At 38.5% G+C, this 144179-nt stretch overlaps 1 protein-coding gene across 1 annotated transcript; it reads right to left on the bottom strand.

The window, feature by feature from the left end:
- Positions 1-44034: 44034 nt before the first annotated feature.
- LOC131051518 (uncharacterized) lies at positions 44035-123542 on the bottom strand. The gene is made up of 5 exons (XM_057986087.2): positions 123186-123542; positions 45083-45366; positions 44687-44794; positions 44426-44497; positions 44035-44340 (listed from the first exon to the last, which is right to left on the bottom strand). Exons 1-5 carry the CDS (start codon positions 123358-123360, stop codon positions 44281-44283), a joined length of 699 nt encoding a protein of 232 aa, XP_057842070.1. The 5' UTR covers positions 123361-123542; the 3' UTR covers positions 44035-44280.
- Between the last annotated feature and the right edge of the window lie 20637 nt (positions 123543-144179).

Below are 144179 nucleotides of genomic sequence, written 5' to 3'. Positions count from 1 at the left end.
TAAGCTGGGCAAACTAGAGCATTGGAGGAGGGTTTTTGATGATATAGATACGGTCACCTGGAGGTCGTATACATGTTGCGAGGTATGGGCGGAGGATGGGCTGGAGATGCCCTTTGTATTTATGACACGGTATCTGATTGGGAGGACCTCGTTCATCATTGAGCAGTTTGTGGTGACCCAAGTTTTGCGATAGTTTGGGTGCCAGCAGGGGATTCCTCAGGGAGCATGCTTGTATGCACGGAGGCAGCAGGATGTGGCCGATTGGGGGCCGACTATTGATAGTGCGGTGGCAATTGAGGAGTTTGTGGGGTTGGCTGGGCAGATCTGGGACTATGCCCCAGAGATGCAGGACGCAGGTATGACAAATGAGTTCGCCCATTTGTTTGCTGCGCGGGCAGTGGCGAGGAGATGAGGCCAGCGTTTGACTCGGATGGGGAGGAGGGAGACGGGGGAGATGATGGAGATGACGGGGAGGATGGAGGAGGGAGAGGAGCCAGAGGGAGGCAGGGAGGTAGAGGTGTGGAGAGAGCGGTACGACAGGGGAGGATTGAGAGGGGGAGAGGAGGATTGGCTATCGGAGCCGGGAGAGAGGGGAGAGTGACGGAGGTGCTGGCTGTAGTGGGGGGTGAGGAGGAGATGAGTAGACCAACACAGAGGAGGAGGGTAGATATACTCCCACCTCTAGTACCGAGGACAGGGCGAGTGGGAGGGGTTCCTCCAGCACAGGTACCACTGCGGGTTCGAGTGCCAGGTCATGTGGAGGATGCACAGATCCGAACCTTGCAGATTACTGTTCAGCAGCTGCAGGCACAGATTTTGATCTATCAGCGGCAGATTTCTTAGTTGACCACTGAGAGAGATACTGAGATAGAGCGGCGAGGACGAGCGGAGGAGGCGTTGGCGAGTGTGCAGAGAGCAGCGGTGAGTGGTCCATTGAGAGACACCCTTAGAGAGCTGACACGGAGAGTGTAGGAGGTAGAATATTATAGGCGGCATTATGAGGCTGCAGTACCCAGAGAGCGGCGAGTGGAGAGCTTTGCACAGTTGAGATCGAGTCGATCTTGAACTACTGGGACACGATCTGAGAGCCGAGGTGTGACGGGGCCGGTGAGATAGGACCCTCCTGGAGATCCAGGGGCTAGTGTATCTGGAGCGAGACAGGACCCTCCTGGAGATCCAAGGGCGGGTGCATCTGGAGCGAGACCATCTCCGTCAGGAGATAGTCATACTTGAGAGACAGGGTCTCTGTTGTATTTTTGAGCAGTTTGTTATTTGCTGTATTGGACACAGTGTTGGGACACATTTTGTACATTTTTTATCAGTTTTGAGATATATATATATATATATATATATATATATGGCACCATTTTTGATCATGTGATGTGTTGATATGGATGCATTTATTTTATGTGATGATGTAATGCGTAAATATATGATGTAATGTTATGATGCAGGATGTATGCTTTTTATATGCCGTGAGATGGATCTTGAAAATAAGATGTATGTTTTATTTGTGCTGCTAAATGTATCGTGATATGTAAATGATATTAAATGATATAGAATGATGTGTATGCAACTAATTGTAAAATGATGTGCAACTAATTGTAAAATGATATGCAACTAATTGTCAAATGATATGCAACTAATTGTTTTGGGAGCATCCCTCGTTCTGTATTTGCCATCCGATATAACCATATTTTTGCTTTCTTTGTAAATATCATCACGCAGCATTGATTTGTTTAGGATATGTTGAAAATTTATACAAGCATAATGGTATAATTGAACCATAATGACCTGAGAAAAATTTACATGATATTTGATTTTGCAAGATAGCACAAGCATCAAGGTATAATTGAACCAGGACGACCTGAGTGCGTATTGCGTAAACAGACAAGATTTGATCATTTGTATGCGTGAAGTGGAATCAAGCCTTCAGTGATATTGGACGTATCACGTCTCGAGGCATGTATTCACACAGTACAAGTGATCGCCTCCCAGACAGAAGACTAAGAAAATATTGAAAATTCCCCACGATCTCTAGCTGTGAAGCATTTAGTGAGACAAGGAAGAGAATCCAATAATGCACAAAGTTCAAAATGCAAAACTAGTTAAGATTTTATGCTATAGTGCAACATTCAGTACTTCAGAAAATCATCCATCCTTGATATTTGTGTGAATTGTCTTTGTTTTGGTTTTTGCGATGAAGCGTAGTGTTATTTGTTGGATGTCATGTTGTTGAGTTTTGCATCTAGTCTTGATGTCTTGAATGTTTGCAAGATTGATACGATTTACATGCCCCTAGCGAAGTGTGCCTCTTGATGTGAATATATACAGTGATTCCAAGCCATGGTGTTTTAGTGGTAGGAGGATATTTATAAATAAATCAGGATAGTGACTACGCTAAATATGTAGTGAATGGATATTTGCTAAGTGTCAGGCGATGGCCGATAGTGTTTTATATGGACAACATGGTATGGAAATAGATAGAGGAGCCGTTCTTTCACAAGGGCGCCTGTTTACCAGGTTTTCACCCTTGGTTTTTATTGTACTTTACTTCTTTTTCTTTTTCTTGGTTTTTTTTGATTGATTTTTTTTTTTTTTTTTGTTTTGCGTTGTTTCCATGCACTAGACTACTTTAAGTATAGTACCTTTTCAGATGGATGTTGTTAGTTGGTTCGTCGAGCACATCTCCTTCAGAATTTGTTAGCTGATAAGCACCTGATCCATAAACGGATATGATAACATAGGGACCCAACCAGTTAGGTTCAAATTTCTCTTTCTTTTCGCGATCTTGCTGATTTCTTGGATTTTCTTTAAGGACTAGGTCACCAACCTTGAAGTTGCGGGGAATGACCTTGTGATTGTAGCTCCTGCACATGCGTTGCTGATATGATTTGAGATGAGTATAAGCATGTTGGCGTCTTTCATCTAATAGCTCAAGTTCTTGTAGACGATTAACTCAATACTCTTCATCTGGGATTAAGCCTTTCAAAGAGACTCTGAGAGATGGGATCTCTACCTTCGGGGGTAAAATAGCCTCTGATCCATAAACCAATGAGTATGGTGTCGCTCCTGTAGGTGTGCAGATGCTGGTCCTGTATGCCCAAAGTGCTAGATTGAGTTGTACATGCCAATCTTTGCCTGCATCATTCACCGTTTTCTTGAGGATTTTCAGTATTGTCTTGTTAGATGCTTCCGCTTGTCCATTTCCCTGTGGGTAATATGGTGTAGAGAATCTATGTTGGATTTTGAATCTTTCACATAGTTCGTGGACATCTTAATTTTCGAAGGGCCGTCCATTATCTGTGATGATTGAACTTGGGATACCATATCTGCAGATCAGATAATTTAGGATAGAAGAGGCAATTTGTTTCCCGGTTACTGTGGTCATGGGAACTGCTTCTATCCATTTGGTAAAGTATTATGTTGTTGTTATAATGAACTTGTGTCCATTTGAAGATGACGGATGAATTTTGCCAACTAGGTCCAATCCCCACTGACAAAAGGGGCATGATGTTGTAAAGGGCTGCAGTTCCTGTGCTAGTGCATGTATTAGATTTCCATGAATTTGGCATTTAGGACATTTCTTGGCAAAGTGATATGAATCTTTCTCCATTGTAGGCCAGTAGTATCCCATTCTTAGAAGTTTTTTAGCAAGAGTAGTGCCGCTTGAATGTGTGCCACAAATACCTTCATGAAGCTCGTGTAAAGCCAAATCGGAATCATTACGATCAAGACAACGAAGAAGAGTACCATCGAGACCTCGACGATATAAAGTATCAGCGGTAAGGGTATAACGGGCAGCTTGTCAGATAAAGTTACGTTTTTGGTTACGGGATTGGTCAATGGGTAAGATATTATGCTTGAGGTAGTCGTATATTGGTCCATATAACGGAGAATCTGAACCAGTCAAGGCATAGATAACATGGGATTCAGAGTGGTCATAGGCGGGGGAGAACAGTTGCTCTACCAGGAACTCATAACGACTCTTTTGCTCAGAAATCTGTAGTAGCAAAGCGATTGTAGCCATTGCATCGGCTGCTTTGTTGTTCAACCTTGGTATTTGCTCGAAAGTGATGTGCACAAAATACTGTTTGAAGTCATCCACCATTCATTTGTAGGGTAGTAGCTTGTCGTCCTTTGTCTGATAGTTGTTATTGATTTGATTAATGACTAGTTGTGAGTCTCCATAGACTTTTAACTCTGTGATTTTCCATTCTACGACCATTTTGATGCCTATGACCAGTGCTTCATATTTAGCCACATTATTTGTGCATAGAAACATAAGTCTGTATGATTTTGGCATAGTGTGTCCTTCAGGAGTGATGAACAGAATGTCGGCACCTGAACCATGTTGAGTGTAGGATCCGTCAAAGTATAGGGTCCAGTGTTTGGTAGAAAGAGCAAGCACATCCCTGTCTGGAAATTCAACCTCCATGGTTTGTTTGCCTGGTAGCGGTGCTTCGGCCAACTGATCTGCAATTGCTTGTCCTTTGATGGCTCGTCTTTCTGTGTATTGGATGTCGAATTCACTGAGAATCATGACCCATTTAGCCAATCGGCCTGTAAGAGCTGCCTTGCTGAGTAGATATTTGAGAGGATCAATTTTTGCAACTAGCTTGATGGTGTGTGCTAGCATGTAATGTCGAAACTTCTGAGATGCAAAGACCGCTGTTAGGCAAGCCTTTTCAATGAATGTATAGTTGAGCTCATAGCCATTCAATGTTCTACTGATGTAGTATATGGCGCGTTCCTTTCCTTGTTGATCTTCTTGTGCCAATAATGCCCCCAGTGAAATATTTGTTGTTGAGATATATAGAATAAGTGGCTTTCCGGCGACTGGTGGTACTAGAACTGGTGGATTCATCAGATACTGTTTGATTTGATAAAAAGATTCTGCACACTTAGCCTCCCATTTGAATGGTACATTTTTGTGTAGCAAATGGTTAAATGGCAGACTTTTATCTGCTAGCTGAGCGATGAATCGTCGGATTGATTGAAGTCGTCTCTGTAGAGATCTGAGTTGACTGATATTCTGTGGTGGTGGCATGTCCATAATGGCTTGTACCTTTGCTGGATCAACTTCAATACCCTTAGCTGAGACTATGTAGCCTAGTAACTTGCCTGATGTAACCCCGAAGACACACTTCTTAGGGTTAAGCCTGACTTGGAATTTCTCCAATCGATCAAAAATCTTTGTTAGGATGCCAAGATGTTCTGCTCTAGTGAAGGATTTAGCTAGTAAGTCATCCACATAGTCTTCCATAAATGTGTGCATCATGTCATGGAATATTGTGGTCATTGCTCTTTGATAAGTGGCCCCTACATTCTTTAAGCCGAAAGGCATAACATTCCAATAGTACGTCCCCCAAGGATAGGTGAATGCTGTTTTATCTTGATCTTCAGGAGCTATCTTGATTTGGTTATAGCCTGAGCAACCATCCATTAGTGAGAGCATTGCATGGCCTGCTGTGAGATCTACAATGATGTCGATACTGGGCAAAGGAAAGTCGTCCTTTGGACAAGATTTGTTGACATCTCTGAAGTCAGTGCAGATTCTGATACTACCATCTGGTTTTGATACTGGAACGATGTTGGAAATCCATTCCGCATAGTCAATGGGTCGGATGAATCCGACGTCTAATAGTTTCTTTAGTTCAGTTTTGACCATGAGTGCCACCTGTGGATTCATCTTTCGTAGCTTTTGCTTGACTGGCTTAACTCCTGTAGAGATGGACAGATGATGCATAATTAAGTGTGGATCTACTCCGGGCATATCAGCATATGACCAAGCAAAGTTGATTTGCTATTTTTTAAAGAAGATGATGAATGCCGATCTTTCTTCCTCTGTCAGAGATTCTGCAAGGTGTATATTTCTGGTTGCTTCTGTGGTACCAATGTTGATTGATTGAGTGGGCTCAATCAATATGGGCGATCGCTCATGAAAGTGCTCAGGAAGAGTGTCAAGTCTCCCATCGTTAGGTGCCTTAAAAAGGTTTTCACCTTCCGATGCGTCCTTTATTTTTACGTTTTTATGATCTAGAGCTGCCATTGACTGGTTTTCAGCCTTAGATTCATTATTTGGTTCATTTTTGCGACTGAGAGACTTGGCACTCCCTGATTGACAGATATCATTATTTTGTTCACTGGTAGAGCCTGTTTCCGGATTTACGGTACATAGGTAATGGACAATAGATGCATCATCTGGGAAAATTGGTATATCATTTGTTTCAGGTTCGTCCCAGTCGATGAGGTCAAGAAAGACAAGGGGTAAGGAATCGTTGGGTGGATCAAGTTCGGCTACTGTAAGTGTTAGGATAGAGTTTTCATCGTGCTGGGTTTTGGGTTTAAAGAAATTAAGGATTTCGTCGAGGTCCTCGATGGTATCATCTTCCACATAGACTTGTTCATAATGTTTCTGTTCACTTTCCTGAGCGTCATAGATATTTTGCGGTCCAAATTCAAGAGGTCTATCTTCTGCGTTATGTTCTTCCTGAGAAAGGGATATAGAATCAGTATCATCCAGGATATCAGTAGTAGCATTGGAGCAGGTACCCCATTCATATTCATTGGAATCTGTCTCATAGGCATCATTCCAGATTCTATCTGTGTTGTAAACAGGTGTGTTGTATGGTGAAAACAAATTTTTGATGATGGTTACCATTTTGATGGTTTTTGCAGATTCTGTATCAGATCCGTCTTCTACTTGCTGGATTTGTTCATAGACTGTGCTTCCTCGGGGAGGAATAATGGTATTTGGAGATGACCTGATTTGTTCTTGAGATATTGGTGTTTGAATATGAGCTACTGCTGCAGATAGGGCCTTCTTATGACTTAAAAGCTTTTCCTGATGTAACTTCTGATCTTGATGTTCCCGTGCCTTGCGAATTGTTTCTACTGATTCAAAAAGTGCTTCCTGCCAGGATTCTTCTTTGTACGGTGTCTTTACTTTCCATTGAGGTTTGATAGGTAGGTGAGGCGGCCGCTTCAATAGGAACATGAGTTTAAAACCCAATCCTGCTTTGTTTCTGCTAGGTTGTGAAGGAAGATCTATAGGTTCAGTGACTCCTTCTTTGCGTTTGCCAATAGGTCCTTTACCGTCATATCCCATTTGCTTCATGATTAAGTAGCCTTTTCCATACATGTGTGTTGGTAGAACAATGTCTAGAGCGGCTGCTCTATGATTTTCTTCCTCATCTTTGTATAACCAACTAAGAGCGTCTTTGTCTTCTGATTCATGTGCTAGAGTACCCAATTGGATAAAGGTACCATCAAATTTAGTGATGGGCTGAGTAGCCAGTTGTGTTGATGTAGTAGGCAAACCATGCGATCTAGGTGAGGTTGGCAATTTTGCCAAACATAAAGGCTCCAAAGAGTATTCTCCTATACCTTGGTCTTTGATTTGCATTTTCTGTTTGAAGTCTCCCCATAAAGAGTTGGATTTTGCTGTGTATGGATCTGATGTTGAAGATTGTTGCTTTTCTCTATTATGAAGAACCAAACTGTCCTGGGCTGCCCCCATTGTATTGCAATGTTGAAATGGATTGTGATCAGCAGATATGGAGATTTCTTGTCCATCATAAGGAAACTTGACACACTGGTGATATGTAGAAGGTACTGCTTGCATTTCATGTATCCAGGGTGGTCCTAACAAAATATTGTAGGTTAGATCAATATCTAAGAGTTGACAAATAGTATCCTTTTGTACTGGGCCTACTTGAATAGGTAATATCACTGTGCCTTTAGAGGACCTCTCTTCATCATCATATGCCTTTATGGTAATTTTCTTGCAAGGATCAATAGATTCTTTTGAGAAGCCTAATGCACGGATAAGCTTTAAAGTACATATATTAAGACTGGCTCCTCCATCTATTAGGACTCTTTTGACTCGGTGTTTGGAAACAATGACTTCAATATGGAGAGGAGTATTATGTGGATGACTCAAGGAAGTATTATCATGCTCGGAGAAGGTGAGGTTATGAGGTCCTGTCATATGGGCGACCATGGCTTGAAATCTGTCCGTATCCAGATTTTGAGGTACATTTGTTTCTAATAGTGCTTGCTCCAATATGTCTTTCTGCTTGGGTGATAGTTTCAATAATTCCAGGATAGATATCTGAGCTGGAGTCTTGCGTAGTTGGCTAACCAAGTCATATTGGATTTTTGGTGTGGCGATTGTAGGTGCAGTATGTCCCTTCAAGACATATTTCTGAGTTCGGGTTGTTACATTGACAGATTCATGATCAAGCTGATCTTGGATGGTGATGACATTTACTTGATGATCTTCAGCTGATATATGGTTGATAGTGTTATTGTAGATGTGATTAATACGAGCTCCGCGTGTATCCTCTGAAGTAGATGCTCCATCTTTGTTGTAATTTGGGAGAGGATTTTTAAAGGCTCCGTGATCACCATTTGTTTTGAGACCGTCAATCGTTAAGTCACCTCGATCAATCATGTCCTGTATTATATGTTTCAATCTCATGCATTCGTTTGTTCTATGACCCTTGTTGCGATGGAAATAACAATAGTGTAAATCATTCCACCAAGGTGGTTTGATTGGGGGTTCATAATTGTTGAGTGGCGGTAAAGAAAGAATCTTGTTTGCCAAAAGTTCTCTAAATGCGGATTGTAGTGATTGTCCCAGTGGTGTGAAGATACACTTTTGGAAATTGTTCGTGTTGTTGCGTGGATTGTTGTTAGGTCCTGAATTCATGTTTTTGCCTTGATTATCATTGGTGTTGTTTGTGTTGAATTGTCCTTGATCAGTGTTTTGCGCATATGTGTTAGCACTGGGAGTAGCATTTTTAGGATTTTTCGTGTTCGGAGGATTTCCAGATAATGCAAGCACTGGTTGTTTTGATTTAGGATCATGTGATTCATTGTTGCCTTCATTTTTGTTTCGAGTCCAAAATCGAGATTTGTCAAAGTTGGCGTTGTTTTGGTTATTGTAGTTTGATGAGTTTGTTCCTTCCTTGTAGAATTTGAGTGTTCCCTTTTTGACACATGCTTCCTCTACTTGAATGCCATTTTCAATCAATTTAGAGAAAGATGGTATGCATTGAAGTTTTAGTCTATAACTCATTTCGCCATTCAAGTTATCAATGAAGATTTCCATTTTCTCTTTTTCAGAAATATCTCGAGGATATCTGGAGACCATGCGTCGCCAACGTTGAAGGAACGCCATGAATGTTTCATTGTTCTTTTGTTTGGTGTTGCAAACATCTAGCATGGTTATGGCATGTTGGATGTTGTAGGAATAGTGGGTTATGAATTTGTTAACCAATTCATCAAATGATCTAACAGGTGGCAAAATTTTGGATAACCATTCCATAGTTTGCCCACCCAAGCTTCTGGGGAATAACCTCATCAAATAGGTGTCATCATGAGCGAATTCAAGGCTTAGTGTGCAAAATTCCCGTACATGATCTCGGGGATCACTTTTCCCATCATATTTATCAAATTTGGGAACGTCCGAGTTTGGAGGAAAAGGCACCATGTTCAAGCTTCCGTCAAATGGATAAGGACAGATTTCATTTAAAGAGTACCGCACTGTTGTCCCTTGTTGCATATCCTGTATTTGCCTTTGTAATATTTGCATTTGTTGAGTAAGAGCAATCAAAGGTGCATTGTCTTGCCGAGGAAAAAGTTCTTGCCTTGTATTGGTTCTTAGCTAAAAAGACGTGGTAAATGGTATATGTTGCTCTGGTGTTTCTAGCCTAGGTATACGCATTTCTGGTATGCGTTGTTCTGGAATGTGTTGTTCTGGAATGTGTTGTTCAAAGTTATGTTGTTCAGGTATGCGAGTTTCTTCTTCTCTATTTTGTTCTTGATATGCATATTGCCGAGATCCGGTTTGAAAAATGTTTGGGTCGAAATCTTCAGGAAGTTTAACGCCCTTGCTTGTGAGCATTAACAGATATTTTTCCTTATCATTTTCCATGAGCTTTTCGACAAGTTTTTGGAAGGTGGGATTTACTTGACATTCCCTAAGAAGGGCTTCAATAATTTCAAGTTCTTCTATGGGTGGAACTTCAAAAGGATTTGATAATCTTCGATTCATACTGGACTCAGCAGGTGTCTCGCTTTGTTTGTTACTTTGAGAGCGAGTAACAGGCATTTTAGTAGAAGTTTTCAGTGATGAAAGGTACAAAATCCTCCTCGATGTGTTGCTCGGGCGTTGGTGGTTCTGGTCGAGATGTGTTATATGTGATGCACTCATCGGGTAAGAATGCTGGATTGATTTTTCCGCTGCGGTTTATGGTTTGATTAAAAGCAGACTTTTGATAGTATGCTCTTGTCTTCAAGGGTTCCTTGTCAAATTCGCTAGATTTATTTTGGATATAACGTTTGACGTGATGAAGGAATACCCGATGAGATTTGAAGAGTTGACAATTGATGGATAAAAACTTATTTCTCTTGATGAATTTGGAAAAACTAGGTTGTCGTTTCTTTAACGTGATGTTACGATAGAGGTTCTTTCTTCTCAGAATAAGGGGATTAGTCATGCAAGAATGATCAATGATTTCCTTTGATTGGTTTGGATTCAGTTGATTCTTGTTTTGAAAATTTCAAATCTTACTTTATCAGAGTGAAGGCTGCCCCTTCACGATAAAGTGTGTCAAATGATATGGATAAAAGCTTCCCGATCTGGAAACTGGATTTGACGATTTGAGAATTTTAAACAAGTGTTTTGAGATAGAAATCCGTAAGATGGTAAAGGAGTTTGATGACACTGATGATGAAAATTTTCCGGATTATGATAGGAGAGACATCCTCTATTGTGCGATTTGTTTAGGATTCAAACAACTTTGTTTGACACAAATTTAGCTTGAGAAAAGTTTTTAATAGTTTGTTTTTGTCACTCTGGTTTGATAAAAGATGATTTTTGATGAAAAATTCTTCTAAAATGTTTTTGAATTTTTCAAAAAAATTTAGTTTTGGACTCTCTATTTTTCGGCCTTGGATCACGCGCTAAAACAGTGTTTACATGCGCTACTGAATTTACCTGATGCGCTAAAGGAATGAGCACACGTGCTAATCTGCCCCTAGATACGCGTTAAAGTTTGGATTTTGGAAAAAATTTGTTAACCGGTAAAAAATCTACGCGCTATACTGGGTTTTACACGCGCTAACTGTTGGAGTATATGCGTTAAAATATGGTTTCTACGCGCTAAGCTGTTTCTTCTACGCACTAAAGTTAGGACTGTTGAAATTTGCTGTTGAATTTTTTTGAAAAAGTTACGCGCTACACTGGGCCTGTGAAGCGCTAACTGTTTTGTTTTATGCGCTAATTCTTGGTTCCCACGCGCTAAAAGGTTTCTGCTATGCGCTAGACTGTGTTGTGAATGCGCTAAAGGATTATTACTGTTTTTGCCTGAGGATAAAACGCTACTGTTTTAATTTCACGCGCTAATGTGAGGTTTAGATGCGCTAACAAAAGTTTTCCACGTGCTAAGATGTTGTTCTTATGCGCTAGACTGCCCTGATTTTTCCGTTTGAGTGATTTCTTGAGGTTTTTGATTTTTGTTGAGAAATTTTCAAGTGCGATGGATGATTTTCTGAAGTAATAACTACAAGCACGACACAAAAAGTACAACCATTTTGCCTAATCTAACAAAAAGTGTATGTTCTACGAGGATGTGTTCAAATCCCCAATGTTTTAACAGGTTTGGATACAAGTAATACACTTCAGAAAGACTCTTTATTCAAGGGTCATAAATAACATCATAGCCCACTAGTCTCGATACTCCGTCAGCTCAAACAACCGTGTCACCCCCTAGGGGGCGCCCGTTTTTTTGCCTTTTGCCAGAAGTTAACTCAAAGTGAATTGCTTCACAGTTGAGTAGTTATCTTGGGAGATATATGGTGAGTAATCTTGGGGGCGGATTCTTCCCCACCCTTGCACTATGATGTTACAAATGTTTGGTTACTGACTCGGTTCAAAGTTTCTAATTCTATGGTTCTTAATCAGGCTTTCTGTTCGGCCGTCAGTGATAAACTCCCTCAGGAGGCTTCCCAACCTTTAGAACAAAGGCTTTACGTATCTCAAGGATACTGGGGGAAGGCTAATCACTGCGCGCAACCGTTGAAAAGGACTTTCGTCACTTTCCAAATTTGATTATAGTGGGTTGGAATTCTTGGCGTCAAAGTCGTTCCCCATTTAGGTCGTTCTCTTCACACCGGCCATAAACGGCTTTAAGAGTTGATTGCAACTCCTCGGGAAGGCAGACCTGCTAAAGGATTTATTGCTTGAATGAAATAAAGCTGTAAGAATGGTCTGGATTTTTGATCACCCAATTAAGGGGAGAGCATATTCCTACCACTTTCGAAACAAAGCAATCAATTTTATTTTTAGCTTTCAAGACAATGATTTTCTAACTTCTATTTGGAGATGTTGCTCCAACAAGCATGATGTTCTTTTTAACTTTTAAAAGAAAAGATTGTCTAATCTATAAAAAGGAAATGGTCAACAAAGCAAAATTTTCGATTTGTAGGTCAACAAAAGAAATCGTTTTTAACATAAAATCCCCCGCTCGATCTGCAAGAAACCGTTAGCATCCTGCAAGCAAACAACAAAGATAAAACATCAGGTGATCTGGAGGACTTCTACAAGTCTAAAATTTCAGTTCGGTTACAAAAAAAAAAAAATTTATTTTTTGTCTGTGATGCGCTACAGAATTGACTATACGCGCTACAATAAAAGCCAGATGCGCTAAAATTATGCTCCTCTACGCTATACGGTTGCTTGGATGCGCTAATCTGTGAATTAGAAGCGCTGCTCTGTGTTTTGTCTTTCTCCCGCGCTCAGTTCTGCAGGAAAATTTGAAATATGATGCGCTAACTTCTGAGGTTCACGCACTGGATGATGGACTATAAGCGCTGAACTGATGATCGGATGCGCTATTCTATTTACTGCATGCGCTACTTTGAGTTTTACCCGCGTCGAGACCTACAGGAAATTATTAGTTTGGTCATGCGCTAAGAAAATTCCTTCACGCGCTAAAGTATAGGGCCCACGCACTAAACAGTGATCTGGATGCGCTAAACTGTTGAGCAGATGCTATGGAATGTTACCGACGCGCCGATTCCTGTTTCCCGCAGACCTGCAAACGTTATTAATTTGAAAAACTTATTTGTTATTTGGGTTCGAGCCCCACGGTGGGCGCCAGAAATGTATGCGGGAAAAGTGGGCGAATAAAACTTAATATGTGAAAATTATGTTATAAACTAGTCCACACACACACAGGACTTCTTGATGCAAGCTATGGAGTAACGTAGTGTTACTCAGCTTCCCAAGGAGGGTCCCATGGTTCTCTATCTCACAATGTCCCTCAAACCAACGTTTTTGCTCTCAGATTACCGAGCAAAATGGTTTAGGGATGGCAAATATGAGAACGAGGGATGCTTTTACTAAATTTAGTATGAAATAGATGTTAAGCTATGTATGATACTAGAATGCAATAAACTAGATGATAAGATGACGAGGTTAGTATGAATATTATCCTATCATAATATATTTAATCTATGATTGAACTAAAATGATAAAGAAAGTACTCTAATATGCATATTTAGTCTAATTCCTGATCTAAAAGAGGCTAAATGATGAGCATAAAAAATGATAAGAAAGGCTTGAAAGTATTTGAGCATAAGTGTAATGCTTCAAATTTGAAAGATGATTGTTAAAAATGGAGGAATGAGATCTCTATTTATAGCACAAACAGGGCAATGGATGGTCAAGATTGAAAGGTTTAATCAAGGGCCAAGTTTGAAAGTTGAGGATCCATGTGCACAATTGGCACCAATGAAATGGTGACAAGTGTCAACATAGGATTGGGTTGAGAGAAGATGTTGGAGGCATTAAAGGCCTGAGAAGACCTCATGGTTATCTAAAGGCTAAGGGTCAAGTCTAAGTTAAGATTACCCACTGGATTAAGAGTTAATCCAAGGATAAACCTTTGTGCAAATGATTAAGAGATAATCATGGTCAAAGCATTAATGGCCTGATGAGACCCTTGGGTTGGATAGAGGTTGAGTCAAAACAAATGTTTTAACCATGTGGGAGGGTTTGAATTAACCATTAATGGTTATTGGAGACTTTAGGGATTAAGTGGTTGAAGGTTGGAAGCCTTCAATGGTTTTCAAAGACTTTGAGGATTTTGGTGGTTGAAGGTTGAAAACCTTTAATGGTTATCAAAGACTTTGAGCCATTTGAGAAGTGACTTCCATTTGCTTAGGGATGTGACAAAGTTTAGAGGAGGGGTTAGGTTAATTAGAAGCGATTAGAAGATTCTAGAAGGGATTAGGAAGGGGTTTGGGATTTTGCAAGTGGATGGGGGGATAATAGGATTTAATTGAATTAAATGATTTTCATTCAATTTGGTTACAATTTGGAGAAATTAAATAAATTAGATTTATTCAATTTGGGATAACTATTTAATTAAATTTGAATTTAATTAAAAGTGGATAGGGGGGATTTAATTGAATAAAATGATTTATTCATTAAATGGTATAGTGAATTTAATTTAAATAAATTGAGTAATTTATTTAATTAAATAGAGGAATGTGGATAATTTAATTAAATTGGATTTAATCAAATAGAGAAATGAACATAAAATATTCATTTAAGAATGTGGTCATTTTTACACGTCTACACTAGCAACAACAAGATCCAACAATCTCCCCCTTGGCATTGATGACAACATATGAATGTGAAAAACAATCAATGCAAAGGAATGAATCAACACCATAAATCTCCAACAAACTCCCCCTAAGATCATGCACACAAAGCTCCAAAGATAAAGCAATTTTTCACATGCTTCTCCCCCCCCCCTTTGACAGCTGTGAGGCCCTACCCCGACTCAGTTTGACATTTTCAGTTATTTGCATATTGAGACTATTATGGGTGCTTTACTTTATGCTTTATGGATTTAGAACTTATATGATTCCGTGATTTGGATCACATTGACATATGTTGATGCTTTATTTTATGCATGATGATTATGAAACTATATATGTTGCTAGAATGGAATTATTTTGAAATGGAGAATGTCATTATTGGAATTGCAGGACTTCATTTTGATGATAGAAAAATGATGCTTGTTTTATGAATGGTTCAATTTTGTGAATTATGTGGAACCGAATTTGAATGAATGAGATATTGAATTATGGTTGCCAAATGTATGAGTGTTTGATGTGCAATGAAATCCATGTATTTAATTATGTATAATTGGGATTATTTGGAATTACTAATGTGTTAATTGAGATGCGCAGGAAAATTATCCATGTGACCATGGAATTTATATGGAGAACCAAACCTAGACCAATGTACGTTTGTTAAGCCAAGGGTTGTCTATTTGGAGAGACAACACCCCGTTTGTAATGTATTTTATTTGTGAAGTGTATGATGCTTGAGTGTTAAAATTAATTTTTATGTATATGTGTAATCCTACAATAGACAAATTCCATGTGTGATTTTTATATTGTATTTTTATTGTGTCACTTGACACATGTGCTGATTAGTGTCATTGATTTTGACTTGTCTCTTGGAGGGAGTTTTGTTTCTACCAAAGCCATTCAAAAACATGAGTGTGGTCCCAAATTTGCCTTGGGTAGGGAGTCTTGGGAGTGGTCAACTCAGGTTTGACCTGTAGGTAAACTTCAGTTGGGTTTCTAAGGGGTTAAATGGACTCCTAGGGTCAGTTTTAGGGCTTTTCCAAAGGTCCAAAGGGTATACCTACGGGTTAGGGGTATTTTAAAACATGTGACTACTCCCATGTGACTATTTAGTCACCTCAAAAAGTGGTTTTTCCAAGGTGAGCGAAAATTCAACTTAGAAAGTTCCTCCTAGGATAGACAACCTTCCCTTTTGATGTCAAACTCTCTTCCCCATCTTCTCTCACCTTTTCCCTTTCCAGTTTTAGTAATGTGTAAGAGTTTGGGGAGAGCAACCAATGGGAACTCTCACCTCACCCAAGGGGTTGGGGAGTGTGTGAGAGGCCTTCTTAGGCAAGAATTAGAGACGTAGTGAGTAATCACCCACTCTCCATTTTTGGAGATTATGCTTTTGTTTTGAAAATTAGTAGTAGAATTGAATTTTGGAAAAGATTGGAAAAAAGTTTGTGTGGAATTGGGCAGCTGATCGCCAACTAAATCTAACATACCTATTGGCAGAATAAGGTTGGTTTTATTTCCTCTTATTTATGTTGTTTATGTTGTTTTGTTGAAGGAAAGAAATGCTTGTTGAAAGAGATGTGTTTATGTAAATTGTTGTTAAAAAAAAAAAGAGTGCAAGCTTTCATTTCTATGTTTTTGTTTATGTGTTCTTGTTTTGGGAGTGTCCAAGACCTCCTACTCTTGGGGGAGTAGAATGGCCTTGGGGTGGAAGGAGTATGACAGCCTTGGGTGAGAGGCTCTCCTTATGGAGAGTGATCTCAAGGGTGTCCTTTGTGACCCTTGCTGCATAGCCTTGTGTATGCATTTGGGGGTCATAAGGGGAGAAAATATGGCCTTTGAGCCTTTGGGGGGGCATAAGGTATGTGGATGCATCTTTTGTTGTATTTTGTATTGCCATGAGGTGGCTTGTATTGTAAAATTTTGGCTTGCAATCTCCCAAATGGTACTTGGTCCACTTCCACCCATGGAATTGATCATCACAAAATGTGGTGAAAGTGTAGCTTGGGAAGGGAAGAGGTGTGTTGAGTGTTTGCCTTATTTTGTAGTGTTGTTTGCTTGTTTGTAACCCGTCTAGTGCTTGGTTCTCCAAGCTCAAGGGTGGCTTCTAGTAAGCCCAGGCTGGGAGGTGAGCTCTCCATGGTCGAGTTGTGTTTTTATTGCAGGTTGCTTGGGATGGGAAAAGAAAGAATAAAGAGCTAGGTTGCTATTTTATGTTGCAGAAGTGTTTTAAAGAAGAAAATGTATTCAATATTAGCTTGTAAAAGAAAGTGTTTTGTTGTATTTATTTTCAAAAAAAAAGTGTATATATTGTACCCATATTACTATGGAAGGGAAAATACTTGTTGGGTTTTCATACCTATTTGTAATCTCATTTACCTTGTACTTAAATTTGTAAGAGAAGTATATAATTCCTACTTGTGTTAGTATTGCAAAAAGGGAAGGGGAAATGAAATTAGTTTGTATTTTAATCTTCAAAAAAAGGGGATCCGAAATTTATTAGCATGTGATTAAATGCTCAAAAAAAAATAATATATATATGAAGTTGTGCATTCTTGTGTATTCTGCAAATATATCTAGTTAGTTACTACATGATTATTGGTTATTTATGCTGCTGCAAAATAAATAAAACAGTCATTTATTTTCCCAATTAGTGCAGAAAATGAAACTTATTTTAGTAGCTTATTTTATCAAAGAAAGAGAGGATAATATTTAGTTTTAGATTTATTTATTTTGTTACCAGAAAGATTACATTTTCAAGTTGTAGATAGAACGCATTGTAGGTAACAGTTGCAGCATGTTAGTTAAAAAAAAAAGGGGGAAATATATATATATACATAGCATATACATTTGCTTATAAAAGAAATAGATAGGTTAGAACTTGTTGTAAATGTTCATTCTTAAATAAAATGGGGATAAATAGAATGTCCTATCAACAAAAAAAAAAATATAGCATAGGTATGTTAACTTATAAAAAAATAATTAAATAACTCACTGTTTTTATCCTTTTAGTTTCTGCATGTATTTACAGACTTTATAATGTAGAAGAAAAGGAAAAAAAAAGGTAAACTTATAAACTGGTTGATATAAATTATTAAAAGCGAAATATATATATATATATATATATATATTTTAAAAGACTGAATTTATTGTGCATTTAAATATTTTGCTGAGAACTGCATATTACAAGAAAAAACAAAGGTTAAGATATATACCTATTTATATATTTAAAAAAAAAATAACATGCAATACGTTTAAATGAAGTTAAGGAATTTGTTTTTTATTATAAAAAAATACCAAAAAAATAAAAATGTTTGTGTATGGTGCGGACCGGGGGAAAGGGCCATGAATCCCTACCCCCACCGGCCGCTGTCCTCAGCCCTGCAGGTGCCGCAGTGAGCGGACGCCGCTCGTTGTGGGTCGCCACAGTGCGCAGGGCAATGCCCGCCACAGCGACGACCCACAGCGGCGGCGGCCGCCACTGTGGTAACCCGTAGTGGGCGGCAGCCGTCACTAATAGTGAACGGCAGTCGCTCCCTGCGGGGTACCACAGTGGTCGCCGCTCGGCTCTCACCCTTCTTTCTCCGCCTTCCTCCCTCCCTTCGCCATGCCAAAACAAAACAATATAAACGCGCTTCGGTCGGACCTGCGCGTCGCCTCCCATGGCCGACGCCCAACCTTCACCTGCACACACACACGCAAAATAAAATGGATCATCTCACACACACACACACCCAGCCCACACAAAATAAAAAAGTATGTATGTTAAAACCACGTGCCCTAACCCTAATTTCGGGTCAGGGCAAACATACTTGGCTTATATTTTAGAAAAAAAAGAAAAAGAAAAAAAAATATGTGTGGGAAGGTTTAAAAGAGTTTCAAAGTTAAAATAAAGTAAAACCTTCCCCCTTCCTCTTTAGAACATACTTATAAACATATATTTATCCTCATAGGTAAATATATATATAACTATATATATATATAAAAAAAAAATAATATATATATATATATAAAAGTAAATTAACTTCTATATTTATTGAAATCAATTAGTTAGTGGTATAAATTGATTAATGCTCTTTTAATTATTTAATGAATGCTGCAACATTCAAAAAGAAAATTTCGAAATTCTTGGGTAGAATAGACCCTTGGAAAAAGCATAGCGATATTGGTAGGGTCATGTGGCCCATTTAAATTTTAAATTATAAAGTATTTTAATTAATAAGGTTGTTAAACTTAATAACTAGGACAATTTAAATAGGACCTTAGGCAATTAAAGAACTATAAGAGATGAATTAGACAATTAATTTTGGAGATTATATATTAAGTTTGAGGTTATTGGCTAAGAGAGTTTAATAAATTATTAATGGAGATTAGTGATAACTCTTTGGGAGGAATATTAGCTAGCGGATGACTTAGTTAAATTTATCACCAAATTAAATTAATTATTTGATTTACACAAAATATAGTTAAGACCAAACCTAGTTTGCATTATTTTAATTAAGTTAATCGTACTTAGTTGAGTATTTAAAAAAAAAAAAAAAAATTATTCCGTTCGTGCCCAAAAGTTTGGGCATGACATTTTGGTATCAGAGCAAGGTTACCAACACTAGGAACCTTACTCCATTACGTTTCGCTATAATTATTTGATTTATTAAATTATATTTAATTTTATTATATTTATTTTTAAATTAGCTAAAATATTTCTCCTAGAATATTTATTTATTTCATTATATTTTATTTTCTTAAAAAGGATGCCTCCAACTACGCGACAAGCTCGCAAATGAGGTAGAGGCCCTAGGCGTGAACGCATGGCACGCGAAGAGGTCATTAGGGAGGAATCGGTTCAAGAAGTGAACCCAACAGCTCCTCCCGAATGATCAGTTGACCCAAACCGAGACATCTTGGTAGCTCTTCAGAACCTGATTGGCATAGTTTAAGATAGGCTTCTGGCAGTAGATCATAATGTTGAGAACCAGAACTCAGGAAGCCATAGAACAGTAGAACGGGAATGGAGTAGGAGTCCACCTCCTAATCCCGTAGAGAGTCAGGCTGGGCATGAGCCCGAGTCCATTCACCTACCAGCACCACCTCCAGTCGTAGCACCAATGTATATTGAGAGGGCACGCCGAGATCCAGGAGATCTAATCAAAGAGGTTATGCGTCTTCAGCCACCATCTTTTGGGGGATCTACCGACGGGGTAGAAGCAGAGGCATGGCTTTTAAGCCCAGATAGGTGCTTTGCATTGCGCTCTTATGAGAGCAATCTAAAAGCACGTGCATCGGTTCACTTATTGCGAGGAACAGCCTCCACATGGTGGAGACAGGAAGAGTATAAGTGTGGCTTAGAGATAGAAACCCTCACTTGGGAGATTTTCATAGAGAGATTCAGAGAGAGGTACCTATCAGGGCTTTTTAGATAGCGTAGGGTGGATGAGTTTCATGACCTCCAGCAGAAGGGTCTTTCAGTGACCCAGTACGAGAACAAGTTCTTTGAACTCTTACCTTATGTAGACTACCTGAAAGATGAGAAGCTTCTCGTCAACCAATTTATCAGAGGATTGAATTTCGGCATAGAAGGACCAGTGAGGATGGCCGCTCCAGGGAGCCTTCGGGTTGCCGTGGAGAAGGCTTTGATAGCCGAGGAGATTCAGGTTAGACCACAGGACTCGAAGGATCGGTTCCAGAACCGTAACCCTACACCACAGACTTATGGGTTTCAAAAAACCCATTGGAAAGGTAACAACAGACACACATTGGGGTTCTCCAAACCCCCTCCTCCGCAGCAGTCACAGCAAAACCAGAGGCAAAGGCCTCCACAGAGTCAGCAGGGCGCGAAGCCCAAGCAGTGGCAGTCACAGGGTCAGAGGCGAGATCAGAGATCTCAGGCTCCTTACACACCTCTGGCGAGGACTCAGCAGTCCTCCAGAGGTGGGTATAGTGGTTCTAGCAGGACAGGGGGATAGTCTTTCACCAGACCCCAGGGAGTGCAGTTTCAGGCACGTGGCGCTTGCTTCACATGTGGAGCCATGGGACACATGGCGAGAGAGTGTCCTCAGGGTCAGATGGCAGGAAATCAGAGGATGGCAGCATCAGAGCTGACAGTTAGGGATATGGGCAAGTCCCATAGGGTCTTCGCAGCGGTTGACAACCGCCAGGCAGAGCATCAGGCCACGGTTATTGAGGTAGCAGGTATGATCAGAGGTAGCAGTGTATCTATATTATTTGATTCAGGAGCTACTGACTCTTTTATTTCTCCATTGGTTGTGGAGCGTTGCGGGCTAGTGGCAATTAGACAAGAGGTCAGTTGGGAAGTGGAATTAGCTTCAGGGGCTAGAGTGTCAGTGGAATCAGAGGTTAAGGGTTGTCAGCTTCAGATTGGTAATACCAACACCTTAGTAGACCTTAGAGTTACACCACTCGGATCTTATGGCATCGTACTTGGCATGGATTGGCTTTATGCCCACAGAGCCAAGATGGATTGTCACCTGAAAAGGATCGAGTGTGAGGACGATCATGGCTCTCCCATAGTGATCACTGGAATTCAGAGACCCGTGTCTCTTCATATGATCTCCGCCATGCAGCTTAAGCGGAGCATGCGAAAGGGATATCAGTTATTTGCCATCACCATTAGTGATAGAGAAGAAGAAGAGGAAAAGGAACCATCTATTGATGACCATCCTATCCTTAAGGAATTTTCAGATGTATTTCCTTCAGAGTTACCAGGTATGCCGCCCCGTAGAGAGATTGATTTTCATATAGACCTTGTTCCAGGAGCCGAACCTATTTCACGGGCACCATATAGAATGACCACAAATGAGCTTAATGAGCTCAAGATGCAGCTTGAGGAACTCCCAGAGAAGGGCCACATTCGCCCTAGTGTATCCCCTTGGGGTGCACCAGTCATCTTCGTGAAGAAGAAGGATGGGTCTCTCTGATTATGCATGGATTACCGTCAGTTGAACAAAGTAACCATCAAGAACCGTTATCCGTTGCCCAGGATCGATGATTTATTCGACCAACTTCAAGGTGCCAAATTATTTTCCAAGATTGATCTAAAGTCAGGGTACCATTAGTTGAGGATAGTGGATAGTGATATCCACAAGACCGCATTTCGCACTAGATATGGCCACTATGAGTTCCCCGTGGTCCCATTCGGTCTTATGAATGCCCCAGCAGTTTTCATGAGTCTCATGAATGGAGTATTCCGCACATTCCTTGACCATTTTGTGATTGTGTTTCTCGACGACATATTGATATATTCATGGAATGAGGAGGAACATGAGGAGCACTTGAGACAGGTTTTGCAGTGTTTGAGGGAAAATCAGCTGTATGGCAGTTTGTCGAAGTGTGCTTTCTTTAGAACAGAGGTCAGGTACCTTGGTCATGTTATATCCGGTGATGGGATCTCAGTGGACCCATCAAAGATCAGAGCCATTATGGATTGGCCAGCGCCTACCAGTGTGACAGAGGTTAGGAGCTTCATGGGCTTAGCAGGTTATTACCAACGTTTTATTGAGGGATTCTCTAGAGTTGCTCATCCTATTACTTCTCTTCAGCGCAAAGGGAAGAGATTTGAGTGGACGGAGAAGTCCGAGAAGGCCTTTCAAGAACTTAAAAAGGCACTTACTACCGCACCTATCCTTGTAGTACCAGATCCTTCAGCTGATTTCATGGTTTGCACAGATGCTTTGCTGGAGGGTTTAGGAGCAGTCCTTATGCAAGGTGGCAGAGCTATAGCTTTTGAATCTAGGAAACTCAAGACTCACGAGCTTAATTACCCTACTCATGACCTTGAGCTTGCAGCAGTAGTGCATGCACTTGTGAGATGGAGACATTTCCTTTTGGGTCATCATTTTGAGTTGCACTCAGACCATCAGAGCCTTCAATACATATTCACTCAGCCGAATCTTACTGCACGTCAGAGGAGATGGATGGAATTATTGTGCGAGTATGATTTTGACGTTCACTACATCAAAGGAAAAGAAAATGTGGTTGCAGATGCTTTGAGTAGGAGACGTCATGAGGTATACACCATGTCTATGAGCACGGATTTGAGAGATCGGATCATGCAGCAGTTGCCAGAGGACAGATGGTATTTAGAGGTTTGCCAAGCTATATGATCTCAGGAAACTTTAGAAGGGAAATATGTGGATTATTCCTTAGAGTCCGATGGTTTATTACGCCATAGAGGATGCATATATGTACCTTCTTCCGGGGGATTGCGGGAGTTCATTATCACCGAGGCTCATAGAGCTCCTTATGCAGCACATCCCGGGGTCAAGAAGATGCATGCAGACTTGAGGGAATTATACCATTGGCCAGGAATGCGACAGCTTATTGCTGAGTTGGTAGCCCGATGCCTTGAGTGTCAAAGAGTCAAGGCGGAGCACCGCCATCCAGGTGGGTTGCTCCAATCTCATGCTATACCAGAGTGGAAGTGGGACACTATATCCATGGATTTCATCATTGGTCTCCCCATGTCATCTCGTCGCCATGATGCCATCTTGGTGACGGTTGACAAGTTGACCAAAGTGGCTCACTTTTCACCAGTTCGTACCACCTTCACAACACTAGCAGTAGCACAGGTGTTTTTGCGAGACATTGTCAGACTTCATGGTGTTCCACGCAAGATCATCTCCGACAGGGATTCCCTCTTCACTTCTTCCTTTTGGAAGGCATTACAGGCAGCTATGGGTACCAAGCTCAATTTCAGTATAGCCTATCATCCGGAAACGGATGGCCAAACAGAGAGAGTTAATCAGGTGTTGGAGGATATGCTTCGCATGTATGTCATGGATCACCAGACTAGATGGGAAGAGTACCTTCCCTTAGTGGAGTTTGCCTATAATAATGGGCATCACACGACTTTGGGGATGCCACCCTATCAGGCATTATATGGCAGACCTTGTAGGACACCATTGAGTTGGGACCGCATAGAGGACAGAGTTGCTATTGGTCCAGAGATAGTTCGGGATATGGAGCAGCAGGTGGATTTGATTAGGCAGCGTCTTAGAGAGGCACAGGATAGACAGAAGAAATATGCAGATGCAAAGAGGGTAGATCGTAGCTACTTGGTTGGAGACAGAGTCTTCTTGAGAGTGCGACCGCATAAGAGTCCAATCCGTTATGGAAAGGGTTCTAAGCTCGCACCTCGATTTGTAGGACCATTTGAGATCCTTGAGAGGATAGGACCAGTTGCCTACCGTCTAGCATTGCCACCTAGCCTGTCACGCATCCACGATGTGTTTCATGTTTCAGTTTTAAAGAAGTATATCTATAATGAGTCTCATATTCTAGATTGGGATGCCTTGCAGGTGGAGTCAGACGGGCAGCTAGCATTGAAGCCCATTCGCATTTTGCCACGCCGGACGCTGGGCCTTCGAGGTCGAGCGCTGGACCAGGTTAGGGTCCAGTGGGATTGCTATGATGAGGTCACAGCCTCATGGGAGGATGCAGCACGTATGAGATCACAGTACCCCCACCTTTTTGATGAACTCCAGGAGGAAGTTCATGCCTAGAGGGGGAGGGTGTGAGGCCCTACCCCGACTCAATTTGACATTTTCAGTTATTTGCATATTGAGACTATTATGGGTGCTTTACTTTATGCTTTATGGATTTAGAACTTATATGATTCCGTGATTTGGATCACATTGACATATGTTGATGCTTTATTTTATGCATGATGATTATGAAACTATATATGTTGCTAGAATAGAATTATTTTGAAATGGAGAATGTCATTATTGGAATTGCAGGACTTCATTTTGATGATAAAAAAATGATGCTTGTTTTATGAATGGTTCAATTTTGTGAATTATGTGGAACCGAATTTGAATGAATGAGATATTGAATTATGGTTGCCAAATGTATGAGTGTTTGATGTGCAATGAAATCCATGTATTTAATTATGTATAATTGGGATTATTTGGAATTACTAATGTGTTAATTGAGATGCGCAGGCAAATTATCCATGTGACCATGGAATTTATATGGAGAACCAAACCTAGATCAATGTACGTTTGTTAAGCCAGGGGTTGTCTATTTGGAGAGACAACACCCCGTTTGTAATGTATTTTATTTGTGAAGTGTATGATGCTTGAGTCTTAAAATTAATTTTTATGTATATGTGTAATCCTACAAGAGACAAATTCCATGTGTGATTTTTATATTGTATTTTTATTGTGTCACTTGACACATGTGCTGATTAGTGTCATTGATTTTGACCTGTCTCTTGGAGGGAGTTTTGTTTCTACCAAAGCCATTCAAAAACATGAGTGTGGTCCCAAATTTGCCTTGGGTAGGGAGTCTTGGGAGTGGTCAACTCAGGTTTGACCTGTAGGTAAACTTCAGTTGGGTTTCTAAGGGGTTAAATGGACTCCTAGGGTCAGTTTTAGGGCTTTTCCAAAGGTCCAAAGGGTATACCTATGGGTTAGGGGTATTTTGAAACATGTGACTACTCCCATGTGACTGTTTAGTCACCTCAAAAAGTGGTTTTTCCAAGGTGAGCGAAAATTCAACTTAGAAAGTTCCTCCTAGGATAGACAACCTTCCCTTTTGATGTCAAACTCTCTTCCCCATCTTCTCTCACCTTTTCCCTTTCCAGTTTTAGTAATGTGTAAGAGTTTGGGAAGAGCAACCAATGGGAACTCTCACCTCACCCAAGGGGTTGGGGAGTGTGTGAGAGGCCTTCTTAGGCAAGAATTAGAGACTTAGTGAGTAATCACCCACTCTCCATTTTTGGAGATTATGCTTTTGTTTTGAAAATTAGTAGTAGAATAGAATTTTGGGAAAGATTGGAAAAAAGTTTGTGTGGAATTGGGCAGCTCATCACCAACTAAATCTAACATACCTATTGGCAGAATAAGGTTGGTTTTATTTCCTCTTATTTATGTTGTTTATGTTGTTTTGTTGAAGGAAAGAAATGCTTGTTGAAAGAGATGTGTTTATGTAAATTGTTGTTAAAAAAAAAAAGAGTGCAATATTTCATTTCTATGTTTTTGTTTATGTGTTCTTGTTTTGGGAGTGTCCAAGACCTCCTACTCTTGGGGGAGTAGAATGGTCTTGGGGTGGAAGGAGTATGACAGCCTTGGGTGAGAGGCTCTCCTTATGGAGAGTGATCTCAAGGGTGTCCTTTGTGACCCTTTCTGCATAGCCTTGTGTATGCATTTGGGGGTCATAAGGGGAGAAAATATGGCCTTTGAGCCTTTGGGGGGCATAAGGTATGTGGATGCATCTTTTGTTGTATTTTGTATTGCCATGAGGTGGCTTGTATTGTAAAATTTTGGCTTGCAATCTCCCCAATGGTACTTGGTCCACTTCCACCCATGGAATTGATCATCACAAAATGTGGTGAAAGTGTAGCTTGGGAAGGGAAGATGTGTGTTGAGTGTTTGCCTTATTTTGTAGTGTTGTTTGCTTGTTTGTAACCCGTCTAGTGCTTGGTTCTCCAAGCTCGGGGGTGGCTTCTAGGAAGCCTAGGCTGGGAGGTGAGCTCTCCATGGTCGAGTTGTGTTTTTATTGCAGGTTGCTTGGGATGGGAAAAGAAAGAATAAAGAGCTAGGTTGTTGTTTTATGTTGTAGAAGTGTTTTAAAGAAGAAAATGTATTCAATATTAGCTTGTAAAAGAAAGTGTTTTGTTGCATTTATTTTCAAAAAAAAAGTGTATATATTGTACCCATATTACTATGGAAGGGAAAATACTTGTTGGGTTTTCATACCTATTTGTAATCTCATTTACCTTGTACTTAAATTTGTAAGAGAAGTATATAATTCCTACTTGTGTTAGTATTGCAAAAAGGGAAGGGGAAATGAAATTAGTTTGTATTTTAATCTTCAAAAAAAAGGGATCCGAAATGTATTAACATGTGATTAAATGCTCAAAATATATATATAAAGTTGTGCATTCTTGTGTATTCTACAAATATATCTAGTTAGTTACTGCATGATTATTGGTTATTTATGCTGCTGCAAAATAAATAAAACAGTCATTTATTTTCTCAATTAGTGCAGAAAATGAAACTTATTTTAGTAGCTTATTTTATCAAAGAAAGAGAGGATAATATTTAGTTTTAGATTTATTTATTTTGTTACCAGAAAGATTACATTTTCAAGTTGTAGATAGAAGACATTGTAGGTAACAGTTGCAGCATGTTAGTTTAAAAAATAAGGGGAAATATATATATATATACATAGCATATACATTTGCTTATAAAAGAAGTAGATAGGTTAGAACTTGCTGTAAATGTTCATTCTTAAATAAAATGGGGATAAATAGAATGTCCTATCAACAACAAAAAAAATATAGCATAGGTATGTTAACTTATAAAAAAATAATTAAATAACTCACTGTTTTTATCCTTTTAGTTTCTGCATGTATTTACAGACTTTATAATGTAGAAGAAAAGGAAAAAAAAAGGTAAACTTATAAACTGGTTGATATAAATTATTAAAAGCGAAATATATATATATATATATATATATATATATATATATATATTTTTAAAAGACTGAATTTATTGTGCATTTAAATATTTTGCTGAGACCTGCATATTACAAGAAAAAACAAAGGTTAAGATATATACCTATTTATATATTTTAAAAAAAAATAACATGTAATATGTTTAAATGAAGTTAAGGAATTTGTTTTTTATTAAAAAAAATACCAAAAAAAAAAAAATGTTTTTGTGTATGGTGCGGACCGGGGGAAAGGCCCATGAATCCCTACCGCCGCCGGCCGCCGTCCTCAGCCCTGCGGGCGCCGCAGTGAGCGGACACCGCTCGCTGTGGGCCGCCGCAGTGCGCAGGGCAATGCCCGCCACTACGACGACCCACAGTGGCGGGGGTCGCCACTGTGGTAACGCGCAGTGGGCGGCAGCCGTCACTAATAGTGAACGGCGGCCGCTCCCTGCGGGGTACCACAGTGGCCGCCGCTTGGCTCTCACCCTTCTTCCTCCGCCTTCCTCCCTCCCTCCGCCATGCCAAAACAAAACAATATAAACCCGCTTCGGTCGGACCTGCGCGTCGCCTCCCATGGCCGCTGCCCAACCTTCACCTGCACACACACACGCAAAATAAAATGGATCATCTCACACACACACACATCCAGCCCACACAAAAAAAAAGAGTATGTATGTTAAAACCACGTGCCCTAACCCTAATTTCGGGTTAGGGCAAACATATTTGGCTTATATTTTAGAAAAAGAAAAAAGAAAAAAAAATATGTGTGGAAAAGTTTAAAAGAGTTTCAAAGTTAAAATAAAGTAAAACCTTCCCCCTTCCTCTTTAGAACATACTTATAAACATATATTTATCCTCATAGGTATATATATATATATATGTACATATATATATATATATATATATATATATATATATATATATATATATATATATATATATATAAGTAAATTAACTTCTATATTTGTTGAAATCAATTAGTTAGTGGTATAAATTGATTAATGCTCTTTTAATTATTTAATGAATGCTGCAACATTCAAAAAGAAAATTTCGAAATTCTTGGGTAGAATAGACCCTTGGAAAAAGCATAGCGATATTGGTAGGGTCAAGTGGCCCATTTAAATTTTAAATTATAAAGTATTTTAATTAATAAGGTTGTTAAACTTAATAACTAGGACAATTTAAATAGGACCCTAGGCAATTAAAGAACTATAAGAGATGAATTAGACAATTAATTTTGGAGATTATATATTAAGTTTGAGGTTATTGGCTAAGAGAGTTTAATAAATTATTAGTGGAGATTAGTGATAACTCTTTGGGAGGAATATTAGCTAGCGGATGACTTAGTTAAATTTATCACCAAATTAAATTAATTATTTGATTTACACAAAATATAGTTAAGACCAAACCTAGTTTGCATTATTTTAATTAAGTTAATCGTACTTAGTTGAGTATTTAAAAAAAAAAAAAAAAATTATTCTGTTCGTGCCCAAAAGTTTGGGCATGACAACAGCAATGCCAAAGATAGAATACAAATAATGCTTCTCTCCCCCTTTACAGGATAATCTCTCCCTCTAAGAAGGACAATCTCTCATCCTTAGTATAAACTCACAACTGATCATCTGAATCACTATCTGACTACTCTGGCTAAGTAGCAGCACCAACTCATCAACCTGGATTAGAAGATAAGACTCTGAAGTCCACCAGATTGATGCAACGTCATGCATCTAGTTCTTATCAGGAGGGGCAGAGACCCCTAAATTGTCTCTCAAATAGACAAATATATTTGCAAGCAAAGGCTTAGTGAAAATATCTACAATCTGATCCTTTGTAGATACATATTCCAATTTGACTTCTTCATTACTGATTTTCTCCCTAAAGAAATCATACTTTATTGATACATGCTTTGTTCTAGAGTGCAATACCAAATTATTGGAAATATTAATAACACTTGATTGTCACAATAAATAACAGTAGGCTCATCATACACAACTCTAATGTCTTTTAACATTTGCTTCATCCAAACCACCTGCGCACAATTGCTAGCAGCAACAATGTATTCAGCTTCAGCATTAGATAGAGATACAACGTCTTTCTTCTTACTGGACCATGAAATCAACTTCTTCCCCCAAAAGAAAGCTCCACCAGCAGTGCTCTTCCAGTCATCAACATCACTTGCCTAATCAGCATTAGTATAGGCACATAACAAGAAATCAACATTCTTCGGATACCACAAACCATAGTCAACAGTCCCCTTCAAGTATCTGAAAATCCTCTTCACAATAGTAACATGAGTCTGTTTAAGATCATCTTGAAATCTAGCACAAAGACAAATAGCATGCATAATGTCTGGTCTAGTCTAAGTTAAGTACAACAATCCACCAACCATAGATCTATACAAAGTCTAATTAACTTTTTGATATTCATCAATTTTAGACAACTTGCATCTAGTCACCATAGGAGTTCCAATAGATTTGGAATCATCTAACCCAAACTTATTCAATAATTCCTTCATATGCTTAGATTGAGAAATGAAAATGTCTTTGCCAATCTATGTAATCTGCAATCCTAAGAAGAATTTTATTTCACCTATCATAGACATCTCAAATTCCTTTTACATATCATCGACAAATTTCATACTCAAATCATCATCTCCTCCAAAAATGATATCATCAATAAAGACTTGAACAATCAAAATGTTATCATTATCAACCTTAAAGTATAAATTACTATCAGCAGTACCATTACTGAATCCCAACTTCAACAAATACTTATCTAATATAGCATACCAGGCTCTAGGGGCTTGCTTTAATCCATACAATGGTTTTTTCAATTTGCATACCATATCTCCTTCATCTGATAATGAAAATCCATCCAGTTGCTCAATGTAGACTTCCTCTTCCAAATCACCATTCAAAAAGGTTGACTTAACATCCATCTGATACACCTTGAAATTCTTGTAAGTAGTATATACAAGCAGCAATCTAACAACTTCAATTCTAGCTACCGGAGCAAAAGTCTCCTCATAGTCAACACCTTCCATCTGAAAACACCCTTTACATACTAGTCTTGCTTTGTTTCTAACAACTTCACCGACTTCATTCAGTTTATTTTGGAACACCCATTTTGTGCCAATCACATTCTTGTCGTTAGGTCTCGGAACAAGTTCCCAAGTGTTATTCTTCTCAATCTGATTCACTTCTTCTTCCATAGCTTTTATCCAATTTTCATCTTTACATGCTTCTACAACATCTTTAGGCTCAATCTTTGAAATCAAACATATCTCTTTAACAACAATCCTTCTCCTAGTCATCACACCTTTATTCTTATCACCAATAATCTAATTTTCTGAATGATTCAGTCTTACATACCTCAGAGTCTTCTGATTATTCTGATTGTCTGGCTCTTGAACTTCTTCATTGACAATAGCAATATCGAGATTACATGTCTCTACCAGATCATTCTCCTTTAAGATCTCGGTCTGTACAGGCTTTGAAACAACATCCTGATCATCAAACTCGTATCCACATGCTCTGATTTGTCTTCCAAGATATTCATCAACCTTCATATTTGCACTCTCTATTATCTTCTTCAACCTTTTTATTATAACACCGATAGGCCTTGTTTTTAGTAGAATAACCCAAGAAAATTCCTTCATCACATCTTGCATCAAATTTTCCTATATCCTCATCTCTTTTGATATAACATTTACTTCCAAAAGCTCTAAAATATCTAACTATAGGAACATGACCAAACCATAGCTCGTAAGGAGTCTTACCATAATCACCTTTTATATGCACCCGATTGAATGTGCAAACAACGGTGCTAACAACTTCTCTCCAAAAGGTTTGTGCAACATTTCCTTCTATCAGCATAGTCCTGGCAACATCCAAAATGGTTTTGTTCTTCCTTTCAACAAATCCATTTTGTTGAGGGGTTCTAGGAGAAAATAATTGTATTCTAATTCCATTCCTCTCACAAAATGTATCAAACTCTCTTGATGTGAATTCTCCCCCTTTGTTAGATCTCAGGTGTTTCAGATTCAATCTTGTCTCTATCTCCACCTTAGCTTTGAATATCTTGAATTTCTCCAACGCTTCTGATTTCTCCCTTAGAAAGGTAACCCACATCATCCTAGAATAATTATCAATCAACAACATAAAATATCTCTCACCATGCATGCTTCTCACTCTTGTAGGACCACATAAGTCAGTATGCACAAGATCTAACAATCCATTAGATGAATACAACTTACTCTTGAATGTAGTTCTTGTTAGCTTTCCCAACTAGCATTCCTTACATACCAGATTAGATGGCTTCACAATCTTAGGCAAATCCCTAACAACTTGAGTAGAACTTATCCTTATCATGCAGTCAAAATTAACATGACACATCCTTCTATGCCACAACCAACTTTCATCAATCTGAGCAATCAAACAACTTTTTCACCAACATTCAAGTGAAAGTTATTACCTTTAGTCTTAGTCCTTGATGCAATCTCTATACCGGAGGCATTTAGAATCTTTCATTTACCATTCTTGAATTGCAAATCATATCCCTTGTCAACCATCTGCCCAACACTCAAAAGATTATGCTTTAAACCTTCAACATACAAGACATCATCAATATTATGCTTACCATTAGAAGATATAGAATGTCTACCATGAATGACACAAGCTTTATCATCTCCAAATCTTACTATACCACCATCATACCTCTCCCTACTCACAATTTTTTTTTTTTTCACCTGTCATATGATGTGAACATCTGATGTCAATCACCCATTCATCTTTCTCCTCAATCTTAGCAGCCAAAGTTTTATCCTCAATAATACAGCTTGTAGAATTCATTGGTACCAAATCATCTTCCTTGATAGCAATAAATACAAATTCGTCTTCTGAATTCCCATTCTCTAATTCTTCATTTCTCACGCCGTCATCATCAACATAGTAACACCTCTTCTGATATTTGAACTTTCGGTTAGGCTTATAGGGCTTATCATTTTTTTCACACTTCTCATGTCTATCATACTTATCAGATCTATCACGCCTCTCAAATTTATCATGCTTATCATATCTAGACATTCTCTCAGGGAACCTAGAAGCAAAATGTCCTATCTTATTACAAGAGAAACATTTCAAAGGTAACTTTCCATCATACTTACCAACTCCCTTAAGCAATCTACGAGCAATAAGGGCTTCAAGCTCATCCAGTTCTTTTTCTTTCTCTTTGATCTCTCTCTTCTCTTTCATATCTAGATACCCAACATGAACTTTCTCCCGGATCATACTTTTGCTTCTCAGATACAGAGGCTCTGAATGCAGTCTCAGATTTACCATGTGATTCTCCAAATTCACTCAACTCAAATGCAACAAGCCTACCAACCAACATGTCTCTTGTCACTGTAGTCACACTTTGAATTTCATCAATAGCAGCTACTTTATGCTTGTAAGCAGGAGGCAATGATCTCAACACCTTAGCAACAATCTCATCTTCTTCAAGAGTGTCGTCAGCACATCTGATGTTCATGACAAGCTCATTCACCTTAGTCATAAAGGATGTTATGTTTTCATCTTCTCCCATCTTCAATGCCTCATACTTCCCTTTCAAACTCCGCAACTTAGCTACTTTGACTTGTGCATCTCCTTCATACAAGGTCTCTAACTTCTTGCAAATTTCATGTGCAGTCTGCAAACCCATCACATTAGTCATCTTTGAATCAGTCAAGGCACTCATCAATGCTTCCTTACCTCTTATGTTATGTTCAACATCCTTGATCTCAGCAGCAGTAACCGGTCCATTCTAAGGAACATTCTAAACATTCTTTGTAATCTTCCAATACTCATCTCCAAGACATTTCAGCTGAACTTCCATCTAGTCCTTCCATACAGTGTAATTTGTAATGCCCTGCCAAGAAACCCTAAAGGATACAACTACAAACACTCGAAAAGAGTGCAAATTTTTTTTTATAAATAATACAAAACACATAAACGTAAAAGTTAAACATTGCAAAAGAAATTGCACATGCGGAAGACTAAACTCAAACTCCTTAAGAGTTTCCCAATGTGAATTACCTAATTAAACTAATCTTTACTTACGAACAATTATCCACTTAAGAAATATATTTAACCGATAGGAAATTAGTTACACAAAACAATGATTGTTTTCATACTTTGCACGTGATATCAATCACATTACTATGCTTCTTTCATGTTAACACATTCAATTACATTACAATAATGAATTAATTAAAGATAGAAATCCTAACATATAACTCACATCATAATACATTTCTTTACATTGCAAGGATAATTTAGTATTACAATTGCACTTAATACATCAAGTCTCATAATAATACATAATGATTACATCGAATTACAACTGCCATGAAGGCATACATATAACATATGATACAACCAACCACATAAGGGTCCAAGAGATACAAATATGATCCAAGGACACAAAGAGGATCCAACTGGTACAATGGAATGAAATGAATCCAAGAGAAACATCTGGAGCACCCACGAAACTAATCCCTCACATGAAGGCAGGAACAAAATACCCAATGGAAAGTGGCACTACCACCCGATCATGTGGCCCAAAAAGGAACCACCCCTCTGTGCTAGGAGATAGTACTAAGACCCTCAAGCAAGCCACAACAAAGCATCACATGGTCTAATATGTACATCAGGTACTCACACAAGTCATAAGCATACAAATAAGACTCCCACAAGAGTGCTCCAAGTAAAGTCAACACATGACTACACACTAGTGAACATAAGGGAAGAGTGTCATCGCTTAGCTAGTATGGGTTATCCTGGTTGGCCTCCATAGGCCCTGGCCCCCATCCTGGGTTATCCTAGTAGCCTCTCCCGAACCCCTGGCCCCCATCCACGACTCATGCGGACCCAACAAACTTTTCGTGAGGACAAGGTAGTTGGTTTGTCATTTTAGGTCTTCCCACTGCATCCTAAGTCTATACTAGCACTCAACCATGAGCGAGGCACAATTAATCTTGATTAATGTTTGAAACCCAACCCAAGTTTATTAATTAAGTTATCACTTATTACTCAACTTCCAAGGGGTTATCCTGGCAGTCACTTTGGGCCCCGACCCCCACTTAGAAGCCACTCTTCCTTATGACACTACACAACCTCCAAAGAACCCCAAGGCAAAACACAAAAGCCAACTAACACATGGAGTTCAAAAAATAAAACTAAAGAACAACTTGATTATACAAACCTTCTACCAAGGTTAAACCATTGGAAGTGTGAAACGAACAACTGGTCTATTCACAAGACAAGACCATAACCAAAATAACGCAAGTATGACCACAACTAAAACGTACCGAAATCAACTTGCACGATAGACTTACATTCAACAACATGTCATCATGACACGCAAATGACTCTATCAAATCAACACCAATTATCCACCAATCTGAGTAAATACTCAACAGGAAACACTTGCACTCTAAACACATCCATGTTAAGGAATCATAACGATCACTCAAAATATAATTAAAAGCTAATTTTATTTAATTGCAACTCTTTCAATAATTGATTCCTTCGTGATAAGAAAAACCACAATAGGGAAAAACGCATAAAAAAAAGGTCTAAGTAAACATATGCCCAAATAAACTTGCTCAATACTTGATTTAAACTCATACATTCTATAAGAACAACCCACAAACTAAATAAGTCATCACTTAAAACAAATATAAATCTTTTCAATTTAAGTCAATTTGGCTATAACAAATTCCATTTGCACTCAAATTTCAAGTTAATGAAAATAACGTTTAAAATACATTTGAAAACAATTCAATATTTAAATCAAAGTAAACCTTTTCAATTAAAAATCACATCAATTACACTTAATTGACGACTATTCATATAGCCTATATTTTCACAAAATCAATTACGATTATATCCAATCAATCTTTGACATATATATATATTCTTTTCAAAATTTGATAATCACTTTTAAAAATCAAAATTCCATAAAAACAATACACACACACACACACACACACACACATATATTCAAAACAAAACTTCAATATGAAATTTACAAAATGAAGTTTCAAGCAACAAATTAAAAAAAACACCGGCAACCGGTTGTGGTAGCTTTATTGTGTTCCAATAACTGGAATCCTACTCCCCAAGTTTTCATGATATCCGGTTGTGGGGGTAGTTTTTAAAAGTTTTCTTCTAGATCTGTCTTGTCTCGCTACTCTCAACTTTGGCCTCTATGAGGTTTGTATTATGGGCAGACCCTTTTCTCTTTGGATATTTGGGGGGTCCCTTCTTTTAGCCCCAACTTTTATTTTCATTGTATCTAAGCAAGGACATAGGGTTTTCTTTCTGATTCTTTCCCTATTGAGCTCTTGAATCAGTTATATTATTAATATATATATATCAGTGGCTTGCCATAATAATAATAATAATAATAATAATAATAATAATAGTCCTCCCAAAAACAAGGTATGGACATTTGCCAACAAATGGACTGGTAGACATTCAAAATACTAATTTAATAGTCTAATCCAAAATTCAAATACCAAAAAATTTAAAAACATTTCACAGTCCAATTTTTTTTTTCCAAACAGTAAAATAAGAATTTTCCAAAACCTCGAGAACCAGTTTTGCCCAAAAAGGGAAGGAATCACTTCTTCCAATTTCACTAAGTTTAATAAAAACCTAGCTATATGAACATCCCCAACAACAAATCTTTCAACCAGACAAAGAAAGGAAACAAACAATCACAGAATCACAGGAAAATTTGAAAAAGGAGAACAGAGCAAGAGAAGCAAGTAGCCAACCTGCAAAAGCTTTCCTAGAGGAAATTTGAGGAAGAGCCATCCCAATCCTCCCAAAATTGTCAACAAACCCCCAAATACCACCAGAGAGGAAGGATTTGTCCAGGATGAGAAAGAATCCCTCTTTAAAAAAAAAATCCAAATTATAAAGCCTTTCACCCCAAAAATCAATTTTAGCGCACAATTTCATTTTTTTTATAAAAATAAAAATCTAATTTTATTTTTCTTTTATTTAAAAATATTAACATGACTATATTTTAAAATATTGTACTATTCTTTAAAAAAAACACCAAAAATAAATAATTTAATAACTAATAAGTAAAAATCAACTTTCTTTCTCTTTTATTTTTTTTTACAACAATTACTTTAACTAAACAATAAAGAATAATTGATTATTTAATTAACCACAAAAGTGCTCTAAAGTTACTTTATTCTTAATTCAATTTAATAAACACAACACAAATTAATTATTAATAGCCATACAGTATTAATAAGTAATTACTCATTAACTACACAAGAAGAGAATAATTAAATACACAAAACGCATAACACAACACTTGGCTAAAACAAAATAGAGACATAACCCACATACCAACGTTGGAAAAGTGGCCTACTTGGCGATCCGACAAGGTAGACAAAAGACTGACGACGCTCACAAATGAGCAAGGCTAAGGTGACATTAGGGCTTTAGAATTATCTCCTCTACTTCCATCAGGTTAATTAGGTACGCTCAGACCTATGGTGTCAGGTGGAGTCGGTACCTTGTACCTGCAATTTCCTACATCACCGAACCACGCATACATATATATATACAAACACGATAAACACACCGATGAAGGAGAATCATGACTTTTCATGTCTCACCGAAATGAGTGACAGAAAATCATCTCCTTGCACCCCATACACTTCCACACAACATGATGACATATACATAAAGCAACTCACACATGAAGCAAATGTGTTAGTCCATCGTTAGTAGCACATAAATAAACTTAACATTTCATCATTTATAAAATACGATGCATAAGCAGAGTTAACAACTACTTATTTAAAGAAATGCCTAATCAATATGTACTCCTCGATGGGCAATAATGCATAATCATATTCACCAATGACACTCTAAAGCATCATACCGAAATAAAACATCACAATCACCATAAATCAACCATCCACATAAGCCACTGAAAAGTCAACCTTGGTCAACAAGGTCAAAAAGGGTCTGATCAGGGTAGGGGTACTACATAATTGCTTGCATCAAATCGCAGACTCTCCTTCTTGAACACATAAGTTACCATCTCAGATCTCCTCAAGCGGTCAAGCTTCTTCCAAAGGATCTAGCTTTGATACCAATTGTTGGCAACAACAATGAAAGAAAACTAAGAGGGGCGGTGAATCAGTTTTCATCGAATTAAACAAATTAAGCACAATCTCAGATTTGATCAACTGCACCAAGAGTAAAGATAAACACAATAATAGCAACACACATAACACCAATATTTTTGACGTGGAAAACCTGGTTAAAGGAAAAACCACAATGGGGAAAAACCACAATGGGAACCTACCCACAATGAGATAATATTCTGTAGTAGTATGTGTAAATATTACAATGGGGAATGCACATGTATTCAGACACACTGCCTAGAGCTCACTGCTCAAAATACAATGACCCAGAAGGCTCCAACCCTCAGTGAAAGTTCACTACCTTACAATAATATTCAGACTACAATCCAGATTACATGAACTGCAAAGATAACATCTGTTAATGCCTAATGATAGTTCCAATTAAGCTCATTTGTCTGCCCTGCAACAATCTCTACTCAATACACCATATCGAAGGATAAATTCGCTTATGTGCACATACACCACTCTCTGATAATGCAGACACAACATTGACACCCAAAATACATGAATGTAACACCTATTTATACAATTCATCAACCTTGACTACAAGGTCAGCCAAACCTCCAACCCTCAATTATAAAATTACATCACACAATACATAAATCAACCACTGGACCAATATAATGCCATAAACGACATAAGATGGACCTAAATCAACTCCTCAAATGCGCACCACCACCGAAAACCTCGCCAAGATCAACTGCAACATGTTACACCACCAAAAATATCGCATAACACGAAGAATGTCGCTGAACCCAAAAGATCTTCAAAAACGCACACAAGGACCAATGCGGACCACCAAAACAAATAGGACACGATTAAGAAACACCAATCAAGCTCGTTAGAACCATCTGCAATAGCTGCACCAACACCACTTAATCAAATCTTCATCGATCATCACACTAACACTCAAGAACACTTATCAACAACAATTCAAACTAGAAAGATAACTTGCGGAGCACCAAATCACAAACCATCTAAAATGAAGATACACATGAACATCCAAAACACTCTCCCAAATCCGCAACCAAAGATATAGTCATGTTGGAGCACAACGGATCAAATACTAGACTCTGCCAACTACAGAGCGCAAAAGAACAATCTTCATACCGGAACCACAACTCAACCAAATCACCACATAGTATCGTGGAATCAATAAAGAATGAAATATCTCTAGTTGATTCAACATAGCAAACAGATAAACCAACCAGATTAACTCATTGCAAACACTGGAGTACCAAGCAACTCTCTGCAATACCAAAACACAAGAATATGTTGACATCAATGACAACAACATATCCTAGCAACAACAATATGCACCAGTAGTGTTATGGTGAGTTCTTGCAGGTAACATGGTGTTGCCAAGTTGATAAGAGAGCAATAAAGACGTATCTTTATGAAGATTAATAATATACTTGCCTTATTTCCTTTGTGGATTTTTTTCCCATAAGTGTTTCTCCACGTAAATTTGGTGTTTATGATTTGTTGATCTTTCTATTAGGTTGAATGTGCAATTAGATACATAATCTTGATTTGGTAATCTTATTTTGAGATTTGCATGCATTTACATAAGTTAATATTGCAAGCTTTCTTCACCTTGTTTTCAACACAAGCTACCAACAATGTAAATAAGCTCCAACATCCACATCTTCCAAACATGCATTCCCAAAGCATGGAGCAAGTCATCAAACCAAATGCCTACAAGAGTTAAAATGTTGGATCTAATTGTGATTAAGAAAACTCAATCATGAATCACCCTTCTATGTGCCTATCCCCCAAAAGAAACACATCAAAGTATCATCAAGAACATCTACAACATAATCCTTAGTTGGAATTACAACTTAAAACATGTCACAAATCCACTATGGTATTTTTGTAATCTTCCATGTGACCCTAGTTCCAAGCCTTATGATCTTCAAATCATCAAGTCAATATGACATGATTGTATTCACAATCTATGAGGTGACAAACCTTGAACCATCACATCTATAATGCAAAACTAATTCAACCCTTTTTAGATAAATTGCATCCAATATCCTTCAAATTCAACTCTCTAAAGCATAAATGAAATTAGCATAATGGTGCTCTCTCCATCAGTGTTTTCATGAACAACACCATCCATCCATCTAAACATGTAAAGAGATCACCAATGATAAGAAATAGATGTCCTTAACTGTAACCATGAAATCTCCAACACATTATCAACAGATCCCATGCATATTTAGTAGCAAGCACGGAATAAGGGTATCAACTAACACTATAACATGAAGTGGCCTCATCATCTACTTTATAGTCATCCCATCAAAATCCTACTCCTAGATGCAAATAGTGTTCTCGCAAGCATATTGTGGCCTCAAATCACTTCCATGACCACCTCTAAGACAAATACAAAAAAGAACTAGTAGTTGGATCTAAATGGATCCATTAATGACCTCATGCTCTCTCTTGATTGCCATCTCCATTGAATGTTTACTTTCCCCTTGGACGCATATCCTCGTCTTGATTGCCCATGTGGTTCTCCTTTGTCTTCCCCTTAATTGAGGTTGCCACCTCAAATTGAGCACACCCATCAATGAACACAACTATTCTATGACTAATAAATTGCACATGGCATCATAAGTTTGACTTGTCATCCTGCTTCATCATGATTAGTAAAGGAGAATATAATAAGAAACACAACATTCAACAACCTCAAGTTAGCAAGAGAAATCTCAATGATATCACTTTCGTTTCGTGTTCACAACACGTTCTCCCAAGTGAAATAAACATCATTCACTTGGGCTATGTAATTATCATTGTTGTCAAATGTTGATGGATCAAAAGAAGATAATTCATAACCCAACCTAGAAAAGTTTTTATCAACCTCGTCAATTATTTAAGATGTCCAAGATTTCCTTTCGTTTCACACTTCCTCAAATTTCAGTGTAGCTTGTTCTACATATGCTAACACAATTCCATCTTGATCTAACTTGTTTTAGAACACATCATGGCTCTCAAAGGAAATAACATTTTTCCTCTCACAATCCACCTAGCTCTTAGTCTTTGGTCCAATCTCAATAAATAATACCCATGACCAATAGTTATGTCCCAACAATGCAAATATGCCCACAACAATCTCTATCTTGAGAGAAATTAAGACTAGATGAACATAATATTAATTATAATAAATGGTATACCACTATGAAGAGAAAACTAGCTTTCCAATGGATCGAGAGCAGTTTAAAAGGGAGTTCAAAATGTATGACAACTTTTGGCTCCAAAATATCATGTCTAAAATTCTCCCTCTAATGACCAAATGGCTATCAAATGCAACCTTGATATTTCATACCTAAATCAATAATGAAAAAAAGGTCTATATTTTGGTAATCAACCTTATACTTTTGTCATTTAATTATGATCTCACTAAAAAAAAAACCTTTAGGAACATAATGGAGCCCACCACATACTGATATATCTTCACTCCTTTGTGCATGCCCATGGGTGGAATAGATCAAAAGACAAAAACAATTAAGCTCTAGATCCTAATAACATGTACTAATAATAAAACATTTATAATATAGATTGCATAAAAAAATCAATATGTGATAGTGCAAGTGAACAAATAAAATAATTTTACCATATAATAATTTAGCAAAAAAAAAAATGATTGCTAGGGTGAGTGGTGTTGCCCATATAACTCTACATATAAATGTAGGTTGATCCATTTACACACTAACCAAATATATAAAGTACAATAATAAGGTAAAGTGCACATACATAATCAATTGACTTGACATGCCATTAATAGCTCAAAGGGGGGTAACAAGATGAATTTCCCACTCTTAACACATCTTAGAGAGCAGTGGAGATAACACTTGTCAATAACATCAATAAGGATGTTGGTTAGAGTTTAAGCTATAGTTGGACCCCCACCATCTATGGCCTCAATGATGAACATCTTGGCACCCAATGAGAACTATTTTTAACAAGGTAGGTCGATTGACAGGGCATTGTATATCTAAAATGACTCTTGGGAGACATGATAGAACATGTTTAACACTCCTCACATAAATCCTAATTGTGAACAAGATGCAAAAGATAGGTAACTAAATATGAAACCTCATTCTTCCATGAAAAACTTTATAATTTCCTTGATTAGTCTTAATTACACCAAAAAAAGTAAAAATAATGGCCCACCCAAACACAATATGATTGATAACAAAATTGATAATTAACTAGCTATATTATGAGCATGTCTTGCTAAATGGTTCTTACTTCGATATTTCTTATTTTTTTATCAACTAGTCTCTTACATGCATTGCACTAAAAATTGGTCATTATCGATATAAGTAGAAAGGCTCCATAAATATATTGTTATTGTCCACAAAGACCCATTGGGGAAACAAGACATGACAATTACTAATGGCTAGTCAAGAAAGATTTTTTGTTTCATAAACCGATGCATTTATTTAACATGCATCAACAATCAACCCATGTACATTATATGTATCAAATTACATCTACTATTGATTAGTTAACACTACATTGATAACCCTAATCAATATCAAGAAACAAATTCTATGTTATGTCTCAAACAAAACAAACTCTAAAGCAATGTATATCGATTCAAACATATGTAAGTTACGATAGAACTTAATCAAGACCATCACAATGTCATGAAAACATCAAAATGGGTCACCCACATGATGCAAGAACGCATTAACTCAACATGTACAACTAGAGAAAAAACTTAAATTGTTGAAAAAAAAATCCATTAAGTGTATGCTTCCGAGCATCAATAACTATCCAAGTACTCATCATAGAAATTATTCTACCTTTGTTGAAAGCATTACAATGTTCACAATAGACCCCTTAATCCCTACTCTATCTTTACAACTTAGAGAATCCACAACTATGCTTGATAAACACTAATGAGCATATCATTTATTTCCAAGAAGAGTCAACCCGTCTAACATTGAGCTTCCAACAATTAAAAGCATTTTCCTATCCTTCATTGGCACCAAAACAAAGAAATGATGTTCAATATACTTTTTGGAATCCTCAAACCTTTCATATTCTACTCTTGTTTGAGTCAAGACATGTATGTCACTTGAAACAAGTGGTGAATTCACTAAACTTGGTTTTCCAATTGGATTTGATACCTTCAACTTGTTTGGAGTTTCATGGAGATGTTATTAGCCACCCCTACATAATTTGATGCCACCCTGCATTTGCCATTTGCATGTTTCCAAACTCTTTGAAAATGTAAACATGTTTCCATGTTGCATGACAACTTCTAATACCCATAGCAACTCTTTCTCCAAAGACCTTAAAGATTTGAAACAAGTGACTCAACTTTCAAATCAATTACTCAATCCATATATTGTACAATTATATACCAAGTTGATAGTTTAAAGCTGTTGTTTGAATAGTTTGCAAACACAAAAATAATACCTCATAATTCATTCATATACAAGTGAGAAAATAACCCTCAAGTTGGATTTTTTCCCCATTTTGTAAAGAGCTAGTGTTTTCATTGTAAAAGGACTAAATTTGTATTTTATTATTCCTAAAAACACATTATTGTGGACCACTAGTAGTTGACCCATTGAATCCTAATTTTGGATCTTCAATTTAGTTCAACAAATCAGTTCCAGTTAATTGGTCAAGGAAAAGTGTCCCAAATTGTGTGTTTTTTATTTAATGGACATGGATATTCTAAAAGTTCCAAAATAAGTGTTTTCATACAACAAACTATCTAGCATAGGCACCTTAGCATTTTAATAGAATAAATTTAGTACTTGAATTGCGGATTGGAAATTAGTGGGCATGTTTCACTGATTATGGAGGGTCTAATTAACTCCATTACCACTTTCTAAATGCACGTAAATTTTGTCAGTATTAGTCCAGGAACACTTAAGTGACTAATAGGAAATATTTTCTTTCGGTGAGCAACGAGCAGCAAATTATTATGTACATATTAGATCCTTCACCACCATGATAGAGTCAGAACATTGGCAAGACTGTTGAATTTGCGCTTATGTAGTGATTGGAATGTCACATCTTATGCCCATTCTTCACAACTAAATACAGCAATATTTCATATTTCTTAAACAGTCTACTAACCGCATTTTCATGCAGATCACCTATGTGCATGAAAGTTGCCTTGCAGAAGATTTATATCTTGAACCATTTTCCTTGTGATATTCTTTGGTGTACGATATTGCATAGAAGATAGTGTGTAATAAAAACATCTTTACACACTAATTTCAACGGTCAGCTAGCACCAATTATTATCCAATGATGCTTTCTCAGTAACATCTAATGTATTACTCATTTGATGGCAAAACCTTCCAATTTCAGCAAGGTTTTGCATGCTATATTACAAGTAAATATTTAAGTGCCATTTGACAACGGATTAGTTATACATAGCATTCAGAAAAATTACAAAAATTATAGGCTACCTCTGAACCAGCTGCAGACATCTCTCAAGGATGTGACTGTTAGAGCTGATGTCAATCATAATAAAAAAGAATAATCATGCTCATTGATGCTAGAATCTCGTGACCTAGGTGGTTTGTGCAAAGTGATAAAATTATTGATTCAAACATGTCCACCGCAAAATAATTTAGATTGCGTGTGAGACAATATTATTTTAAAACGAAGACAATGCTAAGTTAAAAAAATCTAATTAGAAAATGAGAAACTTGTGAAAATTAGAGGACATCAATTACATGGTCTTCCATGAAAAATCAACTTTTTTCCTTTCAATATTTTAACTAGGCCATCAATATATAACGTATATATTTACACACAGTAGCAGCAACAGAATTCCTAAGTACTCATACAAGAACACAACACAAAACCATGGCACATAGTGATGAAAAGAAGATCAATAAGTTTAAATATTAGATTAGAAGCAAACATGGATTCCAACGGTATAAACTTTCTTGTCACCCTGTAATTTTTTGTTTGAGCTCCTCGATAGTAGCTGCTAGTTCCTCTCTGCTCTTCTGTAGAACAGAAATAAGTGTATCATATTCCATCCTTCCATAAATATCTTATATGCACTAAATATATCAGCTAGGGAGCATTCACCTTAAAAAGCAGATAACGGTACACAAACCAAACTGTGTAGCCAAAGCCGACAAACTCCATAGCTTTTGGGAACTGTATTAGAAATTCAAATGGAACATAAACAACCATAATCAATTTTTTTTTTCTGAAAATTTGATTTCTTTGGTTACTGTAATTCTTAGCTTTCATATGTACCCCTGAACTGCAATCAACTATTTTCACTACAACAATCAAAATGTACAGTATGTTATGGAAAACAATAAAACATGTGTAACTATGTACCAAAGGAACGGATTCGATTGCATCAACAACAGCTGTTGTGACCAATAAAGCCACCACAGCAGCACCTCCGTAGATTAAAACTGTTGGCTTGTCCTCAATTGAATCAAACTACAATAAACAACAAAATTAAAGTTGATTCCACATTTGTCATTGACTCATTACAAGTTTATTGACTCGGCAGAAAACCAAGGATTAAAATTTGAATGGAAGGCAGCACAAATAATTGATGTATCAACCAATCAAGAGGAAACATTACTGTTTCTGCTAAATCAATATTATTTTTGCATCTTTTGAACTGAAAAGCATCCTAAAGTAGAATTGATCAAGGAGTGCAGGAAAGTTACTTGAATTTACAAGATGAAGAAAGCACAATCTTTAGAAGAAGTTGATACAAACCTTTCTCTTTAAGTCGATAAATATGTTATCAAACTGCTCAGTTACATCAGATGAATTGTCTTCCTGTACTTCTCCTACAGACAAAACCTCAAACTGTTTTGATAAATTCGATGAATTTTCTTCAGGTAATTCCTCTCTTACAGGCAATTCTTCGAGCTGTTTTGATGCATTCAATGAATTTTCTTCAGGTAATTCCTCTCTTACAGGCAATTCTTCAAGCTTGTTTGATACATCGGTCGAAGTTTCTTTTGATGTTGCTGCTCTGGCAACCAAATAAGCAAACCCTGAAAACACTACCAGTACATAAAGTTCTCTCCAAAATAAATTGAGTTCTAATCATATTTATTTTAGTAACTTGAAGAAAACATTATCCTAATCTCTCTTTCTGACATTATATTACATATGAAGACGTGAAAAACAAGCATACTTTGCCTTTTAACTTCAAATGAGGATATCCGAGCAAAGAGAATGGGCAACAAATGCAAATAGGAATAAAGCAGTCCATGTATGTAAATTTCTTAAATTTGTCATTTAAATTACATGGAATTTCAGCTCATCACATAAGAGGATCAAGAGAGCTGAGCTAAAGAAAAAGTTAAAACAGGTTTATATTCTATGCATTTTTTTATTAAAGCTGATGGTATGTTTTGAAGAAAAGAATCTTATCATCAAAGCCCTGAGCAGTACAGGTAAGAAAACAAAGCAATAATAAAGGTCTTAAGATAGTTTAGTGAATAAAAGTTTTGTCAGTTGATCGAGATAAAAATGGGGGGTACTCCACGTAAGTAGCCTTTGCAGGTAAGATATAGTTAATGCCTGAATTGCATTTGAAATTTTCTTGTAATTAGAAAAACATACACGGAGAAGGAATTTTATAGTTGTCACCTTCTTAAAAAAAGACCACCTGTAATATCCCCCTTAATTTATTTTTTATTTTTAACACAATAAGATTCGCCCATTAAGGTTAGAATAATCAAACTTGCGCAGAAAGGAAATGCTGAAAGTAACCCTTTCACTTTCTGATCACCGAGAGCCCAGTATGGGAGGGTGAGAGCATGCGGTGTCAAAGGGATCATTAGCTCAAATATCTGCTGGAAATGAAATCTCAAATACAATACTGGGCGGCAAGCCAGCACCTTCCGCTTATCCACCGGATGTAAGAACTCCTACAATAGTATGGCGATGCAACCAGCCAATTAGAAAATTACAACTAAAAGAACAACAATCACTCGACCGCTTATGCAACAAGAGGACTAGAAATGGAATTACAATCAACTCTACCGCTTATTCAACGAGAGGACAATGTTACAATAGGCGGCAAGCCAGCCTCTTCCACTTATGCAGTGGGACAAGAGCAACAATCCAAGAAGATAGCTAATAGTACTACTACTCAGCTTTACAATGCAACATGGATTATCTAAATTACTAGAAATCACTGTCCACAGCTAGGCGGCGAAGCCAACCTCTTCCACTTATGTAGTGGGACTAGAGAAAACAATAGAAATTGTTGTTAGTACTACTAACCAGCATTACAAATGATTCATCATAGTTATTCCAATGCTAAATACCAAACCAACAACTGCAACTTATTACCAAGACTCTACTCACCACACCTGAAAACCAACTTCAAACTCGAAATACTGAATCTGATATGAATGAACAGCAAGCTAGAAATGCAAGCCAGCAAACATAAAAGCCCCACAAAACACTTCTATCTCACTCCCAACACATCCAAATTAACTCTAAACAAACCCCCAAAGACTCTAGACATACATCGACTAGTGCAGAATTGGGAAAAGGGCACTAACAATTCAGAAACAGCATAACACACAACTCAAACAGCTCCCAACAAGGGCGTTTACAACAGAAAATTACAACTTGCAATATAAAATCCCATACTCCAAAATATTTAACAAGAACTTACAAGATAAATCGCCCATGGCATAGGAATTGATCTAGCGAACACGCAAAACAAGCTGAGACACACACAAGGAGCTACAAGCGAAAACACACTTCAGCTAAACTGGAAAATAGCAAGCTGGAAACACACTACAGCACTCCCAAAAATCAGAAATCTAATACATAAATCTGCAACATTATCTTCAATCCACTCCTTTGAATGAAGAGCAGTCTCTGGCTCGACTAGTTGATGTATTGCAAGCAAGAAATCAAGCTATGGCTATGAGGTAAGCGTTCCCCGAAGCTTTCACTCTGCATTTCGGCAACATTTCGTTATAAAATTGTTCTTGGATAACCAAAAACAAGAGCCCAACACTCTTATTTATAACTTTCTCCTCAAGTCATACTTCTCCTCCCTCCAATATGGGATTAAACAATGGCATTCAAATTTCCTTTAATTTACATTTAATTTCACTTCATTTCCTTCCTTCACCAAATCGTCCAAGTAATAAAATATTTCATTTAGCAACAAATGTATTTCTCCCTTAACTGGCTGCCCAAATAATCAATCACCAAATATATAATGTAAAGTCAATCTTTTTTTTTAATGAAAAATACCTCCATGGGCATCCAAACTTAGGTTATCAGTTGATAATTTAAATATCAAATCGGCCCCCTTTAAGTCATACACAAGTTATGCCTAGGCCAAGGGAAAAATACTGAATACTGCCAAAATGAGCTGAGGCCAAGGCATTGAACTGCATTGCCGAAAATAATCATCTGAGTTCGAATTCAGGAGCCTGTCAAAAATAACCACTGAGCTGAGTTGCAAAACCCCTGCCAAAAATAGCACTGCTAAAAATAGTACTTACTAAAAATAGCATACTGCTAAAAATAGTAAGTATTTCCAAAGTGATTTTAACCACATTCTGAGTAGCTGTCGAACTTTACTAAAAATAGTAAGTCCTAAAATGGTCTTCAGATTGATTTGTATGTTATACCATCGCGAAGCTCTCAGAAAACCTAGAAAAACCTAGAGAAATTAGCTACTTCCGCCACCACTTACTAAAAATAGTAAGTCGGTCAAACTCCATTGCTTGCTATGCATGTACCCCCATTGCGAAGCTTCCCGAAAACCCAGAAAGAATTCAAAATCAGAACTATAAAATTCCAACATGCAAGCCACCAAAACTGCCAAAGCATCCTCCTAGAAAATAGGAAACCCTAATTTCTGCCTCTGATTGACCAACAGGTCTCAAAATTGGCCAACAGTCCCCAAAACAAACTGGAGCGGAAAAGGGGACATTACAATCCGCCCTTCCCAAAATTGCTTGTCCTCAAGCAATGCCATCACAACTCCAGAAAATTTCAAACTAATCCACACCCAAGCAAGTACGATCACAAGGTCCCATGACCATCTCAAGAACAACCCACCTTTCCGATGCTGCACCACTCTGATCACATCATGCCAGAATTGCACTATCCTCCCTTGTGACTCCAAAATGTTACCATCCATGATACTCAAACTGAAAAATCCTAAAGGACTAAAATCAATATCATACAGCATCTCGTGCCCATAAATCTCTAAGTAATCAATATCAACAATGCCACTGTCTATCACAAGCTTGGGCAATAGAAAATAAAGTCTACTCAACTCACAATCAAACTCCACAACACATCTCCTTATGGTATCTAGCAGAGGCACGACTGCCAATGTGACATCTCCAAATCTTCTTGCAAAGAGGAAAGCATTCCATTGCAAGAGCTCAACAAACTCATACTCATATCTGCACATGAATCTACTATGCTTCCCCAGAATTATTCTGACAAAACCATGGAGACTTCTAAGAACTCTTACAATTCCCACTCCAAGAACCTCAGAATGAAAAACCAAAGAAAGCAAAGGTTCGTTGTCCCAATCATAAGTAGAAGAGAGGGCATAAGAATAGCCACTAGTTAGAGCTTGAACGCTTCTCATACATGGATACTGATTGCCCCAACTCGCCCTACCTCTCATCTGAGACCATAAACCTGTCATGCCAGGAGAATGTGAAGTCTGAAAAAGAGTACACCAACAGCCCACCAAGTCTGAAATGATTGACTTGAGATCTGATTTTAGGAAAATCAACATCCAAGAAGATGAATAGTTGCTGCAACATAGAAAATCGTCATCCAAAACAACACAGCTGCTCACGTCCAAGCCTGGAAATATCCTCTCTGGTGACTTCAACTTCACATAGAACCATCCTTTGCTCAGAATATCTTCCCATTCCACTAGTTGATGAGCAAAAGGAACCATCAAATGGCTGGTAAAGAAGGGAACAACACCATCAAGATTGAAAATTTGTTCCTTATCCCTCCAAAGATCCTTCTTTCCACATGTAATAAGCTCCATCAGACCATGTTGACGATCTCGAGCTTGGATTCCCTACCGAAAGTGATTTTCAACACACTGAAAAGAAAACTCAACACATCCCCAAGTGCTAGTAAGGACCAAGTGCATACTTAAGAGATTGATGTCACCTCTAGCAAACCCTTGAAGCCTAACCATGAAAGCTTCAACAACATTGCAGTATGGAACAAATGTTGTCCTCAAATCCAACTCCCAAAATGGACTAGTATGAGCCTTATTATTATTCAACCCAAGGAATAGGTTATCGAGCATGCAACCAACACGTTCTGGTCCTTCTTTCTCCCCTACTTCATGAGTAACAAGTCTGAAATCTTCACTCCTTGCTGCTACAATGGAAGTCGAGTCTTCATCCTCAACCCCACTTATGCATTCAGTATCAAGCAGCCTCGGAAGATTACTATTCACAAAACATGGCACATCTTCATGGTTTGACATCACATCATCCATACACAGGAACCCAAACTCAGTCTCAAGTTTAATCACTTCACCACATGTTTTATCATCCATCACGAAGAGAGGGTTATCATAACTTTTCTCAATACCCACTTCAAAGAAAGGGTTATCAAGAATCTGGAAGCTATCACACTCATAAGAATACAGAGATGGTGTACTGCTAATGGGCTGCAAGAAAGAATCAAAACATTGTTTCTTGCAATTGCTGCTCCCATAGTTGCTCCAAGACTCTTGTCTAACTCCACCAACTAGCTGAAAATGCTCAATATCATAAATAGGATTGGACTTCACCAATTCTTAGAGTCTTTGATTACAATCAAAATTTTCATTCTTATCTTCAACGACTCCTTGGTCCTTAGTCTCACACCCCACATCATCCACATGATGACATTGCTCAACACCAAGATGATGATCAGCACTGTGCACTTATAGATCTGATTTATGTTCAAGAAAACCATCAAACCCTTCAATATTAGGAGCCTTATAGACTTTTAAATCTGCTTCCACCTCATTGTCACTTTGATCAAATGAGAAGGCAGCCCCAAGATCAAGTGTAACATCACCATTGTTTGCTGATATATTATCCTCATCAAGTTCCATTTCATCATCCGGATCAAAGGGAAACTCATCCCACATGGTCTCCTTATCGTCCTTACCTGCCTTCACACCTGGATCCCAAATACTAAAAGGTTGATTACTTTGCTCAGTTAAAAAGTGTTCACCATAGCTCCAAGTATCATCCAGTTTAGATCTTGAATCTTCTCTTGGTTTCCACACATTGTTATTTTCACCAAGTGCAATGCTAGAAACAAGTGATGTTCCATTTTCCCACTCAAAAAAGTGGATTGTCATATGTTTTCACTATACCCATCTCAAATAATGGGTTATCATTGGAAACCACAAACTGATTTTCCAAAAAAAAGTGAACTGCTGCTATGATGAATACCAAAATCAGAATCTTTGTCATACCTTTCAGCAGTGATTCCATGGCTGCCCCAAGTCTCATGTACTTCCTCTTCAAAGCTTGTCTCATCATCATTATGCCCAACAAATCTCAAACTAAGGTTTGATTCCTTGCCAAGATGAGGCGAAGGTGATGAAACAATGCTAGGCTCAATTAGAGGGGAACCAACAGAATTCACACCTCTTTGTGGCTGATCTATCATAGCTAGTTCTATAATCTCAATGATAGTATCTTCTTCAATCTTCTCCTTTGAAAGCACATGAGTGCATTCAACACCATCACTAGCTCCATAAGCAACATTAAGGGGTTCATCATGCACAACCTCAAATATTGATTTTTCTTCTTCTTGATTGACAACCACAAATCAATGGTAGGCACATGCATGACATGGGAATCATCATCAACATTCTCAAGCTCCTCACTTGAAGTTTTTCTTTCCTAATCTTGAGCAAACAGAGTAAGAGCTATCATATGGTATTTTTTCTCTGCAAACTCAGTCTTGTAGCATAATTTTGAATGGTGGTTCATGAAACAATTGAAAGGTAATTCCTCCTTAATGACTTGAGGAAGTGTATCATATTCCTCAAACATGCCAAGAATTGCTTCTCTAATCTTCTCCTCATATAAACCTGTTGTGACATTTTCACACATCGCCTCATTGCTAACAGGGACCCCCCTCTTTTCCTGCTTTCTGCATTGTTAGGTTAGGGTTTTGGCTGCTTAGTGGGCAATTTTGTGTTTCTCGTGCCCGAATCTCGGAGTTTTGATCATGCCTAGTGCCATTTAGGGTTTTGAGGTTATAGAATCAAGTGCGTAAATTGAGATGTTAATGATCCTAGTTTTGTCTAAGTGTTGACCCTTTTGGAGCGTTAAATTGTTTTTAAATGTCCCCGTCGGTGGTTTTAAGTGCTAAGGTGTTTTCAGACCTTTTGGAGTTGTTTTCTCGCTCCTAGAGAATTATTTAAGTTGATTTCACACTTTGTTCTGATGGATTCCCTTGTGTTACGCTCCAAATTTTGATGAATTTGCCTAAGTCCAGTTGAGTTTTATTAAGTTTCGAGGTTTTTAAGTGATTCTGAGTAGAAAAATCATCATTTTCCGGAGTACAATCCATATTCTAAGGGTTAAAAGGTGAAAATTTCACACTAGAGATGCTTTTCCCCTCATATTCCTGACTACCCATGGTTTTCCCCTCTCAAAATCCGGATTGGACATGGATTTCCCCTTAAATCCATACTTGTTTGATTTTTCCACCACTGTGAATCCATACTAGGGTTGTTTTTCCCCTGGAAGCATTAAACTTTGACTAAGTGTCAGGATTTATCCTGACTACCCACGTTTTTCCACCAGGGAGGTATGGACAAGGTTGCTGATGATGTTTGCATTCATTCCACACCTACGTCGACTTTCCACCAGGTCTTTGTGACAAGTTTTTGAGGATTTTTGTCTGGATTTTCATCCAAACTCATAGCGAGTTTCCACTAAGAATGCATTTCATGATTTTGACTCTGGATTTTCATCCAGATTGAGGTCGTTTTTCCACCAGAGGGGTATTTTTGGGTGATGACTTAATTTTAAGTGGAGTTTTTCACTCCACACTCGTCGATTTTCCCCTAGCCCCATTTTGTGCACATTTGATGATTTAAATCGATCCCAGTCTGGATTTTCATCTAGACTGGGATCGATTTTCCCCTAAGAGGATATTTGACGATTTTTAAAGTGATTTTGTGAGGATTGTTTAATCCTTACTAGGATCGATTTTCTCCAACTGGCCCATTTTGATTTAAATTGAAATATTTTAGTAAATGAGTCTCATTTTAATTGTTTTTTAATAAAAGGCAATGATTATGAAAGCAATTAATAAATGATTTGCAATGAGCATTTAATGTTTTCAACCTTCTAGAAGCAAATTAGTTTCACCCAAGCAAGTATAAGAACAAGTGTTTTATCCCACATTGCTTGTGTGGTGAAAATTGGTGATGAAAGTAAGTTTAAAGGGATGAGTCCAGCATTATTTTATTATTAAGATTGCCAGGTGGATTCCATGCAAGGGCGATTTTCTCCATAGTTGGCGATTTTGGAGCAAGTGTTCAAGTGAAGTGTTAGATTGAAGACTTATTTATTCCTCCATTCCAGCCAGCTGGACAATCCACTCCATTGCTGCCATTGAAGCTTATTGACTCCATTGTTTCAGATTTTCGATTTTTTGAGGAGTTAGCGATTTTTTCTATTTTGGCAACTTTGATCATTTTGGAGGGCTCCTACCTCCATAGTTGGTGATTTTCCTTGGGGCTGCTATTTTTTCTGTTGTTATCAGACTGGTTTGTTGCCATTGAAGACCCCCCCCTTCCCCCCCATGCCACGATTTTGGTGAAGTTCGCCATTTTCGGTGAAAATCGCGATTTTGGTGTAAGGCGATTTTTTTGTGTTTGGGGTTTCATCCCCAAACAAAGGTGATTTTCCTTGATATCGCCTGGTTGGTTGCTGTTCTCAGACCAAATTCAGACCATTATTGGCAGATTGGTGTACATTGAAGATCATTTTCAGATTTGTGGAGGATGGCGCCATAGCTAGAAAGTTCGATTTTTATTTGGCAAGTGTTTGGAGCATATTTTGGTGGATTCCGTACATGTTTGATACCGCCATTGTTCCCTACTTGCTATCATTGCCTCAAATCTGAGTTTTAACACCGTTGCTTTAGCTGGTTTGACCTCCATTGTTGGCTGTCCATCAATCTTCAGACTTAACTTTTATTGCCCAGCCAGCTGCAACTTTAGTGATTTGCATTTGGAGACATTTTGGAAGCATTTTGGAAGCATTTTCAAACCATTGGAGGGCTGTCTCAAGGTCTGCAACTGTGTTATTGGCTGCTTGTCCTCAGAAATTTATCTTTTACCAGCCATACCTATGTTCCCAAGATTGATTATTTTCATCATCAAGACTGATTTTTATCAAGTTTGTGCATATTTTTGAAGGATTGCAACATGTTTTGAGAGGATAATTTATTAGTTGCAGGTTGTCTTCAGATTTGTGACCTCCATTGTTGATTGCGGAAGGTGTGTTCAGACATAAATTTTGTGAAAACACAACCTTTCACACCTTTCCCTAATCACTCATAATCCGGTATACTCCTTTGCACTATTATTTGCACGAAATTTCTAAGTATTAGGAGGTATTTACTTCATGAGGGTTTCATACCCTAGTCTTGTCACATTGTGTGTTTAAATTGTTAAGATCTACCTAGAGTGTGGACTATTCTCCTGACTTCATACCCTAATTTGCCTCAATCATTTGGAAGTCAGGTATTCTATTAGAATATTATATTTTTTCCTAAGTTCTAACTTCAAGCTTCGTACAAGTGCGATGTCGAAGTCCGGATTTAAGGAAAGAAGAGAACAACAGAAGATATTGGAGACTGGATTCTATCCACAGTCTAAGATGTCATCCAGATGGAAGGAGATTACGGATACAATCATGCATTTCTTGAGCCTGAACCTGATGCGACAGCTGATGTTCGGAGTCGGAAATCAGATTCCTTCCCCAGCATATGTAAACATTATGAAGAGTGGTATTTTTCAAGCCGCTGGATTTCCACAGTCCATACAATGCAGTGAGCTTATCCTGGAGTGTGCATGATGTTATGATCCTTGCTCGCGAATGATCAAGACTCCTAAAGGCGTTGTCATTGCCTACCTTGCTGAGGATGCGATTGCTAAGGTGTTTGGAATCCCACGTGGAGCAAATATGAACAATGCAACTAAGGATGACTATGAAAAGCGGTACACGAAGAAGATGGATGCGTCTAAGAGTATAATAAACAAAGAGTGGATGATCGAGCCTAGACTTCATCATTCCAGAGCTCCCAAGACACTCATGTGCACAGACTTCAAAGAGGAATATAGTGACTTAGTATTCCTGCTTAACAGAGTGATGGGGACGCCGAAGGGTGCAATATTCGATGGATGGATGTTCTACTTCATCCAGGATTGTCTTAAAGGGGCATTAATAAATTGGTCTAGAATCATGTGACAATCTGGACTTTCAGCTGAAGAATGTAGAGCGGTCCAAGTCATTCGCCATGACTTCCTACCTGGTATACCTGCTTGCACGGTTTGTTTCATACAATGGATTGATATGCAAAGGTGAAGTCAGGAATGGGCGAGGAAAATTCAGGAGTCATGAGAGCTATCCCCAGCTGAACATGTATAGAATTGAAGACTATAAGCGAGTGAATGATGTATTCACCATGTACATCACGCGGATGCTGCAGGGCTGAATCCATAGAAGATTGTCCAAGGAGGCAACGGAGCTAATAGAGAAATATGGATCATGGTATATTCAGTTTCCCACTTTCACGTACCTTAGGATTCATGGGTTTCAATCCGAACCCTACAGGCTTCCTAAGTATCCGTCCGACAGAATGATCTTGTTGGAAGTGGTGAGACCACTTCTAGAGCTTGATTCCATTCGGAGAGAGAAGCATAGGACATACATGACATTCCCTATTTCAGTTGGAAAGACGTTGGAGGTTTGCCAGTCTGCCTTAGCCGTCAGCACTGCAAGTGAGGAGCTTGCATTCTATCGATTTGGAACCTTCAAGAAAAGAGAAAGATTCGATCCCGATAAGAAAGTTGGTAGGATCAGGGGAGAGAAATTCATCCACAAAGTAGACATAGAAGATTATTGGGCCAACCTGGTGGACGAGCAGGCAGTGAAGAGACGAATGTGGTCCAGAATGTCAGTGGACTTCATGAGGAAGTGTGTACTTTTCCTCATTCCTCATTAGGTGTTAGATGACAGGGATCATACGCATCCACAGTATGAGAATGAAATGAAGAAGGCAATCTTATTGCCTAATTGGTCAGAATTAGAAGAGATTGATTTGAATGTATTGATGAGAGAGGTCTTGAGTTTCTCCCATACATGGGTAGATATTCAGATGAATAAATTAGTTGATATGGGTATTTCCTTCACTTATGATAAGATGAAGCCGAAAGAGTCTACTTCCGAAGATGATCAAAGGACTATCAGTGATGTCAGGATTCATGCAGATGAAGAGAGTCAAGCTCCCAAGAGAAGGAAAAACACGCCAGGAGGAGTCAAGGCCAGAGGGAAGAAGATTGAGGAGGTGAAGAAGAAGAAACAAAAGATTATCATTTCTTCACCTATCATTCCTCCACCACCTCTCAGTGTCTCATCAATTAAGGAAATTGAAATAACAGAGCAAAATAAGGAAACCCAGCAATGTTCCAACATAGTGATACTACCAGAGAATATTCAGGAGTTACATGCCACAGCGACATCTGCTCCACCAAATGAGAATGATGATCAGTCGGTATCCCCTACTGTCCTTTTGGAGTTTAGTTTGGGAAATGAGGTATATGATTTGACCAGGAGCAATCCTGATAATGATGATGATGTTATCTCGGCATTGAGAGGGCTTGATCGAGATATGTGTCTCGATGATGGTATGGAGATGGCCGCTATTCCTGATTGGCTGATGAAGAGTATGGAAAAGAGTAAGAAAATGATAGAGGTACAACCTATTGATAACATTGATGACTACCTAGCTAGGAGCAATAAGGAGAAAGAACCCAAGAGAGCTAAGATCTTGTTGCACATAGCTAGAGATGAGACAGGAATGCAGATTGCACAGGTGGTTGTTCCTATTGGAGGTGTGACGGCGGACATTACTACTCCTATGGATTTTCAAATTACTTCAGTTGCCCTTGACTGTACATCAAGAGAGAAAGAGTTTCAGGAGGTTGGTGATAACCTTAAGGCGATCAGCGCAAGATTAGATAGAGAAATTGAAGAGAAGGAGAAGTACAGAGAAGAATATTAGACTTAGAGAGTATATTGCAGGGATAAGGCGTGAGAATCCCACCCCTATTTCCCCTATTGCGGTTGATCATGGGCTACATTCACACTATGAGGCAACGAGAGATACACTCTCAGAGGTGGAAAAGTGGATTGAGAGTGCAAGAAAGCAGGCAGATGATTTCCTTACTCAGTTTGTCCAGGCATATGATAGGACAACAGGGCTCGTGTTTAGAATCCAGTATTTGGAGGGAGTTTGGGAAGAATTCCGGACTATTCAGGAGAAGACTATTCCACACCTCAGAGCTTTGAAGAAGATTCCCAAGTCCGCATTGATCAAGGAGAACATTGTGCACAGTGGAGACAGATACGATTTCCATGGCTAGTATTGTTCATTGGCCGTGAAGAGATCAACTTATGAGAACGCCCAATTGAGTTGTACAGAGATGGAAGGATTGATTCAAGACATTCAGATGAAGATCCTTGCCTCAATTGAGGAGTTATTGGGTGTTGATGTTAGTGATGCTAGTGGTTTACACTTAGCCGAATTAAGAGACAAGATGAAACTTATGTATTTTTGTCAGTTGGACTCTTTGAAGAAGAGTCAGATAGATTATTTGATCTCTTTGTTGATTCATGGTCAGAGTTTGCAGAAGCTCATACCAGATTGGGAGAACACTTTGGATGCTTGCTCGGATTCATTGGACGTGATTGATTTACAACAAGATACCTTGCCTAGCATTTCCATGGAGGAGTTCGATTCTATATTGGCTAGATTTTTGGAGTATGCTAGGAGAGAGAGAGAGAGATGCAGGGAGGAATCTTCTAGAAAATTCCCTATTTGATGACTAGGTATCTTTTATTGGGCCACATGTTGGTGGTGCCTTTCTTGATGTAAACCCTAATTAGGGCAATTCTAGGATTAAGAACAGCAAGGCTGGTTGAGTTTATATCTAAAAATGAGTAAGACAAGAATTACCTTCTAGTTGTACATAGCATGAGGGTTTATAACATTTAAGTGAAATATATATATATATACTTTAAAATATATTTGTATCTGTTTATGAGTTTGGGTTATAACCAAAAAATTATAGAATAAAGCTGATTGAAGACATATAAAAACATTATGCCTCAGTATAGAGGATGTACAGGTCCAAGAGACTTGTAATATGAAGAATTTACCTCTTTATCGAGCTATTTCAGATTTGTCTAAGTTTGAATAGTCAAAACAGCAATAAGGATAAATTATTTGATTGAGATTACCATTCCTTGATTATGATAAAACTAATACCCTAGTCTAGGAAGGTGATGGGTAGAAGGGCACTGTTGTACCTCAATGCAGATAGCATCACCATTGGAAGAATACCCTCATGATGTCAGGACATCAAAGACATGTTAGGTGTGGTTTACATTCCATACTTAGGGGTTGATTGTACAGATGGCGGCTTTTATGCCCCTTACTTTCCCATCCTAGGGATTTAGTTGTATCATTACAAATTTTTGCAATCATGAATGAGAAGAAATTTAACAATAACTTTTAAGAGTATTAGTGCTGATAACAAAAGAATATTAAACAATTGTTTGGTCATAGTACCTAAATGAGTTCAGACGAACCTACTTGACCCTAGACCTATGCCGAGAAGGGTGGTGATCATTGACAACACGTCTAATCGTGCTTGCAGTGTTTAAACCTTGGCCAAGGTGGTGTTGCATATTGCAAGCTACCGTCAGATCATTAGAACCAGATACACCTCTAGTCAGAAGTGTCATACTAGTTGGGAGTTACCCTTAGTGTATGACCGACTAGTTCGTGCAAGTCCTAAACACCAAGTTTCAGATGGCATGAGTTCCACTTCTCGTTACCTCCCTACGAAAGGTTGGGCCAATCCAGTCGGATATGGCACGTGGGACTAGTAAGTTTGTGGTTGGGCAGAAAAGTGCCCTGATGATATTTTCCCTCCTCACAGGTATGTTGATAAAGTTATAAAGTTCAAATTGTTAGCACTAGATGAGATGTACTCTCTAAACTCTTTCTCTTTGTTTCAAATTGAAATGTTTAAGTTACTATTTTATTAAATGCTCATTCTTTCAACATAGATTTGTCTTATATTTAGATCTCAGTTATGTTTAGTTTTCCTTTCAGTTATTGCAAATTAAAAAAAAATGTTACTGTGTTTCTTCCCTACTAGTAGAGTTGCTAAGTTGATGTGTTTGTATGTTTTATTTCATTTCTGCATGTTATTTCGTTTCACCATGTTACAATATAAAGCATTGCAATTGTGGAATATGATTTGATAAGCTTTCTAAAATATTGAATTAACCCTACAAAACTCCTTGCCTCAATCACAATGAAATTCTTGGATCAATTCAAAATGGCTTCCACTTTTACTATTTGTCAGTTAACTTTTGATCTCAGTTACTTCATAGACTTGGCTAATATTTCATCTCAAACTTAGACAACTATTTGGTGTATTTGGTGATTGCCCTCTTAAAAGGTTAACTGAATATTTGCCTATGTAATCAGCAATATGAATATAAACAAAAAAAAATGTATTCTACAATTCATGGGTTAAACTCTATTTTATTTGCTCTTTATATCTTTATGCTATGGAAATGCCCTTAAGTTTTTTTTAAAAATAGTTTTCGTCTCTTTTTCTACAATTTTTATGTTTTTTTTTTAAATCCAATCTTTCCCAATTTTTTCCCATTTTTTCCCATTTTTTTCAAAAAATCTTATACTATTGGTTTGCCGATTATTTCCCCAAACAATTTTTGCTACTATGAAATCTAGACTACATTTTATACTTCAGTTTATGTATTTCAGACTTGTAGACTAATCTGAAAACTCTAATTTTAGAATGCAAACCATCTTGTTAAGTTTCACATTTACTATTTGATACCAACATCTATTTCATGCTCTTATGCATAGTTGGACTACTCGACACTCGGCTCGACTCGCCAAGCCCGTGGGAAAAAAAACTCGGCGAAAAACTCAACAACAAACACGCTTAAATTTAATAAAAAATGCATTTTTTTTGCAAAATTTAATGAGAAAATGCATCCAATGAGTCAATAAATGATAACACAAAAGAAACAAGTTGATTCTAGATATATTTAAATGCAAAGTGTCTACAAAATTGTATCCTCATGAGGACTACTGATGGCTGGAAGCCTGAAAGCAATATAGTAAATAGTTTTTGTAAAACCAAAAGTAAATACATCATTACAAATTACAATTACAACTTCCTCTTCCCAGCTCTAGCAAACACTTAATGAGAGGTAGAACTAGAGGGTCTAGTCATATAAGTTTGCAATGGGCGTTGTTGACATGTTTTTTATGACCGCGTCTAACACAGAATAAAGTTGCCTAACGGTCACTTCACTCTCTCTTGATCAAAGTACAATTGCATGCTAAGATTGCAAGAAGTTCAAACAATCGACTCCAAGGTTCCTTCAATGCGTGGACGTGACTCAGTTGGCTGATGTGATTGCTGGTAATCCAAGGGGCCTTACGTGTGCATCGTTCTTTCACTTCTTTGCTGTGGCTGGAACTCCATCATCAGATATGGCAATTCTGCGATTCTATTGCTTCGAATGGACTAAAATGAACTGAAAGTAAAGGGGAAAAGGGTTCAGAAGGATCTAAATCTACTCCTAAGAGCAGGTGATAACAATGAATAGTGCTCTGGTGGACAAATTCCAAATAAACCAAGCTCTGCTTCGCCAAGATCAACTACAACTCCGCAAGAACTGGTGCAATCTTCTGGGGATGCTAGAGGATTTTCAAATCGAGAAAGTACCTTTGAATACCCAAAAACGGCACAATCCAAGCGACCATCCACAGTCGAACTTAGCGCAAATTTAAGGGGTTCAGGCTAACTTTACACCGCAACTTACAAACACCAAGATGCAAAAAGTATGAACCATGGAAATTCATCAAACACCATTACATTCTCCATTGAAATCAGAGCACTATACTACTTCTACTCTAAGTGAGGAAGGTGAAACTATGCAAGCTTTGAAAAAATAATTTAAGTGGACACCATCAGAGAACAATGTTTCACTGTTATTATCTCAAAATTTATCGCAACAATTTCAGACAAAGCTCCCCCCTTTACAAATGAGGGGGTCACCCCTTTATATAGGCCTCAGGCCATGATTACATGCAAAACCCTAATTAGGGTTTTCCCTAAAAGATTCTCCACTCAAGATGCAACAAGGTGGGAATCTCCAATTAATAACCCATCATGCCCATATACAATTAATTCAAAAGTACCCAAAATAGCATCCATTGCGCATTAAATGCACCACCTCCTTCAAATTCGCCCAACATGCGTTGAATATTCATCCATGCAAAAATCACCCCATTATGTCATAAATGCTCCATCATTTCCACATGCGGCGGCTGCATGCAAAAGGAATCTGCCATAAATTCAACATGCAATGACCAGGTTGCCATTTGGTCAAATATTCCGGTCATGAATGCGCCACCATACTGCCATGCGTTCAATAGATCCTCGCCATGCAAATGGACTCTGCCGTCGTATATCCGCTCCTGCACATCTGGAATTGTTGGAGAGGGAAAACTCGATTCAGGAAGAATTTTCTTGAAGTCTCCTCAACTTTCCTTGCTTGAAGAAGGTTTTTCATCAATTCTGCACATTTCCTAATTTTTAGGAAAATTTCCAAATTAGGGTTCCACGGTCCAGGAGAGAGAAAATTCTCCTACGAATCCAAATCTGTAAAACTTTTGAAATTTGGATGTGATTTGATGCCCGAGAATGGATATTTCAAATTTTTCCCTAGCGGGGAAATTTCTTGTTCAGTTCATCCCTGATTCCTTCCTTGCCTTAGAAATTTTATGTTCAATTCATTCTTGGGTGTATTTCTTCCTTGCTTGGAATTTTGTCCTGAAGGAAGAAATTTCCAATACTTAGCCAAATTTTCATCTTTCTTGGAATTCTGTCCTGAAGGAAGGAATTTCCAACATAGCGCCAAATTTTCACCTTTCTTGGAATTATGTCCTGAAGGAAGGAATTTCCATTACTTTGTGAATTGTCCATGTCTCCTTTTCAACATCCCTATTTTTAGGGATCCTCCTAAAACTTAGGAGTTAGTTCATTGGATGGGGAATTCTGCCACGATTCCGAATCTATAAATTTTTCCACTCTGTCGAGAATCGGTGTCTAAAAATAGCAAATTCAAAAATTTGCCCGAGGGGAATTTTGTTTTTTTTATTCCTCCTTGACTCCTTGGATTCTATGCCTCAGGCAAAATTTCAATTTTTTAGCTTGGGCGGAATTTTCATCATGTCCATGGATTCATGGATTTTTCCACTTGTGAATGCCTTCTTGAATTCAGCACCCCAGCCCAACCTTGGGCGCATTTTGGCTTTGTCCATGGACTGACGGATTTTTCCACTTGTGAATGGCATCTTGGTTTTGGCACCCCAGTCCAGCCTTGGGCGCATTTTCACTTTGTCCATGGATTCATGGATTTTTCCACCTGTGAATGCCTTCTTGGTTTTAGCGCCCCAGTCCAGCCTTGGGCGCATTTTCACTCTATCCATGGACTGGCGGATTTTCCCACTTGTGAATGGCATCTTGGTTTTGGCGCCCCAGTCCAGCCTTGGGCGCATTTTCACTTTGTCCATGGACTGACAGATTTTTCCACCTGTGAATGCCTTCTTGGTTTTGGCGCCCCAGCCCAGCCTTGGAAGTATAAGTGGTATCTTCAATATGTCTTTTTCCTTTTTTATACTTTAAGTTATATTTCATATATATTGTCAGGATGTTTGAGAGTGGTTTCAGGTCCATAGGAATCCTAATGCAAATTCTGGATTTTGAAAGATCTTCCAAATTTCCAGACTTAGTCAAATTTCAGGCCATTTTCGGATCAGGAAGTCAAATTTCAGGCCATTTTCGAATCAGGATGACATTGGTGGCTTGATGTGAATTTCTGGACTTGGATGATTTTGCATGCTTTCCTCTTCTGGAATAGGAGTTCCAAACTTAAACCATTTTTTTTTTACCCAAATTGTCTGCCTTCTGACTCTTCCGGATTTAGAAATGGTCTTCAGGAACGTTCAGTCTTTAGAGATATTCAGCTTTCAGTGTTTTCCTGTGAAGAACCTGCCAAAAATAGATTTTTCCAAATACTAAGTGTTTCAAAATGTCAAGGTTTGGGCAAAATAGGTCAAAAAAGCACTTACTAAAAATAGAAACTTACTAAAAATAGAACTTACTAAAAATAGTAAGTTTAATTTTTGACAAAATTAGACCAATCTGGGACTCAGTAAAATCCCTAAAAAATAGAAAGTTGCTCCGTTTTGGCTCAAATTTTACTGGGAGGTTCCTTGAAGGGTCCTAATTCCAGTTGTATGTCCAGTTTTTACAAAACCCTAACAAAAACCCCTAAAATCTAGGACAGAAGGCAAAAACCCTAAAATTCACAAAACGAGTCCTAGACTTAGTTGAATTCGCTCAAACAAAAAGCAGATTTAATCAATATGACCCCCAAACACTTGCAAAGTAGAGAGATTGACAAGACTGCTGTGAAAAGACCACAAAAACGCAAGCCAAAAAAACGGGAGGGCCTAAAAAGTAGGGGGTCCCCATTTGCAATGGGGCAATGTGTGAAAACGTCACAACAGGCGTGACTGTTCCTCCTCGCTCGATATGGCTAGCTCATCCTCCATCCTGGATGAAGCTATGTCTCCACCTGCTTCTGGCACTGGCAATGAATCCTCATCCTCTTCCTCTTCCACTTCCTCATCAATGTCATCCAACCCAAATCCACCCCCCTCCTCCTCCATAGCCTGCCTCTCCAAATCAGTGATGTCAGTGTCGGAAAACAATGGAGGTTGCTCCTGTGATGTCCAATCACTGTAAGGATCTATATCATCCAAGTCAATTGAACCACCTTCTACTTCCTCTACCTTCCTTACGCGCAATCGAAGATTATATTGCACGAAGACAAGGTCATTGAGGCATTTCTGCGCTAACTTGCTCCTCTTCTTCGTGTGGATTGCTTCAAACAAGCTCCAATTGCGCTCACAATTGGATGAACTGCAAGGTTGACATAAGACTTTGAGAGCAAATTTTTTGAGATGTGGGGTGTTTCCACCCCAATTTTGCCACCAAGCATCTACAAAATAAATAAAATGGAAAAGTTAGAAAGCAAAGAGAAAAGAGAAAACATAATTTATCAATCATTTTAGATCCCAAAATCCAAATGGCAAATGTTATACCTGGGGTTTGAGTGGTTCTTCCTCTCCTAGCCAGCTCTGAAGAGAATAGCTTACCCCTTCCTCCCTCATAATTTTGGAACTCACTCACAATGAGGTCTCTCTCCTCAACATCGGGTACCATCCTCTCAATGCATGTATTGAGGCCCTCCATGACCTCTCCATTTGGATCTAAGTAAGAACCCTCGAACCTAAAACGAGGGTTGAGGAAGTACCCTGCTGCATAAATGGGTTGGTGGAGCTAATTGTTCCACCTCGTATCAACAACTTCCCAAATGGGATCAAATTTGAATCTATCCCCCTTGTAGTAATTTTTGATAGACTCCTTGGCCCTATCCATGGCCTCATAAAGATATCCCATTGGGGTTTTGTTGTGACCATTTCACACATCGCCCCATTAGAATGGGGACCCCCTCTTTTTGCCTTTGGTTTTGTTTTCTCTTTGCTTATTTTCTCTCTGCTTTTATGGTTTTGAGTGAGTGAGTAGTCTGCCTGGGCTGGCTAGATTAGGGCTAAACCTTGGAAGCTCATTTAGAGTTTCTTTCAAGCTAAGTCTAGTCTTGTTTGGGAAGTTGTTAGTCGTCTGCCTGAAGCCTCAAGATCGCCAGAATGAAACATGCCTTTCAAGGGAGTCAAGTTGGTTAGCTCAGAGGCAGGATGAATAGGTCTCATGTCAGGTTAGGTCTAGATTGAAAGAGGGTTTTGCTTGTTAGGGTCTTGTTTGTTTACCTATCTAAGTCAGTTGAGCTGAGCTAGTGAGGATAAGGAATTGGGTTGATCAAGTTAGATGAAGGATGAAGCAAATTAAGGTAATATCTAGCCTGGAAATGTCAAATTCGCTCCTGACCCTTCCAAAGGGTCCAGGGCGAAAATCATTGTAAACCTCTTTTCTGCTCATTTTTTACTAAGTGGTGATTTCTAAAGGCATGATTGGAAGTGAATTGATATATTCTTGCCTGGAGAGGGATTTGATTGATTTTGAAGAGCAAGATGATGCCAAAAAGAGGATTTTCGCTCCTGACCCTTCCAAATGGTCCAGAGCGAATTTCATCCTAAATACTATTTCTTGCTTTGAGTAGACTTATAATCCTATTCCTAGCCTAGAAAATGATCTAACTTTGCCTGGTGAGATGGTTTCAAACTTGAAAATCGAGCAATTTGGCTTAGAATGGAGATTTCGCCCCTGACCCTTCCAGAGGGTCCAGGGCGAAAATTTTCAAATCCTTCTATTTTTCTTGCAAAAATCTAGTCAAGCTTGGCATGGATGAAGGAGTAGTGTCTTTTTCTTGAGAGGTAAAATCAACTTGAAAGGTGAAGGAATTGAACCTAAATTGAGGAATTCGCTCCTGACCCTTCCAAAGGGTCCAGGGCGAAAAACTTTATAGGAGGCATTTCTTGCTCAACTTGACCAAATTTTGATGCCCAAAGCATGTTGAAAAGAGGAATGGACATGATCTTGCTTTGAGAAGTGTTCGATAGCATTGAGTGATGGAGATTTTAGCCAAGAAAGGCAATTTCGCTCCTGACCCTTCCAAAGGGTCCAGAGAGAAATTCCTTATAAACTCATTTTTAACCTTTCTTGGGCATGAAAACCTTGTTCTTAAGGCAATAAAAGATGAAATCCCACTAAGCAAAGAAGTTATAAGGTGAAAAGATGAAGATTTTTGGTCAAGATTGCAAAAATCGCTGCTGACCCTTCCAGAGGGTTCAGAGCGAATTTCCTCAAGATCATCTTTTGCTATCAAATTTTGCTAAGCCAAGCATGGGATAAGGTCAAACACTAAAAGAATTGCCCTTGGGAGTGAATTGAGATTGCAAGAAATCATCAAAAAGTGAAGGAATTGAGCCAAATGGTGAATTTCGCTCTTGACCCTTCCAGAGGGTCCAGAGCGAAATCCTTAAAAGCACCTATTTCCTTGCAAGGTCAAAGCAACTTCTTAGTTTTTATGGCTTGGATGGGTGTGAGGAAGAGTGTTTTTGCCTTTTGAAGATGATTGAGGTTGAAAAGATGAAGCAATTGAGCCTAGAAGAGATTTTCGCTCCTGACCCTTCCAAAGGGTCTAGAGCGAAAATCCTCAAAGTCATCCTTTCTTCCAAATTTTGGAATAAACCAAGCTTAGACATGGGAGTGAGAAGGCATTTGGATTGCCTTAGAATGGAAATGGATTGCCATGAATGCAAGTTTTGAAGCCAAGGAAGAAATTCGCTCCTGACCCTTCCAGAGGGTCCAGGGCGAAATTTCTAAATTCTCCCTTTTTCTTGCAAATTTAAGACAAGATTTCGCTTTTCAGGACTTAAAGGGGAGTAAGGCATGATGTTCTATGCCTTAGAAGTGATTTGAAGTTAAAAAGCATGAAGGAATAAGCCTAAAACTCAAAATTCGCTCCTGACCCTTCCAGAGGGTCCAGGGCGAAAATCATAAAATCAACATATTCCTTTCAAGTTTGTGCTAAGGCAAGGATACACCAAGGTGGAAATGACCTTTAAGAACATTGATGAGAAATTGTTTGTTTCAAAAGTTGATGATTCTAGGTCAAAGAGGGAAAATCGCTCCTGACCCTTCCAGAGGGTCCAGGGCGAAAATCTAAAAAACCCCTATTTTACCTCGCAATAACAAACCAAGCATGCATGAAGTGAATGAAGAGGATCATTGCCTAACCTTGTGAGGTGGATTGGACTTAAAATGATGAAGGAGTAAGCCCAGACAAGAAAAATCGCTCCTGACCCTTCCAGAGGGTCCAAGGCAAAAAACCCTAAATCCACCTTTTTCTACAAGTTTTGAGTGAGACTAAGCCTGGACCTCAGTGAAAGATGCCATTTGGAATGCCTTGGTGAGGTTTTGGACTTATAATAATGAAAATTTTGAGCTCAGGAGAGAATTTCGCTCCTGACCCTTCCAGAGGGTCCAGAGCGAAATTCCCTAAAATGCAATTTTTCCTTCAAAGTTTTGATGAGCTAACCCACTCATGGAAGGAAATGGACCCTGGAGATTGCCTTGGAGGAGTTTAATGATTAAGCTAAGGTGAATTTTGGCCTAGAATGAAAAAAATCACTCCTGACCCTTCCAGAGGGTCCAAGGCGAAGTCATCAGGAAGCTTCATTAAACCTCAATCAAACCTCCATATTCCTAAAAATTTCGCCAAATTTGCCAAATTCAAGACATTTGGGAGGTTGAATTAAATTCGCATGAATTAAAGCATTTGCAATTAAATTAATTAATTTTTACGCCTTGAAATAATTGAAAAACCCACCTTGGAGGCATTGAAATTAATTTTAAAATTTAAAAAAAAATAATAAAGGTGAGCGCTCAAAACATATTTACTTGCCTTTACAAGCAAGTCGGCCTCCTTTTTAGTGGTTTTTATTTTATTTTAAGGCTTATTTGCTAGGTCGGCCTTATGCTAAATTAGGGTGAGCGCCCTATATAAACGAGGAGTGTTGTTCCAAAATTCAAATCATTCATTCATTACCTCTTATGCGAATTTTGAGGAGAAGATTAAACGAGCGAATCCCAGCAGATTGGAGGCTAAATTTCCAAAATTTGCTAAGTGTTGGAGGCTAAATTTAAAGAATTTACTAAGTGTTGGAGGCTAGTGAAGGTGACGTTCTTTTGAAGGTTGATCAAGACATAATTCATCCAAGAAGGCCAGCAATTCAATCCTCATCCAACAAAGTCTGATCTTCTTTCTTCACTTTTTCAAGGTTCATAGTTAGGCTTTCAAAGGAGAAGGTATGAAGAATCCTTTTGAAGTTTCTATTCAAGGCTTATTTTGATCTCATAGTAATCCTTTGAAAATCTAAGTCTTGTGCAATCTGATTTTCATTCATAATTTGAAAATTCATAATTCTTGAGTTATCATGTTATTTTAAAAATTAATGTTTTGAACTATTCCCTTGGAAGGTCTTAAGTTCTATGCTTTAAGGTATGATGCTTAAAGACTAATCTTAAATTGTTTATGTAGGAATCAAATGACGACCCCCAAAGCCGGAGGATCTACTAGTCGGCAGGCTCTCATCAAGGAAGATCAGAGGAGCGACGAATTGGAGACCAGGATCGTGTCCAAGTGGAGTAATATCGGAGACACCAACTTAGGAAACTTCAATCTGAAGAAGTTTTGAGAGGCCCCCTACATTGGCAAGCCATCACCTGTTGCAAGGAAGATAATCGAGAGTGGCATCATCAAGGCGGCAGGTTTCCCTCCCGCAATCAAGTGTCATGAGCTGATGATCGAGTGTGCCCGCCATTATGACTCACAATCAAGGACAATCGTAACCAAAGACGAGAACATCTTAGCTTACCTTTCAGAGGAAGCTATAAGCGAAGCTCTTCATCTTCCCGACCATAAAGATATGATTTACAAAAGCTTAGAAGGAGCCAGGTCGATCTATGAAGATGATCCTGAGTCTTGTTTGAACTTCATTAATAAGAATTGGTTGCTCAAAAGTCGGCCTCGTCTGAACAAGATTCCCAATACACCACATAGGATTGACTTCCAGGAGGAATACAGAGACTTGATAACTTTGCTCAATCGAGTTACAGGTGCTTCTCAAGCCTTCTTCTTCGAAAAGTGGATGTTCTTCTTCATACAAGTGATAGTTCAAGAAAAAGGAATGCTTCATTGGGCCAGAATCACTAGCAATTGTCTGGACGTACAGTTAAGAAGGCTAAGACCCACCAAATCATTCCACATGAGCTCATATGTTATATATGCCTTGATTAGGAGTTTCGAATATGCAGGGCTACCTCACAGAGGAGTGATTGGAAGAGGACTCAGAGAAGTAAGGGTTTGTGATTCTTATGTTCATCTGCATCATCCGCCTAGAAGTGACTACAAGTTAGTCAATGACACCTTCATGATGAACATTACCAGGATATTGCAAGGGGGAATTCACAATCGATTGTCTCTGGATGCACAGGAGCTTGTGAAGAAGTATGGCGCATGGTTCATCCAGTTTCAAAAGTTCACCTACATCAGAGTTCACAGGTGTCCTTCACCACCTTACATGTTGCCAAGATATCCAACAGACAGGATAGTACTACTTGAGGTGACTAGACAATTGGCAGCCTATGCGAAGGCATCCAGACACAAGCATGGAAATGCGATTCCTGTGCCCATCATACTAGAGAACTCAGTTGAGGTGTGTCCTAATACTCAAGCCGTGGAAGATGCAGAGAAGGAATTATCCTTATACTCATTCACATCCTTTGCCTCGCGAGAGAATTTTGATCCTCATGGTTATATGGAAGAGACTGTCGGCAGAAAGTACAAGCATGAGTTTCAGGTGAAGGACTTTTGGATGAATCTCCCAGGTGATTTAGAGGTTAAAAGAAAGATGCATTCCAGGCTACCCTTAGATCTCATCAGGAAATGCAAAGTTTATAGAGTAGCCGATCAAGCCCAGGATAATGGTAGATACCTCCAGTCGTCCTATCAGAAAGAGGACAAAGAAGTGAAGATAGATTGGAATGAGCCCGAGGATTTAGACTTGAGAGCTTTGATGGCTCCCGTTTTATCCTGCACTCGCAGATGGGTGGATGTACAGCATCAAAATTTGAAAGAACAGAATGTATCAACGACATTTACTTTGGAGGCAAGACCAAAAGAAGGAGAAGCAAGCGTGAGTGAGAATACTTCTCATTCCAGAGGCTCAAAGAGGAAAGAAGGACCTGAGAAGAAAGAACCTTCCAAGAAGAAGCAGAAAACAAACCCTGATCACCCACCAAGCACATCTTCCAGGCATGAAAAGGAGGCGAGTCAAGGGGAAGATCAGAGGCAGATAGTATATGAAGTTGATGAGTCTATGGAATTCATGGTACAGAATGATAAGCAAGAGAAAGTGTTGGTGCAAATAAATATTCATTTTGGATATTATTACACTTTACTTAAATTAACTTAGGATAATGCATCTCTTCGTAGTTTGGATTTGAGACACTTAGGGAAGTGTGCACATAGGGATAGAGCTTGTAAGAGAAATTCCACCCTGTGTGGTCTTATTTTGCTGTTACACTCCACATTCTGTGGGTCATCCACCTCTTGTGGAATATTATATTATTTCTCCTACATACCCCTAGTATTTCTTACCTACCCTTGTTTCTCATTGAGCCACATGTCATATTTGTGTGCTCATACATCCATATGGCCTTGCCTATATAAGCAAGCCTATATTCATTGTATTGGTTAATCCAGTTGATTATTTTGCATATTAATGAGAACACAGTTTGCTCTTATCATTCTATTGTCTCTCTTTTTATGCTTTTCATTGTGCCCTTGATCTTGGCAAAATCCTACATGGTATCAGAGCTATTCGGGCTTCATTGATTAGTTTTTTTGAGACATTTTGGAGGCTTCTATTTTCGGATTTGGGGATCTTCATTTTTTGGGGGCGTCGTACAGCGATTTGGACATCACCGTTGAATCTGGGAGGCCGTTTCCATAAATTTCGACTATAAAGTCGACCTATTTTGGTGAGAAAATTTTTTTCCCCATTTTAGCTATTATCGTACGGATTTCGAAAAAAAAAAAATCGAAAAATCATAAACAGCGATCAAAAAAAAATATTATTTGGTTGTTTGGGGGTCCGCAGACCCCCCCGTAATCTGCAGTACCCTGTAGGTTGTAGGTCCTGCCGCTGACACGTACCTACTGTCGAAGCCGTCGCGTACCGCTCCCGCCACCGCCTCGCTCCGCACGCCAAGGAACTCCCGCCGGCTGCCGCTGAACTCCGTCGACAGCACTGAACTCGCGCCGCAGGCCCCCTCGGCTCCTAGCCCACCGCCAGCCCCCTCGGCTCCCAGCCTGTCGGTATCTCCACCCGCCAGCAACGCCTCCCTCCCGTCAGCGACTAAACCAACGGACTTGCGCCCGCCACGTGGCAGGCGGCAACTAGCCCGCGGTCGACCTCCGTATGCACTGTCACTACGCCACGTCACCACTGTACGCCCAGTCACATAGCCACGTCATCTGTCCGTACAACCAGTCAACTTGCATAGTCAGCATGTCCGTACAGTACAGACGCCACGCACGGGGTGGTGACATTTTTGTGACGGCCAGACGGGCGTCAAATTTAAGCTCGTGAATTGCTGATGTAAGCGCCACATCAACAGCTTTTTGAAATTTTTCAACCCCTCTCAATTGAGCTTTTCAGTTTTGCAGTCCAACTTTGAAAGGCCATATCTTGCTCATTTTTGCTCCTTTTTTGGTACAATTTTGTTTGAAATGGGCTTAAATTTCGTGATCTTCACAGTGGTGTGGTTATTTTCTGATTTTGGTGCACAGGTTTTTCGGAATTTTCGGATTCTCTCAACTGTACCTGTCCAATCCTCAATTCTGCAACTTCAAAGGCCTCGTTTGAGCTCATACGACCTCCTTTTCAAGTGCCGTTTTTTTTTAAAGTGCATGTTTTTTCGTCTACTTTCATAATCTATGATCAGATTTCAGAGATTTTGAGTGGAAATCGTACTTTCAGATATTGGTCTTATTTGGCCTATTAGGTAATTGTAAATTGCTTGGATCTTAGTTAGATCTCTTGCATTATCAGTTTGAGTCTCTTTTGGCCTTATTGAGGTAGTTGTAAAATTGTAATCGGAAGTCCACTTTGCCATTTTTTGCAAGTGGCCCATTGTATACGCACTAAGTATAAAGTGCCAAATCATCAATTTTGGGGGGGGTTCTTTGATTGAGTGAATTTGGGGGGGTGTCTTGTGTGATTGTGCCTCTCTTTGTGCTCTTTCCATTTTTGTTGCAATGAGTCCTAATAAATTTCCACCTTTAACTCCACATAATTATGCATCATGGAAAATTAAAGTATGGAGTAAATTAATGGAAAAGGGTCTCACACATTACATAGATGGAACAATAATAGCACCACCTGATCCTAAGGCTGATCCAAATGCTCAATTAGAATGGCTCACAAAGAATTGCATGGCTCTTGGAACTTTGTGCAAGTATCAGATGACCTCATTTTTCACATTGAGAAGTGTAAAACAATCAAAGAGGCTTAGGATATGTTTCAGAAATTGTATGGTCAAGTTGATGAAATCAGAGGCTATCAGATTGACAATGAGCTCACCAACTTGGGTCCCAAGAGTTTTGATACAATCCAAGATTATGTCACCAAAGCAAATGAGCTAAGAGCAAAGCTTAAGAATTGTGGAATTGACAAAAAGGATGCTCAGTTGATATTCAACTTGTTGGACAAGCTTGCACCAGAATATGCGGCATTTGTGTCTAGCTTCCAAACTCATCGTTTGACAGTGGGGAGTTCCTATGTTATGCCTTCATTTGATGCTTTCATAGAAATGTTGATATTGGAACAATCTAAGTTGTTGAACATGGGGCTTCTCAAGTCTTCAAAGTCCAAGGCTTTGGTGGCAAATCAAGGGAATCAAGGAAGTCAAGGCAAAGATTCCAACAAGAAGAAGAAGCACTCTAAGTCTAAGCCACACCAGGAAAAAGGACAATCATCCTCTCAATCACAAGGCAATTTTTCATCCTCTTCCAAGAAGGGGACACCACCTAAGAAGGATAAACCAACTTGTGCATATTGCAAGAAGTATGGTCATGATGAGCATCGATGCCACGCAAAGCAAGTTGATGAGTTAGCTAATCTTCTTAAGAAAAACAACATCAACTTGCCATCGGCCTACACAAAGAAGGATTCATCTCCTTCCTCTTCCTCACAGTCTAAGGGAAAAGGGCAAGCATTTGTGGCTACAACAGGTTCTTCACAGCAATGGATACTTGACTCGGGTGCCTCATATCACATCGGTTCTACAAAGGAGCAGTTTTCTTCATTGGAGCCATCTAAGTTACCTCACATTTACATAGGTGATGATACACAAGTAGAGGTTGAAGGGAAAGGTTCAGTTGACATGGATGATGGAACATTTGAGAATGTTCTCTATGTTCCTAACTTGTCTACCAACCTTCTCTCCATCTACCAAATCACTCACTATGGGAATGGGAAAAAGGTTGAGTTTACACCAGATTCAGTTGTGGTAAAGGAACTTGATGATGATGCCTTGATAGCAGTGGGACAAGTCAATGACAACTCAAGGCTTTATTCATTCTCCCACTTTGTGCCAAGTTCACCTTCTAGGGCCTTGCTTACTCATTCAAATTCAGAAAGTAAGCTATGGCATGAGCGGTTTGGTCACCTCAACTACCGCTATCTTCAGCAGCTCAGCACTAAAGACATGGTCACAGGTCTACCTCGAATCAGTTTTTCAGAGGGTGTATGTTCAGGTTGTTCCATGCGTAAGCATCCCGAAGAGAAGTTTGATAAGGGGAAAACTTGGAAAGCTTTGGAAGTTCTTCAACTTGTTCACAGCGATGTAGCAGGTCCATTTCCAGCACCTTCATTTAGTAAGGCCCGCTATGTTCTCACCTTCATTGATGACTACTCCCGCTTCACTTGGGTCTACTTTCTCATTCATAAGAGTGAAGTATTTGACAGATTTCAGGACTTCAAGACTCGTGTGGAGAAGCAATCAGAGAAAGTGGTCAAGATTCTTCGCACAGATAATGGAAGGGAATATGTGAACAAAAGACTTGAGGATTTTTGTACATTTGAGGGTATTGATCTTCAGCATTCTATAGCATACACTCCACAGCAGAACGGAGTTGCAGAATGCAAGAATAGAACTCTCAAAGAAATGGCTAGCTGTATGATACATGCACGTTCTCTTAATCCCGCCTTTTGGGCAGAGGCTATCAGTTGTGCCACACACATCCAGAATCGGGTTCCTCACAAAGCTTTGAAAGGTATTACTCCTTTTGAGGCTTGGGCTGGTAGGAAACCGATTGTGAGACATTTCAGAGTCTTTGGGTGTCCAGCATGGGCTCGCATACCTCCGCAGAAACGCAAGGCATTGGAACCACAGAGTCGACCTTGCATATTTGTTGGATACCCTGAGGGTGTTAAGGCATACAGATTGATGGATCCAGAGACACATGAGGTGTTCATTGAGAGGAGTGTTCACTTTGAGGAAAGCTCTCCTAGCTTAGCCTCTCTACCTCCTCCACCTTCCTCCATTGTGGATAGTGATGTTAGTGATTCAGATGATGAGACTCCTTCAACTCCGACTCGCAGGGTAACACCTCCACAGGGTCCACTTGCAGTTGAGGAGCCTCGTTCTCCACCTCCACCTAGACCTCGTTGGGCTCGACAGACACTTGAGTCCGCGAGTTCTCTTGTTGGGGATCCTTCAGATACACGGAGAACTCGATCACAACATCAGGATCTTCCACATGCATTCATTGCTACCGCTTCCGATCCACAGACATTTAGGGAAGCATCAGGGGTTCCTGAGTGGGACCACGCTATGGAGGAAGAGTATAGTTCCTTGATGAGGAACAACACATGGGATTTAGTCCATCTCCTAAGGGGAGAAAGATGGTTCGATGTAAGTGGATCTATTAGACCAAGTTTGCAGCGGATGGTAGTGTGGATAAGTATAAGGCTCGGCTTGTTGCGAAAGGTTTCTCGCAGGTTGCAGGTGTTGACTATACTGAGACCTTTGCACCCGTAGCCAAGATGAACTCCATTCGCTTGACACTTGCTATTGCTGCAGCTCATGGTTGGGATGTACATCAGATGGATGTGAAGAGTGCTTTTCTTCATGGTGATCTTGATGAGGAGATTTATATGGAGCAGCCACAGGGTTTCATCCAGGATACTTCCTTGGTTTGCAGACTAAGGAAATCTCTCTATGGCCTTAAGCAGGCCCCCAGGGCTTGGTACGCCAAGATGGATTCCTTTCTTCTCTCCGCAGGGTTCACTAGGTGTCATTCCGATCCGAATGTCTACATTTTGCGACAGGATGACTCTCACTTGATACTTGTGCTCTATGTTGATGACTTGATCATTACAGGGAGTACTTCATCCATCATTAGCAAGGTCAAATCTGCTTTGCATGATAGATTTGCTATGACTGACTTGGGTCTTTTGCACTACTTTCTCGGGATAGAGATTTCACAGTCACCTTCCGGGATTACACTATCGCAGCCCAAGTATGCTCTTGATCTACTTGCACGCTTTCATATGGCTGATTGTAAGTCTGCTCAGACTCCCTTTCTTTCAGGAGTCAAGCTTGAGGCTCAGTGTTCTTCTCCACCAGTTGATGCCACTTTGTATCGTCAGCTTGTGGGTAGTCTCATCTACTTGACTCATACACACCCTGATATTTCATTTGCAGTTGGCATGGTTTCCCGCTTCATGCAGGAACCACATGAGCTTCATTGGAAAGCCGCCAAACGCATCCTTCATTACATCCAGGGTACACATCACTATGGGATTCACTATGCAGCAGGCACAGGACTTCGCTTGGTTGGTTAAACAGATTCCGATTGGGCTGGTGATCTTAATGATCGTAAGTCTACTTCTGGTTACAGTTTTCACCTCAGTTCGGGCCCCATTTGTTGGCAGAGCAAGAAGCAACATGCTATTGCTCTCTCTTCGACTGAGGCTGAGTATCGAGGCGCTGTTAACGCAGCGACTGAGACCATTTGGCTCCAGCAGATTCTCACAGAGTTTGGATTCACCACTCCACAGCCGACAGTTCTACATTGCGACAATCAGAGTGCTATTGCAATCTCGAAGAACCCGGTCCAGCACCAGCGGACCAAACACATCGAGATTCATATGCACTAAATCCGAGATCTCATCCAGGAGCAGGTCATTGATTTGCAGTATTGTCCTACAGCAGAGCAGGGTGCTGACATATTCACCAAACCTTTCACCGAGAGTAAGTTCCAGCAGTTGCGAGCTCTCTTGGGGGTGCGGGATGTGTCATTAGGGGGGGTCAGCTGACTTCTCCTTCCTCTCTTATGGGGGGGACTTTTTCCTCCTTGAGGTTTTGTCCTTCTTCTTTGAGAGTCTTTTGTACATTCATCTCTCTTTTAGGGGGGAGTTTTTTTCCCACTGGGTTTTCTCCCTTTCTTCGTTTGTGAGAGATTGCATTGCATTGTTTCGCTTGCATTTGCATATTGTACATGGGTACCTATCCTGGCCTAGTAGTCGAGACCCATCTTGCATTGTTGACTTGAATCTTCATTCCCCTAAGTTGCACTTAAGGGGGGGTGTTGGTGTAAATAAATATTCATTTTGGATATTATTACACTTTACTTAAGTTAACTTAGGATAATGCATCTCTTCGTAGTTTGGATTTCAGACACTTAGGGAAGTGTGCACATAAGGATAGAGCTTGTAGGAGAAATTCCACCTTGTGTGGTCATATTTTGCTGTTACACTCCACATTCGGTGGGTCATCCACCTCTTGTGGAATATTATATTATTTCTCCTACCTACCCCTAGTATTTCTTACCTACCCTTGTTTCTCATTGAGCCACATGTCATATTTGTGTGCTCATACATCCATATGGCCTTGCCTATATAAGCAAGCCTATATTCATTGTATTTGTTAATCCAGTTGATCATTTTGCATATTGATGAGAATACAGTTTGTTCTTATCATTCTATTGTCTCTCTTTTTATGCTTTTCATTGTGCCCTTGATCTTGGCAAAATCCTACAGAAAGGACAGACACCTCAACATTCATCAAGTCAATCTCCCCAAGTTGATGCTAATAAGCAACATGAAGAAAAGAATGATGATGAAGCAACATCTCCTTTCCGGGAAGACAGGCCACTACTTAAAGAAATACAAGTGAGGGAAACAAGATCTGCCATTCTTGATTGGCTGAAAGAGAGACTGACAAGGGTAGTTGTGGAAGAAGATGTGTTCGACTTGGAAAGCCTTATAGGAAATTCTCATGAGGTAATGGAGAAGAAGAAGGCCACAAAGATGTCTAAGGTAATTAGAGATGAGACAGGATCCAAGAAAGTGTAGGTAGCTACACCAGTGGTGGACAAATATGAGGATGAAATTCTTGCAGAAGAGTATGACTTAGAAACATGTGAACTTGGTCCACTTACCTCTGAACAAGCGATGGAAGAAGCAACTGATTCATTTGAAACACTTAAAGATAAACTCAAAGAAGAAATGGAAAAGAATAAGAAGCTTCAAAGGGAGGTCAGTGCTTGGAGGAACTATTTTAGTCACCTTAATCAGCCCTTGAGACGTCAGGATCCAGCAATATCTCCTTTACAAGCACTCCCTCTTGAATCAGTAGGCGAGGCAGAAAGGGTGAAAGGCTTGGTTCAACTTATGAGCTCTTGGATTGATAAATCCCACACGGTAGCCGTTGAATTTGCAACAAGAATGATGAAGACAGTTCATTGAGCTATCCAGGTTCTTGAGATTATCCATAATCTAATGATAACTGTAGCTGCATTCACTCACACTAGAGATGTTATCATTCTTGTCTTACAAATGATAAGACAAACACCAAGACGGATTTTGGCACAAGAAAAGATAATGGATGGAGGAACCCATAACCTCCTACAGTGGTCAACTCTGCTCTAGATGAAAGAGGTCCTTTTTGAAGACATCAACACCAGATGCAGTCGAGTTGAAGGTATCATTCATCCAATTCAAGATAAGGTGTTTGAGGTGTTGTGTACCATTCTTGACAGGCGGATCGAGATTGAGACAAATGTGGACATCCAAGAGTTCGAGGAGAGAGTGAAGGTCATCTTTTGCAAAGAGGAGAACATCATCACAGATAAGCAACAAGATCAGATGTACACTACTATGTTCCTGATTGAGAAGACCAAAGAACTTGAACCTGGATGGGAGACAACTCTTCTCATTGCTTTTGATCAAGTCCTTCACTTGGAAGAACGAATGAAGAATCTTCCTGAGATTCCCATTGCTGAGATTGAGGGAATTGTGTCCAGATTCATTGAATATGCTAAGAAAGAGCATAGGAAAGGGAACAACATTCTAGATGAAAAGTTGTTATAAGATGATGTGGCAGCTTAATTCCTATTGGTCTATGTCTCCTCGGTTTTTGTGCCAATTCTTTATTGGCTATGGATTAGTGATGTTTATCTAAATGGGAACTTTTTTGTAACAAACCCTAATTAGGGTTTAGGTGTCAAAATCTCAGCCATTGATCTTCTTTTGATCTGGGCCATTCATTGTATTTGAGGATGCTATATATACCCTCACTCATTTCATTTAGAAAAAGTTAGAAAAAGTGAGAGAAGAGAGAGAGCTTAGAGAGAAGAAAGTTATTGTGTAATAAGATTGAGTAGTGAAGAAAGAATTTTGAACAATTGTTGTCCATTTGGCTATCAGATCAATAAAATATTGAAGTTATGGTGTTTTATTGCAATACTTGTGGCTATCTTCATGATTGTTTATCTTCTTGAATCACTCTCAGTCGAAATAGAATTTAAGTTTAAGTTTGAAAGACTAAGCGTTGTGTTTGATCTTTGGTAAGATTCACATTCCAAACCACTAGCTTCTTATTGATTGTAAGGACGCCTTGTGTGGTCAACTGGAAACCTTGAGATTGATTAAGAATTCAATCATTCCTGGAAGTATTGATATGTATCTCTATGATAGTATCTATATCCTTGATGATTTGAAAAACTATTGAATCCCCTTAGAAGATCGCATCAATTCCAGTAGAGTTGTAATTTCTTGGCGAAACTGAAATTGATAGAATCTTATCAAGTCTAGTCTTCATTGAGTCATTCTTAGGAATAGTTTAAGTATCTCTTCCTTGAAACCCTTATCTTTTGACATTTTTTGAAAACCTGTTAGTGTTAGGGAAATCCTATTCCTGCAGTTGAAAAGAGAGTAATACGAACAAGCTTTCTCTAAAAGTACGTAAGGCCCCTTGAAGAAACAGCATACACAACGACCACTGGTGCTTATCCACACGTAGAGATCCTACAACGAAAAACCTTGAAGTCATCCCAATTGATCCTTTTCGCGACATCTTCAGCATTCGGAGGCTTTATTCAAGAGAGGATAAGATACCTCTGGGTATTTTATTCTGTGTTAGGTCGTGTACAAAATACACATCAACAGGTTTTATCCCCATCCACCAAGAGAAGAACTCGAACCAAGGGCTCTGACACCTACAATTGAAAAATACAAATTACAAAAAGATTAAATAATGAAGTTACAAATTAGTAATGAGAGACTTGAATCAAGAATAATTAAAATTTACAAATTAAAGTTTTGAAGTTACCTTCACAACCTCGGCAACCCTTTGTGCAGATTGGCTATAGAAGACTATGCATGCGACAGCCTCTCCTTCAGGCTTTTTTGAATAAGGTGAGTTAAGTCATTCTCCACTCACAAACATTTGTTTCAAAGAAATCAATGCAGCAAGAAGGCTTTGCAACGTCAAGAAAATCGTTGCAAACCTTGTGACACCAACTCTCACCAAATCTTTCCCTTGGGTGTGTTGTCTCATCAAATTTAGGAAATGTTGATGTGTGTTTTATGCACATAACATTACAGAATAAAATACCAAGGTAATTTACCCTCTCTTGAACAAAATCACCTCAGATGTTAAGAATAAGATCAACTAAAATGATTCCAAGGTTTCTACATGACAAGTCTTGATGAGTGGGTAATTCAATGGTCGATGTGAATTGTTGTATTCACTTGGGGACTTACACAAATGTTAGGATTATCTTCTTCGATCATGAAGATGCGGAATAGGTCTACTGACAACTTAGGATTTATCAATGAAGCTTTGGACTTAATTCTTACCAAAAAATGGGCAAAAGGAATAGGGTTCGGGAAATCTATTCTAAGCCTAGGAATGTAGGAAATGATGAACAGCTCTAGTGGAATCAAACTAGGCAAGGTCTCACAAACAGGTATTGACACAAGCTTAGTGCAATCGTCTAAGGTATACTTAAAGATTTTCAGACTATTACCATCACACATTGACACCATCCAAGTTGATGCTTGTCAAAGGTTTCATAATAGTTGAAGTTAAGCTTACTCAAATTTCTAGTTGACCACACAAGGCGCACTTACCAGCGGCAAGAGGCTAGTAGTATGGATTAAGGATTCCACACAAATATATTCAACAAATCTTTCACTCAATCTAACATACATGAAAATAAATTCTAATCTAACTTGGAGGAATTGAGAACCATGAATGCAAATACAACACTTGAAGAGCAAAATCACCAACAATTGAACAATGATTATGATTCAAATAGCTGCAACATATACCAACAATTCTACAAAAACTCTCTTACAAATGAGAGACAAGGAGGTATATATAGAGTCTCTTAAAAAATGGATGGCCAAGATTGATACAAGATCAACGGCCAAAATCATGCCAACAAAACCCTAGAATTGCCCTAATTAGGGTTTACATCAAAAATGGCATCACCAACATATGGCCCAATAAAAATATACCTAGTCATCAAATAGGGAATCTTCTAGAAGATTCCTCCCCGCATCTCTCTCTCCTAGCATATTCCAAGAATCTAGCCAATACATTTCCCAAACTAACTTCCAAAAGGACAGTAGGGGATCCCGGCTGATCATCATTCTCATTTGGAGGTGCAGATGTCGCTGTGGCATGTAACTCCTGAATATTTTCTGGTAGTATCACTGTGTTGGACCATTGTTGGATTTCCTTATTCTGCTCTGTTATTTCAATCACCTTAATTGATGAGACACTGAGAGGTGGTGAAGGAATGATAGGTGGAGGAATGATAGTCTTTTGTTTCTTCTTCTTCACATCCTCAATCTTCTTTCCTCTAGCCTTGACTCCTCTTGGCGTGTTCTTCCTTCTCTTGGGAGCTTTACTCTCTTCGTCTGCATGAATCCTGACATCACTGATAGGCCTCTGATCATCTTCGGAAGTAGACTCTTTCGGCTTCATTTTTTCATAAGTGAAGGGAACACCCATATCAACTAACTTATTCATTTGAATATCTACCCATGCACAGGAGGAACTCAAGACCTCTGTCATCAATACACTTAGATCAATCTCCTCTGACTCTGACCAATTAGGCAATAAGATTGCCTTCTTCATTTCATTCTCATACTGTGGATGCGTATAATCCCTATCATCTAACACTTGATCAGGAATTAGGAAAAGTCCACACTTCCTCATGAAATCCACTGACATTTTGGACCACATTCTTCTCTTCACTGCTTGCTCGTCCATCAGGTTGGCCCAATAATCTTCTATGTCTACTTTGTGGTTGAACTTCTCTTCCCCGATCCTTCCAACTTTCTTATCTGGATCAAATCTTTCTCTTTTCTTGAAGGTTGCAAATCGATAGAATGCAAGCTCCTCACTTGCAGTGTTGGTGGCTAAGGCAGACTAGCAAACCTCTAATGTCTTCCCAACTGAAATAGGGAATGTCATGCCTGTCCTATGCTTCTCTCTTTGAATGGCATCAAATTTTAGTTGTCTCACCACTTCCAACAAGATCATTTTATTGGACGGATACCTAGGAAGCCTGTAGGGTTCGGATTGAAACCCATGAATCCTAAGGTACGTGAAAGTGGGAAACTGAATATACCACAATCCATATTTCTCCATTAGCTCTATTGCCTCCTTGGACAATCTTCTGTGGATTCCTCTTTGCAACATCCGGGTGATGTACATTGTGAATACGTCATTCACTCTCTTACAATCTTCAATTCTATACATGTTCAGTTGGGGGTAGCATTCATGACTTCTAAATTGTCCTTGCCCATTCCTGACTTCACCTTCGCATATCAATCCTCTGTATGAAATGAACCGTATTGGACGGATACCTAGGAAGCCTATAGGGTTCGGATTGAAACCCATGAATCCTAAGGTACGTGAAAGTGCGAAACTGAATATACCACAATCCATATTTCTCCATTAGCTCTTTTGCCTCCTTGGACAATCTTCTGTGGATTCCTCTTTGCAGCATCCGGGTGATGTACATTGTGAATACGTCATTCACTCTCTTATAATCTTCAATTCTATACATGTTCAGTTGGGGGTAGCATTCATGGCTTCTGAATTGTCCTTGCCCATTCCCGACTTCACCTTCGCATATCAATCCTCTGTATGAAACGAACCATGCAAGCAGGTATACCAGGTACGAAGTCATCGCGAATGACTTGGACCGCTCTACATTCCTCAACTGAAAGTCCAAATTGTCATTTATAATCTTAGACCAAAATACCAATGTCCTTCTAAGACAATCCTGGATGAAATAGAGCATCCATCCATCAAAAATTGCACCCTGTGGCATCCCCATCGCTCTGTTAAGCAGGAATACTAAGTCACTATACTCCTCTTTGAAGTCTATGCACATGAGCGTCTTGGGAGCCTTGGAATGATGAAGCCTAGGCTCAATCATCCACTATTTGTTTATTATATTCTTACATGCATCCATCTTCTTCGTGTATCGTTCTTTATATTCATCCTTGGTCCCATTCTTCATATCTGGTCCACGTGGAATCCCGAACACTTCAGCAATAGCATCCTCAGCAAGGTAGGCAATAACAACACCCTTAGGAGTCTTGATCATTCGCGTGAGAGGATCATAACATCGTGCACACTCCAAGATAAGCTCACTGCACTGTATGGACTGTGGAAATCCAACGCCATGAAAAATACCACTCTTCATAATGTTCATATATGTCGGGGAAGGAATCTGATTTCCGACTCCGAACATCCGCTGTCACATCTGGTTCAGGTCCAGGAAATGCATGTTTGTATCTGTAATCTCCTTCCATCTAGATGAAATCTTGGGCTCTGGATAGAATCCAATCTCCAGTATCTTCAGCAGTTCTTTCCTTTCCTTAAATCCAGACTTCGACATCGCACCTGTACGAAGCTTGAAATTAAAACTTAGGAAAATAAATAGAATTCCTAACTTTCTAATGATTTTAAGCTAATTAGAGCATAACGTCAAGAAAATAGTCCACACTCTTGGTAGATCTTGACAATTAGATTCAAAATGTGACAACGTTAGGGCATGGAAACCCTCTATAAAATTTATTAATACCTCCTTATACTTAGAAATTAAGCAAACTAAAGTGCAAAGGAGTATACCGGATCAACGATGACTAAGGAAAGGTGTGAAAGGTTGTGTTTTCACACAAAGTATGTCTGAGGACACCTTCCGCAGTCAACAATGGAGGTCAACAAAATCTGAAGACAACCTAAAAATTAAACCTTTAAAACATGTTGTAATCACCTAGATATGCATACATTGATGAAAATCAACCTTCCAAGGCAAACATAAGAAAATCTGAGCATGTATGTAGGGCTGGAAATGAAAACTTAGTCTGAAGAAAAATCTGGAAATGAAGTTTTCAGACTTTAGATAAAATACTCAAAAATAAACTCCGGAATGAAGCAAAAATGCTTCCCAAGTGAAATTGCAAGGTAGGTAGGTGGCTGGAAAAATTTATTTTCTGAGGACAGCACCCCTACAATGGAGTTTCAGGTCTGCAACAATGGAAGATAACTCTGAAAATTGATTGAAAATGTCTCCAATCAACTCCTTGGATAAAATCGCTTAAGGCACAAAATAGCTGGGAACAAGATATAAGTCTGAAAATTGATTTTCCTATCATCTATGGAGGTCAAACAAGCTGCAACAATGGAGGACAAACTCAGATCTGCAACATATCAGCAAGTTGGGAATGATGGCAGCCACCAAGTGTGAAGGAAATTCACCAAAACAATGGCACAAAACACTTGCCAAATCAAAATCGCAATTTCCAGCTATGGCACCATCCTTGGAAATTCTGAAAAATGTCTTCAATGCACCTCCAATCTGCCAACAATTTGCAACTCAAATCTGGAACAGCAAGCAATAATGGTGGAAAAATCGCCGAAGCTCATCAAGCACCAACAATCGCCACCTTCCACAAAATCGTGATTTTCACCAAAAATGGCGAACTTCACCAAAAATCGAAAATCTGTAAATAATGGAGGCAATAAACCTCAATGGCAGCAATGGAGAGGATTGCCAAGCTAGAAAAAATGGAGGCCTTCACTCAAACACTTCACTTCAACACTTCACCAAAATTCGCCAATAAGAGAGAAAAATAGCCAAACATGGAGACACTTGGCAAACTTAATCATAAAATATTGCCGGAGACTCCTCTCTTATACTTGCTTTTGCCTCTCACTTTCACCACACAAGCAATGTGGCATAAAACACTTGCTTAAATACTTGTTTAGTAAAACTAACTTGCTTCTAGAAGGGTTAAAACATTAAATGCTCATTGCAAGTTATTTTATTTTGTTTTTAAAATTTTAAATAATCGTCAATCATCATTTAAAAACAATTAAAATGGGCTCATTTATTAAATATTTCAATTTAAGTCAAAATTGAGCCTCTGGGGGAAAATCGATATCAATAGGGATTAAAAATCCAATTAAAAATCATTTAAAACACCAAAATATTCCCCACAAGGGAAAATCGATATTAGTATGGATAAAAATCCATGCTAAAATTCATCAAAATGCACATAAAATAGGCCAAGGGAAAATCGATATGTACATGGATAGAGAATCCACACAAAAATTCACTTCATTTGCAAAAAAGATTCCCTGGTGGAATTTCGACCTCAGTCTGGATGAAAATCCAGACTTAAAACTCATCATATTGCTCTCAGTAGAAAATCGACTTGGGTATGGACTGAGAGTCTGCACAAAAATCCGCATTAACTTATCACAAATAGCCTAGTGAACATCGATCCAGGCATGGAATCCTCCTCAACTTCATCTGCGCTCTTGTCCACACTCCAATCTACACTCCCAGTGGAAAAATGAAGGCAGTCAGGACAAAATCCTAACACTTAGTCAAAATTGATGCTTGCAGGGGAAAAACGATCCAGGCATGGATAAACAATGGTGGAAAATTATAGCCAATATGGAATTTCAGGGGAAACCAATATGTAGTGTGGATTTTGAGTGGGGAAAACCATGGGTACTCAGGAATATGAGGGGAAAAGAACCTCTAGCATGGAATTTTGACCTTTTAACCCTAAGAATATGGATTTCCCTTAGGAATTTGACATTTTAGCCACTCAAAATCGCTAGAAAACCTCAAAACTTGATAAAAACTCAACTGGACTTGGGCAAATTTTCCAAAAATTTGAGCGTAACACACAGAAATTTGTCGGGATAAAGTGTGAAATCAACTTGAATTATACCTTAGGAGCGAGAAAACAACTCCAAAAGGTCTGAAAATACCTTGGCACTTTAAAATCACCGATGTGAGTGTTTAAAACACGTTAACGCTCAAGAAGGTCAACACTTAGACAAAAATTAGGATCATTAAAATTCCAACGTTTGCAACTTGATCCTATAACCTCAAAACCCTAAACGGCACTAGGCATGATCAAAACTCCGAGACTCGGGCACGGGAAACGCAAAATTGCCCACCAAGCAGCCAAAACCCTAACCTAACAATGCAGAAAGCAGGAAAAGATGGGGTCCCCATTAGCAATGGGACGATGTGTGAAAAGGTCACAACATCTGGCTACTCCACAGAGGAAATGTTCCAGAACATTTCAAGAACAAAGCTCAATCCAACACTTAGAATCTTCAATTAATCCTTGCATAACATAGCAAAAGGTCAGAAAACACATTTGAAAAGATGGAATCCAAGAATTGTATCAAGTTACTTAGTCATTGATTATCCACATGTGTGCAATTGTGTTCAATACCTTCACGAGAATATTGTAAAGTCAAAGGATCCAGTGAGACTAGCTACGTAAGATATCCATACTTCACAAGCGGCCAATTGCAACTTCACGAATATTGCTCCACTGTCGGCCAGGCGTCTATAGCCTCGGTGGAGTTACTTGCATATTCCCTTTAGCCAATTTAAATATTTCATTTCTTTGCATTTCTTTCTTTCTTTTCTTTTTTTTTTTTGATATTTCGTTTTCACGTACTTTCAAATTCCATCAATTCCTTTGGCTCGTAAGTAATGAACTTACTAGGGTTCGAGAATTACAATGGCACTGAAGCAGGATATAAGATTTTTCACTAGTCACAGCTTCACCTGAGAATCTATAATAACTTGGATAAAATTAATGTGTAAAATATAATAATCAAATGATGTCAGCGTCAAAATACAATAAAAGTTTTCCAATCCTGTCAAATACGGATTCAACCTATGATACACTATACAAAAATAATCTCTAACTCAAAGAACTTCATGAGGTATCACTCAAGAAATGGACTGAACAAAACCTGGTGAAACGCAGATTGTGTCTTAACAACAACTCCCACATCAAAAGCGGATATCCCTCGGAACTAACACCTAAGCAAAGCCGACCTAAAACCTAAAGCAGAACCGGAAGCAAACCTAAACTAAGGCAAACCAAAGCAGACCTATTCTAACTATGATACAAGGGGTAGGCTTCAGAAGAAACCTAAGGTTGGAAGTAATGCTTGAGGAATTGTCCATTGACGGGCAACGGAACATCCTCACCAGTTAAGGTTCTCATCTTGAATGCATTCTCTTCCAGTATCTCAGCAATCTGATAGGGGCCTTTCCATAGTTTGTCAAATTTGTCGTGATCTCCGCTTCTTTCGTGGGTTGTATCCCAATACAGCACTAGGTCAGAAATCCTAAAGGATTTTACTCGTGCTTGTCTGTCAAACCATCTCTTAACTACACCCTGATGTTTGGCGAAATTCTCTAATGCTTTATCTCTCTTTTCTTCTAAGTTCATCAACTATGTCAGTCTCGTTTGCAATTTGTCTTCACCCTCCATATAATTTTGTATGAATCTCAGTGTAGGAATTCTCAGTTGTACGGGGAAGACAAGCTCTTGGCCATATACCAGAAAATATGGGGATGTCCCCAATGAATTCTTCACTCTCGTTCTATCTGCCCAAAGGGCGAATCTCAATTGCGTGTGCCAGTCTTTCGGATTTTTCTCTAACAATTTCTTAATCACACTCAACAAATTCTTATTCGTTGATTCGGCTAACCCATTACCTTGAGGATAATAATTTGATGAAAAATTAAGGGTTATACCATATTCAAAAGCCCAATTCGAAAATTTTAATGATGTAAAGGTAGAACCATTATCACAAACAATAGCATGTGGACAACCAAACCTGGTAATGTTCTCCTCTAAAAATTTAATCACAGCGTCAGTGGTACATAACTTCAAAGCTTGAGCTTCTGAACACCGAGTACAGTAATCAGTCGCAGTTAGAATGTTCCTGTGTTGCGCAAAGGAAGGCAGATTGATCATACCAATGAAGTCAATACCCCACTTAGCAAAAGGTTTGGACTCGATCACAGGGTGCAACGGCATAGCTGGATTCTTCTCTCGAACGGCAGCAACCTGGCATGTGTGACATGTCTTCACATGTTCATGAGTCAGAACAAGGTAGGACGGTAATAGCTTGCTCTCAAAATTTGGTGCGCAGTAGCCAAGCTTGCACCATGACCTGTCCCAAATCTGTTGTGAAAATGCTCCACAATCTGTTTAGCTTCATCCTTTCCAACACATCTCAAATATATTCCTTCATGATTTCTTCAGTATAAAACCGAGCCTTGTAACATAAAATGTTGACACTTCAATCTTAATGCTCTCTTCTGAGCAGAGCTCATATGCGCGGGGCATTTCTAGTTTAATAAATACCAAACAATATCTTTATACCATTCATCTGGAGTGACATCCTCATTTGCATAGACTTGTTGGACCAATCTGGGTCCATCAACTGCTAAAGTCTGCGCTAAGGCTTGACCTCGAACAAGTCTCATTGATTGGATCTCAATGTCGTACTCCTGGATAGTGGCAACCCACTTTCCTCTCCTTTCTCCTAATTCATTATGCATAAGGAGTGTCTTAACTACTGCATCTGGGACAATGGCATGAACTTTTGCCCTCAAAATGTAATGTCTGAATTTCTTTATTGCTTTCACCAAAGGATAAGCTTGTTTCTCTACGTTCGGATATCTCAGCTCCGCATCTTTCAACGGCGCGCTCATAAATGCTATAGGATGTTCATCTTTATGTTCGTTTTTCTGTGTAAGGACTGCAGCAAAAGTATGTTCTGAGGCGAATGAATACACATAAAAAGGTCTCGCATAATCAGGACTGACCAAAACATGAGCCTCAACGATGGTGGAGTTGATTTCTTCAAATGCTTTCTTTGCTTCTGTCGTCCATTCCATCTTGGCATCTTTCTTCAACATTTCATTCAGTGGTCGTATTATCTCAGCAAATCCAGAGATAAATTTCCTCACAAAATTGATTTTACCAAAGAATGACTTCAATTCTTTCTTACTATTCAGGAGGTTTATCTTGGATATAGCCTCAACTCTTTCTAGATCAATGGAGATTCCTTTCTCCGAGATAATATGTCGTAACAATTTACCTTCTATAACCCCAAATATGCATTTCTTGGGATTAAGAGATATCCCGTACTTTTTGCATCTTTGAAACACCTTTCTCAAATCTTCAATGTGATCTTCTCTTTTCCTTGAGAAAATTGTAATGTCATCCATGTAAATAATGATGCATTTTCCAATCAAATCTTGAAATGCTATATCCATAGCTCTCTGGAATGTGGCTCCAGCATTGATTAAGCCAAATGGCATCCTTCTGTATGCAAACGTACCCCACTTTGTGGTGAAGGTTGTCTTTAATCTATCTTCATATTCTACCATCACTTGATTGTATCCTGAATATCTGTCGAAAAAGGACATCATCTGCGATCCATTCACAATCTGTAAAACCTCATCCAATGATGGAAGCGAGTAGTTATCTTTCTCTGACGTTTTCTTCAAATTTATGAAATCAACACAAAGCCTTATCTCTCCGCTCTTCTTTCTATCTGGGACCAAATTGGCGACCCACGTCGAGTGTCGCACGGGAAAGATAATCCTTGCTGATAACAATTTCTTCACTTCTTGATATATGAGAGGCTCCAGCAAAGGGTTCACTGGCCTCTGTCTCTGCCTAAATGGCTTATTGTCTGGTTTCAAGGGAATAATATGTGTAATGATTGATGTATCATATGTCTTCAAATCATCATATCCCCATGAAATCACATCGGGAAAATCTCTCATGTTCTTCAATATGCCTTCCCTTTCACTGGATGTGCATACTTCGAAATCACCTAACTTGCAAAAAACTAACTTTCAATCGTCAAGGCCTAAAATGCTCTGAACTGGACAAGGCTTGGTGAAACTGCAGCAAAAGGTCACAGGATACTAACAAAATCCTAGAAAGCAGGAAAAGAGAGGGTCCCCATTTGCAATGGGGCGATGTGAGAAAAAAGGTCACAACAGGTCTTAGATTAGATTCTCCAAACCCTATATCTTTTGATATTTGTTTATCTTCCAGCTAGCAGATAGGATTCAAGTTCCAGCAAATTAAACGCTCAGGCAGTCAAATGTAAGTCCCCTTGTGATTCCAGCATAATCACATCAGACCAAATTGAGCTTATCCACACATAGAGACCCTACATATAAGTACCTTGGAGTCTTCTTGAATGATCCTTAGGCGAAATCTTCAGCATTCGAGGAAACTTTGTTCAAGAGAGGATAAGATACCTTGGTATTTTATTCTATGTTCGCATGTGCATGAAAAACACATCAACAGGACCCTAGTTACAAAGGAAAGGGCCATGCCTTGATTACCACTTATGCACCTAGGACATTGGTTGGATTCTTGATTTAGGAGCATCAAAACACATTTCGACTTCAGCTAACTACATGGTTCTCGGTTCTCTTTGTGCCCCACCATACGATGTGCTCTTGACTGCAAGCAATCAGCTTGTGAATGTTGTTTCAATAGGTGATATTGATTTAGGTGTTGGAATAGTGAATAATGTTTTTTATGTTCCTAAGATTGCACATAATCCACTTTCAGTTTATCAACTTACACAGGAAGGCAACAAAGTTCAATTCACTTCCGAGGCAGTTTACATTCGTCAAGAGAATGGTGATCTCATTGCAGAGGATTGGGCTGATCATCTACACAAGGTGTATACCTTTGACTTCATTGATGATGATGATGACTCTTATGTTCCTTTGTCTCCTCCATCTAGTGTGGGGAGTAATGGAGTTCCTCTTAATGGGTTTGTGGATCTTATGACTCCTCCATTCCTTGCTACATCAAAGTTGATAGTTGACATAAATTCCAAGACTTCGATACAGCAGGAGCTATTTGGTTTTTCAGATTTATGGTTCTAGGATGGTTTCATTGCAGGTCTATCCAACTTGGCTTCACATTCTTCTAATTCAAATATGGAGGACATGCTTGACGAGGTATCACTTCTCTTTGCAGATTTTACATTCGAGATTGTTGTTGAGTCTCCTTCATCCTTTGTTTCTTCCTTGATTGGGGATTTTCCTTGTCTTGATGAGACTTTTGTAGAGGCACTTGAGTCTTCTTCAGAGCTTTCAATGTTGAGACTTCTTCCTTCTCATTGCATTATTGATATGAAGTTTCTTCTACATGCACCAGTAGATTTCTTTCTTCCCAAGGGAAGACATGTTTGTCGCCATTGGATTCTTAGTTGGCCTCAAACATACTTCAGTGGTTTTGATGATACTTCATTATGGGGGAGCAATGTTGTCTCTATCTTTTCCCTCATTGGAGGGGCGATTGAATTGTTTTCTTGTGATAGATACCTTAGTTCTAGGGGGGTATTGATGTGAGACCCCCATACATCACATGATCTATCACTTATATATATATATATATATATATATATATTGCATATCTCTTTTTTGGAGAGGAGTTTTGTCCCAAAATTTTCTCCGTTTGTGAGAGATTAGTTGCATGATTAGTTGTGCATGGGTACCCAACATGGCCTAGATGTTGGGACCCATATATTGCATTCATCGTATTAGTCTTGCATCATTTGCATAATTATATATCTCATTAAGGAGGGGTGTTCGTGTGAACAAGGACATATCCTAACTAGTTCTTCGTTAGTGCCTATTCACACACATTAAGTTTACTTGGAATAGTTTAGTTGTCACATGGAACTCTCATTTAATATTGTTCATGTTAGTTATCTTAGGTGTCATTCTAGGTAGAGATGAGTCATAGTTCATTATTTAATAATGCATCATGCATTTGATTTTGTATCAAAGGTAGTTGTAACTGTCTGATCATCTCTTGCCTATATAAGCAAGGCTCATTTGTACATTGTATCATATCAATTCATCTCAAGCATTTCATTTTGATCTCCATTGTTCATTCTTGCTAATGTTGCAACATTCTCTTGTGGTTGGTTTGTTTCTTGGCTGATTCCTTGAAGACTGCAGCTTCATGATGGGCCCTTAATCTTTCAAATAACCCTAGCATCCAGAACCTCCTTATTCTGATATCTAAGTCCTGTTTTTGCGCTAATGAAGCTCGGATTTGTATATGGATTTAATTCGTTTTTACAATACATTTTTAAATTTATGGAGCATTCCGTCTATTCTTGACATGTCTTTGGGATTGAGGAATTTGCTGCTTCTTCTTTTACAAAAAATAATACATCTGTCTTTACCCCCCAATATAGTTGTGGCATTGTGTTTTTAAACTCAATATAAATAATGTTGATATTTTTCCAAAAAAGTTAATTCACATGTCTATTTGAAATATAAAATGAAGAATAATAAAATTCCAGAAACTTCATAGATGCAAGATTGATGTAGTTTCAATTGACCCTTCACAACAAGGTCTAACAACATGATTCCAAAATTATTTAAGTGATCCTTAAATTCTATCTTATTTTCCCAGAAAATAAAGCATATTTTGAAGGCATGCCCAAGTTCCTTTTTTCTTGGAAAATCTTGGGTGACGATATGGACCAAAATTATCACCTTTGTGATAAGCTTGAATCACATTCTTGTTGGATCACTCGGGGCTACATTTATAATAGTTTAAACTTGGATCACATTCTTAAGATTTAAACCTAGATCAAAATTGAGTGTACCACATGTTTATTACAACATGGCCTTTATCATAGTACAAGATAAGCTTGGACCACATTTGTGTGTTAATGTAGATTAGATTTCTTGGTAGATAGAAAGAGGTACCTTTTAATTTTATGTTTCACAAATGATGCTCTTACTAACCTACGAATCTTGCAGGTTGCTGCAAGTATAAAGAGGAAATAGTATATGCACACAGTGAGCTGATTCGCCAAGTATGATTATATTGCTGAGTGTTGAGAATGGACCGATCTTCAAAGGCATGCACTAATGGATTGCTGTTGTATACTTCTTTCAACTTTCTTCAAATATATATAGATTCGATCTTGATTGGCACTAATTGATTTCAGTGCCTCTCCAGTCGTTTTGAATCCGATATATATAAGAAGGAATATATGGAGACATGTCTCTGTAGAGTAGTGTCCCTACGCGGACATAGTCCGCGTAGAGGCATGTCTCTACGAAGACATGCCAAAACATGCTTTATCGGATGGTTTACATTATCGGTTTTCTCAACAACGATTCACTTGTAATTAGTTTAGACAATAACCATTACAATTTGTTAAGCCGATACACAAAGCACATTAGAAATATGAATCAGTTCAATACACTTTATCGAACAGGAATAATATTAGAATTATTAGTGGTGTCGATATCATACTGTGCTATCAGCATAGTATGATATCGATATTATTAATAAGAATATCAAAATCGATATTGAAGTCTGAATTATTAGCAATAATACAATGATTATTGTCAGCACGATTATGATTGTATGACTGATATGAATAACGGCAATAAAAAGACAAAGTCAGTCATGTATACATATATATGTATACATGATAGTTATCGTGTTGTAGTTAATCATGAATTAAGACAATCAACAATCATAGTAAAAATACAAGGAAAGGATAGTAATCAAATGCTCAAGGCCGATAGGCCACTTATGCATTTGATTTCAACGATAGGAGTAATCCGACCGAAGCTACAAATCATTAACACTCCCTCTTAGCTAGGGAGGATGATTACTATCCTTACATAAACACAATGGATTCGCAAAAGAAAGAGAGGGATATCACCTCAACGTGATACCAGGAGTAATGACCTTTCCAAGAATGTCAAGTCACATGACATTTGTCATACTCACAATATTCCCTATGATATGTGCATAGGCATTAAGTCACATAATGCCTATCACAAGGAAATCTGCACATGGCATATCCACAGATATTAGACACATAATATCCACCATGAAGTATCTCAGAAATATAACTCAAGCGATATGAATTATCATGACATGCCCACGGATATCAAGTCACATGATATCCATCATGATAAAAGGATCAACCATTGTAAAATCGTCACCTTACAATAGTAACCATAAGAACAAGTGTACATAATTGAAAGATCGTCACCTTTCAAGATGTTCACAGGAGCCCATGAAATCATGTAAACACACACATGACAAAAAAGAGTTTACACATTAAACATCTTTAAATATTAGTACAAATAAAATAATTAGAGACTCAATCTCAAATTTAATTTACATTTTCAACCATACCAAGTTTATCCCGAAAGTGTTGAACCTTTATCTTGGAGAGTGGCTTGGTGAGGATGTCTACAGTTTGATCACTTGTACTAATATACTCCAACTGGATGACATTCCTTTCTACCATGTTTCTAACATAGTGATAAGGAATCTCAATGTGTTTTGATCTATCATGAAACACTGGATACACTGAAAGCTTGATGCAACTCTGGTTGTCACAATGGATGACAGTAGGATTCAAGGGCTGACCAAACAGTCCTACAAGCAATTTCCTAAGCCACACTGCTTCTCTTGCTCCCATGGAGGCTGCAATGTAATCAGCTTTTGTAGAGCTCTGTGCAACTGAGGATTGTTTTCTACTGATCAATGAGATCATTGTTGATCCTAAACTGAAGCAACATCCTGATGTGCTCTTCCTATCAACCACACTTCCAGCCCAATCTAAGTCAGTGTATCCATGTAGATCTAGGTCTACATGTTTGTATCTAAGACCATATCCAATTGAGCCTCGAAGGTATCTCAAAATGTGTTTTGCTGCAACAAGATGTATCTCCTTTGGTTCACACATAAACTGGCTAAGTGCATTCACTGTATAACAAATATCAAGTCTAGTGTTGACCAAATACATCAAGGATCCACTTATCTGTCTGTAGAGAGTGGGATCTGCAAATTATGAGTCTATTGTTGCCTCCTTCAATTTGTGCAGATTTGTTTCCATAGGTGTAGACATGGGTCTGCACTCCATCATTCCAAACCTCTTCAAAATGTCAATAGTATACTTTCCCTAATTCAGATTGATGCCATTTGCCTATTGCCAAACTTCTAATCCAAGGAATTAATGTAGAATACCCAAATCCTTCATATCAAATTCTAAAGCTAAGTCCTTTTTACACTGGGTAATTAGGTGATCTTCTCCTGTGATTAGCAGGTCATCAACATATAAAATAAGGATTAACATATCACCATCAATTACCTTAAAGTAGAGGTTTGGATCTGCATCATTCTTGGAAAACCCTAACCCCAATAGGTAGTGATCAATTATTTCATACCAGGCTCTAGGGGCCTGTTTGAGTCCATACAAAGCTTTCTTCAATCTGCAAACATGTGATTCAGCCTTATGTATAACAAATCCTTCAGGTTGCTCTAGATAGACTTCCTCCTCAATCGTGCCATTGAGAAATGCAGTTTTCACATCCATTTGATGGATCTTCCATCCCTTTGATGCTGCAATAGCAATTACGGCTCTAACTGAAGTGCATCGGGCAACAGGGGCAAAAGTCTCTTCATATTCAATTCCCTCTTTCTGAGAGAAACCTCTGGCAACAAACCGAGCTTTGTGTTTTTCAACACTACCATCTGTAGCATGTTTGATCTTGAAGAGCCATTTTGATGATACAACAGATTTTTCTTTAGGTCTTGGTACGATGTCCCAGACATCATTTTTTATAATGGACTGATACTCCTCTGACATAGCATCTTTCCACACTTGATGATTAAGAGCTTCTTCAACACGGGATGGTTCTTAATTTATGATCTCACTCATCAAGGCAACATAACTAGAGAATCTATGAGGTCTCTTGCTTTCCCTGAAGGTTCCCTTTGGTGCTGTATAATTCTTGGCTTCTTGAATCATCTTCCTAGCCCAAAGAGGTCTCTTTCGGTTTTTATTACTGGGTTGATTTAAGGGAGCAATTTGACCTTCACTATCAATTTCTTCAGGAATCTCCCTATGAATCTCAGGAGCATGATCCTCTTCCATATTGTTAGGAGGATCTTGATCTTCTATCTCAAGAGAGCTTTTGGATCTCCTGAAAACAATGTCTCCTCAAAAATGACATCTCTACTAAGTTCAATTAGTCTTTGACCAAGTATGTATATCCTATAGGCTTTAGATGTTTCACTATAGCCTACAAACACTCATTTCCTGCCTGAGGGTTCTAACTTAAACCTCTTTTCTTTAGGTATATGTAAGTAGATAAGACAACCAAAGATTCTTAGATGACTTATATCAGGTTTGATGCCAGTGAATGCTTCTTAAGGTGTTTTGTTGTCTAGAAGTGAATGAAAACATCTATTTTGGATGTAGACAGTTGTCCTAGAGGCTTCGGCCCAAAATGATGTTTCTATGTTTTGATCATACATCATAGCTCTCGCAGCTTCTACTATAGTCCTATTCTTTCTTTCTGCCACCCCATTTTGTTGGGGATTATAAGGTATAGTAAACTCCCTCCTAATCCCAGCATTTACACAAAACTCCATAAAAATGTTTGAATTATATTCCCCCCCATTGTCTATCCTTAATGTTTTGATTTTCTTCCCTGATATGTTTTTTACAAGAGCTTTGAATTCCTTGAACCTCATAAGGATTTCTTCAGACTCTTTACATTTAAGAAAATATATCCAAGTTTTCCTAGAGAAGTCATCTACAAATATTAAATAGTACAAGAATCCTTCTATAGAGGTTACAGACATGGGTCCACATAAATCAGAATGAATTAGTTCTAATACATTTTTAGATTTGCTATTACTATTGTGGAAAGTTCCTTTTGTATTCTTTCCTAGGGCACAACCCTTGCATGTTCCTTCATGATTTTGATTTAGCTTAAGGCAAACCAATCACCATTTTCTCTATGGAGGTGTTGTGACCTTTTCACACATCGCCCCATTGCTAACGGGGACCCCTTCTTTGCCAGGCTTTCTGCGTTGTTGGTTAGGGTTTTGGCTGCTTAGTGGGCAATTTTGCGTTTCCCGTGCCCGTGTCTCGAAGTTTTGATCATGCCTAGTGCCATCTAGGGTTTTTTAAGTTATAGGTTCAAGTTGCAAACGTTGATATTTTAATGATCCTAAATTTTGCTTGTGTGACCTTTTTTGAGCGTTAACGTGTTTTTGAACACGTGCATCAGTGATTTTAAAGTGCCAAGGTATTCACAAACCTTTTGGAGTTGTTTTCTCGCTCCTAAGGTATTATTTAAGTTGGTTTCGCACTTTATTCCAATATTTTCCTAGCGTTTCGCTCATATTTTGGAAAATTAGCCTAAGTCCAGTGTAAATTTAAAGTTTCTAAGTGATTTTGAGTGGTTAAAATGATAAAATCCTAAGGGAAATCCATATTCCAAGGGTTAAAGGGTCAAATTTCATGCTAGAGGTGCTTTTCCCCTCACATTCCAAACTACCCAACCCATTCCCCCACTCAAAATCCACACTGCACATGGGTTTCTCCTTAAATCCATACTGGCTACTATTTTCCCCCACTGTTTATCCATACCTAGATCGATTTTCCCCTGGAAGTGCTAAAATTTGGCTAAGTGTCAGGATTTATCCAGACTGCCATCGATTTTCCACCAGGAGTGAGGACAACGTTGAGGATGATTCCATGCCTAGGTTGATTTTCCACCAGGATGTTTTGTGACAAGTGACTGCGGATTTTCATCCAAACAGAGGTCGATTTTCCACTGAGAGCATTTTAATGATTTTTTTTGTCCGGATTTTCATCCAGACATAGGTCGATTTTCCACTAAGAGCATTTTAATGAATTTTGAGTCCGGATTTTCATCCAAACAAAGGTCGATTTTCCACCAGGGAGTATTTTTCCAAGTAAAGTGAGTTTGGAGTGTGGATTTTTCAATCCAGACTGCCATCAATTTTCCCCTGGGGAGTTTTGTGTACATTTTTTATGAAGTTATGCATGGATTTTTATCCAAGCTAGGATTGATTTTCCCTTATGGGGAATTTTTGACAATTTTAATGATTTTTAAAGGGATTTTTCAATCCCAACCCAAGTCGATTTTCCCCTGGAGGCTTAATTTGGACTTAAATTGCAATATTTTAATAAGTAAGTCCCATTTTTAATTGCTTTTAAATAATTATTATTAATTATTTAAAAATTTTAAAGCAAAATTAAATAACTTGCAATAATCATTTAATATTTGAACCTTCTAGAAGCAAGTTAGGTTTTTGCCAAGCAAGTGTTTTATCCCACATTGCTTGTTTGGTGAAAGTAAAAGGTAAAAGCAAGTATAAAAGAGGAGCCTTAGCATTATTTTATTATTAAATCTGCCAGGTGTCTCCATGAAAGGCAGTTTTTCTCCAAGTTGGGTGAATTTTAGCAAGTGATTGAAGTGAAGTGTTGGGTTGAGGATTCTTTCCTCTATTTTTTCCAGCTTACTGATCTATTCCCCTTTGCTGCCATTAAAGACCAGTTCTAAATTTTCGATTTTTGCTAAGTTTGGCGATTTTTCCAAATTTGGCGATTTTTCCAAATTTGGCGATTTTGTGTTTGGAGACTTGGGCGATATTTTCCTCCATTTTTTGCTTGTTGTTCCAAACCTCCATTGTTGCAGATCAAGGCTGCCATTAATGACATTTTCAGATTTTTGACTTTGGCGCCATAGCTGGGAAAATTTCGATTTTGCTTGGAGGGGTGTTTTGTGCCACATTTTGGTGATTTTTCATGCATGTTTGGTGGCTGCCATCATTTCCAGCCCGCTGATTCGCTTCAGATCTGAGGTTTGCTTCAGATTTGACCTCTATTAATGGCTGCCATTAATTTTCAGACTTAAGTTTTTATTGCCCAACCAATTCCAACTTAGGCGATTTGCATTTGGAGGTATTTTGTGGAGTTTTCTGTACATTTTCAGAACCATCTTATCGCTGTTGTAGGTCTGAAAACTCCATTGTTAGGCGGTTGTCTTCAGAAATTTTCATTTTCAGCCACCTAACCATTTTGGCGATTTTGCTTGCAGTTGTTTCCTTAGCCATTTTCCATCATTTTCAGGGATTTTTAACTACTTTGCAAGGTGCTGGTAAGTCTGAAGTAATCAATTTTCAGACTTGTCCTCAGAAATTATTTTTTTACCAGCAACACTTACATTCCTGAATATGATTGTTTTCATCATTAAAACTGATTTTTATAGAGTTTTATGCACATTTTTTAAGATTGCAATATGTTTTAAAAGTCTGATTTTTAGGTTGTCTTCAGAATTGTTGACTGCGGAAGGTGTCTTCAGACATACATTGTGTGAAAATACAACCTTTCACACCTTTCCTTAGTCATCATTTATCCGGTATACTCATTTGCATTTCAGCTTACATATTTTCTAAGCATAAGAAGGTATCAATGAATTTTATGGAAGGCTTCCATGCCTTAGTGTTGTCACACTTTGAACTTAATTGTTAAAATTTACCAAGTGTATGGATTATTTTCCTGACTCCATGCTCTAAATTAGCTAAATCTTTAGAAAGTCGGGAATTTTATTAAAAGAGCATTATTTATTTTCCTAAGTCTGACTTCAAGCTTCGTACAGGTGCGATGTCAAAATCTGGATATAAGGAAAGAACTATTGAAGGTGCTGGAGACTAGATTTTATCCAGAGTTCAAGATTTCATCGAGATGGAAGGAGATCACTGATACAAACATGCATTTCCTAGACTTCGACCAGATGCAGCGTCTGATGTTCGGAGTCGGAGATCAAGTTCCTTCCCCAGCATATGCGAACATTATAAATAGTGGCATCTTCCATGCCGCTAGATTTCCACATTCCATACAGTGCAGTGAGTTTATCCTGGAGTGTGCACGATGTTATGATCCGCTCACAAGAATGATTAAGACTCCTAAGGGCGTTGTCATCGCCTACCTTGCTAAGGATGCTATTGCAGAGGTGTTCGGAATTCCAAGTGTAACAGACATGAAGGATGTGACCAAGGATGAATATGCAAAAAGATACACGAAGAAGATGGGTGTATGCAAAAATTTAATTAACAAAGAGTGGATGATTGAGCATAGGTCTCATCATTCCAAGGCTCCCAAGACACTCATGTGCATAGATTTTAAAGAGAAATATAGTGATTTGATATTCCTACTCAACAGAGTGATGGGGATGCCGCAGGGAGTAATATTTGATGGATGGATGTTCTACTTCATCCAGAATTGTCTTAGAGGAACACTAATAAATTGGTCCAAGATTATAAGTGACAACCTGGATTTTCAGCTGAGGAATGTAGAGCGGTCCAAGTTATTCGCCATGACTTCTTACCTAGTATACCGACTTGCATGGTTTGTTTCATACAGAGGATTAATATGCAAAGGAGAAATTGGGAATGGGCAAGGACAATTCCGGAGTCATGAGTGCTACCCCCAGCTGAGCATGTATAGAATTGAAGACTATAAGAGAGTGAATGATGCATTCACTATGTACATCACACGGATGCTGCAAGGCGGAATCCACAGAAGATTGTCCAAGGAGGCAACAGAGTTAATAGAAAAATATGGATCGTGGTATATACAGTTTCCCATTTTCACATACCTCGGGATTCATGGGTTTCAATCTAAACCCTACAGACTTCCTAGGTATCCAACCGACAGAATGATCTTGTTGGAAGTGGTGAGACAACTTCTAGAGTTCGATGTTATTCAGAGAGAGAAGCACAAGACGGGCATGACATTCCCTATTTCAGTTGGGAAGACGTTAGAGGTTTGCCAGTCCGCCATAGCCGCCAGCACTGCGAGTGAGGAGCTTGCATTCTACCAATTTGCTACATACAAGAAAAGAGAAAGATTCGATCCAGACAAGAAGGTCAGAAGGATCGGGGGAGAGAAGTTCATTCACAAAATTGACATAGAAGATTATTAGGCTAACTTGATGGACGAGCAAGCAGTGAAGAGAAGAATGTGGTCCAGAATGTCAGTGGATTTCATGAGGAAGTGTGGACTTTTCCTCAGTCCTGATCAGGTATTAGATGATAGAGATCATACACATCCACAGTATGAGAGTGAAATGAAGAAGGCGATCCTATTGCCAAATTGGTCAGAGTCAGAAGAGTTTGACCTGAATATATTGATGAGAGAGGTCTTGAGTTTCTCCCGCCTATGGGTAGATATACAGATGAATAAGTTAGTTGACATGGGTGTTCCCTTCACTTATGAAAGGATGAAGCCGGAAGAGTCTACTTTCGAGGATGATCAGAGGACTATCAGTGATGTCAGGATTCATGCAGACGAAGGAAGTCAAGCTCCCAAGAGAAGGAAGAACACGTCAAGAGAAGTCAAGGCCAGAGGGAAGAAGATTGAGGAGGTGAAGAAGAAGCAGAAGACTATCATTCCTCCACTTATCATTCCTTCACCCCCTCCCAGTGTCTCATCGATCGAAGTGATTGAAGTAACAGAACAGAACAAGGAGACTCAGCAGTGTTCCAACACAGTGATACTACAAGAGAATATTCAGGAATTTCATGCCACAGCGACATCTACACCTCCAAATGATAATAATGATCAGTCGGAATCCCCTATTGTCCTTTTGGAAGTTAGTTTGGGAAATGAGGTATATGATTGGACCAAGAACAACCTTGATGATAATGAGGATGTTATCTCGGCATTGAGAGGACTTGATCGAGAAATATGTCTCGATGATGGTATGGAGATGGCCGCTATTCCTGAATGGCTGATGAGAAGTATGGAGAAAAGTAAACAAATGATAGACGTACAGCCTATTGGTGATATTGATGACTACCTAGCTAGGAGTGCTAAGGAGAAAGAGCCCAAGAGAGCGGAGATTTTGTCGCACATAGCTAGAGATGAGACAGGAATGAGAATTGCACAGATTGTTGTTCCTATTGCAGGCGTGACAGCAGACATTGCTACTCCTATGGATTTCCAGATCACTTCAGTTGCCCTTGGTCATACATCCAGAAAGCAAGAATTTCAGGAGGTTGGTGATAACCTCAAGGCAATCAATGCAAGGTTAGACAGAGAGATTGCGGAGAAAGATAGGTACAGAGAAAAGAATATCAGACTTAGAGAGTATATAGCAGGGACAAGGCGTGAAGATCCCACCCTTATTTCCCCTATTGCAGTTGACCATGGAATACATTCACAATGTGAGGTAGCGAGAGATACACTCTCGAAGGTGGGAAAATGGATTGAGAGCACAAGAAAGCAGGCAGATGATTTCCTTACTCAGTTTGTCCATGCATATGATAGGACAACAGGGCTCGTATTCAGAATCTAGTATTTGGAGGGAATTTGGGAAGAATTCCGGCCTATTCAAGACAAGACTATTCCACGCCTCCAGGCTTTGAAGAAGATTCCTAATTCCACCTTGGTCAGCGAGAACATTGTGCACAGTGGAGACAGATATGATTTCCATGGCTGGTATTGTTCATTAGCCGTGAAGAAATCAACTTATGAGAACGCCCAGTTGAGTTGTATGGAGATGGAAGGATTAATTCAAGACATTCAGATGAAGATCCTTGCCTCGATTGAGGAATTATTGGGTGTTGATGTTAGTGATGCTAGTGGTTTACACTTAGCCGAATTAAGAGACAAGATGAAATTTGTGTATTTTTGCCAATTGGACTCTTTGAAGAAGAGTTAGATAGATGACTTGGTCTCTTTGCTGATTCATGTTCATAGTTCACAAAAGCTCATGCCAGAATGGGAGAATACTTTGAATGCTTGCTCGGATTCACTGGACGTGATTGATTTACAACAGGATACCTTGCCTAGCATTTCCATGGAAGAGTTCGATTCAGTATTGGCTAGATTCTTGGAGTATGCTAGGAGAGAGAGATGCAGGGAGGAATCTTCTAGAAGATTGTCTATGTGATGACTAGGTATCTTTTCATTGGGCCATATGTGGTGGCACCATTTTTATGTAACCCTAATTAGGGCAATTCTAGGGTTTTGTTGGCATGATCTCGGTCGTTGATCTTAGATCAATCTTGGCCATCCATTTTGTAAGAGACTCTATATATGCCTCTTTGTCTCTCATTTGTAAGAGAGTTTTTGTAGAATTGTTGGTATATGCTGCAGCTATTTGAATCATAATCATTGTTCAATTGTTGGTGATTTTGCTCTTCAAGTGGTGTATTTGCATTCATTGTTCTCAATTCCTCCAAGTTAAATTAGAATTTAGTTTAGAATTAATTTTCATGTATGTTAGATTGAGTGGAAGATTTGTTGAATTCATTTGTGTGGAATCCTGTTGTGACCATTTCACACATTGCCCCATTAGAATGGGGACCCCCTCTTTTTGCCTTAGGTTTTGTTTTCTCTTTGCTTGTTTTCTCTCTGCTTTTAGGGTTTTGAGTGAGTGAGTGGTCTGCCTGGAGCTTCAAGATCGCCAGAATGAAACATGCCTTTCAGGGGAGTCAAGTTGGTTAGGTCAAGGGCAAGGTGAATAGGTCTCATGTCAGGTTAGGTCTAGATTGAAAGAGGGTTATGCTTGTCAAGGTCCTGTTTGTTTACCTATCTAAGTCAGTTGAGCTGAGCTAGTGAGGATAAGGAATTGGGTTGATCAAGTTAGATGAAGGATGAAGCAAATTAAGGTAATATCTAGCCTAGAAATGTCAAATTCGCTCCTAACCCTTCCAAAGGGTCCAGGGCGAAAATCATTGTAAACCTCTTTTCTCCTCATTTTTGACTAAGTGATGATTTCTAAAAGGCATGATTGGAGTTGAATTGATATATTCTTGCCTGGAGAGGGATTTGATTGATTTTGAAGAGCAAGATGATGCCAGAAAGAGGATTTTCGCTCCTAACCCTTCCAAAGGGTCCAGAGCGAATTTCATCCTAAATACTATTTCTTGCTTTGAGTAGACTTGTAATCCTGTTCCTAGCCTAGAAAATGATCTAACTTTGCCTTGTGAGATGGTTTCAAACTTGAAGACTGAGCAATTTGGCCTGGAATGAAGATTTCACTCCTGACCCTTCCAGAGGGTCCAGAGCAAAAATCTTATAAGAGCTTATTTTTCACTAACTTTGGCTAACTTTTCATGTGCAGGATCTCTTGGAATGAAGATTGGACATCATTTGATACATTTGAAGATTTGGAAGCATGCAAATGAAGATTTTGAACAAGAAAGGTGAAAATCGCTCCTGACCCTTCCAAAGGGTCAGAGCGAAATTCTCAATAGCTCCCATGTTGCAATGAAAAAGGTCAAGTTTTGGGCATGAGTGAAACAAGAACAATTCCCTTTTGCCTCCTGAAGAAGTTTCAACTTTGAAGAATGAAGGATTTTGCTTAAAACCTAAATTTCGCTCCTGACCCTTCCAGAGGGTCCAGGGCGAAAATCTTTATAGGAGACATTTATTGCCTTGTTTGATCAAATTGAGGAGCCCAAGGCATCATGAAAGGAAGAATGAGCATATTCAAACCCTTAGGTATGTTAGAAGTCATGAAGAAATGAAGGATTTTGCCCTAAATTAAGGAATTCGCTCCTGACCCTTCCAGAGGGTTCAGGGCGAAAATTTTCAAATCCTTCTATTTTTCTTGCAAAAATCTAGTCAAGCTTGGCATAGATGAAAGAGGAGTAGTGTCTTTTTCTTGAAAGGTGAAATCAACTTGAAATGATGATTGAATTGAGCCTAAATTGAGGAATTCGCTCCTGACCCTTCCAAAGGGTCCAGGGCGAAAAATTTTATAAGAGGCATTTCTTGCTCAACTTGACCAAATTGTGATGCCCAAAGTATGTCGAAAACAAGAATGGACATGATCTTGCTTTGAGAAGTGTTTGATAGCATGAGGGATGGAGATTTTAGCCAAGAAAGGCAATTTCGCTCCTGACCCTTCCAAAGGGTCCAGAGCGAAATTCCTTGTAAACCCATTTTTTAGCCTTTCTTGGATATGAAATCCTATTCCTAGCACAGTGAAAGGTGAAATCCCGCTTAGCAAAGAAGTTTCAAGGTGGAAAATGAAGGATTTTGGTCAAAATGGTGAAAATCGCTCCTGACCCTTCCAAAGGGTCCAGAGCAAATTTTCTCAAAAACACTTTTTGCTATCAAATTTTGCTAAGTCAAGTAGGGGATAAGGTGAAACATAGAAGGAATTGCCCCTGGGATTAAGTTGAGATTGGAAGAAATCGTCAAAAGGTGAAGGAATTGAGCCCAAAGGTGAATTTCGCTCCTGACCCTTCGAGAGGGTCCAGAGCGAAATTCCTAAAAAAAACCTTTTTCTTGCAAGGTCAAAACAATCTTTTTGGTTTTTATGGTTTGAATGAATGTGAGGAAGTATGTTTTGTCCTTTGAAGATAATTGAGATGGTCAAGAGGAAGCAACCAAGCCTAGAAAAGGATTTTCGCTCCTGACCCTTCCAGAGGGTCCAGGGCGAAAATCCTAAAACCTGTCTTTTCTTCCAAAGTTTGGGCAAAGCTAAGCTTAGGCATGGGTATAAGAAGACGTTTGAATTGCCTTAAAGTCGAATTGGATTGCTAAGGATGAGAATTTCGATGCCAAGACAAAAAATCGCTCCTGACCCTTCCAGAGGGTCCAGAGCGAAATTTCCAATTCCTCCTCTTTTCCTTGCATTTCAAGATAAAATTTTGGTTTTCAGGACTTGGATGGGAGAGGGGCATGATGTTCTATGCCTTAGAAGTAATTTGAAGTTAAAAGGCATGAAGGAATAGGCATAAAACTCAAAATTCGCTCCTGACCCTTCCAGAGGGTCCAAGGCGAAAATCATAAAATCAACATATTCCTTTTAAGTTTATGCTAAGGCAAGGATACACCAAGGTGGAAATGACCTTTAAGACCATTGATGAGTAATTGTTTGTTTCAAAAGTTGATGATTCTAGGTCAGAGAGGGAAATCGCTCCTAACCCTTCCAGAGGGTCCAAGGCGAAAATCTAAAAAACCCCTATTTTACCTTGCAAGAACAAGCCAAACTTGGGTGGAGTGAATGAGGAAGAACATTGCCTAGCTATGAGTAAAAAATTCAACAAAAGCTGATGAAGGAGTAAGCCTAAGGAGGAAAAATCGCTCCTGACCCTTCCAGAAGGTCTAGGGCGAAAAACCCTAAAATCACCTTTTTTCTCCTAATTTGAATGAAACTAAGCCTGGAATTCAGTGAAAGAGCCTATTTGAAATGCCTTGAAGAAGTTTTGGACCTTCAAAAGTGAGAATTTTGAGCCCAATTGTATATTTCGCTCCTGACCCTTCCAGAGGGTCCAGAGCGAAATTCCCTAAAATGCAACTTTTCCTTCAAAGTTTTGATGAGCTAACCCAGTGATGGAAGGAAATGGACCCTGGAGATTGCTTTGGAGGAGTTTAATGACCAAGCTAAGGTGAATTTTGGCCTAGAATGAAAAAATCGCTCCTGACCCTTCCAGAGGGTCCAGAGCGAAACTCCCTAAAATGCAACTTTTCCTTCAAAGTTTTGATGAGCTAACCCAGTGATGGAAGGAAATGGACCCTGGAGATTGCTTTGGAGGAGTTTAATGATCAAGCTAAGGTGAACTTTGGCCTAGAATGAAAAAATCGCTCCTGACCCTTCCAGAAGGCCCAGGGCGAAATCCACATTTTCACTTAATTTCCTCATGTGAAATACCAAAGTTTGAAATGCAAGACTTTAATTAGGTATGAATTCACCTTCCAGGAGATTGTGGAGTCAAGGAATGGGATATTCAAGGCCAAATTGAAAAAATCGCTCCTGACCCTTCTAGAGGGTCCAGGGCGAAATCATCAGGAAGCTTCATTAAGCCTCAATCAAACCTTGATATTCCCCAATTTGCACTAAATTACCCAAATTCAAGACATTTGGAGGTTGAATTAAATTTCACATTAATTAAGGCATTGGCAACTTAATTAATTAATTTTTAGGCCTTGAAATAATTGAAAATCCACCTTGAAGGCATCAAAATTAATTTTAAAATTTTAAAATATAAAGTGGGCGCTCAAAATCATTATTGTGCCTTTACAAATAAGTCGGCCATCTTTTGAGAGGTATTTTATTTTATTTTTTGCCCTATTTGCCAAGTCGGCCTTGAGGGAAATTAGGGTGAGCGCCCTATATAAAGGAGGAGTGTTGTTTCAAATTTCAAATCATTCATTCATTCCTTCTAAGTGCGATTTGGAGGAGCAGATTGAGGAGCGAAATCCAGCAGATTGAAGGCGAATTTTTGCTAAGTGTTGGAGGCTAAAGAAGGTGAAGCTCTTTTAAAGGCTAATGGAGGCGTAATTCATCCAAAGAAACACCACAATTCAACCCTTGTCCAGTAAAATCCGGTCTTCTTTCTTCATTTTCCAAGGTTTTATAGTTAAGCATTCAAGGGAAGGTATGAAGAATCATTTTGAAGTTCTTATTCAAGACTTGTTTTGATTTTCATAGCAATTTTTTTTTTTTTAAAAAGGGTCCAAGTCTTGAGAATTTGATCTCATTCATAATTAATTTGAGGAATCATGTCCTTTTCAAATTAATGTTTTGAATTATTCCCTTGCAAGTTCTTAAAAGCTATGCTTTAAGGTATGATGCTTAAAGACTAATCTTAAATTGTTTGTGTAGGCATCAAATGACGACCCCCAAAGCCGAAGGATCTACTAGTCGGCAGGCTCTCATCAAGGAAGATCAGAGGAGCGACGAATTGGAGACCAGGATCGTGTCCAAGTGGAGTAATATCGGAGACACCAACTTAGGAAACTTCAATGTGAAGAAGTTTCGAGAGGCCCCCTACATTGGCAAGCCATCACCTATTGCAAGGAAGATAATCGAGAGCGGCATCATCAAGGCGGTAGGTTTCCCTCCCGCAGTCAAGTGTCATGAGCTAATGATCGAGTGTGCCCGCCACTATGACTCACAATCAAGGACGATCGTAACCAAAGACGGGAACATCTTAGCTTACCTTTCAAAGGAAGCTATAAGCAAAGCTCTTCATCTTCCAGACCATAAAGATATGATTTACAAAAGCTTAGAAGGAGCTAGGTCGATCTATGAAGATGATCCTGAGTCTTGTTTGAACTTCATTAATAAGAATTGGTTGCTCAAAAGTCGGCCTCGTCTCAACAAGATTCCCAATACACCACATAGGATTGACTTTCAGGAGGAATACAAAGACTTGATAACTTTGCTCAATCGAGTTACAGGTGCTTCTCAAGCCGCCTTCTTCGAAAAGTGGATGTTCTTCTTCATACAAGTGATAGTCCAAGGAAAGGGAATGCTTCATTGGGCTAGAATCATTAGAAATTGTCTGGACGTATAGTTAAGAAGGCTAAGACCCACCAAATCATTTCACATGAGCTCATATGTTATATAAGCCTTGATCAGGAGTTTCGAATATGCAAGGCTACCTCACAGAGGAGTGATTGGAAGAGGACCCGGAGAAATAAGGGTTTGTGATTCTTATGTTCATCTGCATCATCCGCCTAGAAGTGACTACAAGTTAGTCAATGACACCTTCACGATGAACATTACCAGGATATTGCAAGGGGGAATTCACAATCGACTGTCTCTGGATGCACAAGACCTTGTGAAGAAGTATGGCGCATGGTTCATCCAGTTTCAAAAGTTCACCTACATCAGAATTCAAGGGTGTCCTTCACCTCCCTACATGTTGCCAAGATATCCAACAGACAGGATAGTGCTACTTGAGGTGACTAGACAGTTGGCAGCTTATGCGAAGGCATCCAGACACAAGCATGGAAATGGGATTCCCGTACCCATCATACTAGGGAACTCAGTTGAGGTGTGTCCTAATACTCAAGCCACGAAGGATGCAAAGAAGGAATTATCTTTATACTCATTCACATCCTTTGCCTCGCGAGAGAATTTTGATCCTCATGGTTATATGGAAGAGACTGTCGGCAGGAAGTACAAGCATGAGTTTCAGGTGGAGGACTTTTGGATGAATCTACCAGGTGATTTAGAGGTTAAAAGAAAGATGCATTCCAGGCTACCCTTAGATCTCATCAGGAAATGCAAAGTTTATAGAGTAGCCGATCAAGCCCAGGATAATGGTAGATACCTCCAGTAGTCCTATGAGAAAGAGGACAAAGAAGTGAAGATAGATTGGAATGAGCCCGAGGTTTTAGACTTGAGAGCTTTGATGGCTCCCGTTTTATCCTGCACTCGCAGATGGGTGGATGTACAACATCAAAAGTTGAAGGAGCAGAATGTATCAATGACATTTACTATGGAGGCAAGACCAGAAGAAGGAGAAGCAAGTGTGAGTGAGAATACTTCTCATTCCAAAGGCTCAAAGAGGAAAGAAGGACCTGAGAAGAAAGAACCTTCCAAGAAGAAGCAGAAAACAAACCCTGATCACCCACCAAGCACATCTTCCAGGCATGAAAAGGAGGCGAGTCAAGGGGAAGATCCGAGGCAGATAGTATATGAAGTTGATGAGTCTATGGAATCCATGGTACAGAATGATAAACAAGAGAAAGGACAGACACCTCAGCATTCATCAAGTCAATCTCCCCAAGTTGATGCTAATGAGCAACACGAAGAAAAGAATGATGATGAAGTAACATCTCCTTTCCGGGAAGACAGGCCACTACTTAAAGAAATACAAGTGAGGGAAACAAGATCTGCCATTCCTGATTGGCTGAAAGAGAGACTGACAAGGGTAGTTGTGGAAGAAGATGTGTTTGACTTGGAAAGCCTTATAGGAAATTCTCATGAGGTAATGGAGAAGAAGAAGGCCACAAAGATGTCTAAGGTAATTAGAGATGAGACAGGATCCAGGAAAGTGCAGGTAGCTACACCAGTGGTGGACAAATATGAGGATGAAATTCTTGCAGAAGAGTATGACTTAGAAACATTTGAACTTGGTCCACTTACCTCTGAACAAGCGATGGAAGAAGCAACTGATTCATTTGAAGCACTTAAAGATAAACTCAAAGAAGAAATGGAAAAGAATAAGAAGCTTCAAAGGGAGGTCAGTGCTTGGAGGAACTATTTTAGTCACCTTAATCAGCCCTTGAGACGTCAGGATCCAGCAGTATCTCCTTTACAAGCACTCCCTCTTGAATCAGTAGGCGAGGCAGAAAGGGTGAAGCACTTGGTTCAGCTTATGAGCTCTTGGATTGATAAATCCCACACGGTAGCCGTTGAATTTGCAACAAGAATGATGAAGACAGTTCATCGAGCTATCCAGGTTCTTGAGATTATCCATAATCTAATGATAACTGTAGCTGCATTCACTCACACTAGAGATGTTATCATTCTTGTCTTACAAATGATAAGACAAACACCAAGACGGATTCTAGCACAAGAAAAGATAATGGATGGAGGAACCCATAACCTCCTACAGTGGTCAGCTCTGCTCCAGATGAAAGAGGTCCTTTTTGAAGACATCAACACCAGATGCAGTCGAGTTGAAGGTATCATTCATCCAATTCAAGATAAGGTGTTTGAGGTGTTGTGTACCATTCTTGACAGGCGGATCAAGATTGAGACAAATGTGGACATCCAAGAGTTCGAGGAGAGAGTCAAGGTCATCTTTTGCAAAGAGGAGAACATCATCACAGATAAGCAACGAGATCAGATGTACACTACTATGTTCTTGATTGAGAAGACCAAAGAACTTGAACCTGGATGGGAGACAACTCTTCTCACTACTTTTGATCAAGTCCTTCACTTGGAAGAACGAATGAAGAATCTTCCTGAGATTCCCATTGCTGAGATTGAGGGAATTGTGTCCAGATTCATTGAATATGCTAAGAAAGAGCATAGGAAAGGGAACAACATTCTAGATGAAAAGTTGTTATAGGATGATGTTGCAGCTTAATTCCTATTGGTCTATGTCTCCTCGGTTTTTGTGCCAATTCTTTATTGGCTATGGATTAGTGGTGTTTATCTAAATGGGGACTTCTTTTGTAACAAACCCTAATTAGGGTTTAGGTGTCAAAATCTCAGCCGTTGATCTTCTTTTGATCCGGGCCATTCATTGTATTTGAGGATGCTATATATACCCTCACTCATTTCATTTTTTAACAGTTAGAGAAGTTAGAGAAGAGAGAGAGCTTAGAGAGAAGAAAGTTAGAAAGTTATTGTTGTAGCAAGATTGAGTAGTGAAGAAAGAATTTTGAACAATTGTTGTCCATTTGGCTATCAGATCAATAAAATATTGAAGTTATGGTGTTTTATTGCAATACTTGTGGCTATCTTTATGTTTGTTTATCTTCTTGAATCACTCTCAGTTGAAGTAGCATTTAAGTTTTAAGTTTGAAAGATGAAGTGTTGTGCTTGATCTTTGATAAGATTCATATTCCAAACCACTAGCTTCTTACTGATTGTAAGGACGCCTTCTGTGGTCAACTGGAAACCTTGAGATTGATTAAGAATTCAATCATTCCTGGAAGTATTGATATGTATCTCTATGATAGCATCTATATCCTTGATGATTTGAAAAACTATTGAATCCCCTTAGAAGATCGCATCAATTCCAGTAGAATTGTAATTCTTGGCGAAACTGAAATTGGTAGAATCTTATCAAGTCTAGTCTTCATTGAGTCATTCTTACGAATAGTTTAAGTATCTCTTCCTTGAAACCCTTACCTTTTGACATTTTTTGAAAATCTGTTAGTGTTAAGAAAATCCTGTTCCTGCATTTGGAAAGAAAGTAACGTGGACAAGCTTTCTCTGAAAGTACGTAAGGCCCCTTGAAGAAACAGCATATACAACGACCACTGGTGCTTATCCACACGTAGAGATCCTACAACAAAGAACCTTTAAGTCATCCCGATTAATCCTTTTCGCGACATCTTCAGCATTCGGAGACTTTAATCAAGAGAGGATAAGGTACCTTTTAGGTATTTTATTCTGTGATTGGTCGTGTACAAAATACACATCAACAAATCCTTAATCCATACCACTAGCCTCTTGCCGTTGGTAAGTGCGCCTTGTGTGGTCAACTGGAATTTTAAGTAAGCTTAACTTCAACTATTACGCATCCTTTGACAAGCATCAACTTGGATGGTGTCAACGTTTGATGTTGATAGCCTGAAAATCTTTAAGTATACCTTAGATGATTGCACTAAGCTTGTGTCAATACCTGATTGTGAGACCTTGCCTGGTTTGATTCCACTAAATCCATTCATCATTTCCTGCATTCCTAGGCCTAGAATAGACTTCCTGAACCCCATTCCTTTTGCCCATTTTTTAGTAAGAAGTAAATCCAGAGCCATATTGATAAATCTTAAGTTGTCAGCACACCTATTCCGCATCATTCATGATAATCCAAACATTTGCGTAAGTCCCCAAGTGAAACAAAGCAATTCACATCAACCATTGAGTTACCCACTCGTCAAGACCTGACATGTAGAAACCTTGGAATCATTTTAGTTGATCTCATTCTTAGCATCTGAGGTGATTTTGTTCAATAGAGGGTAAATTATCTTGGTAATCTATTCTGTATTGTTATGTGCGTAAAATACACATCAACAGGAGTGTAGAGCATGAAAATGGAGATGCCCTAATCTTTTGTGCCAAATCTCGTTTGAATTTGTAGTCTTATGAATTAGGGCTTGAGTGGGAGTAGTGCATAGTTTGTAAAGGCATCCGTGTCTGACTCCTATAGTATGAGCCTTCTTGATTGTGGAGTTCTTTGGCCATGCTAGAACTTTGCCTTCCATAAAGGTTATCCTATACCCATTGTCTTCAAGTGCAGAAATGGATACTAGATTTCTCTTTATCCCTGGCACAAATAATACTCCTGTGAGCTGTAGAGATATGCCTGATTTCAGATTTATGTTACAGGTTCCAATCCCTTTGACTGGATAGTGTTGTGACGTATTCACACATCGCCCCATTGCAAATGGGGACCCCTACTTTTTGCTTTCTAGGGTTAGTTTAGTTTGCTTGGTTGCCCGGTCTTGGCTATTAGTCTTTGCATTTAAGGGTTGCCAAGGGGCTCATTAGGATAGCAGGCTCTGCTTGAGTCAGGTGGATCTACTCAAGAGGTCAGGTCAATTGAGTGATTAGGGGTTATTTAGATCATTCTTAAGGTGTTTTTTTTGTGTACTATCCGGTCGCACTTCAAGTTGCTAAATCAAACCTTGGTTGAATGCATAATGTCCTCCTAGGTCCCATCCCTTACATCAAGGACAGAGCGAATTCGCCTTTAGAAGTCTGGAATGTCATCCTAATCTTCAAATGTCCTGAAATTTGGCTAAGTCTGGAATGTCATCCTGATCCTGAAATTTGACTAAGTTTGTGTTGCGACATATTCACACATCGCCCCATTGCAAATGGGGACCCCTACTTTTTTCTTTCTAGGGTTAGTTTAGTTTGCTTGGTTGCCTGGTCTTGGCTATTAGTCTTTGCATTTGAAGGGTCGCAAGGGGGCTAATTAGGATAGCAGGTTCTGCTTGAGACAGGTGGATCTACTCAAGAGGTCAGGTCAATTGAGTGATTAGGGGTTATTTAGATCATTCCTAGGGTGTTTTTTGTGTACTATCCGGTCGCACTTCAAGTTGCTAAATCAAACCTTGGTTGAATGCATAATGTCCTCCTAGGTCCCATCCCTTAGACCAAGGGCAGAGCGAATTCGCCTTGAGAAGTCTGGAATGTCATCCTGATCCTCAAATGTCCTAAAATTTGGGGAATGTCATCCTGATCCTCAAATGTCCTGAAATTTGGCCAAGTCTGGAATATCATCTTGATCCTGAAATTTGACTAAGTCTGGAAAATTGAAGAATCCTCCAAAACTAGATTTTGCATTATAACTCCTGGAGGTCTGAAACCACTCTCAAACATCCTGACAATATATATGGAATATAACTTAAAGTATAAACTTATACTAAAATGTTATATTCCATATATGAATCCTAACGGAGAGGCTAGAATGTGAATTTCGCTCCTGACCCTTCCAAAGGGTCCAGAGCAAAATTTCACAAAGGACCTAAATTCTTCACCTAAATCATTGAATGGTTGAGCAAATTTGCAAGGATATGGAAGGAAATGGATCTAGGATCAAGTCTATGACAAAGTCAAGTCAGTTTGAAGGTGAATTGAGCCTAGAATAGGAATTTCGCTCCTGACCCTTCCAAAGGGTCCAAAGCGAATTCCTCTATAAGACACTCTACATTGCCCAAAGCCATGAGCTAATCCATGTCCTAGGTATTATTGAAGGCAATTCACTTGTTTAAATGAAGAAATGTGGGAAATGGAGTCAGAAATCAACCCAAAATGCAAATTTCGCTCCTGACCCTTCCAAAGGATCTAGAGCGAAATTCTTGTAAGACCCTATTTCTTCACAAATCTTGAACTAGATGCCAACTTGAGGAGCAAATTCACTTGATCACGATGGAAGGAGGCCTAAGAAGTTATATCCAAGCCAAAGAAGGGAGGAAAAAGGTGAGAAATGAGCCCAAGTAAGAATTTCACTCCTAACCCTTCCAAAGGGTCCAAAGCGAAATTCACATAACCTTCATTTTCTTCCTTGTCATGGCCAAGTTTTGGACTTCTAAGGCATGGTTGGAGTGACCTTGAGGTGTTCTAGCCTTTGAAAGAGGATTTGAGGTGATGAAATGGTGAAAATCAATCTAGAATGGAAATTTTGCTCCTCACCCTTCCAAAGGGTCCAGAGCGAAGTTCTCCATAAACCTCATTTTCTTCCTTGTTTGGGCCAACATCCTTGTTCCTTGGACATGGTGGGGGTAGATGGACATGTTCTTGCCTTAAGAAGTGTGAAATCAACCTAGAATGGAAATTTCGCTCCTGACCCTTCCAAAGGGTCCAGAGTGAAATTCTCCATAAACCTCATTTTCTTCCTTGTTTGGGCCAACATCCTTGTTCCTTGGACATGGTGGGGGTAGATGGACATGTTTTTGCCTTAGGAAGTGAGAAGAATGGAGCTAAGTAAGAGTAAACAAGCAAATCTTGAATTTCGCTCCTGACCCTTCCAAAGGGTCTAGAGCGAAATTCCTCAAACCACTTATTTTCTCGTGTGAAGCCAAAACATTGGTTCCTATGGTGTGGTTGGAGGTGGAATGATATATTTTTGCCTTGCAAGACGAATTGAAGTTAAGGAAATGAAGGATCAAGTCTAAAACTTGAATTTCGCTCCTGACCCTTCCAAAGGGTCCAGAGCAAAATTTTCAAAATCTCCTCTTTCTCTCAATTTTATGTTAAGACAAGCGTTGATGAAGGTGAATTGGACTTAAAGATGGCCATAGGCATGTACTTGAATAGGTTATGAGTCCAAAAAATAATGGAATTTAGACCAAATCATGAATTTCGCTCCTGACCCTTCCAAAGGGTCTAGAGCGAAATTCCCAAAATCACCTAATTTGCTCATGATGAAGGCCAAGAGATGGATTCCTAGGCCTTGGTGGAGAGAAGACTAGTGTATGCTTGTCTTGGGAGGAAATTTAGAGTAAGGAAATAATGGAATGACCAAATCATGAATTTCGCTCCTGACCCTTCCAAAGGGTCTCGAGCGAAATTCCCAAAATCACCTAATTTGCTCATGATGAAGGCCAAGAGATGGATTCCTAGGCCTTGGTGGAGAGAAGACTAGTGTATGCTTGTCTTGGGAGGAAATTTAGAGTAAGGAAATAATGGAATTTAGACCAAATCATGAATTTCGCTCCTGACCCTTCCAAAGGGTCCAGAGCAAAATCCTTTCAAACTCCTATTTTTCACCTTGCTTGAGCTAGGCAAAGGGCTAGTTGTGAGATTATGATGGGAAGAGGTTTGAAGGCTAGGCCTAAGATTATGAAATGATGAAATGAGGTCTAAATTGAGCAAAATAGCAAATTTCACTCCTGACCCTTCCAAAGGGTCCAGAGCAAAATTCTTATAAGGCCTGTCCCTGGGGAGGATCCAAAAGCAAATTCCATTTTGATCCCTTTTTGTTAATGATTTAAGGTAGAAATACTATGTTAAGATAAATATATCATGTGTGCTTAATCATCTTTCGGTTTGTTTTGCAGATGGAAGAAAATCAGGCCAGGACAAGGATGACCTATTCTAAGCCCATCATCATCATGGACATTCCAAAGGCATGGAGGAGGACTCAAGATGCTTCTAAAGCGTTGGAAGGCTACAAGTGTTCGAGGAGTTCCAGGCTATCCTCAAAAGACTCCATTCTACCACACAAAAGACCCACATGATGACAGAGAAGAATGACCTTACCAACACTTCAAGGCAAGGTATCCTACCGGAGAAAGAAGAACTTGACAGTAAGGAAGCCTCATCAAGCACATAGAGAATCAAGGAGTGCATCATTCATCGCATCAAGGACAAAGGAGGATCAACTAAGATACAAACGTCAGACAAGGTGGCATCCCAGTCACTTTCCCTCCAGTCGGATTGGTCCACCTCAGCATGTCCAAATTCAATGTACCTAATTTATCAAGGATGGCACAAACTTCGGTGTACCTACCCCTACTTCCTATTGATCCACACTCATTGAATGTAATTTTCTCATTGGCTAAGGAAGTTTGTTATAACAAACCCTAATTAGGGTTTCTATCTTGTAATCCTAACCATTGATTCTAAGTCAATCAGAGCCATCAATTTGTAAAGGGCTCTCTATATAAAGCCCTAGCCCTAGCTCTTCATTTGTAAAGGTTAATAGTCGGGGAATAGTTAGAGATAGTCAATAATCAGTAGTGGTAGTTCAAGAGCAATTAGCTTTTAGGGTAGAGTAGAAAGAGAAGGCAAAGATTGTTGTCAAGACATTGTTGCAAAAGACATGTAAACTTCATTGAAGAAATGGTGAATTATATGTATTGATTCGACAATTTGCATGGTCTCTATACTTCTCAAATTTAATTTCATGTTATTAGATGAATGGAAGGAATTTGTATGATCAATGGTGAAATTTGTATATCCATACTACTAGCGGTTTATTGATTGCAAACTTGCCTTGCGTAGTCAACTAGAATCATTCAACTTAAGCTTAACTTCAATTATCGCTTCTTCATTGATATGCATCAACTTGATGGTGTCTATGCTTGTAGCGGTGATCTGAACATCATAAAGCTATCCTTAGAAGATCGCACTAACCTTGTGAAGATGATCATAGCATGTCAAAGCACGACTTATTTAGAGTTTCATCAAAGGTCATCCATTGCTCCTACATTCTTAGCATTAGAATTAGATTCCTCTCCAACCCTTATCCTTTTTTCCCTTTTTTAAAAGTCAAGGATCAGTAAAGACCCACGTTCCAGTGATATCCAAAGTAAATCAGACACTCTGGTCATCAAATGTAAGTCCCCTTGTGATTCCAGCAAAATCACATCATACCGCAAGAGCTTATCCACACGTAGAGACCCTACATATCAGAACCTTGGAGTTGCTCTGATTGATCCTTCGACGAGATCTGTAGTAGTCGGGGAAACTTTTTTCAAGAGAGAATAAGATACCTTGGTATTTTATTATGTGTGTCATGTACAAAAGACACATCAATAGGTAGTTAGAATCATCCCCAATGGTTACTTCCTCATCAGAATTCTCCACCATAGTGTCTAGGTGTTCTCTAAATCCGGTGATATGACGCGAGGCTCCACTATCAATCACCCAGGTGTTGAGGCTGGTTGAGACTTGGCTTGATAAGGCTGAATAGAAGACAAACTTCTCGGGTTCATTCTCCATGCTAGCTTTTTCAATTTCAACAATGGAGGCTTGTTGTTTTGGCCTATCCGAACACTTCATGGCATAATGTCCATACTTATCACATTTGAAACACTGCACTTGGGATATGTCTCTCCTCTTCTTGGAAGAGCCTTTTCTATTGGTGCCCTTGTCCTTCTTCCTCTTGAAGTTCCTCTTTTTCCCTTTCTTGTGAGAGTGAGAGTTCAACACATGAATATCTTCATTGGTGATATTTTGGTCAATCCTCCTGGTGATCAATCTGGATTCTTCTTGAATGCAATCCGTCTTCAACCGATAAAATTTGGGGAGCTTTGAACGTGCACTTATTCCTTGAATAAATGATTCCCATGATGTTGGGAGTCCATTTAGAGCCATCAACGTTAATTCCTTGTTGTCAATTAGATGACCAATTGTAGAAAGTTGGTCCCTTAATTCAGTGATCCTCATAAAATATCATGTGATAGTTTCTCCCTTATATGACATCTTCACATGATGGAGTTGTCTTTTCAACGTGAGAGCTCTGATGGTATTGTTTATTTCATACATGTCTTCAAGTGATTTGAACATGCGGTATGTTGTGTCATACTTTGAAATAACTGGAACTATATGGTCTCTAACAGCATCCACGATCACTTTCATGGCTTTTCCATTGTTCTTGTTTCATTGAATTTTCTCAACATCATCGTCTAGTTTAGGTATGTTTCCCTTTATAAATGAATCTAGTTCATTTTCCTTCAAGGTAAGCATGATCCTAAACTTCCATGATACAAAGTTAGATGCTCCTTCAAGACGATCTTCAAATCTGACTCCGCTTGCCATTATGAAGAAAGGAATGTGATTTTTCTTGAGAGCAAAATGATAGTCTAGATAATCTACTATCTCAAATCTAATCGGATCTTCCTTGACCTTGCTCTGATACCATGTTAATGTAGATTAGATTTCTTAGTAGATAGAAATAGAGGTATCTTTTAATTTTATGTTTCACAAATGATGCTCTTACTAACCTACGAATCTTGCAGGTTGCTGCAAGTATAAAGAGGAAATAGTATATGCACACATTGCTGAGTGTTGAGAATGGACCGATCTTCAAAGGCATGCACTAATGGATTGCTGTTGTATACTTCTTTCAACTTTCTTCAAATATATATAGATTCGATCTTGATTGGCACTAATTGATTTTGGTGCCTCTCCAATTGTTTTGAATCCGATATATATATGAAGCAATATATGGAGACATGTCTCCGTAGAGTCATGTGCCTACGCGGACATAGTCCGCGTAGAGGCAAAAACATGCTTTATCGGATGGTTTACATTATCGGTTTTCTCAACACCGATTCACTTGTAATTAGTTTAGACAATAACCATTACAATTTGTTAGGCCGATACACAAAGCACGTTAGAAATATGAATCAGTTCGATACCTTTATCGAACAGGAATAATATTAGAATTATTAATGGTGTCGATATCATACTATGCTATCGATATTATTAATAAGAATATTGAAATCGATATTGAAGTCTGAATTATTATAAATAATACGATGATTATTGTCAGCACGATTATGATTGTATGACTGATATGAATAACGGCAATATCAAGACAAAGTCAGTCATGTATACATATATATGTATACATGATAGTTATCTTGCTGTAGTTAATCATGAATTAAGACAATCAACAATCATAGTAAAAATACAAGGAAAGGATAGTAATCAAATGCTCAAGGCCGAAAGGCCACTTATGTATTTGATTTCAAGAATAGGAGTAATCCGACCGAAGCTACAAATCATTAACATTGTGTAGGGCAAGTTTGGGATACATTCATGTGCATAAATTTAGGCCACATTTGTGTAGGTAGGTTTAAATCTAGATCACACTCATCACACATATTCGAAGCATCATTAGGGTTGGGTGGTTAGGTCATAATCTTACTAGCGTTGCAAACTACTGGTAAAGCCCAACCTATTGAACAAGAGCATCTAAGCTAAGAGTAGAATAGTTAAGCACACTAGCAAACTATGCCATACTCAATGTTTTTGCACCCTCAATTCAAATCATACTATCCCACATTATTAATAGATTCTGCAAGCCACTTTCAACGTTGTTGCACCCTCTATGGAAAAGAAGTTAACAAAATAGAAATTAATAATAAACCAAGATTAGCATCAATGATGATGTCAAGCCTTGGTATGATCTAAGTTAGTGTAGTTAAATCTATTAGATTTATTCAAGCAATTTTAGGTGATTGTAACTATGAATGTAAACTAGTATAGATATCTTAAATGCATATATCTAAAAGACACCAAGAGATATCAATCTTGAGGTGCCTATCTCTCTTAAATTACCTCATGACTGATATCCCTAATGATAAGCGCCTCAACACTAATATCTCTCGGACTTTTAGATAGATATGTTTAAGATATCTATACTAGAATACTCAATATTTATCTGTATCATAATTTCTTTTGTTTTCGTTTTTTTAATTATATTAAATATTATATATTTATATGTAACTTGTTTTATTCATGGAATACATAATATCTACTTACTTGTATGATGTGGTAAAATATATTTAAAATATCTTAATTTTACTTACTATTTTATTTGATACATATATATTTAAATGAAAAAATATTTACTTTATTTTTCTAAATTTAAAAAAAAAGTGTATACTTAATTTCATTAAATTATTTTATTCACTATAGTTAAATGAAAATAACAATGCACAAAAATGATGCAAGAGCATCCTAGGTGTAAGGGCAACCTTGCATCACCCAAACAAAATTTCTAAGGCTTTATGCTTATTTTATTTTCAACGAGTTGTTTTGCAGGTAGAGTAAATGATTTTTACTATACGGCAGTTAGTTTTACTTTTACCGTCAATAACCAGGATACAATTACTGTGCGAGAATTTATTTTTGAAATTTATTTTATTATTTCCTGCATAATATGGCACATTGGATTTTGGAAGTTTAAATTTGAAAGTCATTGAAGACAATGTCAGCAAGGGTTACAAAAGAGCACTCAAATTATATGCCTACAAATTGATTTTTTTTACACTGATGGCTAAAAATAAATGCAGTTCTTTCATGCAGATGCCAAGTATAGAGTTGGATATCATTTTTAAACAAAGTTGCATGGACACAAATACGGATACAATATCGGATACGGATACGACCATTTCTCAAGACCCCCAATATGGATACAACTGATACGACATTCATTAAATAACACATACACATATTTAACACAATTTTCCAAGTTATTAGAGGAGATTTTCATTACTTTAAATGCAATATAGATGTATAATTGCTACATAAATAATTACAAGTTGATTTAATAGTTTACAATATGCAAAAAATAGTAGAGTTGCATTGGAAGATAACCCAAAAAAAGGGTCGCTGAAGTAGAAAAGCATTTCATTTGTCTTCCTCATTTGATGAAGGCTTTGTTTATATAAAAAAAAAAATTTTAAATTGCATGATTAAAGTTTGTGTAAATTAAGTTTAAGAAGATTTACGTCAAATTTTCAAAAAATCAAATCACACAATATTTGGCACGGTTGGAAAATCAAGGTTTTTGGGCACGTGTGGGTACGGTATTTGATGCGTATCCGTGTTGTATTGTATCTATATCCTTATTGAATATAGGGATATGCACACCCAAGGAGGGGCAGAGGCGTACCGGGCTACTCTGTTTTTAAATGTAAAAAAATATCCAAATAAGGTGTGGAGATTGAGAGGAAACATCCAAAAAACTTCTAGGCACCATAATTGGTGATTTATACTATTTCAAGTAATAAAATAAGATTATTTCCAAATTTGGGCGTATGATTTTGGGGAATAATTTAGAAGCATCAAATTTGGCATCCAAAATGGGAGTTACATCACTCATAATTGATGGAAGCAAATTTAAGTTGAAAATTTGGAAAAACAGCTCATTTGGGACCTAGTAAGTAGTGTGAAATTAAAGTGAAGAGCAGGATTGGAAAATTCAGCCTAGAAGGCATCCACTACAGGAAGGTACAGCAGAATGGAAGTGTGTTTGCAGGTGTATGATGCCTGCAAGTTGGAGTGGTCAAGATTCTGCATCCCATAGATCACCTGATTGAAGATTGTTAGGTCTTCATTGGAGATAAGTTGCACAGTTGTGCATTGTTTTCCTTCATGGTCCCAATCCAATTATGTATGACTGCAATTTCTGATATAACAGCCCTTGCTGCTGTAGAAGAGGTCTCGAGACCCTTGCTAGTCTGTAAAATCAGATTTGTAATCTTTTTCTTGAAGAGTAATAGGTAGAGTTTCATTGATAACAACTTGTGGTGCTCTGTGTTCCAATTTGTGAAAGTGTTTGTTGGGGACTACCCTTCATAAATTGCTGCTTTTGAAGAAGTGCGTTGCCAATTGTGAATGTGTGAGGGGAGCACCCTTGCATCGATTGGTATCAGAATTGTGTGTGAGGGCAGTATGCTGGAATCAATTGGTATCAGAATTGTGTGTGAGGGGAGTAACCTTGCATAAAAAATATAATAATTTTATTGAGTTAGTAAACTTTTCTATGTCAGCCAAATATTTGTTTTGTTTTGTATTTTAATCATTTTCATATGTTGGTGTAGTGTCATAAAATTGCGCCTCCTGCAATTTTAACCACATTTGAGGTCCTCAACTTGGCGACAGCACCCTTCTTTCTAACCAGGACCTCTTTCTACATGTTCACCCCGGTGACTCCTTCCTGTTTGAGCCTTGAGATAGCCTCAGGACCCTGTCCGGCCCCAAGATAGGGCAGGACAAGGGCACCATCTTGGGCAGGACAAGGGTGTGGCGCCCCTGTCCCACCCTCTTAGGGTGGCCCCAAGATAGGTCCCCCCGGCCTTATCTGCACTTCGGGATCCCAAATCTCCCCAATGTCAATCTTTGGTGAGATGCATTAATCTTCTGAGGTATGTATAAAAAGGAGTTGGTTTTCTCATTTGAGGGGGAATTCAAGCGAAGTGGATCATAAGCAAGCATAGACGAAGATATACATCATCAAGCATTCAAGCATTCAAGTCTTCTTCATTCATCCATTGGAGCAATATTACAACATTCATTTGCAAGCATGTACGTGTGTTAGGGTTTTGTCATGTTACATGCCATTCCATGCAACACTTGTGATTACATTCAAAAAGCAAAGCAATCATCATCAACAAGTTGCAGATCTACAAGGTATACATTTCCATTGTTTACATTTAAGCATTTGCAATTACTTTCTTTCAAGGTTGATTCCTCAACCGGGGTTTGACTAAGGCAAACCCCCATCCACAACCCCTTTTCCTCTCTTTTTTGTGTGTAGGTTGCAAGTGCATAGCTGTAATTGCAGATTTAAGCTTCATTTGCAGAGGCGGAAGAACCCTTTTCGTTTCGCAGATTTTGTGGAGGACCATGTACATTGTCGCCACGATCCTGACGACTTTTCTCCAAATTTGTAGGACAAATCCATATCAATCTAATTAACTCAGATCCGAAGTTATAATGCAATCCCGAACCTGTAGCTCCTCATTTCACTCAATCTCTCTCTTTGTTCCACATAGTCAATGAGTCAACTTTCCTATTTACAAAAGAGGGTGAAACACACTTCAACCCTTGCAATCCACTCGGAATTCACATCCAGTGGAATCAACCCCTCTTTTGAATGTAAAGTTCTCCCAAGTGAAAATCATCCTGGTGACTTCCTTTCTCTCTCCTAGGTGGGGAGTCACTAGGGTCCAATTTTCCACTTTACAGTTGGCTCTTTAATATTTTTTGTTAACACACTCATGCCATTACACTCCACACCTTGCTGCCACTGTAGTTGCACCTCTTGTCCTAAATAGCTCTAATTTAGCATTTTTTGAAATGATTAAAAATGTATTGCACCAAATCAAGAGCAGCCAGCCTCATTTCAAACTACTAAATTTAGTTACAGCTGGTCCTACTTGAGAACCACCTTTGTTCTTTAAAGTTCTATCAGTTTAGAATAAATTTTTCATGAAGATAACTTCTTTATCCATTTTGATGACTGAGAGCTATGGCAGTGTCCAACAAGGAATGAGCCTCTCTGAAGCTCAGAAATAAATTAGCAAAATTTTCCTTCTCTTTGCTCAAAGACTTTAGTTACCCTTAATCAATTGAATCGAACACAGTTGCATCCAAATATATCTTTAATAAAATAGTCAAAACAGATTAGATACCAACTTTAACGATAATTTCAATTAGAATGGATGTGGAAAGCAACCCTTATTTTGCGTTTCATCATTCAACTCTGATACATTGTTAAGTGGAATAAGCAATCGCTGAAGCAAATATAAAAGCGTAAAGATGCCCCTGAACTTTTATTTACCCTAATTTCTGTAATTCCAAGATTCCCAAAACTCACTGAAATTCCTAAGTCCCTAAATTCAAATTCATATTTGTTCAGTTTCTCACTCTATAGATTCAAACTCCATATTTATCTAAACAACAGCAAGGCTCTTTGCAATGCAGTCCATTCCAGTCAAGTCTGCTATGTTTTCTAATTTCAAAGGAACGAGAAACCCTTTGGCATGTCATAATTTTGCTTTAAAAGAGCACCAACACAAGGAAAAAAGAAAAAAGTATGCTACAGCAAATTGTAAAAGACGAACCTGGTTTTGGGGAAAACAACCGAGTGGGCATTATAGAAAGTGAAAGGCCCTTTTTATACGACCTCCCCTGCAGTGAAATGGAGGCGGACTGGACAGCTGGTCTTGTTCTTGCAGTTGCTCCCACTGAAGATGGAGGAAAGTAACAAACTGGTGTGGAAGTTGAACAAGAAGCCATTGCTATTGCTGGTTTAATCTACAGAAGTGAGGCGTTTGAAGTTATGAATGCAGTTCGCCTGAAAGGGGAAGCTTTCTCCCACCCTACCTGGCTATTTTAGGAGATGATCCTGTGGAAGTGGGGCTCGTAAATTGTTTGAGGAGGCGGCTTTTCCAAAATAATATCAAGGTGTTGTGGTGGCTAAGTCTCCTATGTAATAATTTGAAGGATATTATTTGAAATTTATTATGCTCCTTTTGTCGTCTTTTGGGCTGGTTTTGGTGTTGTGTTTCTCTATTTTTTATAGAATAGTGTTCGTGTTACTATTTATAGAATTTATTAGAAAAAAAAAAAAAATTGATTGGTTTTGAAGTGTGAATTTCTTAATATCAATTTTTAATTAAGATTAGTTTTTAATGAATATGATCGTCATGGTGTAAGATCAAACATATGTATCATAAGATTGGTTCTTGAAATGATGGGAAATGGGATCCTAGTCTAGAAACATAAACTAAAATCTCAAATTAATATCACTCATTCAGAGGAATAATCAATAAGATTTAACTCCAGCCCTAAAGGAGAGTTGAATGTTGTGTGTGATTATTTCCTCTTTTCATGTTTGATATGATTTGATATGAATATGTGATGACAAGGTAAAATGATGCAAAATTGACAATATTCAACATAAACAAAAAGATATAGAACTAAACTAGAAATGAGATATAGAAAGGAACCTGAGAGCCTAAAAATGTCAATCAAGTGTGTTAGGAACCCTAGACCTTGAGGTGTTTCCATCAACTAAAACCTCATATTTTGATTCTAAATGCTTTGTACGTCATTCCCTCCAAAATTTAGCAAAAAATGTCAGTCACATGTGCAAATCATCATAGACCAAGGTTTTCGCCTATTCAAAGTCTAGAATTATTTGTTTGTGTGCTCTTTGCAATCTAAAACTTTCTACTATCAGATTTGTAATTGGCACATAGAAGAGGGAAAAATGGTTGTGTTATATAGGGACTTGCCTAAGTCAAACCCCCTTGTTGGTGTTTCAACCTCCACAACAACTACGGTGATGATAAGAGCTTCCTCTTGGTAGGGTAGATGCTAAATCAGATGATTTGAAATGTTGAATTGATAAGATTATACCTTAGGATTAATAATGGTGGTGATGCAATGCTTTTTAGATAAGTTTTCCAAGTGTTGATGCAATAACATGATAAATCATAACCAAAACCATCGTGAAAATATACTTGAAGATAAATTGTAGTTTGATGATCCTTTTACTAAGATCTTATCTTGGTGAAGGAAAAATTGCTCTTGAATTGGAATGATTGAATTGTTAAATTGTGAATTAGGATTTTAGAATGATAAATGATTGCTTTATATAGGGTTCTCAAGGTATTTCTGCATTTAGGCCAACTTCCAACGATCATATCAAAATATTAGAATCGGGTCACAAATGGCAGGAATTGGCACTCCAATGTGTTCAAATTTGGGCTCCTTTTGATAAATATATATGCCAGATGATCCTTAGTGGCAACATACTCAACTTTGACCTCATGATCTACAACCCTTTCTCTCAAAAAGTGATACTTTATGGATATATGATTAGTGTGTGAATGAAGAACTAAATTCTTAGAAATATTAATCACACTAGTATTGTCACAAAAAATGAAAATAGGGTTATCATAAATCACATGTAAATCCTTGAGGGTTTGTTTCATCCATGAAAATTGTGTGCAACATGAAACTACAACAACATACTCGGCCTCAATAATGGATTAAGTCGTACATTATTGTTTATTGCTTAGCCAAGAAACCAACTTATCTCCCAGAAAGAATGCACCACCACTAGTGCTATGTTTTTCGTTGATACAACCTATCCAATATGCCTTTGCATAAGTTCTCAAAGTAAAATTATTAGTCCCTAGATACCATAAACCATAATTCATCATGTCCTTTAGGTTCCTAAAGATTCTTTTTACTACATTGACATAAGAAACTTTAGGAGCATACATCAGGAAACCATACAAACAACTTGAATGATATCAAATCTCTATGCGATAAGATACAACAAATTGCCTATCATAGATCTATACTCAGTCTGATTTGTATCAGGTGACTCATCATTCTTAGTCAACTTACATCTGATAATCATTGGTGTACTTATAGGTTTACAATCCTCCATTTGAAATCTCTTAAGCATTTCTTTTGCATATTTAGTCTAAGATAAGAATATACATGTATCCAATTGAGAAACTTTTAACCCTCAAAAAAATGAAAGTTCTCCAATCATAGACATCTCAAACTCTGGTTGCATTTGGGTAGCAAAATATTTGAAAACATTGTCATTACCACCAAAAACAACGTCATCAACATAAATGACTACCGCAAACACATGCTCATATATTGACTTGAAATATAAGTTGCTACCTACATTACCTCTATTGAACCCTTTCTGAAGAAGATACTGATCAAACCTTGAATACCAAGCCCTAGGGGGCTTATTTTAGACCATATAAGGCTTTCTTCAACCTATAAATACAATCTTCTTTATCTGGACATTAAAAACCTTCTAGTTGATCCATATACACTTCCTCTTCTAAATACCCATTTAGAAATGTTAATTTTATGTTCATTTGCCAAACTTTGAAATTCTTATAAATTGAGAATGCCAAGAACATTTGAATTGCTTCCAATCAAGCTATAAGATCAAATGTCTCTTCAAATTAATTCCCTCAATTTGTGCATACCCTTTGCAAAAAAGTATAGCCTTACTTCTAACACTTTATCCATCATCTTTAAGTTTGTTCCCAAACACCCATCTATCACCAATTACATTCTTATCAGTAGGTCTAGGAACTAACTCCCATGTTTTGTTTTTCTCTATTTGGATTAACTCCTTTTTCATTTTTTGATCCAATTTTCATCTTTACTAGCTTCATTATAGAATTTAGGTTCAATTTCAGATAGTAAAGAAAGATATACCTCTTAATTATGTTGTTTTGCAACTCTTCTTCATGTTTGAATTCGATCATCTTTGTGACCTATGATTTGTTGCTCAAGATGATTATTTTTCACAAATTTTGATAGAGTTTTTTCATCATCATTTTCAAGTGTCATTTCACTACCATTTTAAGAACCTATTTCAACAACATCATGTTTAGGAGTATTAATTTCAAAATATTTAACAATATTTTTAGATTCCTTTTCAACAATAGATTCTTCAAAGTTATCTTCCTGCACAACTTCGTCAACTTTTACATTAGCACTTTCAATAACCCTTTTTAATCTAATGTTATACCACTTCTAAGCCTTGTTATGAGTAGAGTAACCAAGAAATATACCGCCATCACACCTTAGATCAAAGCTGGCCAAACATCTACTACCAAAAATCTTAAAGTATTTAATAGAAGTAGGTCTATCATACCATAATTCATAGGGATTTTCCCTACTCTTGGGCCTCAATTGTACTATGTTAATAGTATATACTATCATATGAACTACTTCCACCTAAAATTTGTCAGATATTTTTACTTCATTAAGTAGGGTTCTTTCCATCTCTTTGATCGTTTGATTCCTTCTTTCAACTACACTACTTTGTTGTAGTGTTCTTGTTATAGAAAAATGTCTTTAGATGCCATTTTTCACAATATTCATCAAATTTATTAGAAATAAACTCACCACCTTTGTCTGATCTAAGATATTTCAATTGTAAACCACTTTATTTTTCAACCATAGCTCTAAAAATTTTGAATCTCTCAAATGCCTCATATTTTTCCTTTAAAAATGTTACCCATGCCATTTTGGAGAAATCATCCACAAATAGCATAAAAAATCTTTCATTTTTTAAACCCTTAGTTCTAGTGGGACCACAAAGATCAATATGAATTAACTCTAAGGGTTGTGAAATTGAGTATTCTTTGGACTTGAAACTTAATATTGTTTGTTTTCCCTATTGGTATTCTTTACAAACAATATTTTTAGGCTTTATGATCTTAGGTGTGTGTCTTACTAAATTCATAGAACTAATTTTACAAGATTATCAAAATTCACATGACCCGATCATATATGCTAAAAGCCAATGTTTATCATATTGACCTAACAAATATTTTTCGCCTTTAACCTCTCTGAGATCATAAACATTAGTTTTTGTCCTTTGTCTTTAGCCATTAATTTTCCTGATTTAACATTTCTGACTTCACACCCTTGAGCATTAAAAATTGCGAAGTACCCATTGTCACACATTTGATTGACACAATATTAATTATACTTTAATCCCTCAGCATACCAAATATTATGTGTTTTTAAAGTATTGTATTGGTGTAAATTTGGAATTAGGGTTTCAACAAGTAAAACTACTGACTAACCAAATTAACCATACATTGAAAAATGGGGGTAAATCGAATAGATCTAGCCACAATTTAATTAGAAAAGGGGTTGAGAATACTAATTAAATTTACCAATTTTGAGGGGTGTGAGTCTCCTTTTTCTTAGTTGAATTTGGAATGTAATTGTGAAATTAGGGCAAATAAGGGATAATTGAAGTAAATTGACAAAAACAATAACTTACAGATGTCCGACAGAGCCACCAGCTGAGATCTGGGCAAAATAAGATGTTTAAAACCTATTCCTAAAAGATCAACCTGATTCTTGGGGACCAAGTAGCATAGATCCACCCTAGTCCTCCACATTTTCCATCATCGAAAGTTGAACGTATTCATCACTCTCAACACTGTTGAAATTTCTAACTACAGATCCTACACCTATTTCCTACATACAAAATAAAGCGAAAGATGTTGGGGATAGGGGTTTGCCTAAGTCAAACCTCGATTTAGAATCAACCCTGAATGAAATAATACAAATACTAAAATAAATGTTAGGCAGATATACCTCAAATTTGCAATTATTGGTGATGATGCAATGCTCTTTGAATGTAATCACAAATATTGGATGTAATGGCATGGCAGACACATGGATATGATAAACCCTAATCACACACACATGCTTGCATGTTCAGATTGATGTAACTTTTCTCCACAATGCTTGAATGATGAATATGCAACCTTGAATCTCTGAAAATGCTTAATGATGAATACTTAACAAATGTAGGAATAATATGAATGGAGTCTTCAATTGCTTCTAGGTTAAAATGAATTGATATGATATCTTTATATAGGATTCCCTAGTTAAATTATCGATTAGGCTGACCTCCAATGGTCATGTGTAGCCTCGGGGATCAAATTTTATCGGGCAAATATAGAACCTACCCCATTTCAAATTGGGGCCCATTTGAGAAGGACCAAGTGTTGGCAATAACAATGAAAGAAAACTGAGAGGGGGGTGAATCAATTTTCACTAGATTATCAAACTTAACCAAAATACAAATATGATAAACTCCAACAACAACAAAGATAAGCAAATTGATAACACAACACACAACACCAATATTTTGACGTGGAAAACCCGATTAAGGGAAAAACAATGGTGGGAACCTACCCACAATAAGATGATACTATATAGTAGTATGTGAAAATATTACAATGGGGAATGCACCAGCATTCAGGCACACTGCCTAGAGCTTATAGCTCAAGATACAATAACCCGAAAGGCTACAACCCTCGGGAAAATCTCACTGACTTACAACAAGATTCAGACTACAATCTGGAAGGAATGAACTACAATAATAGCATTTGCAAATGCCTGATGACAGTTTTGATTAAGCACAATTGTTTGCTTTGCAACACTCAATCTCTGCTCAATCACAATGTCGAAGGATGAATTCCTTGTTTGCACATACACCACTCTCTAATAATATAGACACAACCTCGATACCTAAATTACATGACTATATCACCTATTTATACAATTCATCAACCTTGGCAACAAGGTCGGCTAAACCCTCGACTCATAATTACAAAATTACATCACACAATACAAAGATCGACCACCAGATCAATATAATGATATACATGAAATAACATGGACCTAAATCAAATCTCCAAATACACAACACCATCGAAAATCACGCCAAGATAAATCGTAACACGCTACACCACCAAGAAAACCCACATAACACGAAGAGCATCACCCATTCAACAAAATCACCAATAACTCGCACAACGATCAATGTGGATCATCAAAATGAATAGGACACGATGCACGTTAGAGTCATCAGTAACAGTTGTACCAACACCACTTATCAAATCTTCATCGATCAACATCTGAAACAATCCCAAACAATCTCCCAAAAACTTAGCTCAAGATCTGATCACACCAAAATATACTGGAGGAAATACTGAACTCTACAAAGCACTGATCAAAAAAGCAAAAAACAAACCAGATCATATGATACGATCAATTAAGCTTCCTGGATCACCAAAACCAATACAGAAATATATAATGATACTAGAAATACTCCATACATCAAACCATGATCCCAATAAACTAATATGTAATCACTGGAGCAATAAATCATAGGAATATGTTGACATCAATGATAACAACATATCCTAGTAGCAATAATGTCCAACAATCTCCCCCTTTGGCATTGATGACAACATATGAATGTGAAAAATAATCAATGCAAAGAAAGAAAACATCTCCAACAAACTCCCCCTAAGATCAAGCAGATAAAACATTTTTTCACATGCTTCTCTCCCCCTTTGACAAAAATGCCAAACATGCTAAAAACAGAAAACCAAACTTACTCTTCCCCTAAAATAGATAACCAATCCAACAGGCTACTCCACCAAAGGAGCAGTACCAACTCATCAATCCGGACAAAAAGGATAAGACTGTGAAGTCCATCGGATTGATGCAACTCAATGCATCTAGTTCTCATCAAGAGGGGTAGATACCTATAACTTGTCTCTCAAATAGACAAATGTATCTACAGGCAAAGGCTTAGTGAAAATATTAGCAATTTTTTCCTTTGTAGATACATACTCCAACTTCACTTCCTCTTCACTGACTTTTTCTCTCAAGAAATGATACTTGATTGACACATGTTTAGTCTTTGAATGTTGCACTAGATTCTTTGACATATTAATAGCATTGGAATTATCACAATATATGACAGTAGGCTCATCATAGATAACTCTAATATCCTTCAACATTTGCTTGTTCCAAACTACCTGAGTGCAGTTACTAGCAACAGCAATGTACTCAACTTCAGCAATAGATAAGGACACTGAATCCTGTTTCTTACTTGCCCATAAAACCAATTTCTTACCCAAAAAGAATGCACCACCAGAGGTACTCTTTCAATCATCAACGTCACCAACCTAATCAACATCAGTGTAAGCACATGACATGAAATCATCATTCCTTGGATACCACAAACCATAATCCACAGTCCCTTTCAGGTATATGAATATCCTCTTTACAACAGTGACATGACTCTCTTTCAGATCAGCTTGATATCTAGTAGACATGCACACAACATGCATAATGTTTGGTCTAGTCTGAGTCAAATATAATAGTCCACCAACCATAGATTTGTACAAAGACTGATTAGCTTTCGGAGATTCATCATTTTTAGACAATTTGTAGCCAATCACCATGGGGGTTCCAACTGGTTTAGAGTCCCCTAACCCAAACTTCTTCAATAATTCCTTCACATAATTAGTTTGAGATATAAAAATACCTTTTCCAGTATGTGAAATCTGCAAACCTAGGAAAAATTTCATCTCTCCTATCATAGACATCTCAAATTCTTTTTGCATATCTCCGACAAACTTCATGCTCGAGTTATCATCTCCTCCAAAGATAATATCATCAACAAAGACTTGAACAATCAAAATGTTATCATTCTTAATCTTAAAATACAAATTACTATCAGCAGTACCTTTATTAAATCTCAATTTCAGCAAATACTTATCCAGACTAGCATACTAGGCTTTAGGGGCTTGTTTCAATCCATAAAGAGCTTTCTTTAGTTTGCATACCATGTCTCCATCATCTGATAATGAAAATCCATCAGGTTTCCCAATGTAGACTTCTTCCTCAGGATCACCATTTAGAAAAAACAGACTTGACATCCATCTAATATACCTTGAAATCTTTATAGGCAGCATATGCAACCAATAGTCTAACAGCTTCAAGTCTAGCTACTGGAGCAAAAGTCTCCTCATAATTAATCCCTTATTTATGTGAATATCCTTTGCACACTAATCTTGCTTTATTTCTGACAACGTCACCGACTTCATTCAATTTTTTTCTGAATACCCATTTAGTACCAATCACATTCTTATCTTTAGGTCAAGGCACAGTTCCCATGTGTTATTCTTTTCAATCTGATTCAATTCTTCTTCCATATCCCTTGTCTAGTTGTCATCTTTGCAAGCTTCAACAACATCTTTAGGTTCAATTTTAGAAATCAAACATACCTCTTCGGCAGCTAGTCTTCTTCTAGCCATCACACCTTTTTTTATCACCAATGATCTGATTTTCAGAGTGATTCAATCTTGCATACCTCAGAGTCTTTTGATTATTTTGATTTTCAAGTTCCTGCACCTCTCCACCGACAACAAAAATATCTGAATTAACAGTCTCTACTGGATCATTCAGCTTCAATTCTACAGTCTGAATAGGTGTCAAAACAATATGTTGACCATCATCATATCTGCATACTCTGATTTCTTTTTCACATATCTCATCAACCTTCACATTTGCACTTTCCACTATCTTTCTCAGTCTCTTATTGTAGCACCGATAGGATTTTCTCTTTTTTGAATATCCCAAGAAAATCCCTTCGTCACATCTTGCATCAAACTTTCCTATATACTCATCTTTCTTGATATAATACTTGCTTCCAAAGGCTCTAAAATATCTCACAGTAGGAACATGACCAAACCATAGCTCATAAGGAGTCTTACCGGTATCACCTTTTATATGAACTTGATTGAATGTGTAAACAACAATGCTAACAAATTATCTCCAATAGAACTTCGGAACATTCCCTTCAATCAACATAGTCCTTGCAGCATCCAAAACAATTTTGTTCTTCCTTTCAACAACTTTATTCTACTGTGGGGTTCTAGGAGCAAATAATTGTCTTCTAATCCCATGCTTCTCATAGAAGGAATCAAACTCACCAAAACAAAATTCTCCTCCTCTATCAGATCTCAGACATTTCACCTTCAGTCCTGTCTTAGTCTCAACCTTTGCTTTGAATATCTTGAATTTGTCCAATGCTTCTGATTTTTCCTTCAAAAAGACAATCCACATCATTCTGAAATAATCATCAATCGGTAACATAAAATATATGTCACCCTCCACACTTCTAACGTTTGTAGGTCCACATAGGTCAGTATGCACAAGATCTAGCAATCCATCAGATGTATATTGCTTACTCTTGAAAGAAGTTCTTGTTTGCTTACCCATTGATGAGCCAAAAAGAATGGCTCTATTTTATGTATGTGTATGTGTCTTTTCTGGGACATTAGGAGTTTGTTTATGTCTTTTGAGTCTAGAACCTTTTGCTAAAGTGATATTATTTTATATGTCCTAATGATACGGTCATTTGGCATAAACTCATTTGATATATGTTCCTTTTTTATGCAATATGATAGATAATGAAGTTATGAGGGATATCCGTGATAATATCGCATGTAGATTTTGAATGTTATTCTAATAGGAATAATTAGGCCTATATTTGTTCATGTTAACGACTTCATACAAGATTAAAGAAGGATGTTGAACCGGTCCAGGATGCTCAGGAATAAAGATGATGGAGTTCCTGGCCAAGGAAGGGATAGCAAGGATCATTGTTGAAAAAGTCAGCTGGCGATTGGAAGTGGTTCATTATGATTTGTTTGAAGACTTAATGGTTTCCTTTGTTGAAGGAATATATTTAGGATTGAAGTTATACTAGATTCTCTCTGTTGTTCCAATGGACTTTGAATGGTTCTCAGCATGTGTAATTTTGCCTTTTTCTTTCTCCTTGTTCAATAAAAGCATCCTCCTTGAACCTTGAGAGTGGTATGCTAGTTAGTTAGGGATTTTATGCTTTAAATAAACCTCCCACCTTCTGTTGTGTGGTGGTTGAGAAAAAGATAGTTTTCAGTTATAGTAATAAAGTTATGAATTAGAAAGAAACTGACTTTCAGCAAATTGTTATGTTGTCAAGTACTTTGAAATCAATAAAGATTATGGTTTAAGCTCCAGTCATTTGGTCCAGTTATCTGGATTCTTTCTAAGGGGGCCCACTTAGTGAGTACTCCTTTGGTTTCTTTTATCAGTTATTTCTTGTTCTATACTTAGTATTATTTGTTAGCATTGTGTTGTCATTGATGTCAATCAGCATGGGATGACCACCAGTAGAAGAGATATATGTGCAACACTGTTATGGAGGAGTACAGGATGTGATATCTTGGATATCACCTTGTATTGCAAAACATCAGTAAGGGTAAGGAAGATGACCTCTGGAGTCACCAGTACACGAGTTAGTGCCTAAATTGTGTGATGAGATAGAGAGGTGATTGAATGGTTGTTTGTGATGAAGAGGCAAAATGTTACCTGAATCACATCAACCTTGGAGGAGAAGAATGAACAGGTCATCGGTATGTTGTGAGGTTGAAAAATAGAAGGACTTCCACCAGATGAAGATGAAGTCATCATGAGAAGCAATGACTGACAATGAGTGTGCCCACACCAGATCACATGTGCCTGTTTGAAGATATGTTGCACAAACAAGGAAGTCACATGAGTACATTGCAGGATGCAGAAGATTCCCACTTTGTGGAATGTGCATCTCTTAGGTTAGTCTTGTCTAAAGACCAATTTAGGTGTTCCACCAACAGTTCAGCAAGGAGCAGACATGAGGAGGTAACCGGTAGAATGTGTGATCCCAACAGGGTTAGTAAACTGACAGGAAAGAGAAACCGGTAGAGTGCTTGGTCGGTGATCCTATCTGGACCAACATGAAGGAGCCAAGTTGGCAGATGGTCGACATAGAGGCAACATGAAGTCAACATGGCGAACCTACATCGGATGAAGATGGAATGTACATCGACGGTGTAGGTGTAGATTTGGATGACTTTAAAGAAGATTGCAAAGCTCGAGGTGAAGGTGCAGAAGTGTGCGGCTCGAGATTGAAAGAACAAGAGAGGATCGAGGGTAGAGTGATCGAGTAGATCGAAGTAGTTGAAGCAACCCATAATGCCATCAATGGTGATTAACCAAGAATTATGTCGACAAATTGTTTGCAGGTTGTTGAAGAAGGGAGTCATGTTCTAGAAGGCATGTTGATGACGGACTCGTGCAGATGGATGTTAAGAAGATCAGATCGAGCAAGATCTGATTTGTTTCAGTATGCCTCGAGGATGGTGAGGAAACCCTAACTGCTTGGATTTTGAATTCAACGTTGGTGGGAAAACCTGGCTATAAGAACGAAGGCAAAAGAGTTTGTTGTGAGCTGAAAAATAGAAGATCATTGTGTTACTACGGAGTAAGTTACTTCTGCAAGTGAAGAGAAAATCAGCCAAGTGCTCAACGAGCATCTGCGAAGTGAGTGGGAGTGAGGGAGAACCTGGTTGAAGAGTTAAACCGGTTGGAGAGAAGAACCGATAGTGTTCATACCGGTCGAGCAGAAGTAAATGAGGCTACAGAGAAGGTAGATAGAGAACCAACAAAGTGTTATACCGGTGAAGAGCAGAGAGTAAGATCAAGATCCAACAGAGAAGAAGAAGAGGAGAAGTATACTGGTAGATTTGACCGACAGTTAAGCATAAGAGTGGGTTGGTGTAGCAGAGAAGGTATCTCACCGACAGAGTAAGATATATGTAATGGTTGTAAGATTCACTTGTAACAAGATAACTACTTATGTCCTTGATGTTTACATTGTGAACAGTGAGTTGTAGCTCGGTGTAGGGGTTGTAGCTCCTTGGTTTGGTGCCCTAAAGTCAAGGGTTGGTGCTCCTTTGGGTTGTAGCCCATAAATCAGGCAGGGGTTGGTGCTCCTTGAGTTGGTGCCCTAAACTTTGTAACTGTGTTTTCATTGTGAGGCTAGATTGGAGCAGTAGACTTCAGCAACATTGCTCACCGAGGTTTTTCCCATCTTGGGTTTTCCTCGTATATTTTAGTGCTATGTGATGTCCCTTGTGTGATTGCATTTGTGTTGGTCTCCCCTCTAACCGGTAAGACTGCATTGAGTTAGATCTATCTACTAGGATGTTCACAAAGGATAGTAAAAAAGAAGAAATAGAGAACCATTGATTCACCCCCTCCCCCTCTCAGTGGTGCATTGTGTCTAACAATTGGTATCAGAGCCTAGGTTCCCAGCTAGACGAGCCTTCTCCAGCTTGGGTAGATTCTAGCCTAAGGACACAATGGTTTGTTTATTGTCAATCCCTACTCTAATGTTTGATGGTTCAAACTACGTTATTTGGAGTTGCATAATGGAAGTCTTCCTGTCCTCCCTAGGTTATGATGTTTGGATGGCAGTTGTAAATGGTCTCCCTAGAAATGTATGTTCTCTCACCACCACTGAAGAAGAAAGAAGACATTTATGTAATGAAGAAGCCATGAAGGCTATATTCAGTGGGCTCACCGGTGATATCTCCTCACAGGTGGACAGATACAAAACAACAAAGAGTCTATGGGATAGACTAAAGATGCTTTATGAAAATGAGCCATGCACTATTGAATCGGATTGTGGAAGCATGAAGAACAACAATGTTGACACACGTGGAAGTGTTGATAGCAGATTCGTCAGTTGCTGCAGTTTTGATGAAGAGGAAACTAATCTCTTCATGGCACAAGAGACAAAAAGTGATGCACACACATCAGTGTGTGACAAGGCTGATAGATCCCCCCAGCAAGATGTGTTTGGGAGTGATGATGAAGATGAAGCCAAAGTAGATCTTGAATGTGAACTGGTTAGTGCACTAGATGAGCTGCAAAGTGTTAGAAAGGATTCCAAGAATTACAAAGATGCAGTCCATGATGAATGCAGTTGGTTGAGAATATGCCTTGAAGAATCAAATAAAAATATCTGCATATTGACATCTCAACTTGAAGAGGCAAAAGGATTGATTGGTGAGTTGAAATCAGTCTTCGATGATAAGGAGAGAATATGTGAGGATCTCCAGCTAGAAGTGGAAACAAAGGACAAAGAGTGTCTAAAGCTGAAAGAGGAAATGGAGAGCATCAGGAAAGACCTTGAGAAATGTCAAAATGAGCTCAAGATAAGGATCTGGTATGATGGTAGTACTGAGGCCTTGGATAAAATGTTAAGTAAGTAAAAACATTCCAAGGATACTGGAGGATTAGGATGTGTTGCAGGTGAATGCTCTACAAGCAAGGAGACCTCCCACAAAGATACTTCAAAAAGGAAGGTTGACCTGACTTCAACCGGTGAAAACATGAAGAGGAAAATTGGTGTTGCATGCAGAAACAATGCAGATCTGAAAGGAAAAAGAAAGATGTGGGAAGACAGTACTGTTGGCATATGTGCAGAGTATGTTGACATGATGATATTGTATGTTGTCATTGATGTCAATATGATGAAGAGTGAACCGGTATGTTGAAATGTGAACCAGTATATGTGAAAATGTGAACCGGTATATGTGAACAAGTGAAGCGGTATGTTTGTCCAAGAGAACCGGTATGTTGGAATGTGAACTGGTATATGGAATGTTTTGTATCAAGGTTTCATATGGTATGACTACCGGTTGGTAGTCTTAGCTTCAAGGGTTTCCGGTTGAAGTGTTCTATGCCTATGTGATTCAACCAATGACATTGTGTGTTGTGCTAGCATTGTAATGAAGAATAGATTGTCTTGCCGTGTCAGCTCTGTGCGCGTGAAGGATCTTGCATGAAGGAGATTGATCCTATCTACCTCGGGAATGTGCGAAGTCTCTACAAACGGTGGAGAACGCGTGATGGGTTATTGCCTCCAAGATGCGGTGAAGAACAAACGATGGAGAACGTCTTGAGATCTGTTCAAGACCATTGTATTCAAAGCAAAGTGTTCAATGGTCAAGATTGAACCAACTAAATTGCTTAATCTAAATATTTAGGGTTTAGGGTTTATGCTACCGACCTATCTATTTTCTATAAGATTGATGTTGTTTTTCATGTTGAGGTTGTTGGAAAATGTTGTGTGTGTATCTAAGTGCAAAGATACAGGATTCTTGCCAGACTAGATATGAGATAGATACCTGCAGAGTGTGAGTGTAGAAGGAAGAAACTGAAGTGGATCTGCATTGGCATTGAGTGTTGTTACTAGATCATTGTAATACCTGTTGACCTCTAACCACTTCAACAGTTGGAAAATCCCTTAACAGGGTAGCTTTAACTGACTTGTTGTAAATCCTTTAACAGGGTGACTCAAAATCATTGAGTTCTAAAAATCCTCTAACAAGGTAACCTTTAACCGGGTTTAACCCTTAACCGGGTATGTTAGCCATCCCTTAACCGGGTGATCCCTAGTAGGATCGGTTCCTAATAGAACCTATTGTAAAGTCTTTAAACGGATTAGGCTCCTAACATATCGGACTTCAAAAGGGTTCAAAGAACAGCTTGTGGGTATTCATCCCCACCGTGGTTTTTCCCAGTTGGGTTTCCACATGATAAATATGTGTGTTATGTGTGATGCTTTTCATATGATGCTTTGTTATTCTCTGTTAAGCGGTAAAGCATGCTGAACCTGTAAGTCTTTACATTCCTGTTAAAGTATTACTAGTGTATGCATATGGGTGAAGTGGAAATAAGATGTTAGATTGTGTGGAAACCTGAGTTACAGGTTTATGTCTTTCTCTGTGCTTAACCGGTAGTAATATGGTTTAGACCAGTGTTATTGCTTGCCAGTCAAAGGGCAGGGCTCATAGTCTAACCGGTTCAAGAGAAACTATTTTTATCAGTACTGATTCACCCCCCCCCCCCCCCGCCTCCCTCTTAGTACCGGTTTGGTAGTAACTGGTCATCATTGATTTATCAATTGGTATCAAAGCATCCTCCAGGTCCTATGTGTTGTAAGCTTAACTGCTTGAGGTAAAGATCCTACTCTAATGATGAAGAGGGAAGGTCCAAAGTTCAACAGAGACAACTTTAAAATATGGAAGGACAAAATGAAGATATACATCAGAAGCATGGGTGCTCAACATCGGAGCTATGTTGAGAATGCTTATGTTATCCCTACTAGTACTCTCACCGATGACCAAAGGAGAGAGATTCAAGAGAATGGGCAAGTCATGGAAGCCCTAATTAGTAGTTTATCTGACATTGATTTTATTGATGTTCAGGACAAAGAGAATCCCAAAGAAGTATGGGATGCCCTTGAGAATATCTATGGCAGTGATGAGCATGTGAAACAAGATAAGGAAGAAAGCCTTAGGGGAAAGTTTGAAGACATGCAGATGGTTGAAGGAGAGACCATTCAACAATATGGAATAAGAATCAAAACGGTTGTTGGAGATATCAAGAGTGCGAGTGGTAAAATGGAAGATTCCACTGCTGTTAGCAAAGTTTTGAGATCCTTATTACTGGTCTATGCAATAAGGGTTGTTGCTATTCAGGAGTTGAGGTCTGTAGACAAGACAAAGGTATCCCTGGACTCCATCATTGCAAAGTTAACAGATTATGAGCTAAATAATTATGATGGTTGCATTCAGAAGACTAAATCAACCTTCAGAGCATCTGTTGCACCATCCAAAAAAGGCAAAGAAGCTAGTACCAATGGTGAACCAAGACAAAGTAGAGAAATGGATGATGAGGAGATCCTGATGGAATTTGAAGTTCTTCTTGCCAAGAGACTTCCCAAGGGAACTGGTAAATATAGAGGTAAGCTTCCTTTTAAATGTTTTTCTTGTAACCGGATAGGACATATTGCTGTAAACTGCCCTAATGGTGACAACAAGGATAAACCAGAGAGGTTCAAGAAGTTCAAAGGAGGAAACTGAAGAAACTATTTTGTAGCAGTTGATGAAGGTGTCACTGATGAGGAATCAGAAGATGACGAAAATGAAGATATTGTGTTTGTAGCAGTCAAGGAAGATGTGTCAGACAAGAAGGCTCTTGTCTCCCACTTTGATCATTCCAATGAGTGGATTATTGATAGTGGTTGTTCTCGCCATATGACTGGTAACCGGAGTAAGTTTCTATCTCTAGAAGAGTATGATGGTGGTGTGGTTCATTTTGGTAATGATGCACCATGTATGGTAAAAGGCAGAGGGTCCATCTATCTGAATGCAAGAAGCAGTGCTGACAATGTGTATTGGGTAGAAGGTCTAAGGCACAACCTTTTGAGTGTTGCTCAACTGAATGATAATGGACTCACTCTAGAATTCAAAAATGGAGTTTGTAAAATCAAAGGAAAGAGTGGTGAACTCATGGCTACCAATATGCAGACAAAAGGTAACCTAATATAGCTAAATTCTAATGTCAATACATGTCTTATGGCTAAGTTTGAGGATCGCTGGATATGGCATAGGAGACTCTACTATGTAAACTTTGACAATATTGTGAAGGCCAGTAAGATCAAGACAGTTAGAGGATTGCCTATGTTGAGCAAACCAGAAAATCCTTTGTGCAGAGAGTGTCAACTGGGGAAAATGTCTTCCTCAACCTTCAAAGGTAAACCTTTCACTGCAGACAATTTACTTGATCTTGTGCATACGGATTTGTGTGGTCCTATGAAAACTAGGAGTGTGCAAGGAGATAGGTATTTTATGATTCTTACTGATGATTGCTCAAGAATGATGCAGGTCACATTCTTGAAGGACAAATCTGAAGCTTTTGGAAAGTTCAAATCCTTCAGAGCACTTGTAGAAAAAGAAAGCGGTAAGAGGATTAAGTACTTAAGAACCGATCAAGGAGGAGAATTCACTTCCAGTGAATTCAACAAATATTGTGAAGAGAATGGCATCAAGAGGCAACTGTCTGCCCCCTGGATTCCACAACAGAATGGCCTAGCAGAAAGAAAGAAACAGACTATGGTTGAAGCAACTAGAACTATATTGATCCAAGGAAAGGTTGCTCACACTTTTTCGAGAGAAGCGGTGAGCATTGCAGTCTACACAATGAACCAGGTACTCATAAAAAAGGGTAAGGACAAAACACCTTATGAGTATTGGACTGGTAAGACACCAGTGGTAAGCTACTTCGAGTGTTTGGTAGTAGATGCTATATCAAGAGGAGTGAACATCAGAGCAAGTTTGATGCTAAATGTGATGAGGGAATATTCCTAGGGTATTCCAAAAAGAGAAAAGCTCTCAAATGTTTCAACAATAGGACTCAGAGAATTGTTGAAAGCATCAATGTTAGAATTGATGAAACCTCTGAGAAATCTGAGGAAACCGACAGTGAGCAAGTAGGAGATGAATCGGTGGTAACCTTCTGGGAATCAGTTACAAAATAGCCAAACACCAGTAACAGTGCTCCTACATCGGTGGATGCTGATGCTGATGAAGATGAGGATGAAGAAGAAAAGCAAGAGGAAACAACTAAGATCATTCCTAGGTATGTAAAGTTGAATCATGATCCAAAGCAGATCATAGGAGACAAGGATCAAGATCAGAGAAAATTATTGCATGATCTCTGAATTTGAGCCTAAAACATTCAAAGAGGCACATAAAGATGAAGACTGGATCAAGGCAACGGAAGAGGAACTTGACTAGATAGAAAAGAATGGTACATGGTCATTAGTACCCAGACCGAAGCATAAAAATGTCATTGGCACCAAATGGGTTTTCAGAAATAGGTTGAATGAAGATGGCTCAGTGGTTAGAAACAAAGCCAGATTGGTGTGTAAAGGATATGCCCAAGAAGAAGGAGAAGACTATGGAGAAACCTTTGCTCCAGTAGCCAGATTGGAAGGAGTTCGTATGCTTCTTGCATGTGTAGCATTCAAGGGATTCGAGGTATATCAAATGGATGTAAAGTTTGCATTTCTGAATGGAATACTAGAAGAGGAGGTGTATATAGAGCAACCAGATGGGTTTTCCCTATCAAAAGATAGTGACATGGTGTGTAGGCTACATAAGGCCTTGTATGGACTAAAGCAGGCACCTAGAGAATGATATGAACGCTTGCACTCCCATCTTGTGAAGATTGGATTTGAGAGAACAAGTGAGGATAGTAATATCTACCTGAAGTCAGAAGGAGATCAGATTCTGATCTGTGAGGTATTTGTTGATGACATAATCTTTGGAGGAGATGACAAGATGAGTCATGATTTTGCAGATGAGATGAAAAAGGAGTTTGAGATGTCACTTATAGGGGAGATTAAGTTCTTCATTGGACTACAGATTCAACAAATGAAAGATGGAATCTTTATCACTCAGTCCAAATATGTCAAAGAGGTGTTGAAGACCTTTGGTATGGAAGACAACAAACCGGTTGGTACACCGATGGTGATCAGTTGTAAATTATCCAAAGAGGATGACTCAGTGTTATAAATGAGAAGGAATACTGATCAATGATTGGTAAATTGCACTATGTAGTACATAGTAGATCAGACATTGCACATGCAGTGAGCATTGCTGTACGGTTCCAGAAAAGCCCAAGAGAATCCCACTTGGTAGCAGTCAAGTGGATTCTGAGATATCTTAAGGGAACTATTGACTATGAATTATGGTATCCATACAGTAATGATTTCAACCTGAAAGTGTTTACAGATGTTGACTAGGCCGGTAATGTGGATGACTGAAAGAGCACAACCGGTGGTGCATTCTTTCTTGGTGGAAGACTATTCTCATGGATGAGTAAGAAACAGAGTTGCATCTCTTAGTCTATAGCAGAAGCGGAGTATGTTGCAGCATTTATGAACTGCACCTAGACAATTTGGATGAAGCATGTATTAAATGGCTTCAAAGTTCATGTATATGAACTGGTAAGTATATTTTGTGACAACACAAGTGCGATTAACATCTCCAATAATCCGCTTTTACATTCTAGAACCAAGCACTTTGAGCTTAAGTATCAATTCTTAAGGGAAAAGGTTCAGATTAAAGAAGTTGTACTGGAACATGTTTCCAGTAAGGAGCAGTTAGCAGACATATTCACCAAGCCTCTAGCGAAGGCTACTTTTACCTATTTGAGAGGTGAATTAGGGGTGTTGCCTCTTCAAGAGGTGAACTAAAGGTGTGTGCTCCACATCAGTCAGGACTTACATTGATATATTTTTCTCAGGATTGGTGTGTTGAAGGATGCTACTCCTTAGGGGGAGCAGCATAGTAGATCATAGATGTTTATGCCTTCACTTTGGCATTGTTGTCAAAGGGGGAGAAGATATCTACAGTATTGGGGGAGAAGATGTAAAGCTCAAAGATATATTTGTATATTGCCATCAATGCCAAAGGGGGAGATTGTTGGCATATGTGCAGAGTATGTTGACATGATGATATTGTATGTTGTCATTGATGTCAATATGATGAAGAGTGAACTAGTATATTGAAGTAAGCACTTGCAAGAGAACCGGTATATGTGAAAAAGTGAAGCGGTATGTTTGTCCAAGTGAACCGGTATGTTGAAATATGAATCGGTATATGTGAAAATGTGAACTGGTATATGTGAACAAGTGAAGCGGTACGTTTGTCCAAGAGAACCGGTATGTTGGAATGTGAACTGGTATATGGAATGTTTTGTATCAAGGTTTCATATGGTATGACTACCGGTTGGTAGTCTTAGCTTTAGGGTTTTCGGTTGAAGTGTTCTATGCCTATGTGATTCAACTGATGACATTGTGTGTTGTGCTAGCATTGTAATGAAGAATAGATTGTGTTGCCACGTCAGCTCTGTGCGTGTGAAGGATATTGCATGAAGGAGATTGATCCTATCTACCTCAGGAATGTGCAAAGTCTCTGCAAACGGTGGAGAATGTGTGATAGGTTATTGCATCCAAGATTCTGTGAAGAACAAACGATGGAGAACATCTTGAGATCTGTTCAAGACCGTTGTATTCAAAGCAAAGTGTTCAATGGTCAAGATTGAACCGACTGAATTGCTTAACCTAAATATTTAGGGTTTAGGGTTTATGCTATCGACCTATCTATTTTCTATAAGGTTGATGTTGTTTTTCATGTTGAGGTTGTTGGAAAATGTTGTGTGTGTATTTAAGTGCAAAGATACGTGATTCTTGCCAGACCAGATATGAGAGTAGATACCTACAGAGTGTGAGTGCAGAAGGAAGGAACTGAAGCGGATCTGCATTGGCATTGAGTATTGTTACCATATCATTGTAATACCTATTGACCTCTAACCACTTCAACAGTTGGAAAATCCCTTAACAGGGTAGCTTTAACTGGCTTGTTGTAAATCCTTTAACAGGGTGACTCAAAATCATTGAGTTCTAAAAATCCTCTAACAAGGTAACCTTTAACCAGGTTTAACCCTTAACCAGGTATGTTAGCCATCCCTTAACCGGGTGATCCCTAGCAGGATCAGTTCCTAACATAACCTATTGTAAAGTCTTTAACCGGACTAGGCTCCTAACAAAGCGGACTTCAAAAGGGTTCAAAGAACAACTTGTGGGTATTCATCCCCACCGTGGTTTTTCCTAGTTGGGTTTCCACGTGATAAATATGTGCGTTATGTGTGATGCTTTTCATATGATGCTTTGTTATTCTCTGTTAAGCAGTAAAGCATGTTGAACCTATAAGTCTTTACATTCCTGTTAAAGTATTACTAGTGTATGCATATGGGTGAAGTGGAAATAAGATGTTAGATTGTCTGGAAAGCTGAGTTACCGGTTTATGTCTTTCTCTGTGCTTAACCGGTAGTAATCTGGTTTAGACCGGTGTTATTTCTTGCCAGTCAAAGGACAGGGTTCACAGTCTAACCAGTTCAAGAGAAACTATTTTTATCAGTAGTGATTCACCCCCCCCCCCTCTCAGTAC

The sequence above is a fragment of the Cryptomeria japonica genome, chromosome 2 (assembly GCF_030272615.1).
Source record: "Cryptomeria japonica chromosome 2, Sugi_1.0, whole genome shotgun sequence".
NCBI classification, from domain to species: domain Eukaryota; kingdom Viridiplantae; phylum Streptophyta; class Pinopsida; order Cupressales; family Cupressaceae; genus Cryptomeria; species Cryptomeria japonica.
This window is presented reverse-complemented; position numbering and strand designations above follow the sequence as displayed.

What these genes read in the sequence shown, in the direction of transcription:
- LOC131051518 (XM_057986087.2), bottom strand. Translation starts at nt 123,360, where the DNA reads ATGGCTTCTTGTTCAACTTCCACACCAGTTTGTTACTTTCCTCCATCT. An exon ending in CAATCGAATCCGTTCCTTTG is followed by an intron (nt 44,498 to 44,686) that starts GTACATAGTTAC and finishes TTTCTAATACAG; the next exon opens with TTCCCAAAAGCTATGGAGTT. An exon ending in ACCGTTATCTGCTTTTTAAG is followed by an intron (nt 44,341 to 44,425) that starts GTGAATGCTCCC and finishes TCTGTTCTACAG; the next exon opens with AAGAGCAGAGAGGAACTAGC.